This window comes from Arachis hypogaea, chromosome 7 (assembly GCF_003086295.3).
Source record: "Arachis hypogaea cultivar Tifrunner chromosome 7, arahy.Tifrunner.gnm2.J5K5, whole genome shotgun sequence".
Taxonomy (NCBI): Eukaryota; Viridiplantae; Streptophyta; class Magnoliopsida; order Fabales; family Fabaceae; genus Arachis; species Arachis hypogaea.
This window is the reverse complement of record NC_092042.1, coordinates 45126979-45271157: the sequence shown is the minus strand read 5'-3', so window position 1 is coordinate 45271157 and position 144179 is coordinate 45126979. Positions and strand designations below refer to the sequence as shown.

Genomic DNA, 144179 nt, shown 5'->3' with positions numbered 1-144179 from the left:
TGTAGTTGTAGGATTCTAATTCTCTTGTAGTTTCTTTATATTGTTAATTGTAGTTTATGAATTCTCTTGTAGATCTACATTTCTTCACAATGCAAATGGTAAGTTCTTTGTTGTTTCATAATTGTTTTGCCTTTCTATTGTTGATCTCTTGCTTTTGTAGTTGTAGATTCCTCTAATTCTTGCAATTAATAATGTTTTCCTTTATTGCCTTCTATGTGTTTTTTGAAATGCCTCTTTTAGTTGTGAGTTAGATTTTGTTCCTCTTGCCTTTGGTTGAGTAATTAGTGATTCTTGAGTTATCAAACTCTCTTGTTGATTGATAATTAGAGATTGCTAATTGACTTGAATGCCACTAAGCTAGTCTTTCCTTATGAGTTGGCTAGGACTTGTGGAATCAAGTTAATTCATCCACTTGACTTTCCTCCATGGTTAGAGGTTAACCAAGTGGGAGCATTGAACAACTCTCATCACAATTGAGAAGGATAGCTAGGATGGAACTTCTAGTTCTCATACCTTGCCAAGAGCTTTGTTAGTTATTAGTCCATTTCCTTTTCCATTTATAATTCTTGTCTATTATCTCAAAAACCCCAAACATACTTCATAACCAATAACAAGAACATTTTATTGCAATTTCTAGGGAGAATGACCCGAGGTTTGAATACTTTGGTTTATATTTTTAGGGGTTTGTTACTTGTGATAACCAAATTTTTGTATGAAAGGATTATTTTTAGTTTAGAAACTATACTTGCAACGAGAATTTATTGTGAAATTCTAGACCAGACAAAAATCCGATCATCAATCACCAAGGGAATGAAACTGCAGGAGCTTCACCCTCATTCAAACTGGAGCGCACTAAACCTGGTGTTCAGCTTAGAGGAAGATTGGCGGCCTCTCAACCGGCGTTGATCACATACAACTTGCTATAGAAGAAATCATTCATAGTTGGAGTAAACAGTAAGAAAGCATTGATCCAGAAGAACAAAGCATCTCCGAAGCCTTAACCATCTTCTTATCATTGAATTCACAACCACTGAGTAACATTATCTTTATTTTAGGGTTAAGTACTTTTTTCGTCCCTAAGGTCTGAGGCCAAAATCAAAATCGTCCCCGACCTTTTTTGTTGTTAAAATCATCTTCAACGTTACAAAACGTTATAAAATCATCCTTTTCTACTTTAATTTTATTTTTTTTTACCAAATTACCCTTAATAATTAATATAAATAATAAAAATAATATTAAATAGCTTTTCTATCCGCCTAACTAAGATTTACAAGATAACCACTGTTTGATCCAAGCCGACAATCCTCGTGGAATCGACCCTGACTCACCTCAGGTATTACTTGGATGACCCAGTGCACTTGTTGGTTCAGTTGTGCGGAGTGTGAGAATCCACGCACCAAGTTTTTGGCGACGCTGCTGGGGATTGTTCGACTTTGAACAAACTAACGGATTATTTTGTTGCTTAGATTAGGTATTGTTTTTAATTTTATGTGAGTCTTTTATTTTCTTTTTCGAAAAAAATAAAAAAAACTTTCAAAAATCTTTTCTTTTCTTGTTGATCTTTATCATTTTGTTTGAGTCTTTAGTTCTTGTTCTTGGTAAAAGTTTCGAATTTCTTGGTGTCTTTTTCCAAAAATTTCAAAAATAGTGTCTTTTCTTTGAGTCTTGTGTCAAATCTTAAGTTTGGTGTCTTGTGTGTGTTCGTTATTTCTTTGAATTTTCTAACTTGATCTTTGTGTTCTTTCTTGACATTCAAGTTGTCTTTGTTTCTTTTCTTGTTTTGATATTTAAATTTTTAAGTTTGGTGTCTTTTGGTGTTTTTCTTTTCTCAATTTTCAAAAATATAGAGTTTTAGATCCAAAAATTTTAAGTTTGGTGTTATTTAGTTATTTTTCTCTTTCTTCATTAATTCAAAAAATAAAAAATATATTTTTTATCTTAATTTTCGATAATATCAAAAGATTTCAAATTTTAATTTAAAAATTACTATCTTATCTTATCTTCATTTCAAATCTTTGCAAAAATCATATCTTTTTCAAATCATTATCTTATCTTTTTATTCAAAAATCTTATCTCATCTTATTTCAAATTAAAATTATAAAATTCAATTTCAAAATTTAAAATTTCGAATTTCAAATTTCAAAATCAAATCTTTTTCAAAAATCAATTTCAAATCTTTTCAAATTCTTATCTTATCTTTTCTAATTTCAAATTTTAAAATTAAATCTTTTTAAAATCTTTTCAATTTTTATCTTATCTTTTCTAATTTTAAATTTTAAATTCAAATCTTTTCTAATCTCCTATCTTATCTTGTTAAATCATTCTTAATTAGTTACTTTATTTCTCTTTCTTCTTTTTCAAAATTTTCTAACTAATTTCTCTCTCTCCTATTTTCGAAAATTCTCTTCTATTTCTCTATCCGAAAATCATCTTTCAATTTTCAAATCTTTTTAATTAATTAGTTATCTTAACTCTTAATTTGTTTCTTGTTTTCAAGTTTTAAGTAATAAACAAAAAGAGAAACTAGAATTAAAATATCTTTGTTTCTTATTTCTCTTTTCACTTCAAATTTTCGAATTCTTCTTCTCTTTTATTCAAATTCTTTTTCTCTTCTCTCTATTTTCATTCTTCTATCATCATTCTTCTTTCTTCTTCACATCTCACGAGGAATTCTATATACTGTGACATAAAGACATATTTTCTTCTTCTTTCTTGGTTTTCTTTTTCTTGTTTATAAGCAGGAACAGAGATAAAGAACCTCTCTTTAATCTTGATCCTAAACCTGAGAGGACCTTAAAAAAGCATTTGCAACAAGCTAAAGCACAACACTCCAAAAGACATCTCAAAAAGATTTTCGAACAAGTAGCTGAAAACATGGCAGCCGAGCCTAGCAATGAAGGAGATGCAAGAAAGGTTCTTGGTGACTACACCGTACCAACTTCTGATTTTTATGGAAGAAGTATCTCCATACCTGCCATTAGAGCAAATAACTTTGAGTTAAAGCCTCAGTTAGTCTCTCTAATACAACAGAATTGCAAGTTCCATGGACTTCCACTGGAAGATCCACATGAATTCCTATCTGAATTCTTGCAAATCTGTGACACTGTTGAGACCAATGGAGTAGATCTTGAGGTCTACAGACTTATGCTCTTTCCCTTTGCGGTTAGAGACAAAGCTCGGATATGGTGGGACTCTCAACCTAAAGAAAGCCTAGACTCTTGGAAAAAATTGGTCAATGCTTTCTTGGCCAAGTTCTTTCCACCTCAGAAGACGAGCAAAATTAGAGTGGAAGTTCAAATCTTCAGAAAAAAAGAATGTGAATCCCTCTATGAAGCTTGGGAAAGATACAAGCAATTGATCGAGAGATGTCCTCCTGACATGCTATCAGAATGGTCTATCCTAGGTATATTCTATGATGGTTTGTATGAGATGTCCAAAATATCATTAGACAGCTCTGCAGGTGGATCACTCCACCTGAAGAAAATACCTGAAGAGGTAAAAGAACTCATTGAGATAATTACAAACAACTAATTCATGTACACCTCTGAGAGAAACCCTGTGAACAATGGGGCAGCTCAGAAGAAAGGAGTTCCAGAAGTAGACACTCTGAATGCCATATTGGCTCAAAACAAGATCTTGACCCAACAGGTTAATATGATCTCTCAGCATTTAACTAGAATGCAAGCTACAGCTGGTAGCACCCAAGAAGCTTCCTCTGAAAGAGGAGCTTATGATCCAGATCAACCTTCAATGGAGGAGGTGAATTACATGGGAGAACCCTATGGAAAAACCTACAATCCATCATGGAGGAATCATCTTAATCTTTCATGGAAGGATCAACAAAAGCCTCAGCAAGACTTCAATAATAATCAAGGTAGAAGAACCCAGAATAAGTTCAACAACAGGCCACCATTCTCATCTTCTCAGGAACATATGGAGACTCCTAGGCAGAGCCGTTCTGACTTAGTCACTATAGTCTCTAATCTCTCTAAGACCACTCATAGTTTTATAACTCAAACAAGATCCTACATCTGAAATTTGGAGATACAAGTGGGTCAACTGAGTAAGAAAATCCCTGAGACTCCTCCTAACACTCTTCCTAGTAACACTGAAGTAAACCCAAGAAAAGAGCAGATATTTTATACGCTTTTTGACATCATTTTCATATAGTTTTTGTTCTATTTTGTTTACGTTTTATTAAGCTTTCATAGGTTTTAGTGCAAATTCACATTTTTGGAATCTACTTTGAGTTTGTGTATTTTGTGGTGATTTCAGGTATTTTCTGGCTGAAATTGAGGAGCTTGAGCAGAAGTCTAATTTAGAAGTAGAGAAAGGACTACAAATGTTGTCAGGATCTGACCTTTGTTCACTCGAAAGAGCCTTTCTATAGCTACAAAGGTTTAAATGGCGCGCTCTCAATGGCTATGGAAAGCTAACATCCAGGGATTTTTAGAAATATATAATAGTTCATAATTTGTTTCGGAAATAAAGACCCAAAATTGGTGTTCAATGCCATCCACCATCCCCATTCCTGGCATCCAGCATCCACAAAGGAGCAACTAGAGTTCAACACCCAAAAGAGGGTCCCTAGCCAGCGTTCAATGCCCCTAAGGGACAATAGCACGTGGGAGACACTCAAGCTCAGCCCAAACATTCACCAAGTGGGCCCCAGAAGTGGATTTTTGCACTACAAGCCTAAGCCTATCATATTTCTATAATCTTGAGTCATTAGATTAGTATATATAGGAGAAGATCAACCATGTTTAGGATCTTCTTCCTCCCCCATTATTTTCGAACACTATTATGTACAGTATGAGCCACTAAACCTCCTAGGTTAAGGTTAGGAGCTCTGCTGAGTTTTATGGATTAATAAAAGTACTACTGTTCTATTTCAATTTATATTTGATTCTCTCCTAAGATGTATCTTCGTTCTTCAACATTATGAATGAGTTAAACTGTCACAAGTTATCTCTATTCTACATGGGTTTAGCGAGCGTCTTTCATCAGATATCAATGAACCAATAGCTTGAGGATACATCTCTTAGACGGCTAATCCACGACTTCGTTGGGGACTTCTCAAGACATCAGTTCAGCCGAGGTATGGAGAGATTAGGGTTTTTGTGGTAAACGCTAGAACCAAGACGCAGCATTCTCTAATCTGGAAGATTTGACCTTGTCTGTGGCGTTTTGAGCAGGATCACCAAGGGAATGAACTGCAGGAGCTTCACCCTCATTCAGAATGGATGCGCACTGAACCCAGTGTTCAGCCTAGAGGAAGAATGGCGGCCTCTCAACCGGCGTTGATCACATACAGCCTGTTATTGAAGAAATCATTCACAGTTGAGTAGATAGTAAGAAAGCATTGATCCAGAAGAACAAAGCATCTCCGAAGCCTTAACCATCTTCTTATCATTGAATTCACAACCACTTAGTAATGTTATCTTTATTTTACTTTTATGCGCTTAAACAACTAAACAACTTTTCTATCCACCTAACTAAGATTTACAAGATAACTACTGTTTGATCCAAGCCGACAATCCTCGTGGGATCGACCCTAACTCACCTCAGGTATTACTTGGACGACCCAGTGCACTTGCTGGTTCAGTTGTGCGGAGTGTGGGAATCCGCACACTAACACCCTAATTGTCTGTGGGTAAGGTAAGGAACCATTTTCTCCTATTAATTTTCCAATTTTATCAGCTTAGGGTATTAAAATTGTAAATATGTATGAAATTATATGAAATTAGGTTGAATATTATGTTGATTGAAGTCAAATTGGTAAAATAATAGTACTTGAAACAAAACTTTGGTGGCTGGAACTTATTGGAGTTGTTTAGGAGTCTTGGAAGATTCAAGTTTAGTGTTTTAAGCTTTGGGAGAAATCGACCAAGGTATGGCTTCGATTTCTTGTAGTTAAAATTAATATTGCATGAAACTTAGGCTAGTAGCCCCTAAGATATGTTTGAATTGTATGCATTGATTGATTGACTATAAGTGGTAAATTATATGAGAAGATAGTTTGCGCATATTAAACAAAATTGATGTATAATTAATGATTGTGATGATAAATTGTGGTGAATTGGGCCGAGGCCATGACCGGGTAGGTCTGGGTAAGTTGATTAAATGAAATGATTGAATGTGGTATGATTGTGATTCTGATGATGATTGATGGTAATGAGGGTTTAGGTGATAAAAATTGGGTGAAATGTTGTTGGATTTGGAAATTGTGAATGGAAATGGTTGAAATTGAATAGCTAGGTGTAGAAAGTGAAGGATGGTTGGAAATTGATGGATGAGTACTTGGAAGTGTGTAGAGGCGTGTATGAGCTGAATTTGGTATGTTGGAAGTGAATTGGATTGAGGATTTTGAAAATAGAGGACTTTGGTAAATTTTGGTAAAAACCCATTTTGACCAACTTCGGTGGGCCATAACTTGGCTTCCAAACCCCCAAATTTTGCAAAACTTATCTTGAATGAAAATTGGGTTTGTGAAGTTTATAACGTTTGAGGAATGGATTGAAAATTATTTTTAACAAAAAAGTTATGCACGTTTGAAGTTTGGTATGAAAAACTGATTTCTGAACTTAACAGCTTTTGGCAAAATACTGATATGTTTACGTATGTGATAGTGTCACGCGACGCGAGTTTTGTGCTCTACCCACACACTCGCATATGCGGGAGCTGGCTACGTATGCGACATTGGCCTTTCTAACATACTCGCGTACGCGGCACTGGTTCGCGTATGAAACCCTCCTTGTTTTGGTTGAAATTAGATTTTTGTGTTTTCAATCAGTCCTCTAGACTTTTTAAACCCTGTTATGAGTCTAGAATTGGAGAAATAGAAGTTAGAGTAGTTAAGAATGAGACCTAACATGTTGAGACAGTGGATTGAGAAAATAGGGATTAAATATAATTAGGGCTATGATAGGGTGATTATGGTAATGAGAAATAATGGTGACTAATTTTGATCATAAGGATAATCAGAATGATTACAAGATTGATATATGATGATGAATATTTAATATTGAGAAATGATGCAGATGAGGTTGAGATGTGCCTGCTTGGGCAGTACGCAAGGTTTATGGTTTGTCCCACTTGCTCTGGATTAGTAATTGAGACATCTGGATAGTAGCAAGGATTGTGGTTCGTCCCGCTTGCTCCAGGTTAGTGATTGAGACACCTGGGCAATAGCAAAGGTTATGATTTGTCCCACTTGCTCTAGGTTGAGTTCTTAAACACCTACCTGGGTAGTATGCAGTAGTAGTGGTTCGTTCTACTTGCTCTGGATTAAGCGGGTAGTATGCAAGAGTTGTCGCTTAATCCCACTTGCTCCACGATGTAGTGTTTCTGTCCAAGGTTCGCTACCAGACATGTCGAGTTTGGCTGTATAACCGACAGATGATATCATCGGTCATAGGGAAAACATACATCATGTGCATTTCATGATTTATTTGGGTATGCAATAGGTGTTTTGGCTTGCCTATTTGATTATCTGTATTTATATGCTATGTGACTTAAATGATATATCTATTTCCTTAATTGTGTATTGCTTGCCTGCTTTGTATGTGTTTGAACTTGAGATATCCCTCAGGTGGCGAAGGAGAGTTGAGCGTTGTATCACATGGAGATTGGGAGGTTTGTAGAAAACTAAAATTGAAGAGATAAATTAGAATCCTTATGTATAATTACCATATTTATGGTTAGTGAGAACTCTAAGCTCTAATCTAGGACATAGAAGTTTAGGATTGTCTTCGGCTGCACGGAACCTTATATCTTATCTATTGGGCACTGTTAGTATACTGAGAACCTTTGGTTCTCATTCCATATATATTTGTTGTTTTCCATTTGCAGGACATGAGGCACCTCGTTGAGCTTGCTAGAGACTCTTAAGAAGTGAAGATCTACTTCTGGGTTTTTATATTATGTACTTAGCATTATTATATATGATATTCTCCACTGTTGTATTAAAACTTGTATCATCCTTCCTAGAGGTTGACTCCGAGAATCAGGAGTTGTATTTTGGATTTTGGTTATCTTTTGGGTATATATATATATATATAGTTGGCCTTGGCTTTGCAGGTCGGGTCTAGAGCTTATTATACTTATCCGTTGGAACTCTATATATATCTGTCTTTTGGTTTTCCGTATAGGACTTCTTTCTTATCATTTTTTGTGAGCAATGCATTTTCAGTTTTGTTTTGATCTTACCCTTTTCCTTCAAGGCTCCTGATGAGCGGATAATTTATACGCTTTTTGGCATTGTTTTTAGGTAGTTTTTAGTAGGATCTAGCTACTTTTAGGGATGTTTTTATTAGTTTTTATGCAAAATTCACATTTCTGGATTTCACTATGAGTTTGCGTGTTTTTCTGTGATTTCAGGTATTTTCTGGCTGAAATTGAGGGACCTGAGCAAAAATCTGATAGGAGGCTGACAAAGGACTGCTGATGCTGTTGGATTCTGACTTCCCTACACTCGAAATGGATTTTCTGGAGCTACAGAACTCCAAATGGCGCTCTCTCAATTGCATTAGAAATTAGACATCCAGGGCTTTCTAGAAATATATAATAGTCCATACTTTATTCGAGTTTAGATGACATAAACTGGCGTTCAATGCCAGTTCTATGCTGCATTCTGGAGTAAAACGCCAGAAACACGTCACAAACAAGAGTTAAACGCCAAAAACACGTTACAACTTGGCGTTAAACCCCAAGAGAAGCCTCTACACATGTAAATCTCAAGCTCAGCCCAAGCACACACCAAAGTGGGCCCCAGAAGTGGATTTATGCACTTAGACTTATTTCTGTAAACCCTAGTAGCTAGTCTAGTATAAATAGAACTTTTTACTATTATATTAGACATCTTTGATCAGAGGTCTTTTTGACCAGGTCTTTTGACCATTAGTCATGTCATTTGTGGAGGTTGGCCATTCGGCCATGCTTGGACCATCACTTATATATTTTCAACGGTAGAGTTTCTACACACCGTAGATTAAGGTGTGAAGCTCTGATGTTCCTCGAGTATTAATGCAATTACTATTATTCTTCTATTCAATTCAGCTTATTCTTGTTCTAAGATATCACTCGTACTTCAACCTAATAGATGTGATGATCCGTGACACTCATCATCATCCGTCCTTATGAACGCGTGCCTGACAACCACTTCTGTTCTACAAGCGAGAGCTAGAGTATGTACCTCTTGGATTCCTTAATCAGAGTCTTTGTTGTATAAGCTAGAATTATTGGCGGCCATTCCTGAGATCCGAAAAGTCTAAACCTTGTATGTGGTATTCCGAGTAGGATCTAGGAAGGGATGATTGTGACGAGCTTCAAACTCGCGAGTGTTGGGCGTAGTGACAGACGCAAAAGAATCACTGGATTCTATTCCAACATGATCGAGAACCGACAGATAATTAGCCGTACTGTGACAGAGCATTTGGACCATTTTCATTAAGAGGATGGAAAGTAGCCTTTGACAACGGTGACGCCCTACATACAGCTTGCCATAAAAAGGAGTAAGAATGATTGGAGGAAGACAATAGGAAAGCAGAGATTCAAAAGGGACAAAGCATCTCCATACACTTATCTGAAATTCCCACCAATTAATTACATAAGTATCTCTATCTCTATTTTATGCTTTATTTATCTTTATATTTGAAAACCATTATAACCATTTGAATCCGCCTGACTGAGATTTACAAGATAACCATAGCTTGCTTCATACCAACAATCTCCGTGGGATTGACCCTTACTAACGTAATGTATTACTTGGACGACCCAGTGCACTTATTGGTTAGTTGTACGAAGTTGTGACAAAGTGTGATTCACGTTTGAGAGCTCCAATTCTTTGGCGCCATTGTTGATGATCACAATTTCGTGCACCAAGTTTATGGCGCCGTTGCTGGGGATTGTTTGAGTTTGGACAACTAACAGTTCATCTTGTTGCTCAGATTAGGTAATTTTCTTTTCAAAAAGTTTTCAAAAATCTTTCAAAAATTTTTTTATTTGTTTTCGTTTTTCCAAAAAGAAATTTTCAAAAAATCCAAATGAAATTAATAAAAACTAAAAAAAAATTCAAAAAATATTTTTGTGTTTCTTGTTTGAGTCTAGTGTCAATTTTTAAGTTTGGTGTCAATTGCATGTTTTTAAAATTTGTGCATTTTTCGAAAACTCATGCATTGCATTCTTCATTATCTTCAAGTTGTTCTTGATAAGTCTTCTTGTTTGATCTTCATATTTTCTTGTTTTGTGTCTTTTGTTGTTTTTTATATGCATTTTTGCATTCATAGTGTCTAAACATGAAAAATTTCTACATTTGGTGTCTTGCATGTTTTTCTTGTCTTGAAATTTTTTCAAATATAAGTTCTTGATGTTCATCTTGATCTTCAAAGTGTTCTTGGTGTTTATCTTGACATTCATAGTGTTCTTGCATGCATCATTGGTTTTGATCCAAAAAAATTTCATGTTTTGGGTATTATTTGTGTTTTTCTCTCTCATCATTAAAAATTTAAAAATCAAAAAAATATATTTTCCTTGTTTTACTCATAATTTTTGAAATCTTTGGGTTGACTTAGTCAAAAAATTTTAAAATAAGTTGTTTCTTATTAGTCAAGTCAAGATTTCATTTTTAAAAATCTTATCTTTTCAAAATCTTTTTCAAAAATCAAATCTTTTTCATTTTCCTTTTGTTATTTTCGAAAAAAAATTTAAAATTGTTTTTCAAAATCTTTTTCTTAATTTCATTTCATAATTTTCGAAAACTTTACTAACAATTAAATGTGATTGATTCAAAAATTTGAAGTTTGTTACTTTCTTGTTAAGAAGGTTCAATCTTTAAATCCTAGAATCATATCTTTTAGTTTCTTGTTAGTCAAGTAATCAATTTTAATTTTAAAAATCAAATCTTTTTCAATCATATCTTTTCAAATAATATCTTTTTCAAAATCTTTTCTAACTTCTTATCTTTTCAAAATTGATTTTCAAATCTTTTTCAACTAACTAATTGACTTTTTGTTTGTTTTACTATTTCTTATCTTTTTCAAAACCACCTAACTACTTTTCTCTCTCTAATTTTCGAAAATTCCTCACCCTTTTTCAAAATTCTTTTTAATTAACTAATTGTTTCAATTTTTAATTTTAATTTTATTTCTTCTCTTAATTTTCGAAAATCACTAACCATTTTTCAAAAACAATTTTCGAATTTCTCTCCCTCCCATCTTCTTCTATTTATTTATTTAATTACTAACACTTCTCTTCATCTAAAAATTCGAACTCTCTCTTCTCCTATATGTTCGAATTTTTCTCATCCTTCTTCTATTCTTTTCTTCCACTACTCACATAAAGGAATCTCTATACTGTGACATAGAGGATTCCTCTTCCTTTTCTATTCTCTTCTTTTTCATATGAGCAGGAGCAAGGACAAGGATATTCTTGTTGAAGCAGATCCTGAACCTAAAAGGACTCTGAAGAAGAAGCTAAGAGAAGCTAAAGCACAACAATCTAGAGAAAACCTTACAGAGAATCTCGAAAAAGAAGGAGACATGGCCGAACCCAATAACAATGGTGGAGGCACAAGGAGGATGCTTGGTGATTATACTACACCTACTTCCAATTTTTATGGAAAAAGCATCTCAATCCCTGCCATTGGAGCAAATAATTTTGAGCTAAAGCCTCAATTAGTTGCTCTAATGCAACAGAACTGTAAGTTCCATAGACTTTCATTAGAAGATCCCTATCAGTTTTTAAATGAATTCTTACAGATCTGTGATACTATTAAGACTAATGGAGTAGATCCTGAAGTCTACAGGCCCATGCGTTTCCCCTTTGCTGTAAGAGACATAGCTAGAACATGGTTGAACTCACAACCTAAAGATAGTCTGGACTCTTGGGATAAGCTGGTCACGGCCTTCTTGGCCAAGTTCTTTGCTCCTAAAAAGCTGAGCAAGCTTAGAGTGGATGTTTAGACCTTCAAGCAAAAAGATGGTGAATCCCTCTATGAAGCTTGAAAAAGATACAAGTAGTTGACCAAAAAGTGTCCTTCTGGCATGCTTTCAGAATGGACCATTTTAGATATATTCTATGATGGTCTATCTGAGCTTTCTAAGATGTCACTAGACCATTCTGTAGGTGAATCCATTCACCTAAAGAAAATGCCTGCAGAAGCTCAAGAACTCATTGATATGGTTGCAAATAACCAATTTATGTACACCTCTGAGAGAAATTCTGTGAGTAATGGGACGGCTCAGAGGAAGAGAGTTCTTGAAATTGATGCTCTGAATGCCATATTGGCTCAGAACAAAATATTGACTCAGCAAGTCAACATGATTTCTTAGAGTCTAAATGGATGGCAAAATGCATCCAACAGTACTAAAGAGGCATCTTCTGAAGAAGAAGCTTATGATCATGAGAACCCTGCAATGGCAGAGGTGAATTACATGGGTGAACCCTATGGAAACACCTATAACTCCTCATGGAGAAATCATCCAAATTTCTCATGGAAGGATCAACAAAAGCCTCAACAGGCTTTAATAATGATGGAAGAAACATGGAAAAGGCTTGCTATTGCTAAGGCTTGAATTGTGTGAAATGTGCCCAACAAAAAGTAAATTGCAAGGAATTTAAAAGATGCAGAAAGTAAAATTGCAAGTAACTTAAAGAACAAGAAAGTAAAATAGATGAAACTTAAATTGCAAGAAATGTAAATTGCATTAAATGTAAAGGGGAGTGGGTGCTGGAAATTAAAGAAAGCAATAGATCAAGCGACTGGAAATTTAAATTGCAGGAAAGTATAAATGTGCAGAAAATTAAACCAAGCTAAATTGTGAACAGAAATGTGAAATTGCAAAATGCAGGAGAGAAAATTGAAGAGGAATGAAACAGAAAGTAAAAATGCTTGAAGAATTAAAAACAGAAAATGACTGGTGCTAAATTGCAGCAATTAAAAGAATGTTGAAGATCTCGGGAGTGGAAGAGACTAGAAAACAAGTCTAGATCTCAAATCCTTCCTTGATCCAACAAGAACAATTGCAAAATGAAAATGAAAAAGTAAATTGCAGAAGAAGAACAAGAGAAGTTGCAGATAGAGAATGAAAACAGAATTCCTTCCACTCTTGATGAGCGGATAATTTGTACGCTTTTTGGCATTATTTTTAGTATGTTTTTAGTATGTTTTTAGTTAGTTTTTAGTATATCTTTATTAGTTTTTAGTTAAAATTCACTTTTCTGGACTTTACTATGAGTTTGTGTATTTTTCTGTGATTTCAGGTATTTTCTGGCTGAAATTGAGGGACCTGAGCAAAAATCTGATTCAGAGGCTGAAAAGGACTGCAGATGCTGTTGGATTCTAACCTCCCTGCACTCGAAATGGATTTTCCGGAGCTACAAAAGCCCAATTGGCGCGCTCTCAATGGCGTTGGAAGGTAGACATCCTGGGCTTTCCAGCAATATATAATAGTTCATACTTTGCCCGAGATTTGATGGCCCAAACCAGCGTTCCAAATCAGCTCAAAACTGCCCGGCGTTAAACGCCGGAACTGGCACAAGAATGGGAGTTAAACGTCCAAACTGGCACAAAAGCTGGCGTTTATCTCCAAGAGAAGTCTCTACACGAAAATGCTTCAATGCTCAGCCCAAACACACACCAAGTGGGCCCGGAAGTGGATTTTTATGTCATTTACTCATCTTTGTAAACCTTAGGCTACTAGTTCTTTATAAATAAGACCTTTTGCTATTGTATTCTCATCGGGGTAGCTATCTTTATTCTTATGCTATCTTAGATCATTGGGAGGCTGGCCTCACGGCCATGCCTAGACCTTGTTCTTATGTATTTTCAACGGTGGAGTTTCTACACACCATAGATTAAGGTGTGGAGCTCTGCTGTACCTCGAGTATTAATGCAATTACTATTGTTCTTCTATTCAATTCAGCCTATTCTTGTTCTAAGATATTCATTTGCACCCAAGAACATGATGAATGTGATGATTATGTGACACTCATCATCATTCTCACTTATGAACGAGTGCCTGACAACCACTTCTGTTCTACAAGCAAACAAGGCTTGAATGTTTATCTCTTGGATCCCTTAATTGGAATCTTCGTGGTATAAGCTAGAATTGATGGTGGCATTCAAGAGAATCCGGAAGGTATAAACCTTGTCTGTGGTATTCTGAGTAGGATTCAATGATTGAATGACTATGACGAGCTTCAAACTCGCGATTGTGGGGCGTTAGTGACAAACGCAAAAGAATCACTGGATTCTATTCCGACATGATCGAGAACCGACAGCTGAATAGCCGTGCCGTGACAGGGTGCGTTGAACATTTTCACTGAGAGGATGGGAGGTAGCCACTGACAACGGTGAAACCCTATATATAGCTTGCCATGGAAAGGAGTAAAAAGGATTGGATGAAGACAGTAGGAAAGCAGAGAGACGGAAGGGACAAAGCATCTCCATACGCTTATCTGAAATTCTCACCAATGAATTACATAAGTATCTCTATCTTTATCTTTATGTTTTATTCATACATCATCCATAACCATTTGAGTTTGCCTGACTAAGATTTACAAGGTGACTATAGCTTGCTTCATACCAACAATCTCTGTGGGATCGACCCTTACTCGCGTAAGGTTTATTACTTGGATGACCCAGTACACTTGCTGGTTAGTTGTGCGAAGTTGTGATAAAGAGTTGAGATTACAATTGTGCGTACCATGTTGATGGCGCCATTGATGATCACAATTTCGTGCACCAAGTTTTTGGCGCTGTTGCCGGGGATTGTTGAGTTTGGACAACTGACGGTTCATCTTGTTGCTTAGATTAGGCATTTTTCTTCAGAGTTCTTAAGAATGAATTCTAGTGTTTCAAGGTGATGTTCTTATCATCACCAAAGCTGATTGATCTTCATCAATTTAGCTCTTGAATGTAATGTCCTGCTGAAGCTTGACTAGCCATGTCTAATTCCTTTAGACTGAAGCTTTAGACTAACATTGCATGATTCCTGGAATTCTCATTAAGAATTTTGATATCTTTATTTTCTTTTTCCACTTAAATTTTGAAAAATCCAAAAAAAAAATTTACAAAATCATAAAAACCAAAAATATTTTATGTTTCTTGTTGAGTCTAGAGTCTCATTTTAAGTTTGGTGTCAATTGCATGTTTCTATTTTTCTTGCATTCATCCATGTGTCTTAAGTGATCTTCAAGATGTTCTTGATGATTTCATTGCTCTGATCTTTGAATTCTCTTGACTTGAGTGTTTTGTTATGTGCATTCTCATTTTGTTAGTGTCAGTAGTATACAAACTGCTAAGTTTGGTGTCTTGCATGCATTGTTATTTGATTTTAGTTGCATTTTGATTACTCCTCATTATTAAAAATCCAAAAACAATTTTAATTTGTGTCTTTTCGAGTCAATAATACAGAGAATTGAAGATTCAGAACATACAGCAGAGGAATTATACAGAAAAAGCTGGGCGTTCAAAATGCCCAGTGAGGAAGGCAAACTGGCGTTTAAACGCCAGCCAGGATGCCTGGCTGGGCGTTTAACCCCAAAAGGGTAGTGCTTTGGGCGTTAAACGCCAGAATGTGCACCATTCTGGGCGTTTAACGCCAGGATGGCACAAGAGGGAAGATTCTGTTTTTAATTCAAATTTTTCTCAGGTTTTCAAAATTTTTCAAAATCAAATCTTTTTTCAAATCATATCTTTTCAATCAAATATTTTTCAAAATCAATTTCTTTCCAATTTCAAAAATACTTGCTATCAATTAATGATTTGATTCAACATTTCAAGTATGTTGCCTTTTCTGTTGAGAAAGGTTTAATGTTTGAATCATATCTTTTCTTGTTAGCCAAGTCATTAATTTTCAAAATCAAATCTTTTTAAATTGCTTTTCAAATCATATCTTCTTAATCATATCTTTTTCAAAATAGTTTTCAATCAAATCTTTTTTATTTCTAATTTCAAAATCTTTTTCAAAAATCACTTGATTTCTTTTCCACTCTTGGTTTTCGAAAATCAATTAGTGTTTTTCAAAATTTTTTCAAAATCTTTTACTTAATTTTTGAAAATTACTTCCCCTCTTCTCACATCCTTCTATTTATGGACTAACACTATTCCTCAATGAACAATTCGAACTCCATCTCTCTTGATAAGTTCGAATTCTTCTACTTCTGCCTTCTATTTTTCTTTTCCTCTGACACCTCAAGGAATCTCTATACTGTGACGTAGAGGATTCCATATTTTTTTTGTTTTCTTCTCTTTCATATGAGCAGGAGCAAAGACAAAAGCATTCTTGTTGAGGCTGACCCTGAACCTGAAAGGACCTTGAAACGAAAGCTAAAAGAAGCTAAGGCACAACTCTCTGTAGAGGACCTAACAGAAATCTTCAAAGAAGAAGACATGGCAGCCGAAAACAACAACAATGCCAACAATGCAAGGAAGGTGCTGGGTGACTTTACTGCACCTACTCCCGACTTCTATGGGAGAAGCATCTCTATCCCTGCCATTGGAGCAAACAACTTTGAGTTTAAGCCTCAATTAGTTTCTCTAATGCAACAGAATTGCAAGTTCCATGGACTTCCATTGGAAGATCCTCATCAGTTTTTAGCTGAATTCTTGCAAATCTGTGACACTGTCAAGACTAATGGGGTTGACCCTGAGGTCTACAGACTTATGCTATTCCCTTTTTCTGTAAGAGACAGAGCTAGGATATGGTTGGACTCACAACCTAAAGAAAGACTAAACTCTTGGGAAAAGCTAGTCAATGCCTTCTTGGCAAAGTTCTTTCCACCTCAAAAATTGAGTAAGCTTAGAGTGGAAGTCCAAACCTTCAGACAGAAGGAAGGAGAATCCCTCTATGAAGCTTGGGAAAGATACAAACAATTAATCAGAAAGTGTCCCTCTGACATGCTTTCTGAATGGAGCATCATAGGTATTTTCTATGATGGTCTGTCTGAACTGTCCAAGATGTCTTTGGATAGCTCTGCTGGAGGATCTCTTCATCTGAAGAAGACACCTGCAGAAGCTCAAGAACTCATTGAAATGGTTGCAAATAACCAATTCATGTACACTTCTGAAAGGAATCCTGTGAACAATGGGACGAATCAGAAGAAAGGAGTTCTTGAGATTGATACTCTGAATGCCATATTGGCTCAGAACAAAATATTGACCCAGCAAGTCAATATGATTTCTCAAAGTCTATCTGGAATGCAAAATGCACCAGGCAGTACTAAGGAAGCTTCATCTGAAGAAGAAGCTTATGATCCTGAGAACCCTTCAATGGAAGAGGTGAATTACATGGGAGAACCCTATGGAAACACCTATAATCCTTCATGGAGAAATCATCCAAATCTTTCATGGAAGGATCAACAGAGACCTCAACAAGGTTTCAACAACAATAATGGTGGAAGAAACAGGTTTAGCAATGGCAAGCCTTTTCCATCATCTTCTCAGCAACAGACAGAGAATTCTAAGCAGAACCACTCTGACTTAGCAACCATGGTCTCTGATCTAATCAAAACCACTCAAAGTTTCATGACTGAAACAAGATCCTCCATTAGAAATTTGGAGGCACAAGTGGGTCAGCTGAGCAAGAAAATTACTGAACTCCCTCCTAGTACTCTTCCAAGCAATACAGAAGAAATCCAAAAGGAGAGTGCAAGGCCATCAACATGGCCGAATTCGGAGAGGAGGGAGAGGCAGTGAACGCCACTGAGGAAGACCTCAATGGACGTCCACTGGCCTCCAATGAGTTCCCCAATGAGGAACCATGGGAATCTGAGGCTCCCACTGAGACCATAGAGATTCCATTGGATTTACTTCTGCCATTCATGAGCTCTGATGAGTATTCTTCCTCTGAAGAGGATGAGTATGTCACTGAAGAGCAAGTTGCTAAATACCTTGGAGCAATCATGAAGCTAAATGACAAGTTATTTGGTAATGAGACTTGGGAGGATGAACCCCATTTGCTCACCAAAGAATTGGATGACTTGTCTAGGCAGAAATTACCTCAAAAGAGACAAGATCCTGGGAAGTTCTCAATACCTTGTGCCATAGGCACCATGACCTTCAAGAAGGCCTTGTGTGACCTAGGGTCAAGTTTAAACCTCATGCCTCTCTCTGTAATGGAGAAGCTAGGAATCTTTGAGGTGCAAGCTGCAAAAATCTCACTAGAGATGGCAGACAATTCAAGAAAACAAGCTTATGGACTTGTAGATGATGTTCTGGTAAAGATTGAAGACCATTACATCCCTGTTGATTTCATAGTCCTAGAGACTGGGAAGTGCATGGATGAATCCATCATCCTTGGCAGACCCTTCCTAGCCACAGCAAAGGCTGTGATTGATGTGGATAGAGGAGAATTGATCATTCAAGTGAATGAAGAATCCCTTGTGTTTAACGCTCAAGGATATCCCTCTGTAACCATGGAGTGGAAGCATGAAGAGCTTCTCTCAAAACAGAGCCAGACAGAGCCCCCACAGTCAAACTCTAAGTTTGGTGTTGGGAGGCCACAACCAACTTCTAAGTTTGGTGTTGAACCCCCACATTCAAACTCTAAGTTTGGTATTGGGAGGTGCCAACATTGCTTTGAGCATCTGTGAGGCTCCATGAGAGCCCTCTGTCAAGCTACTGACATTAAAGAAGCGCTTGTTGCGAGGTAACCCAATGTTATTTTTATCTATTTTCCTTTGTTATTTTATGTTTTCTGTAGGTTTATGATCATGAGAAGTCACAAAATCAATTGAAAAAGCAAAAATAGAAAGAAAAACAGGAAGAAAAATAGCACACCCTGGAGGAGAACTTGCTGGCGTTTAAACGCCAGTGAAGCTAGCAAATGGGCGTTTAACGCCCAGTCTGGCACCATTCTGGGCGTTTAACGCCAGAAAGGGGCACCAGACTGGCGTTAAACGCCAGTAAAGGGTAAGAAGTTGGCGTTAAACGCCAGAAATAGGCACCAGCCCGGCGTTTAACGCTAGAATTGGCACGAAGGGCATTTTTGCTCGCCACTTGGTGCAGGGATGACTTTTCCTTGACACCTCAGGATCTGTGGACCCCACATGATCCCTACCTACCCCACCACCCTCTCTCTTCTTCTTCACCCATTCACCAATCACCTCAACACCTCTTCCCCAAAAATCCCTCACCTATCAAATCCCATATTTCTCTTGACCACTCACATCCATCCTTCATAAAACCCCACCTACCTCACCATTCAAATTCAAACCACTTTCCCTCCCAAACCCACCCATACATGACCGAACCCTACCCCTCTCTCCACTCCTATATAAACCCATCTTCAATCCTTCATTTTCACACAACCTAAACACTACTTCTCCCCCTTTGGCCGAACCACAAAACCATCTCCTTCTCCTTCATTTCTTCTTCTTCTACTCTCTTCTTTCTTCTTTTACTCGAGGATGAGCAAACCTTTTAAGTTTGGTATGGTAAAAGCATTGCTTTTTGTTTTTCCATAACCATTTATGGCATCCAAGGCCAGAGAAACCTCTAGAAAGAGGAAAGGGAAGGCAAAAGCTTCCACCTCCGAGTCATGGGAGATGGAGAGATTCATCTCAAGGGTGCATCAAGACCACTTCTATGAAGTTGTGGACTTGAAGAAGGTGATCCCCGAGGTCCCTTTCAAACTCAAAAAGAGTGAATATCCGGAGATCCGACATGAGATTCGAAGAAGAGGTTGGGAAGTTCTTACCAACCCCATTCAACAAGTCGGAATCTTAATGGTTCAAGAGTTCTATGCCAATGCATGGATCACCAAGAACCATGATCAAAGTGTGAACCCGGACCCAAAGAATTGGCTTACAATGGTTCGGGGGAAATACTTAGATTTTAGTCCGGAAAATGTAAGGTTGGCATTCAACTTGCCCATGATGCAAGGAGATGAACACCCTTACACTAGAAGGGTCAACTTTGATCAAAGGTTGGACCAAGTCCTCTACCTTGGCAAGGTTAGCCTTTCCTCATCTCATTTGTCACCTCTGTTATTCAGTTGGAATTGACATAGAGGGAGACATCCCCATTGATGAGGACAAGCCCATCACTAAGAAAAGGATGGAGCAAACAAGGGACCCCTCTCATCATGAAATCCCTGAGATGCCTCAAGGGATGCACTTTCCTCCATAAAACTATTGGGAGCAAATCAATACCTCCCTAGGAGAGTTAGGTTCCAACATGGGACAACTAAGGGTGGAGCACCAAGAACATTCCATCCTCCTCCATGAAATTAGAGAAGATCAAAGAATCATGAGAGAGGAGCAACAAAGGCAAGGAAGAGACATTGAGGAGCTCAAGCACTCCATAAGATCTTCAAGAGGAAGAACAAGCCGCCATCACTAAGGTGGACCCGTTCTTTAATCTCCTTGTTCTTTATTTTTCTATTTTTTCGAAAATTATGCTTATGTTTATCTATGTTTGTGTCTTGTGATCATTAGTGTCTTAGTGACTATGCCTTAAAAGTTATGAATGTCCTATGAATCCATCACCTTTCTTAAATGAAAAATGTTCTTAATTGAAAAAGAGAAGAATTGCATTCTGAATTTTATAACAGATTAATTATTTTGATGTGGTGGCAATACTTTTGTTTTCTGAATGTATGCTTGAACAGTGCAGATGTCTTTTGAATTTGTGGTTCATGAATGTTGGCTCTTGAAAGAATGATGAAAAAGGAGACATGTTACTGAGGATCTGAAAAATCATAAAAATGATTCTTGAAGCAAGAAAAAGCAGTGAATATTCAAGAAAAAACGAAAAGAAAGAGAGAAAAAGGATGAAATAAAGTTGTGATCCAAGGCAAAAAGAGTGTGCTTAAGAACCCTGGACACCTCTAATTGGGGACTCTAGCAAAGCTGAGTCACAATCTGAAAAGGTTCACCCAGTTATGTGTCTGTGGCATGTATGTATCTGGTGGTAATACTGGAAGACAAAGTGCTTTGGGCCACGGCCAAGACTCAATAAGTAGCTGTGTTCAAGAATCATCATACTTAACTAGGAGAATCAATAACACTATCTGGATTCTGAGTTCCTATAGAAGCCAATCATTCTGAATTCCAAAGGATAGAGTGAAATGCCAAAACTGTTCAGAGGCAAAAAGCTAAAAGCCCCGCTCATCTAATTAATACTGATCTTCATAGATGTTTTTGGAATTCATTATATATTCTCTTCTTTTTATCTTATTTGATTTTCAGTTGCTTGAGGACAAGCAACAATTTAAGTTTGGTGTTGTGATGAGCGGATAATTTGCACGCTTTTTGGCATTGTTTTTAGTATGTTTCAGTTATTTTTTAGTATATCTTTATTAGTTTTTAGTTAAAACTCACTTTTCTGGACTTTACTATGAGTTTGTGTGTTTTTCTGTGATTTCAAGTATTTTCTGGCTGAAATTGAGGGACCTGAGCAAAAATCTAATTCAGAGGCTGAAAATGACTGCAGATGCTGTTGGATTCTAACCTCCCTGCACTCGAAGTGGATTTTCTGGAGCTCTAGAAGCCCAATTGGCGCGCTCTCAACGGCGTTGGAAAGTTGACATCCTGGGCTTTCCAGCAATATAGTTCATACTTTGCCTGAGATTTGATGGCCCAAACCGACGTTCCAAATCAGCTCAAAACTGCCCGGCGTTAAACGCCGGAACTAGCACAAGAATGGGAGTTAAACGCCCAAACTGGCACAAAAGCTGGCGTTTAACTCCAAGAGAAGTCTCTACACGAAAATGCTTCAATGCTTAGCCCAAGCACACACCAAGTGGGCCCGGAAGTGGATTTTTATGTAATTTACTCATCTTTGTAAACCCTAGGCTACTAGTTCTTTATAAATAAGACCTTTTGCTATTGTATTCTCATCTTGGTAGCTATCTTTATTCTTATGCTATCTTAGATCATTGGGAGGCTGGCCTCACGGCCATGCCTAGACCTTGTTCTTATGTATTTTCAACGGTGGAGTTTCTACACACCATAGATTAAGGTGTGGAGCTCTGCTGTACCTCGAGTATTAATGCAATTACTATTGTTCTTCTATTCAATTCAGCCTATTCTTGTTCTAAGATATTCATTTGCACCCAAGAACATGATGAATGTGATGATTATGTGACACCCATCATCATTCTCACTTATGAACGAGTGCCTGACAACCACTTCTGTTCTACAAGCAAACAAGGCTTGAATGTTTATCTCTTGGATCCCTTAATTGGAATCTTCGTGGTATAAGCTAGAATTGATGGCGGCATTCAAGAGAATCCGAAAGGTCTAAACCTTGTCTGTGGTATTCTGGGTAGGATTCAATGATTGAATGACTGTGACGAGCTTCAAACTCGCGATTGTGGGGCGTTAGTGACAGACGCAAAAGAATCACTGGATTCTATTCCGACATGATCGAGAACCGACAGCTGAATAGCCGTGCCGTGACAGGGTGCGTTGAACATTTTCATTGAAAGGATGGGAGGTAGCCACTGACAATGGTGAAACCCTACATACAGCTTGCCATGGAAAGGAGTAAGAAGGATTGGATGAGGACAGTAGGAAAGCAGAGAGATGGAAGGGACAAAGCATCTCCATACGCTTATCTGAAATTCTCACCAATGAATTACATAAGTATCTCTATCTTTATCTTTATGTTTTATTCATACATCATCCATAACCATTTGAGTTTGCCTGACTAAGATTTACAAGGTGACTATAGCTTGCTTCATACCAACAATCTCTGTGGGATCGACCCTTACTCGCGTAAGGTTTATTACTTGGACGACCCAGTACACTTGCTGGTTAGTTGTGCGAAGTTGTGATAAAGAGTTGAGATTACAATTGTGTGTACCATGTTGATGGCGCCATTGATGATCACAATTTCGTGCACCAACTCTCAATCCAAGATTTAAAATAGAAATGAAAATTAAAGAGAGAGTTCTCTAATCCTACTACTCCCTAGTGGAAATCCCTACCAATGCTCTCTATTAGAGCCAACTCCCTTAACAAAGATGAAAATGGTGCCTTATATAGGCTTTTTACAAAATGAAATTGAAATGAAAATCCTAATTTAGCTTGTTCTTGTGCCTTTGAGTGATGATGTGGGCTTTGCTTGCTTTGGATTTTAGGAGAAATGGTTTGGTTGGCCTTGATTCAATTTGGAGAAGAATTAAATTAAATTAGATTTTTATTGAATTTTTGGCCCATGTGAAAATTGCTCCCAGGAGGATGCTCAGCTCAAGTGGGGAGCAGAGCATTGGAGCTTATGTTGGAGATCCCTTGTAGCGTGCCTTGGCCATGTCATGATGCGCGCCTTCCTTCCCTGGACCGTGTCAAGCATGTTTGTGTGCACTCATGAGTAGCGCTCTGCTCACCTTGTGAGCTGAGCATTGGCTTCCAAGGGGAGGTCCCAAGTTCAAGCCTTGGTGAAAGTATTTGGAGAAAAGATTTTCCTTGAATTTTTATGAAGAGAGCACGACAATGATCTCCAAGTGAGCGCTGTGCTCTCCAAGTGAGCGCTATTAGAAGCGCCTCTTTGCCTTGGAGTAAGGCTCCCTCTTCGAATCTTGGTAGTTGCACTTAGGTCTATTTTTGCTTATTTTTTGCCCTTAAAGATGCATTTCATTCATGCCTCAATTTCATGCGAAATATGGATTGCCATACATCGTTGGAAAGGTCTGAATGTCAGCTTTCCAACGCAACTGAAAGCACATCAATCGGACATTTGTAGCTCAAGTTATAGCCCTTTGAAGAAGGCATGGTCATGCTGTGAGCGCCCAGATTTTAACTTCCAAGTTGAAAATGTGTCAGGATGATGCTCCGCTCTTGGCATGAGCGGAGCTTTGTGTGCTGATTGCAATTTTTCCTTTAATTTGGTCATGGGCCATGCTTTAAAAAGCGTGGCCTAAGGCTCTAAAGTGTGCTCCAACTTCAAAGTGTTCCCCAAAGCTCTTTTTTTCTCCTTTTTAGTTTATTTTGTGCTTCTTTGCTTCTTTTTCTTCTTATTTCCTACAAGATTTATAAAATTAAAAGATCAAAGAAATATACCAATTAAGCACAAAAGCATTCAATATTTAAGCACAAATCATCAATTTCTTGTATGAAAAAGCATAGAAAAACATGACATGGTGACATGTCATCAGTGGGAATTTCATATAAGTGTATGGAGATGCTTTGTCCATTCTGAATATTTGCTTTCTTACTGCCTTCCTCCAATCATTCTTACTCCTTTCTATGGCAAGCTGTATGTAGGGTGTCACCGTTGTCAATGGCTACTTCCCATCCTCTCAGTGAAAATAGTCCAAATGCTCTGTCACAGCACGGCTAATCATCTGTCGGTTCTCGATCATGTCGGAATAGAATCTAGTGATTCTTTTGCGTCTGTCACTACGCCCAACACTCGCGAGTTTGAAGCTCGTCACAGTCATCCCTTCCCAGATTCTACTCGGAATACCACAGACAAGGTTTAGACTTTCCGGATCTCAGGAATGACTGCCAATAATTCTAGCTTATACCACGAAGATTCTGATTAAGGAATCCAAGAGATACGCGCTCGATCTAAGGTAGAATGGGAGTGGTTGTCAAGCACGCATTCATAGGTGAGAATGATGATGAGTGTCATGGATCATCACATCTATCATGTTGAAGTGCAACGAATATCTTAGAATAAGAATAAGTTGAATTGAATAGAAGAATAATAGTAATTGCATTAATACTCGAGGTACAACAGAGCTCCACACTTTAATCTATGGTGTGTAGAAACTCCACCATTGAAAATACATAAGTGAGAATAAGGCAGGCATGGCCGTGAGGCCAGCCCCCAAAACGTGATCAAAGGATCAAAAGGTAATCCAAATATGAAAATACAATAGTAAAAAGTTCTATTTATACTAAACTAGTTACTAGGGTTTACAGAAATAAGTCTAAGTGCAGAAATCCACTTCCGGGGCCCACTTTGGTGTGTGCTTGGGCTGAGCTTAAGCTTTACACGTGCAGAGGTTTCTCTTGGGGTTAAACGCCAAGTTGTAACATGTTTTTGGCATTTAACTCTAGTTTGTGACGTGTTTCTGGCGTTTTACTCCAGAATACAGAATGGAATTGGCGTTGAACGCCAGTTTGCGTCGTCTAAGATCGAATAAAGTATGGACTATTATATATTGCTGGAAAGCTCTGGATGTCTACTTTCTAACGCAATTAAGAGCGTGCCATTTAGAGTTCTGTAGCTCTAGAAAATCTATATTGAGTGCAGGGAGATCAGAATCCAATAGCATCTGTAGTCCTTTTTCAGCCTCCTATCAGATTTTTGCTCAGGTCCCTCAATTTCAGCCAGAAAATACCTGAAATCACAGAAAAATACACAAACTCATAGTAAAGTCCAAAAATGCGAATTTTTCATAAAAACTAATAAAAACATCCCTAAAAGTAGCTAGATCCTACTAAAAACTACCTAAAAACAATGCCAAAAAGCGTATAAATTATCCGCTCATCAGTTGGTCCGATGGATTTAGTCCATTTGGCCAATTGTGGTATTGTTTCAAAAGGAGAAAGAGGTTGAAGATAATGGAATGAAAATTTAAAAATTTAACGGGGTATCTTAATAGAATCACCATAAACTTATTATTTGAATATTCTTTACAAATAGAACTCATTTTTTATGTGTATAAAGTGAGTTTAATTTTTCTTGAACAATTTTGTGAGTGTCTCATATTTATTTATTAATTAGTATAAGCTTTCAGTTCATATTGGATTATTAAAAGACAACTAAGTCTTGAAGAATTTCTAAATTTCCAAGTTCGTTACAAAGAAAATCTCCTAGAAACATATTAGTCATTGCGAATGTCAGTGTTTTGACACTGACCTACAAAACAGTGTCATTTTGCATTCAATATATCGGAACTGATATGTCTTTCATTATATACGAGGTAATAAATGGTTTCCTCACGAGTTAACATTCCTTTCCGAAAAACTTTGTAATCCACTAACAAACAAAACTAACATGAGGAATGTGTCTTCTTAGGCTATATTTGGAAGAGAGACTGAGACTGAGAGATAGACACTGGGAGATAGAAATTGAGAAACTAAGATTAAATTAAATCTCAATATTATGTTTAGCATAAAGTATACAGAACTAAATTATGTCTTAATATCTTGTTTGGTTCAAGATAAATGTAAGGACCTGATTTTTGATAAACTGACTTTTTAGGCTATTTTATAATGTATTCCACAAAATCCAGGGTCACGGCCCATCAAGAATTACTGAGGCAGGCCCAATGATAAAATAAATAACGACCCAACTTCTAGTATGTGGTGACCAATGCTAGTCGCCAAGCGCTACTATATGGTAGACCTTTGGGACTTTAGACTAGATATATTAAACGTATAAATATGAGCTTGTATCACTTATCGAGATCATGTGCTAGCCAGATAAGATACAAGTTAAGCAATCAAAATATGTAGTATATAAATATAGAAAAGAAGAGCAATATCATATACTTGCCTGTAAGCTCAGTTTAATACACCCTTAAGATTACATAAACTGCATATTTTTATAGGTATTTATAGATAGAAAAAGAAAAAAATAGAAAAATGATAATAAATGGGTCAAAATTGACTTTATGAGTGTAATTAATCCCCCAAGTCAAATTTGACTAGTAAAAGAGTAGAATACTCACTTGCCATTGGCCCGTTTTCCTCACTAGAGACATTTTAAGCTGAGATTCACTTTTAGCGACAGTTTTGCGTGCGTCAGAAAAATGTTAGTACCCAAAAATCTCAAAATTAGTGGTAAAAGAAATTTCTACCCCAGTAATTATTCCCTTAGATTAATCTTAGCCATACATTCTTGATTTATTCCATATTTTACCATGCGAAAAAAGTTAATTTGAAGCGAACTTCTAAATAGTATTCTATAACACCTCTTAGAGATCTCGAATTCTCTTGCTTGCTTTCCAAGTAACACGTCCCTCTCTCTCTTTGCCTCATATGGCTGAAAATTCTCTCTGCTTTTTACCCTCTCTACAGTGATTTTAACTCTGAGTAACTGATTGCGATTAACTACGGATAAACACGTCATTATGAGGCATGACTCACCTCCCTGGAATCATGCCCTTCTCTTCATTTTTTAGCCCATTTACTTCTAATTTTAACCACTCTTTTACCATTTAAATCAAGTTTTACTTCAGCAATTTATCTAAGGAACAACTTAAGAAATATTCAACAAAATATTTAGTGCATTAGAGAGAGAAAAGATCGAGTTTTTGATAGAGGAAAGGAAAGAGTTTCTGCATCTTTTTTTCATATTTCTAGCAAGCCTTCAAGTAGTTCTTCCATAGTTCTTAATTTGTTCTCAAGGATTCAAGCCATCCAAATCCAATCCCTTTCTTTTTCTTTCTGTTTCTTGCACGTCCATACAAATTCCAACAAGATAAGCCTTTATTCTTATCCTCTTCTTTTTTATTTTTCAGCTTGAAATTAAGGAAAAATATTGCTCTCTTCTATATCTATAAAATCACTCTTTAAGGTTTTAAGGAGCACACCTAAGAAGCATCTAAATTTCAAGCTCAAAGTCGTCAAAGTTCATCACTTTTCTAACACCACTTTTGGCCAAAGAAGCTTCAAAATTTATTAATTTTCTTCCTCCATATGTTTAGGTCATTTCTAGTATTTAAAGTGTTTAAGGGATGAATTAAACAAGTGGTAATTGTTAGAATTAGTTAGAATATCTTTGTGTTTGATTTTGTGTTCATATGAGTCACTTTGTGGGAATTTTATACCTAATTTATAATTCTGATAATTATATGATGCATCTCTATTTTTGTCTTGTAAAATATGTGAAATATGAATTTTTTATGCTTATAATTCTTGTATGAAAGGGCCGAAATTATTGAAGCACTTGCGGTTCAAGTTTCAAGTCTTAAAAGTCACCAAAAATGAAAAAAAATACAAAACTGCACCTCTAAAAATTTCAACCACTAAAAGTATAAAAAGTGCGTAGAAAAAAGGTTTAAAATAGGCTAGAAAATAAGTTTTAATCTTATGGAATTGGTATGGGGTAACACAAAGGGTGTTTCGGTCATTTCGGATAAAAAGAGGGTAAAAATATAATTAAATCAAGTTAGGCTAAAAATTATGATCTTAGTGGTCATAAACATAAATTTGTAATTATATAAAAGAGTTGGGTCAAAATTATAGTTAAAATAAAATTTCGGGCCTAAATAAAAGTTTTAGTAAAAGTTAGGGATAAAAGTGAAAAAGGTGATAATTAAACAAGTAAGAAAATTAATGAAGGGTAAAATTGTCTTTTTTGTCATTAGGGGTAAAATTGATATTAATTATAAGTATTATGGGTAATTTGGACAAAGAGAAATCCTAGAATTAATTTGGTAAAACTTTTATACGAAATAAGGCTAAGTAAAATCTAGAGCACTTACAGACATAACGGTAACTTTGGCACAAAAGAAAATATAAATTTGGCTAATTAACTTAATGAGGGATAAAAAATTCTTTTAGAAAAATTATGAGTGCAAAATTGTAAAGTATTTACATTAGGAGTAAAAGTGTCGCTAAAAGTCTAAAGAAAAAATTAAAAAAATTAGTATAAAAAGGATAAAAATGAAATTTTGTAAAATATTAGGAGTAAAATGATAAATTGTGACTAAAAATTTAAAGTGCTCAAAAAAGGAAAAATGGTCATAACCGTCATTATTTAAAAAGGACAGAGAAATTCCTTAGGGATTTTTAATAAAATATGCCTTATAGAGAAACTATAAGCCCCAATGTGTTAGAGGTTATCTGGTAGAGCAGACTTCCATCTGACCTAGCCAGAGACTATATGAACGTGAGGAGGCCCATCATATGGACTATTACTCATTGTAAGCACATTATGTTTTAGGCCATTCTTTTAAAAGTGCCACGACTGTACATGGTTTATGGAAACTCATGAGGCACCTGTGCACTGATTGTACAGAGTGGAGTAACCATATTTGGATGTAAGGCTGGGTAACGTCAGGTTGTGGGTAGTCAATTGACGCATGATCTCATTGCCTGCATAGGACTAGGAATTAATGCATCATAATTGGTTGTTGCATTTTTCTATGTTGATAATTGCTTGCTTGTACCTATAATTGATATTCTGTTATACACTTGTGACTGTAAATGTTTGTGTTAATTACTATCGTAACCTCGTGAATGCTTAGACTTAGGCTTTGGACCTTTTAGGATTCCGTGTAGTACCCTACTCGAAACTTTATGTTCTCACCCTTTATTTTTTCACGTTCGCAGACGGTGACAGATGTAATTTTCTGAGTATTCAGTGTACGGTCGATATGTGGATCCCGCGACGGGAGGCGCAATGTTTGGGGCACTCAACTTACTCGCACCCAAAGTTCTGAAAACCAAACCGGTCTGGTCGGTCAAACCGGTTCAATCAGGAACCGACGTGTAAAACAGTCCGGTCCTCCTCCTAAAATTGCGGATCCTCAAACTGTTCTGAAACTGTTGAACCAACTGGTTAACGGCCGGTTGGATAGGATCGGTTTCGTGTGAAATGATATCGTTTTTCCTATTTTTAAAAAAAAAAATAAAATCCCCCCACCTGGTTAACCCCACCACACCACACACACACACACACATACCAAACACCCCCTTCCTTCGAAACAGCTAGCCCTAAGGATCCCCAGACCAAAAACCCACCCTCGTCACCGGAACCACCGCCACCGTCTGTGGTTGTCGGCGTCTTTGCGGCCTCCTACTTCCCTTGTCCCAAACGCATACGGCTAGAGCTTCTCTTCCAGCTCGGCATGTTATCCATTCAACCAGTGAAGTTACTATTCAAGGCTTCCAACTGTTGCGCTGTCGTCTCATTGTCGTCTCGCTGTCGTCTCACCGTTGATGTCTTGCTGTAGTGGAAGGTTAGTGGCACTGTGATTTCTGTTTAGTACTTGGATTATTGAATTTGAATGTCTCTGAAGTCTGAATGAGTGATTTGTGATTTTGAATGTCTCTGGTAGCTTGATTAGTGATTTATGTTTTGAATATGAAATTTTTTATAACTAATAAGTGATTTGTTCTGCTATTGCTGCCGATTTTAAATTTATGTTAGTTCTTAGTAAACTCATAACCATTTAACTTTGGCGTTTTCCATCAAATTAATTTTGGTTCATGTGAGGTAATTGGTGTTTAGGATACAAAGTCAAAAACATGTGACCTCCAAAGTGGAAAGCTATTTTTAATTGGATTTGTTTGTTGATTTTTGGTTCTGTTAAGTTCGACTTTTCATTTGGTAATAGCTTTTATGATTGGATTTATCTGTTTTTCATTTTTTTAAATTTTTTATTTAATTTGGTAATGGTATTTATGATTGAGTTTATCTGTTTTTCATTCTTTTTTATTTTTGATTTATTTGTTTATGTTTAGTTATAATTTATTTATTATTTAATTCTAAAACGGTTCTTTCAGTTGAACTACCGGTTGAACCAGTAAACTAGTGAACCAGTAGGTAGAGCGATTTGATGATCGATTCGGTTTTCCGAACCTTGCTCGCACCTACTACCTTCCAGACTACCCATTCTCTCATCCTTTGCTCAGCCAGGACTTTGACCCCGACATGCCGTATGATACACTGCTATCCGAACTCCACCCCAACGGAGGCCAGTACCTATTCCCTCCAAACCCTATGAATATGGCAGATCCTGAGCTAGAGTCCCCCATGATTTATGATCCAGAGTATCCACTATGGTTCAATCCTGCTCAGGAGCCAATGGTCCCCGATGTACCTATGTTCGCTACTCCTATAACACTCTACCACACAGAACTTTACACCTAGGACGTAAATCAGAGGTGGTGAGGCGCTACGACCTCTAAAAATAAAATACATATACAGATATATTGAAAGAATTAATTATCTAGGATCCTTGAAGAAAAGCTTGAGCAAAAGAATCAAACAGAAAAGCGCATAACTCTCTCGAAAGCTATAACGTGAAACGGATCAGAGAAAAGCATGGGAAGGTAAAGTTATATATATATATATATATATATATATATATATATATATATATATATATATATATATAAAAGAGAAGAGTTCCAAGAAATACCAATATCAAAAGCTTCTGACTCGGCTTGCGAAGCCAAAGCTGGCCAGAGCCTATATATATACATGATGCCCAAAATGCACTCAGAAGACCATCTACAAAATCTGTTTCTCCAAGTCAACCTCTAAGAGGGACAAACATAAAATATATACATTAGAGATACAAAAATGTATACAACTCAGCCAAAAATAAAACTTCCAAAAGAACAGTTCCTCGCTTCAGAAAGCTCCCAGTATGCCTCAGCGAGGTGTCTCATGTCTGGCATCTGAAAACCACAATATTTGTATGAAATGAGAACCAGAGGTTCTCAACATGGTAACGGTTTCCACATAATTAACATATAAGGTCCTGGAAAAGCCAAAGGCAATCCTAGAACTCCGACACCCAGGTTTAATACTTTGAGTTATAATTTGAAACCATAAACAGAGTAGTCATCTAAGGTTCTAAATATTAACTAAACTTTAACCAAATCCCTCGATTCTTCTCCTTCCTCCAATCCTCCAAAACTCTAGTGGAACAACCCTCGTCGCTCCTCTGCCAAACTAGGGCATCTCAGTTACACAGACAAACGAATTAGACAAGGAAAGCACAAATATAATACAGTTATAGCAAGTAGCAATTAAAACCCTTAAGCATAGTAATCACATAAGCAAGCCTAAACAATACACAAGCAAACAAAACACACATATACATATGATGTATGCCTGCCCTATGGTTGATGAGTCACATCTGTCGGTTATATAGCCAACCCAAAATGTTCGGTAGCTAACCCGAACATCATCCTCTTGAAAATTGGTAAGCGGTACAGTACCACAATCCTCACCTGGTGAGCAGTAAACCACCTCGATCTCCACAGACATTTTCAATTTGAAAGGAATAACATGTGGATGGTAAATAACCACAATACCCACCTCAACTGCAATCGTTGACAAGCAGTACACCACCACAATCCTTGTCAAATGCATGAAACACAATTTCATAACCCGTGGGCGGTAAATCACCAGGATCCTTGCCAGGTCAAGCCCAAAAAGAGTTTTATTTTCAAATTCATTATAAACCATTCATACATTCATTAACTCGTATATGCATCTCCGGCATATTCTAAACCTTTTGCATTTTCTCAATTATTCAATCATAGCCACAATCACTATCTACCACGGATATAGTGCCCAGAACACACTCCAATCACACCTACTATATATCATTACCACCCTTATACCTTCTCTCATACACTCATATTTCATCAATTCATATCTCAATTCAATCTCAAGTTCATCATTTATTATCATTATCATCATTCACGTCTCATTCAGCATTATCAACACCTTATTACTTAGTTACTCACTTTATCTACACTTTTCAATTCAAATTCCCTACTTCAAAACCTCTCTTCACCTCTAAGTTACCACCTTCTCTGGGTTTACCCCTCTCCCTATGGTTAGAAACTAAATTTGGGACATTAGAGAGTAAATATGGAGGTTTGGAAGCTAGAAAATCATGTTTAAATCACAAAAATATAACTTTTCCAAAATAGGGGTTCCGCGTATACACGCCATATAGCCGCATATGCGGCCATGAAAAATTTTCCATCTCACATACGCGTCACATTGCCGCGTACGCGGAGGCCCTGGGAAGAGCCCAATAGCCGCGTCGCGTGTCCATCTACGTACATGGGCTTAGCAGTAGAAGCAAAAAGCTGCTAAGTCCAAAATTTCCTATTTTGCACACCAAACTTCGGACGAGCATAACTAATGACTTGCATCATTTACCCTTTTTACCTATTTAAAAGGACCATAAAAAGAACACATAATCATTGTTTCAATGCAATTTCATGCATCAAATGATATATATTTTGGTACATTGCTTTGAAATAGGTTTGTGTTGCATTTCAGGTGAAAAGAGCTTTAAAAATGGAAGAAAACAATGAAGAAAGCTGAGCGTGTGAAATGGGCGTGCCACTTAGAGCAAATGCCATGAAAATGTGTGGGCGTGGCACACCAGAACTAGGGCGTAGCACTCCAGTAATGATTTCTAGAGAAGCATGTCTGGGTTTTTAACAAGGGCGTGGCACGCCAGTATCATTTTTCATAGAGCAATGTTGAAGGCCACAAAAGGGGCGTGGCACGCCAGGCTGGGCGCAGCACGCCAAATTCATCACATACCATTGGCGTGCCACTTGAACCATTGGGCGTGGCATGCCAGATCATTAATTCAGAAGGGGATAGCCACTTGGGTGTGCCATTTAGTATTGAAAGCGTGGCACGCCAGCTCTGGCTCAACACTTGGACGTGCCACTTGAAGACACAGGCGTGGCATGCCAAGCTTGCAGGAGTCACCTTATGATGGGCGTGCCACTTAAACATCAAAGCGTGGCAGGCCAGTTCAAGCTTCCAGAGAAGAGGCTGAAGGTCCAAACACTTGGGTGTGCCACTTGTTGCCGAAGGCGTGGCACACCAGCTCTCATTCTCACTTGGGCGTGCCACTTGAAGACCCAGGCATGGCACGCCAACACTAGAGAAGACCAAGCAAAGCTGGGCATGCCACTTGAGGTCGAAGACGTGGCACGCCAACCCTCATTAATTACTTGGGTGTGCCACTTGGATGTTGGGCGTGGCACGCCAGCTACTGGAGCAAGGAAAAATGATGGGCGTGCCACTTGAGGTCAAAGGCGTGGCACGCCAACTCTCATTAGTTACTTGGACGTGCCACTTGAATGCTGGGCATGGCACGCCAGCTACTGAAGCAAGGAAGAATGTTGGGCGTGGCACGGGCGTGCCATGCCAGTTATGTTTTCTAGAGAGGTGAAGAAGCATGCATTATGGGCGTGGCACGCCACAGCCTGGGCATGGCACGCCAGTTATGTTTTCCAGAGAAGAAGATACAACACCCACAATGGGCGTGGCACACCAGACCCTGGGCGTGCCATGCTAGTTCAAAGCTCCAAGGAAGACCCTGGGCATGCCACTTGGACTCGAAGGCGTGGCACGCCAGGCTAGCCAACACTAAAGAAGACCCTAGGCATGCCACTTGGGCTCGAAGGCGTGGCACGCCAGGGATGCCAACACATGGGGCGTGCCATTTGAAGAGCTGGGCATGGTGCGCCAAGCCAAATTAGAGGCTAGGCGTGGCACGCCACTTAAACGTCAGTCACACGCCAAGCCTAGAAGGTCACGCTTATTGAGTTTTCCTTTTCCCTCCAATTGTAATTTTCTTTTTCTTTTTGTAATTTCTTAATTCTAGTGATAGGAGTAGTATAAATACCCCCTGAAAGTACTGAAAAGGGGGTTGGTATTGCTAAGTTTTAGATCTAGCTTTACTTTACACTTCATCTCTTCCATCTCTTATACTTTTCTCTAAGTTATGAGTTGCTAAACTCCCTCTCATTGGGAGAGGGAGCTCTGTTGTACTTGATGGATTAATGAAAGTGAATTTCTTCTTCTCTTCATCTTCTCTTTGATTTGCTAGAAGAAATTTCATTCTTCATGCTAGTGTTCAATCATCTTGGGAAAGAGGTTGAATGCAAAATGGGTTTCATGGGAACCTTCGAAAAGGAAACATGAAACCATGCTTGAAATTCCTTCTCACACTTGAGTAGAATCTAGGTCTTGGTGATTGGATATGGTGACATATAATCCACCCATTACTTCGATCTATGAGGATGTGTGGTATAATTGGAGACCAAGCATATCTCTCTTCATGAGCAATTAGACCAAGAAATTGGCTGATTATCAAGATTTGAGAGATTGAGTTACCAAGGGATTGGGACTCAATCAAACATGATTGCCAAGAGGTCAATGAGTTGCATGATTGAAGATGAGATGAACTGAATTTAATCCAAAGAGATCAACATCTCCTAATCCCAATGAATTCCCACATTCTTATCTTCCACATTCTTTATAGCTTTCTTTTACATTTTGCTAATTCCCCTTCCTATTTACTATTCAGTCATTTATATTTCTGTGCTTTACATTCTTGCCATTTCCATTTCTACACTTTATTGCTTTCCTTTACTTTCATGTTCTTTATAATTCATTAATTTAATTTACAGTCCTTAATACTCTATATTTGATTAGCTTAACTAATCAACTCATTAACTAACACTGCTCAATCAATCAATCTCTGTGGATACGATCTCACTCCTAGTGGGTTATTACTTGACGATAATTTGGTGCGCTTGCCAAAGAACGGATTCATTTTTTTATGGAGAGTGAATTCCGGTCATCAATAACATTTTCGGTTTAAAATATTTTTGATCCGTTCGTCAGACGGCATAAACTTCACGAATCTAATTTTTATTTAAAAAAGTTTGACAAAAATTGAGGATCCATAAGCCAAGTTATGACCTGCCGAAGTTTAGTCAAAAACTGGTTTTTACCTGAAATTTACCAAATCTCTAAGTTTCAAAACACACAAACAAAACCCAATTTTTACCATTCTAAAATCAATATCAAGCATTTCTATACTATACTAAATAGTCTCTAGCCTTTCCAACATCTAAACATTATTCAAACTCCTATTTCTCAAACCTTATTCAAGAATTCCCATTATGCTCATTCCAAACTTATACCATCATCAATCAATATCACACCACCAATACGATACCCAATCATAAATATCAATAATCTCCAACCTCAAAATCACCAAGCCTCATAAATACCAAAAAATATTAATCCTCGCAACATCAACAATCGAATTCTATCTTACAGTCAACTAACCTAAGTTTTCAGGATATATTATATTTTAATTACGAAAAACCAAAACCATACCTTGGAAAATTCCTTTCTAATGCTCGGAACACTACAAATTATCATCATTTTGCAAATACCCAAATTCCTATGCCTCTTTCAAATAGAAATTCAACAACAATTGTCCAACCTCAAGCTTTTAACACCGCCAATTGACCACAAATTCCATGAATTTGCCTCCACAACGTATAATTTAATCTAATATCACATATACATCACTAAATCAACACCCCATTTTCCATATGAATAATTTCACAAGGGTTAGAAGTTTCTCATCTTACCAACGAAAGCTAGGGACAACACCCAGCAAATTCACAAAGCTAATTTTCTCCTAAACACAAAATTTAACAAATTCTCAACATTAAAGCTCAACAAATTTCAAAACTATAGGAAGAGTAGATGGGTGAGAAAATGTGACTTACCAACTAAATTGTTCAGTGAATTTTGTAGAGAATTTCAAGACGAACGCGTGGCTTCTGATGGCTCGTCAATCGGAGCTCCAGATTAAAAGTTACAAGGGTTTGAAGTTGGATTTGAATTTTGGGGTTAGGTTTCCATGGCCATTCTCTTCTTCAGTGTTCTTCCAAGGAAAATAATGGGAGATGAAGGCTGAGTTGGCTTATATACATGTATGTGAGTTGGCTTGGGCCTACTTGGACCTGGTTCACTCAGTTTAGTCCGTTGGTCTAACTTTAGGCCAAAACTTTTAAAATTAATACCAAAATTCATATTTTAATTACTTCTACTCTATTAAACTATAAAATTTAATTTTTTTATTTTTTTTAAATAATAATTAATTTGTTGGCTAATTATTTATTAATTACCCAATGTTTACAAATCCACCACCATCCCCTGCAGCGGAGCTATACAACGACCCCTGGGGAAAGATCAATGGACTAGAGATTCTTGAGGGCTTTGGACCATCATCATCATCATCATTGTGAGAGGATAACTCGTAGGCATGAGTTGATCAGATGATGGCAGATATGTACTTTATTTTGTTTTAGATAGGAGAGGAAGAATCTGTTGGGGAGGCAAGCTACAGTAACATCACAGGTGTGTCAGAGTGACTCTCTCTCCCTCTCTCTACTTCAATGTAGTGCTTCTTTCAGCTACCCGAGATCTTTGGCTAGTAGTAGTAGTAGTAGTAGCAGTAGTAGTAGTAATCGTAGCTTTTACCCTGGCCTTAAATAGGTTTTTTAAAGGGATGGTATCTTTTGTACATATTTCTATATAAGTTATAATCGGTCCCTGAATAGGGTAGATCTTGTGTGAGCCGGGGCCTGTTAATATAAGTATCGAAGTCTGTAAATATTTAATATAAATAAGCAATGATGTATTTCTGTATGAACTATGGTGATATAATAAACAACCGAGCATTTGGACATATATGTATAATATTACTATGCTTTCTATATTTGTATGCTTCATATATTAATTGTCTAACTCATATTTATGCCGTTATATCTGGCTGACAAGCGATCTCGATAAGCGATACATGCTTATATCTATATATTTAATATATGATCTACAGTGCCTAAGGTAAGCCGAATAGTAGCACCTAGCCACTAATCTTGGTCATGACGTACTAGAAATTGGTCGTTACAATAAATACCAAGATGAAACAAGAATATTTACTAAAATACTCTTAGTTTAAAGAAAATATTGTTAAAGTTTCAGTTTCTGCCTCCAGAAATTTCAGTCACTTGTAACTCCACTTTCTGGAAGTACTGAAGGAACTAAAATTTTACTTCTCGGGACTAAAATTTTAATTCTAGTCTCTAGCCGTCAAATACAATACTGAGTCTCAACCCTCCAGTCTTAGTTCTAGCCCCTAGAAACAAACACTACCTTATGGAGATAAATGATAGGAACTCGTAACAACATTTTCTCCTTTATTTTAGTCTTTCAACTCCATGCCTCTTGAAAGGGATTTATCATTTAATCTTTTTGTCTTTCTAATTTGGTCCAATGCATGGCATTTCTATTTCTCTTTTTGATAATGAAACGGGACTAATACCCAACCAGAAAGGAAAACTAAACTATGAGACCAGGAAAGGAGACTCCCCTAACATCATCACTAATCAAAACTCTAACCTCATTCAGAATTTGAAAGAAAATATGGAGACCCAAAGGAAGATCTTGACCTTTCTGTTTCATTTCTCAAAATTAAAAAATATCATTTTAGACATTAGGGATGCTCTAAAGTACACATAAATCTGTTAATGTGTATTATGTCATTGATCAAAAGCCCTTCAAAATATAGCTTCGAATCTAAAAACGCTTATGCTTTGTTGATTGGAACCACTGGTGCACGAAATCACATTCACACTTTTGTAATTCTGCACAACTAACCAGCAAGTGCACTGGGTCGTCCAAGTAATACCTTACGTGAGTAAGGGTCGATCCCACGGAGATTATCGGCTTGAAGCAAGCTATGGTTATCTTGTAACTCTTAGTCAGGATATCAATAATTCTCAGATTTAATTGTAAAGAGTAAAAGAACATGAAATAAATACTTGTTTGCAGTAATGAAAAACAGGTTGAGGTTTTGGAGATGCTCTATCTTCTAAATCTCTGCTTTCCTACTGTCTTCTTCTTCAAGCATGCAATGCTCCTTCCATGACAAGCTGTATGTTGGGTTTCACCGTTGTCAATGGCTACCTCCCATCCTCTCAGTGAAAATGTTCAACGCGCTCTGTCACAACACGGCTATTAATCTGTTGGTTCTCGATCATGTCGGAATAGAATCCAGTGATTCTTTTGCGTCTGTCACTAACGCCCCACAATCGCGAGTTTGAAGCTCGTCACAGTCATTCAATCCTTGAATCCTACTCAGAATACCACAGACAAGGTTTAGACCTTCCGGATTCTCAAGAATGCCGCCATCAATTCTAGCCTATACCACGAAGATTCTGATTAAGGAATCCAAGAGATATCCACTCAATCTAGGGTAGAACGGAGGTGGTTGTTAGGCACACGTTCATAGGTAAGAATGATGATGAGTGTCACGGCTCATCACATTCATCAAGTTTAGGAACAAGTGATATCTTAGAATAGAAGCAAGCGTGATTGAATGAAAAACAGTAGTAATTGCATTAATCCATCAAGACACAGCAGAGCTCCTCACCCCCAACCATGGGGTTTATAGACTCATGCCATAGAAGATACAATGTGAAATGTGTATTGTGTCATGAGGTACAGATACAATAGCAAAAAGTCCTATTTATGGTGAACTAGTAACCTAGGGTTTACAAGAATGAGTAAATGACGTAAAAATCCACTTCCGGGGTCCACTTGGTGTGTGCTTGGGCTGAGCATTGAACCTTTCATGTGTAGAGACTTTTCCTAGAGTTAAACGCCAGCTTTTGTGCCAGTTTGGGCGTTTAACTCCAACTTTTGTGCCAGTTCCGGCGTTAAACGCCGGGAATTCTAAAGCTGATTTGAAACGCCGGTTTGGGCCATCAATTCTTGGGCAAAGTATGGACTATTATATATTGCTGGAAAGCCCAAAATGTCTACTTTCTAACGCAGTTTAGAGGGCGCCAATTGGGATTCTGTAACTCCAGAAAATCCTCTTCGAGTGCAGGGAGGTCAGAATCCAACAGCATCTGCAGTCCTTTTTCAGCCTCTGAATCAGATTTTTGCTCAGGTCCCTCAATTTCAGCCAGAAAATACCTAAAATCACAGAAAAACACAAAAACTCATAGTAAAGTCCAGAAAAGTGAATTTTAAATAAAAACTAATAAAAATATAATAAAAACTAATTAAAACATACTAAAAACATACTAAAAACAATGCCAAAAAGCGTATAAATTATCCGCTCATCACAACACCAAACTTAAATTGTTGCTTGTCACCAAGCAACTGAAGATCAAATAGGATAAAAAGAAGAGAATATACTATAGACTCCAAAATATCAATGAAACTTAGCTCCAATTAGATGAGCGGGACTAGTAGCTTTTTGCCTCTGAACAGTTTTGGCATCTCACTTTATCCTTTGGAGTTCAAAATGATTGGCTTCTATAGGAACTCAGAATCCAGATAGTGTTATTGATTCTCCTAGTTAAGTATGTTGATTCTTGAACATAGCTACTTCATGAGTCTTGGCCGTGGCCCAAAGCACTCTGTTTTCCAATATTTTCACCGGATACATATATGCCACAGACACATAAATGGGTGAACCTTTTCAGATTGTGACTCAGCTTTGCTAGAGTCCCCAATTAGAGGTGTCCATGGTTCTTAAGCACACTCTTTTTGCCTTAGATCACTTTTTATTTTTACCCTTTCCTTTTGGTTTAAAGGGCTATTGGCTTTTCCTACTTTTTTTTGTATTCACTGCTTTTTCTTGCTTCAAGAATCAATTTGATGATTTTTCAGATCCTCAATAACAGTTCTTCTTTTCCATCATTCTTTCAAGAGCCAACAATTTTAACATTCTTAAAACAACAAATTCAAAAGACATATGCACTGTTCAAGCATTCATTCAGAAAATAAAAAGTATTGTCACCACATCAAACTAATTCAACTAGTTTCAAAGATGAATTTGAAATCCTGTACTTCTTGTTCTTTTGTGATTAAAGCATTTTTTTCATTTTAAGAGAGGTGATGGATTCATAGGACATTTATAGCTTTAAGTCATGAACTTTAAATTTTATTAATCAAGGAATAAGAACAAGACTCAAAGATAATTATAAGAGAAGACTAATAAAAAAAACAAAAAATTGAAAACAGAAATTTAAATGACTCTAAAATTGATTCCTAATGATAGAGGTTATCACAGAGTTAGGACTCAACAACCTTGATTTTGAGAAGTGGATTCTCCCTCAACTTGTGGGGTGTTTGACCCTTCAAGGGAGAGCTTCTGGCGCTTCAGCTCCTGTAGCTCACGCCCTTGCTTCTCTTGTTCCTTCAGCAGTTTGCAGAGCACACAATTTTGATTCTGCTATTCATCCTTAAGTTGTTCCATAACTTCTTGCAGCTTGGCAACAGATGCTTCTAGGCGGATCCAGTAGTCAATTTCAGGAAGTTCAGGGAGGAACTCCTGCGCCCTCCTTTTGATAGAGTTATCTTGCATTTGTCCTTCCATTGACTTCTTGGTGATTGGATGTTCAATTGGGATGAATTCATCTACTCTCATCCTCACCCCAGCATCTTTACATAGCAAAGAGATTAAGCTTGGGTAAGCCAGTTTGGCTTCAGTGGAGTTCTTGTTTGCAATTGTGTAAATCTCACAAGCAATCAGATGATGAATCTCCACTTCTTTTCCCAGCATAATGCATTTCACTGCTCTCTTGATAGTAACCTCAGAACGGTTACTGGTGGGCAAAATAGAATGCTCAATGAAGTCTAGCCAACCTCTTGCAACTGGTTTGAGATCTCCCCTCTTGAATTGGTTTGGGACACCTTTTGAATTGGTCATCCACTTAGTTCCAGGGAGGCATATGTCCTCTAGAACTTGATCCAACCCCTTATATACTCTCACCATTCTCCTATTAAAGGATTCAGGATCATCTTGTAGTTGAGGCAAATTGAAGACCTCTCTTATTTTGTCTAGATGGAAGTAAATAATTCTTCCTCTGACCATGGTTCTATAGGTATGAAAAGTAGTTCCAGTCATTCTCTGCTTATCTGTCAGTCACAGATTTGAGTAGAATTCCTGAACCATGTTTCTTCCAACCTTTGTCTCAGGATTGGTTAGAATTTCCCATCCTCTATTTCGAATTTGCTCTTGGATCTCCGGATATTCGTCTTCTTTCAGATCGAATTTAACTTCCGAGATCACTGACCTTAGACCCATTATTTTGTGGTAATGGTTTGCATGTTCTTTAGTTAAGAACCTCTCTTGACTCCAAGGATTCTTTGGAGTATTCTCTTTCTTGCCTCTTGAATTGGTTTGTTTTCCTTTGGGAGCCATGGTCTTGATGAGCCTTAGCTTAGTGATCACAGAAAAGCACACCAAACTTAGAGGTTTGCTTGTCCTCAAGCAAAAGAAAGGAAAGAGGAGAGAGAGGAGGAGAAGCAAATTCGAATGGTGAAGAGAAGGGGATGGCCGAATGTGTATTTATAAGGGAGGGGGATTTCGAAAGTTTTGAAAGAGATTTGAGAAGATATGGAAAGAATTTGAGAGAATACTTGAGTTTTTGAAGAAGATTTGGAAAGGATTTGAAAGAGATTTGAGAAATAATTTAGAAAATTGTTGGATTTTTGAAATTTGAGGGTGAATGATGAAAATTTTTAACATTTTTATGTAGAAAATTATGGGTCAAAACATGAAAGTGTAAAAAAATTTGAAGTGGAAAGCAAAATCTCCTTCCCCTGCTTTTCTGGCGTTAAACGCCCAGAATGGTATCCATTCTGATGTTTAACGCCCAATTGGTGGCCATTATGGGCGTTTAACGCCCAGCCAGGCACCCTGGTTGGCGTTAAATGCCAGAAACCCCTTTATCACTGGGCATTTTGCTGAATGCCCAGGATGCTGCAATTCTGGCGTTAAACGCCCAGAATGGTTCCCATTATGGCGTTTAACGCCCAAAATGGTGTCTTTACTGGCGTTAAACGCCCAGAATGGTATCCATTCTGGCGTTTAATGCCCAGGCTGCCCTTTACTGGCGTTTTCTTGCCAGCAAGCTCCTTTTATCTGCTTATTTCACTGAATCCTTCTGTAACTCTGTGAATTCCTTCAGTTTCAACCTTGTAGAATATATATCAAACTTTTATAAAACAAATAACCTGCTAATGACTGGGTTGCCTCCCAGCAAGCGCTTCTTTATTGTCTTTAGCTGGACCTTTACTGAGACTCATTCAAGCCTCAGTTTTGAGCATTCCCGCAACGGCGAAAATAAAATATTCCTAATCTAAGCAACAAGATAAACCGTCAGTTGTCCAAACTCGAACAATCCCCGGCAACGGCGCCAAAAACTTGGTGCACAAAATCACAATCACACTTTTGTAATTCCGCACAACTAACCAGCAAGTGCACTGGGTCGTCCAAGTAATACCTTACGTGAGTAAGGGTCGATCCCACGGAGATTGTCGGCTTGAAGCAAGCTATGGTTATCTTGTAACTCTTAGTCAGGATATCAATAATTCTCAGATTTAATTGTAAAGAGTAAAAGAACATGAAATAAATACTTGTTTTGCAGTAATGGAAAATAGGTTGAGGTTTTGGAGATGCTCTATCTTCTGAATCTCTGCTTTCCTACTGTCTTCTTCTTCAAGCACGCAATGCTCCTTCCATGGCAAGTTGTATGTTGGGTTTCACTGTTGTCAATGACTACCTCCCATCCTCTCAGTGAAAATGTTCAACGCGCTCTGTCACAGCACGGCTATTCATCTGTCGGTTCTCGATCATGTCGGAATAGAATCCAGTGATTCTTTTGCGTCTGTCACTAACGCCCCACAATCGCGAGTTTGATGCTCGTCACAGTCATTCAATCCTTGAATCATACTCAGAATACCACAGACAAGGTTTAGACCTTCCGGATTCTCAAGAATGCCGCCATCAATTCTAGCTTATACCACGAAGATTCTGATTAAGGAATCCAAGAGATATCCACTCAATCTAGGGTAGAACGGAGGTGGTTGTCAGGCACACGTTCATAGGTAAGAATGATGAATAGTGTCACGGCTCATCACATTCATCAAGTTTAGGAACAAGTGATATCTTAGAATAGAAGCAAGCGTGATTGAATGAAAAAAATAGTAATTGCATTAATCCATCAAGACACATCAGAGCTCCTCACCCCCAACCATGGGGTTTAGAGACTCATGCCGTAGAAGATACAATGTGATATGTGTATTGTGTCATGAGGTACAGATACAATAGCAAAAAGTCCTATTTATGGTGAACTAGTAACCTAGGGTTTACAATAATGAGTAAATGACGTAAAAATCTACTTCTGGGGTCCACTTGGTGTGTGCTTGGGCTGAGCATTGAAGCTTTCATGTGTAGAGACTTTTCCTGGAGTTAAACGCCAGCTTTTGTGCCAGTTTGGGCGTTTAACTCCAACTTTTGTGCCAGTTCCGGCGTTAAACACCGGGAATTCTGAAGCTGATTTGAAACGCCGGTTTGGGCCATCAATTCTTGGGCAAAGTATGGACTATTATATATTGCTGTTAAGCCCAGGATGTCTGCTTTCCAACGCAATTGAGAGCGTGTCAATTGGGCTTCTGTAGCTCCAGAAAATCCACTTCGAGTGCAGGGAGGTCAGAATCCAACAGCATCTGCAGTCCTTTTTCAGCCTCTGAATCAGATTTTTGCTCAGGTCCCTCAATTTCAGCCAGAAAATACCTGAAATCACAGAAAAATACACAAACTCATAGTAAAGTCCAGAAAAGTGAATTTTAAATAAAAATTAATAAAAATATAATAAAAACTAATTAAAACATACTAAAAATAGTGCCAAAAAGCGTATAAATTATCCGCTCATCAACCACTGAATTGGAAAAGGCTATCATTGGGTGCAATTAGGGATATCAATGGGGCAGGATGGGGTTGGGGATGCCTCACTGCTCCCATTCCCGAACCCCAAAATCCTCACTGTCCCCGCCTCGATCCCTATCGTGGAGGATAATTAAGCCCTATCCCCATTCCCCACGGAGACCCTATTCCCAGAGGGATCTCATTTTCTATCACAATTTCCATTGAAAATTTTGAAAAAAAAAAATCAAATAAGCATAATAGATCAAATTGGATTATTTTAAACAAAATTAGCATAGAATTGAGGTTTAGCACAACTCTAAAGCTAGCTCATATAATTGATTAACTAAGTTTTTTAGTAAAATACTAACTTCCAACCAATAATTATTTGAAAAAAGACCAGAAATAACACAAAACTGACATGTTATCCAAGCAGAGTAAAACAGAAAATGACAGACTAAAGTAGAGCAAATCAACCAGGTGAAGTAAAGCAGAGTAGAACAATGCAGACCAGGAATAGTCACACCAAGCATATAACCAGCAGAGAAAAAACACTAAAACAGACATCAATGGAGCAAGGCCAAGCATAACGATGCAGATTTGGAACAACGACTTACCAGGAACGAAAACACGACCCAACAGAGAACAGAACGACGATGAGAGAGGGAGCACATCAATTCAGATCAGAACGTGATGGAGTTTGCTGTGAGGATTAAGGATTAAGGATGAGGTTCATTAAGATTGAAGGGTGCGGGGTTAAGACCAGGCTGGCAAGCGTTGAAGCCTTGAAGGTAAAATTAATGAATTATAAATTATTATGCAGGCATAATAAAATGCACATGAAAATTATTTCATAAAACAAGCTTTGTCTAAATTCAAAATTTTGAATTTTAAATTTTAAATCCACAAAAACAATTCAAATAAATTATTATGATTTAAACGAATGCTTTGTTACTAGGGTTGCCGTCTGCTTTGCACTGCTAGGGTTAGGAGAAATCCTAAGTGAGTTTTCTTGACTCTTGTGAGTGCCTTTTGTTGAAAACTGGGAGCATCTTTTGCCTTTTAGAGTCTTGATATGCGTGCAATTGAAAAAGAGAATGAGGTATTGAGGTTTGAGGACGATGAAATTCAAGAGAGCATTGAGAAGTGCAATAGGAGTTTGATTGGAAGGTTAGTGGTGGATCAAAAACTTAGTTCTGGAACGTTGGAGGCAGCTCTCTATGCAATATGGAGGCAACCAAAGGGCTTTCGGGTGATGGACCATTGGGGAAATCTATTCCAATTCTTCTTCAGCAATGAAGTGGATATGCTTAGGGTGGGAAAAGGAGGATCGTGGTTGTTCAAGAACTATATTTTGCATCTCAAACGTTGCAGAGAAGATAATCCAATTGATGAGAAAGAATTTTCATGCGTTCTAATATGGATCTAACTATGGGGTTTATTGGAAAAATGTAAAAGTAAAGAACTCGGTAGAAGGATTGGAGGATCGTTATGACAAGTTTTGGATGCGGACCTATTTGTGATATGGCGGAAGGAAGATCGTATAATTAAGCTACTAGTACAGCTTGATGTTACCAAACCTTTGCGTAGAATTATGAAAATTTCAAGCAATAATAACCAAATTCTGGAGGTGCAGTTCAAATACGAAAAAGTTGGCAATTTCCTGTCGCTATTGTGGAAGAATTGCACGTGAAATTCGAGCTTGCAATGGTTATTTAGAAAATTCCATAGTAGGAAAACTAAAAGAGGAAGAATGGGGGACGTGGATCAGAGTGAATCAATTTGGTCGAAGAGTTGAGAGGACAAGGAGAATAACAACCCAAACCATAATTTCAGCACCGACACACAAGATCCTAAATACAAAAAACCAACTCCGGTATGTCTCATTCAAGGTTTTGCCAATCTTTTAGTAAATGATAGGAGCTTGCAAGCTAGGCCAGAAGAAGAAGAAGTTCAAAGTGTGAATAAGGCATTGCTGCTAAGTGATTCGGGGAAAACAAAATCTGAAGCTAGAGGAGCTTTGGAGGAAATACGAAAGGGAAAAGAGGAACAAACATATCAGTTCTATCATAATAAATTAGTTGGCACCTTTTCAATTGGGTTGTGTGAGGGGGAAAGGAGAGGTTTGCAGAAGAAGTTGAATTTAAAGAAATTGGTTAAAAGAAGGAAAAACCACAAATCTGTGATAGGTGCTAAAAGAATTATAACAGAGGTGGAAGGAAATTCAGCAACCAAGAAGTAGTGTTTGAAGGACAGTGAGACAGCTACAACGAGGGAGGTGCCACCCAAAATTGGCACCCAAAGAGGTATGAAGATGCTGTCGTGGAGAGAGTTCTAAGGAGAGTCGGATTTAATTCACTCTACATGGTAGATCCTATTGGTCAATTTGTAGGTTTAGCATTGGCATGGAAGGAGGGAGTAAGTATTCAGGTCTTACACTGGGAGAATTTTTTGATTCACTTTGAACTAGAGATTCAGCAAAGTAACTTGAGGTGGGAGGTTTTTGCGGTCTATTTGCACACGGATGAAACTATTAGAGAGGAACAATACTCAAAGTTATTACAATTTATTGAGAATGGTGGAGACCAAATTATACTTATGGGAGGCATTAACGCTATTAAAGCTCATCATGAGAAGGAAGGGGGCAAACCTAAATGGGCATCATTCGTAATGAGTTTTAATGACTTTATTAATGCGGGAGGGTTGGTGGATTTGGGTTACAAAGTTGATAAGTTGACATGGTCGAATAGGCAATTTGGTGGCAATTTTATCAAAGAAAGGTTGGATAGAGTGCTGGTGTCAATGCGATGGAGGGCAAAATTTCTAAATGGCTATGTTAAGCACCTAAAGGACATGGGTTCGGATCACAAGCTACTTCTTGTTGATTCGAATAGGAAGGTGAGGAGAACGAAGAGAAGATTCTAATTTCAAGAGAGATGGTGTGAGTATGAAGATGTGATGAAATTAATTAGGCATGCTTGGGCGCTAGACATGAGAGGTTCACCTATGTTTACACTGGCTAGGAAGCTCAAGGCAACTAGACATTGCATAGTGGAGTGGCAGCAAAATTCTTCATCTAATTCTAAAAAGAAAATTCAGGAAATTAAGGAAAAAATAAAAGAGGAGGCATTTAATGGCAATCAAGCTAACGGAACAGCTATCAGAGCATGGGAGGCTGAATTAGAAGATGCACTTGAGTTAGAAGAATGATATTGGAAGGAAAAATCTCGAGTCGAGTGGCTGAAATGGGAAGATTGCAATACAAAATTTTTTCATTCCAAATTTCACACTAGGAGTAGAAGAAATAAGGTGCAAGAGTTAGAAGATGCAGAAGGGAATGTAGCCACCAGCGTTAAAGGCATTGCATTAACAGCCCAACAATACTTTGAAGAGCTCTTTACATCAAGTAATCCAAGAGACCCAGCAACCAAAATTGAGGGTATCCCAAAAAAATCAATGCTGCCACCAACCGTGCACTAACTAGACCGATCACAAAAAAAGAAGTGAAAGATGTTGTTTTCTCTATAAATGCTTTTTCGGTCTTGGGAGAAGATGGATTCACTACGAAATTCTTTCAATTTTTCTGGGAAACGATTAAAGGATATGTTTTTCAAGCAGCTAGAAATTTTTTCTCAGGAGGTAAAATCCTAAAATCTCTTAATCATACTCATATTTTCCTTATTTCAAAGGATCCGAATGCAAAATCCATGAAACAGATTCGTCCTATAAGCTTGAGTAGTATTTTTTATAAAGTCTTATGAAAGATTCTAGTGCACAGGCTTCAATTTCTGACGAATAGACTCATAATTGATACACAGAATGCTTTTATTAAAGGACGGGTGATTATTGATAACGTTTTAATTGCTCATAAATTTATGCATTTTTTAAAGAATATGAGATACGATGATTATGAATTAGCTCTAAAACTAGACATGAGTAAGGCATATGACAGGGTGGAGTGGAGTTTCGTTTGGGAGGTTATGAGGAAGTTGGATATTTGCAGGAGATGGATGGAATGGATTCAGGAACTGGTGACGATGGTTTCATACTCTATTACTGTGGATGGTCAGCCTCATGATTTTTTTAAGCCATGTAGAGGGATGCGTCAAGGCGACCCTCTTTCCTCCTATCTATTTTTATTTTGCACAAAGGGATTGTCCCATCTGCTCCACAGAGGAGAACAGAGACTGGAGATTACAGGATTGAAACTTAATCAAAGGTGTCCTAAAGTCTGCCATCTATTTTTCGCAAATGATTCAATTTTATTCAGCAAAGCTACAGAGGAAAGGTGCCAAAATCTGCTTCGGATCTTACAAGTTTATTAAGATATTAGCGGTTAAGCAGTAAATCTAGATAAATTCTCAGTATTTTTCAACAGAAATACCCCTGTGGGAATTTGTGATCATCTATCACACATCTTACATGTCTCTCACATTGGCAACCAGAACAAGTATCTTGGACTACTAACGTTTATTCAAGGATCTAAAAGAGCTACATTTTCGTATATCAAGGATAAAGTGAGTCATAATTTGCAACACTGGAAGAAGGCTTTGCTATCATCAAGCGGCCGAAAAGTACTAATAAAAGTGGTTGCAACGGCAGTTCCAATCTATACTCTGTGATGTTTTAAACTACCAGAGACGTTCTTTGATGAAATTCAAAAGCTCATGCTTCAATTTTGGTAGAGACAGCAAGGCTCAGAAAAAAGGATGCACTGGATAGGATGGAAAATTTTTTGTAGACCTAAATCTCAAGGAGGTCTTAACTTCAAAGATCTTAAATCCTTATCTTGCAATGATAGTAAAGCAAGGGGTGGAGACTAATAACTAAGCCACACTCTCTTATTTATAAAGTGTATAAGAATAAATATTTCAAGTTCTCAAGCTTTTTAAAGGCAGAGGCCAGGAACAATCCATCTTGGGAATGGCAAAGTGTTTTGGAGAGTCGAAAAGTGCTAGAAAAAGAAATCCTATGGAAAATTGGCAGAGGTAGTACAATTAGGATTCAGGAAGACCTATGTCGTTGGAAATTGATTAGATATGCGACATTTTCTTACAGTTATTAAATGATAGATTATTGTCCATAGTATGAACAGTTTAAAATTTTATTCTTACATAGCAAGTTTGAATTTCAATTAAAGATGGGGCATCCGAAAAATTGAGATAATAGGTCAAAATATGCAAAATGTGATCTTTTAAGGTTATCCCGACATATTCTTTTGTCTCAGCAAACTTCAGTACCATTAGCGCTCGCAACGGAATAATTAAATTGTTGAAACAAACCAAGTATCAGTATGCTAAATCAAAATTTTACAACTTCAAATATCAAACCAGGTAATGATGCATCTATCCTAAATAAAAGAAAATCCCATACTCATCCTATTCCCAACCAGTGGGACCAACGGCTCCGGGTGCCGGAACGGAAGGCTGAGGAGCTGGAACCGGTTCCCAATCACCTGCAGCTGCAGCTATAAAAAGAACTTAGGTCAAACAAATTGTCATCTTACATTTTTTTAACAAGACTATGTTAAAGCTGTAAGAGTTTCTACCATTTCGAGGGAGAACCTTTGAAACACAAGAACATATTAAAAGCTTGATGCAACAACTATTACGCATCCAATTTATTAGGAAAAAGGAGGGAGAACAAATACGGACGTAAAGAGAATAACAATACAACCAATCAAACTGAAATTAAACCACACAAATCACTAGCATATAACCACAGATCCAAAGTTGAATAAGTTATTCTTACAAGCATCTAGGGCCCAATCAGCAGGCGCAGCTGCAATAGGTTGTTGTGGAACTGCCTCGGGCCAGGGTTGTTCTGTGACAACCGCCCATTCACCATCAGCTGTGGGGAAACCGGCAATGCCAGCAGCACCGAAGTCCTGAATGGCATATTCTGGGGCAGCTGGTGCTTCCTCCTCCTCTTGTTGCTTGGCCTCCTCAGGTTCTCTATAGAAGAATAGATCCACCTACACATGAAAAGTTGACATAAATTATCTAATATTGGAAGGTTACCACAAAATAATATTACTATCTTACAAGAAAATATGAATTTCTAGACACTTGCACGTACTGAAAGAACACTTGTTCTGAATCAAGTGCAAAGTAACAATAGTTACATTCATAAGAGCAGAAATAAGTTTTTACCATCACATCCCATTTAAGCCCTGGACGAATAATACCCCTCATCTGCAAAACCATCCTTGCTAATAGCCAAAAAAGACAACCAATACTGTGCTTCCCCTTATTATTGGCAGGAATGCCAACATCAACATACCGCATTGGAGAATCAGTGTCGCAAAAGGCAATGGTTGGAATATTTCCAAGAGCACCTTCCTTAATCGGCTGCACAAAAATGGAAAAACAAAAATGAGATCAACTAATAGCAGGATTTCAAAGCCCCATGAAAACATTGGTAGTTAAAAGTGAAAACATATTATATATACAACATTACATCCTCAACACAACCAAAAAACTCTTTGAACATCTAATGTGGTACCTGATGATCAGTCCTTGGATCAGTCAGAATGAGAAGGCGAGGCTCGTTATAGGATGTCTGCATCTGATTAGTGAATGTTCCAGGAGTGTGCCTTCCAGCAATCGCATTTGCACCGGTGTATTGGGCAAATTTCAAGACTGCCCTCTGACCATATGGCCTAGCAGACTGAACAATGATATCCTGCGGGTTCTCGATGGCGACAATAATCCTAGCAGCAAGTTGGAGCTTCTCCCATGTCTTGCCAAGGTTAATTATGTAAATACCTGGTAATAGGAAATACTAAAAATCAAAAAAAAGATAAAATGCGTGCTTTATTCAGTACAATGTACAAACGAAAGAAGAGTAAATTGACAAAAGTACACATAAAAGAGTTTGGGATGGACAAAAATACCTACTAAAGATTCGTGAATACAAAAGTATTCTTCAGATATTGTTTTTGATAGTCAAAAGTGTCATCCTGTTAATAAGGTTTGATATTTACAAATCTTTAATGTGTACTTTTGTCCATGAAAAACAATCTTTGGGTGTACTTTTATATTTATAAATCATAGCCTGTATTTTTATCCACTCCAAACTCTTTCACGTGTACTTTGTATATTTATTACTGAATTTGAATGATTATAGGCATCTTAAGGTTTGATAAATTTTGGAACAGAAGTTACCCGTTTATAACAAGCTAATAAAAAGCACATAACAAAAAACAGAACCCTATAGACATGAAAAGATAAATAAATAAACCGAAAAGAAAATTCACGAATGAGCAAGGAATATATAGACACAGAATAAATAAATAAATTTCTACACAGATCTCTGTGTATTTAATATGAGCAGACGAATATCAGAATAAACCCAAGATATAACGTTACAAAATTAAAATGCCCTTCAAATTCACCACAATCGACTCACGCTTCAATCATATTCATATTCACAACCAAAAAAGTAACCGAGAAAATAAGAAAAAATTATCAAAAGAAGAGTATTTTACCATCATTGCGGCGTTTGAAGACATAGCGTTCCATCTGGAAGTCGCAGTTTTTGGTTCCCAAATGCACCTCAGCCGCAAGCATCATCTGGATGTCTTGCTCCTTCTGAGAGAGCTGGCGCGGCGCAGCAGCGGTTGTGGTGGCGGCGGAAGTGGCCATTGTTGCGGTGGAGATTTGGTCTCTTGAGAAGATTTGGAAACGCTTGAAGGTCCAAGTAGTAGTAGTGGCAGCGGCGAGAGGAAGAAGGTTTGACGAGTGAGGGTTTGGAGAGGCACTTCTGTTTCTCTCACATTAGATCAGTCGACCATAATTTATATATACAAATATAATTACGAAAATTATAATTTTAAATTATTTTTTTTAAATTAATTTAAATTATAATAATTTGATTAATAAAAAAATAACATGTTATATATATTTATTTTTTTTAATTTAGTGTTAATTAGATTAATTCTAAAATAATTATTAATCGATTTTAATAATTTATTTTTTTTAATAAATCAGACATATATACTGAATATGATCATAAATAATATAGTAATAGTTAAATTCATCAATAAATATATTGGTTATCATCACACTATAAAACAAATTAAATATAAAGGCTATTAGCACTTATAAATCTATAAAATCGTATTGTCTTTGATTCGCGTATAAGGGTTTACTTATCAAACAAACTTAAAATATGAACAAAAATATTTATAAATTGGACCTAGCATCACTTGAAAGAATAATGACAAATGTCGTCTTATTCTTGTCAAATTTGGATGAGACTTTTCATAACCTTATATATTAATTTTGTTAAATAATTATATATATATATATATATATATATATATATATATATATAGTTCTATACATATACGTAAATAAAAAAGTATATGAATTATATTTTGTTAAACTCTATGTTACCGGTTATTAAAAACATTAAAATATAAACCAAAAATATTTATAAAATAGACCTGACATCACTTGAAAGAATCATGAAAAATAATCAACTTATCTTATTATCCATAAGAACCATTTGTATGTAAGTCATTTTGTTCTTGTCAAATTTGGATAGAACTTTCCATAACCTTATATATTAATTTTGTTAAATAATTATATATATATATATATATATATATATATATATATATATAAATAAGTAGTTTTTCTTAATATATACATATACATAAATAATTCTATACATATACATAAATAAAAAAATATGTGAATTATATTTTATTAAACTTTATGTTACTGGTTATTAAAAACATTTAAATCACATATATTAATTATTTTTTTATTATAATTATTTTATTTTATATATATAATTTTTTTTTATTCTACAATTATGCAATAATTTTTTATTTTATATATATATATATATATATATATATATATATATATATATATATATATATATATATATATTCCTCAATTTCGATTCTATTCATACGCATATTAACAGTTTTTTCTAATAGTGATTTTTAATTTTTTGTTTTTCTTTTTTTCACGTATCTTTCTTCTTTTAAATAGTGATGTTGTAATATTTTTTAAATATATTTTTATTAATAATTACATTACTAATCTAAAATATAAAATGAGAAAAAAAGGTGATACATATATCTAAGAAAGAAAATAAACTTAAAAATCAGAAAAAAAAAAAGAAATTTTATTTTAAAAAATGTAAAAATAATATATTCAAAAAGAATAGTTGTAATATATAAATGAGTAAACTCCCATTTGTACCCACGAGAGTTGAAAACGCTGACATATCTACCCATAAAAAAAGAAAATTACCATTTGTACCCATGAAAAATAATTTTTACAAGCAAAATTATCCAAGCCCTAAAAAATTAAATAAAATCCCTAAACTACCCCTCTCTCCACCACTACCACTATCATCTCCTCTCCCCTCCTCTCTCTCTCTCTCTCTCTCAATCTCGATGGAAGCGGTGTGGGTGCCATGGCCATCGGATTCCCTGGGAGAACGGTACTCAAGGGTGTCATTCATCTTGCCGTTGGTGGCCTCGTAGTCGGTGGAGTAGCGAGCCCCAATAATCTTTCGGTTGCACAAGGCGGTGGGGAAGTCCCTTCCAGCGACGCAGCTGCCAGCTTGATCGAGGTCATCTTTGGAAGGGAAAGCACGAGAAATGAGGCCCAACTGCTTAGCCTCGGAACTGGAAAACCGGCGAGCTGTCAAGGCCAACTCCATGACATTACCGTAGCCAACAATTAATGGCAATCTCTGAAGAGTGCCGAGATCAGCAGCCAGGGCCAAATCAACCACCTTCACCGAAAAGAATGCGTCCTCCGTGCAATACCTTAAGTCACAGGCTGTCACGATGTCAATTGCACCACCGATGCAAGCGCCATGGATACTAGCAATCATTGGCTTCCGGCACCGCTCCAACGCCGTGACGGAATCTTGCATCGCCAGGATCTGCCGACGGAGACTCTCCCCGGCATCGTGGTAGGTCTGCGTGATAGATTTCAACTGGAAAATGTCGATTCCGGAGCAGAAGTGATCACCGGCGCCGGATAACACGATGACGTTGATGTCATGGTTGTGGTCTAGGGCATACAGGGCTTTGGGAAATTCAGTGAAGAAATCATGCGTCAGAGCGTTGCGTTGTCTCGGGCGATTCAAGTATAGGTGGAACACCCCTGATTTGGGGTTCTTCTCTACTACCTCTAGGGTTTTGTATTTCTCTTCCGCCACTGATTTTCCTAATTTCCTTTCCAGTTGGGAGGAACAGGGCCGAGGTCGCGGTCGTTGAAACTCTCTCTGCCGAGGTGCTCTTCTTCTCCGGGGAAGCGGCAGCAAGTGTTGCTGTGATTGTGAGGATGAAAGTGAAGAGGGTGTGGCAAGGAGCCATTGGAGCAATGGTGGGAAAGAGGGGTGGTTGTTGGGTGAAGAGGGTGATGGTTGGGTGAAGAAGGTGGTGGTGGGATTTGAGATTGAAAAGGAAAAGAGAGGTGGTGGCTGGCTGAAGAGGATTAGGGTTAAAAAGATGATTGGGTGAAGGAGGTGGTGTGGTGGTGGAGATAAGGGTAATTTAGGGATTTTAAGTAATTTTTTAGTGTTTGGATAATTTTGTTATGCGAAATCCATATTTCATGGGTACAAATGGTAATTTCCTTTTTCTATGGGTAAATATGTCAGCGTCTTCAACTTTCGTGGGTATAAATGGTAGTTTACTCTATATAAATTGAGTCAATAATTTAAATTTCTCTAAAACTAATTTAATCAAATACCAATATTAGAAATAAATTGTTTAAATAATATTTAATCTATTCTGGTCTTTAGACACGTATAGATTAGAGTCATTCTCGTAACGACAACGAACTGAAACAATATCGTAAGTTTGAACGTTTAGAATTCATACAAATTCATACAATTCCTTTGTTTTTTGAAAACTTTATGTATCCCTGATAGAGTTGAATCGAAATTCCTTTTATGAAAAAAGAGTTACAGAGATCGCTTTGATGTGTTAGAGACTAAAATCCGGAAGTCACTATTTATATTTGAGTGTGACACCCATTAAACCCAAAAGACCGAATAAGATAGTATCTTTGGTTTTATTCTCATTTAATTCTAAATCAAAAGTAATAATGACTTATTTAATTCAACATTTATGATAATAAATGAGATGACTATTATATAAGTCATTTAATGTAAAATAGCTTAATTTATGATTATAATTAATATATGTATTGCCCATAAATAAATTAGGAAATAATAATTTCGTAACAAAATAATTATTCAATTTGAATTACAATTAATTGATTGATAGAAATTATAATAAATTGTATGATATTTAAATAATTAACCAAATCAATTAGTTGATATAATTAATTTTTTATAATAAAATAAATTTAATGATTTAAAAGAAATAAATTGAAAAACACCATCAGAAACATATTACGACAGTTTTATCATTAAGTGCAAAAATTTAATTTTTACATAATAGAATAGATATTTAAAGATTATTATATTAAACACAAACTAAAAAAATACACTAAACAAAATAAAAGCATCAATGGTAATATATAACCTAAAAAATTACTTAAATTAAAAAAGAACCTAAGATGAATTATAATAAACCTATATATGAGAAGTAAAAATAAAATAAATAATTAAAAATAAAGTAAAAAGGGCAATTAAAAAATTTAAAGAAGATAGAAAAGATAATGTGTGGAGTAGATAAAAAATGTATTGTAATAGAAGATTAATATAATTAATTAATACAAAGGATGAAAGAGAAAAATTAAAATACGATCTTATTAAAAAAAATTCAAAAAAAATATTTAAAAAAAACCTATTAATCAACTTTTATAAAAATATTACAAAAAATTTAAATTATCTTTAAATAAAATAATAATACCCTTAAGAATTATTAATCAAAATAAATAAAAAAAGAATTAATATAAAACAAAATCATAGAAAAATATTAGCAAAATTAAGATAAGAAAACAAATTTAAAAAATTTCAAATATTTTATCTGAAGTACAAAATAGAGAAGGAGAAGAGGGATATATAAAATAATAAGATAATAATTTGAATTAATTGAGTTCATTTATTTCATTGCTATATATATTATTTATTAAATAATTTAATATTTATCTCGATCATATTAAATAATAAATTAGTTATAATTAATTTGGTTTAATGAATCAAATAAAATTTAAAATAATTTGATATTTACTCTAATTAAATTAAATATTTGAATTTATGATTAATATAATTTAATGAATTAAATAAAATATTAAATAATAAAATATTTATCCTAAACAAATAAAATTACATAATTGATTAGTTATAATTAATACAATTGAATCAAATATATTAAATTGAAAAATAATTTAGTTAATTTGTGTCTTAAGGACACATTTTAAAAATATTTATTTTTTAACAACTTTTATAAAAGATTTTTTTATAATATTTTTAATCTATAGTCTAAAGGCACAATTATAATAACTCATTAAAAAGTACTTAATTATTTAATATAAATAATTAATATAATTGATTTAGTTCAATAAATTAAAAGAAATAAATGTGAAAGGAAGAGATAAAGAGAAATTAAAGTAAAATTATAAAAATGTATATCCATTAAAAAGCAATAAAAAAAGTCCCGTTTAGTTTTTTATTTATTAACTATTAATTTATTATAATTAATTTCACAACATTTATTACACATTATTCATCTTATAAATTAATACAATCAATTTATTGATATCTATTATCGATAATTAATTATAATTGATATAACTCATTTCACTATACTTTCTAAATAAATAATTAAAAATACATGTCTCAATTTTTTGTTAAAGTAAAATAAAATAAAATATATAAATTGAGTAGATATAAGTCCGAAAATTATAAATTTTATTAACAACTCAAATAAATTAATACCATGAAATTAAATTTAATGTCTATTTTAAAAATAATTACTGACTTTTTATTTTTTTAATTATTAATAATTTAAATAAAATAATATCCTATAAGTTATTTTGTTATTTATTTTAAGTAATTACTAATATAGTTGTTTGGAATACCAAGTGTATATTATCAACATAACTTTATCACGGGTATTTCAATCTTATCATCATTGCAATTTTGTACCGTCTTACTTTTTTTAATTGTTATTATGTTATTAGAATTATTATATAATATTTAAAAAATTCTTTAAAAATAGAAATAGCGATGACACCTTGAATAATTAATTTAATAGAATTAAATTTAAACAAATAAGATGATTCAATCAATTATATAAATAATAGTATATTTATAAATATTAATATTGAAAATAGTCTCACTAATGTAAATGATCAATACAATAATTATATGAAAAAATAATTAATTATATAATTGCATAATTTTCAAGATCCTATATAGTTAAATCTAACAGACAAATAAAAAAATAGCTATATGATAATGTCCTAATATTTTAGTATACTATAAATCATATTATAAATTTATATATTATATTATAATTTTAAGTCAACTCCTTAAGCACATTATAACATAACCCATCTAAAACGATACAACAAATTAACGAATATCACATGGATTATAACATACACTCTAAATTGTCACGATATTTCAAATAAAAAGAGCATCAATACAGAGAAATCAATGAATATATATAACTAAAATAAAGAGCAACAAAGAGATACACAAAAAAAATAAAATAAAGAGAACCAATAAAAATATTAACATATAAAAAACATACACAAACAATGTATATATTAACTGTGAATCATAAAAAAAGACAATACATACATATATATATATATATATATATATATATATATATATATATATATATATATATATATATGAATTGAAGTACACATGACAAAATAGAATATTACAAAACAAAATTATAGTAAAATTATTTAAAAACAACACAAAAATGACACATTTTTTTGTTAATTTTAATCAGAAGTTAAAATTTATAAAAAAAGTATGCGCCTAATAATAAGCAATTAAAATACAAAAATTTAAAAAAAATATAGAAAAATGAAATGTATAAATAAAGATAAAAGAAACAAAAATTTAATAAATTATAAAAATTGTACTCAAACACGAGAGAGAAAGAGGGGGAGAGAGGGAAGGAGGGAGAGAGAGAAAAGAAAGCGAATGAGTAAAAAATATTTGATCTGGTATAAATAGATAGTATTGAGAAAAATAAACTAGTTAAATTAATTTATATATTTCGTTATCATATTTATTATTTATTAAATAATTCAATATTTACTCCAATCAAATCAAATAATTAATATAATTAACTAAATTAATTAATTCATATAATTAATTATAATTAATCAATTCATATAAATTATAATAAATGGTGAGATTTGAATATCTAATCAAATTAATTAATTGATATAATTAATTAATTATAATTGATTTACTTTAACGAATTAAATGGAATAAATCAGGTAACACCTTAAGAGCATGCCGCATCAGTTCTGTTATTAAGTGCAAAAATCTGATTAATAAAATTATTCTAATAACGAAAAGCTTAAAATAAGAAAATTTAAATATATTATCAATCGTTGAAATTGCATATCTGAGTTTGTCACGAATTTAGCAAAATTGAACTTAAACTTAGAAAATTCAATCTCATTATGTACTCCACTTCGAAAATCTTCGGGCAGACGTAAAAAGTATGGAGGGGATGGAACTTGAACTTGCCCTATAAAGTTCCGTGGAAACAATTTCTCAATAAAAAATCGAGCTCCTCCCAAGAAAGCTAACTTTAACCACATTTCATTAGGTTGGTCATAATAGGTAAGTAGATCCAACTATCCTTCGGTAAAGTAGAGATTATTGCTCCTTTGAATGCTTACATCCATGTAGTTAGAACCCGAATCAGTGAAGACAACTCAATGAGGTATTTCATGGATGTGATGCATTGTAAACGATTGTGGCAAAAGACAATCGAACTGGAATATTAGACGATAAGAATAACTTAGAGTAACAACAATTAATAAATATCAAAAGAATAATATAATAGAATGAATATATGAAAAACATTATAAAAAATTATAAATTGTACCTTAAAAGGATCAATTTCAATAAAAAAATGAAGAATACATTCTTATTCTATGAAGTAGTAAAAAAAATATAAAATTATGAGTTGACTCTCAAATTTAGATTCATATACCACAGAAAAATACTATATATAGACTTTAGTAAAACAAAAATAAATATGTAAATTATTTATTATTAAGGTAATTTTTTATTAAATACAGTAATTATGCATCATATATTAATTTTGTTAAAATTATATAATTTAATCATATCATAATTAGAATCATTATCTTCTATCATGATCAGAGAAATTTCGGACAATAAATAAGAATATTATACCTAATATACACAGATTGAAATAGAAAAGGGGTAGAGATATATTATCATGGACGGGTTTAATAACTTAAAATGTTTGAAATAAGTATCATAAGAAAATAGAATTATAATGAGTTAAAGTAATAAAAAACATAACTTGTACAATTATTATATGCTAATGCTAAAAATAATTTTATGTAATCCTATTATAATTTTTACAATTATCCGTGATAAATTATTATAATTTTAAGTTTTTACTTTACCCACATGATAATGTCAATTTTATCAATTACATTTTATTATTATTATTATTATTATTATTATTATTATTATTATTATTATTGAATAATGAATAAGAATTAAAATTATATTAATATTTTTATAATTAATATAATTAAAATAACTACAAATATTTAAAATCAATTTGCGTTATTAATATTATAAGATATCATTTTATGATTAGAATCAAATATTCTTATCATGATTACCACGACTGGTGTCATTATCATATCATTATTATTATTATTATTATTATTATTATTATTATTATTATTATTATTATTATTATTATTAAAATGATTAAAAGTATTTTTAATTGATAATTGAAAAGTAGTTTAATAGTGCATTACATATTGATTTGATATAATTATAATGAAGATATGTTCCTAAATTAGTATAATTATATATTATTCATTAAATATTAATTATAATATAATTATAATAAAGATATTCTTTATAAAATAATTTAGAATAGATGAAAAATTTCATTCATTTTGGAGGGAAACAAACTCACGAGAGATCGACACGTCACCTTTATTAGTTGGGAAAAAACCCAATTTTAGTATATTAAGTAAATATAAAACTATTTGAGAAAGGACAATAGGTCCTTAACTTTTTGGCTTGCCGACATTTAAATTTCTAGCGATTTGAAAATACATTTAAATTTCTGACCTTCTCAAAATTTGGACACATTGATCCCTGTTTACTTTGGGCCTGGCAGATCCAATGAAAAAATCAAGCACAGCTTCCATTGTACTGGCCTAGGCAATATACGGATGTACACGTGAAAGAGTTTTTAAAATGAGATAAATTAGCCCCAAAAATTTATATGTCCATATTTTGAGAAAGTTAAGGATTTAAATGTATTTTCAAATCATCAAAGATATACATGTCCGCAAATAAAAAAGTCAAAAACCTATTTGTCCTTTTTTCAAACTATTTAAATCCTTACTAAATTTTACAAACTAAACTCTATGAATTAAACTATAAAGTGTAAACTGAATTCTATATCTTATCCGTATGAAAATAAAATATTTGCTCAAAATATTAGTCAATATTAAAAAAAATATTAATTTTTTATTATTTTTCATTTTAAAATAAAACTTCAAATTCTATACTTCTATTTTAGAGTAATATGTAAGAAGTGACAAAACGGATAAAATTTGCTGGGCCAAACCGTCAAAACAATAAAAAAAGATAGACTGGGATGAGATTTGCACCCACCAAACCCACAGACTTTAACGGAGTGCAACGATCTAGTCCGGCAGGCCAACTATATGTTTTCATTTTAGTGGGCATTTTGGTCAGTTTACTAACATCATATAAATTTAAAATTAAGGGAATTAGGGTTCACACAACACAGCACTGCATTCTTGAGCCTTTGTCCTAGTGCCCTCTGTCCTCTGGGTTCAATCAAACACACAGAATCTTGCCCTCTCTCACTCTAGCAACATCGTCGTGCTGGTAGTCCTAGCTTTTCTTTTGCGCTGCACATGAAGCCCCTCAGCGGCACAAAGAATCAACAGCGACTCAACTCTAAAGGGGGTAGTTTCACGCTGCCAATCAAAAGCTGCGGTTGGCATGGCTGTGTAAGGTGCTCGTCGATCTCCTCGCACTGGCGCCCCTGGCACTCTCTCCCTCTCAAAGGTGCTCTGTCTTCCTCTCAAAGGTGCTCTGTCTCTCCCTTTCTCAGCTTTACAGTGGATAGCGGTGCGTGCTCTTCTTCTCTGCCAGTGGCGTTTTCTTCTGGTATTAATAAGCTTGATTTGTTTATTTTTCTTAAAAGAGGCAAGACAGGGCAGAATAACAAGTTCAGCCCATATCACTTTTGAGGGGCCGACCGGTCCGTCTCGTTTTGTGGTGGACTTTGGTGGAGCGGATAGCCCACTTTACCACCCCTAGTAATATGTTTCATCACAAATCCACTCCCACTAGAAGAAAATAGATGCTCTCCAGTTTTTTTAACACTTGACAGAATCCAGTGTGATCTCTCACCTTTGATTTATAAGTGGGACCAGAAATAAAGAAGAGAGAGCACTACAAGAAAATGAAATATTTGTAACAAAAAATTTGTATCAAATTTAAAATTGTTACAAAAAATGATTTTTTGTAATAATAATTAGTGATTGTTACAAAAGAATAATGTTTTGTAACAACATTACAAATTGTTACAAAACATGATAATATTTTGTAACAACCTGTTTTATTTTGTTACAAATTATGTTAGTTTTTGTAACGAGATAGTATTTTGTTACAAAATATTGTAATATTTTGTAACAAAAAAAAGAAGTTACAAAAATTCGAAATATTTTGTAACAATTTGTTTTTTTTGTTTCAAAAACTCTAATTGTTTTGTAACAAAACAACTTTTTGTTTCAAAAACTCCAATTGTTTTGTAACAAAAAATTAATTTGTCACAAAATTTAATATTATTTGTAACAAGTTAATTATTTGTCACAAAATATAAGTATATTTTATAACAATTTTTTTTTTAAATATTAAACACTTTAAGAGTAAAAAAAATTGTGTATATAATTTTTTCAAAATAATTTTATTTTGTTTCAAAAATTAAAATTTTTTACATACTATTTGTATTCATTAGCCCTAGCTATAACATTCAATATTTTTGAAAATCTAAATATAAATAAATTGTGATTTTATCTTATTAAGTTTAAACTTTATAATTTTAGAAATTATTTTATTAGAAATAATTAAATAGATTTGGAGATAATGTAGAGTTAAATAATTTAAATTAAATAATTGATATTTTGGGTTTAAACTGTACTTTATAAAGTATAATTAATATATTTATTTTATACATTAAATTAAGAATAATTATTAAAACTAAATAATATATTAATAAATTGTGTTCTTAAATATCTTTAATGAAGTACATTTAATTTTAAAATTATTATTTCATCATTTAATTTTATTAAAATATCTATTTTATCAAATTTTCTTTATAAAAACTTAACCCTAAATTCCCAAATAAAAAACCTTAATTTTCAATTACAAATTCTATCCTATTCTCCCTTTCTCCTTTAACCTAACACACAAAACACAGAAAACATAAGAAAGCGGAGAAATAGCTAGGCCAGGAGAAGGAAGAGAGGAAAAGGGGGGATATCGCCGATGGAAAAGGAAACTGCTGTAAAATCCAGAACTTTTGAAAAGTTTTATTATGGTCAAGTCTTAAATCACATAGTTATTTACAATTTTAATTTCAAAAATTATTTTATTAAAGATAATCAAAGCAAGTTTTGATTAATTGAATTTAAAATAAATTAAGATTATTATCCAATTTTATAATTATTGAATTATTTTCTATATTTAAATTATAAAATTTTTAATTATGAAATAATAAGAATTTTATATGATTTGAACTAAATAATTAATATTTTAAAATATTAATATTGTTGTTTTAAAAAATAAAAAAATTAATTATATTATTTTTAGTTTTTAGATTTAAACATTTTATTAAAAATAATTTGTAAAATTAATGAACAATAATATTTTTATACATTATTATTGTTGGATTAAAATTTGGTTTTCAATTATTCTATTACCCTAATTTTATTTAAATTATCCAAACTATCCCTAACCAAACCCTAATTCACTAAGAACGAAATCCAACCCAAACCCCTCACTCTCAGCCGCAACACTTCTCTCCCTTCAGCAAACAATCCGAAAAATAAAAGAAAGAAAGGGGGAAGTAGGGGAAGGGGCCGCGGAGAAGGGGAGGAGGAGAGGAAGAAGCTCCGCGCCGCTGTCCAACCCGCCGCGCCTCGCCGCCGGATTGCCGCGCGTGAGGAGCCGTGCCGTTGCCATTGCCGTGGGTGAAGTTCACCGCTGGCGCTAGTTGAGGCCGTTGCTGTGGAACAGAGATGAGAGAGAGATCGAAACGGGCTTTGAAGAAGAGAATCGCGCGAGAAAGGAGGAGAGTCATCGCGGACTGGCCGTTGGGGGAGCCGCTGCTGTGAGCTCGCGTCGTGGGCACCGTCGTACCCTGGCCGTGTTGCTACTGCCGTCATGCCCTGGTGCCGTCAAGTGAAGCAACCATCGTTGCTTGGGAAGAACCCGAAGAGTGAGAGGGAGCCCGCAGAGAAGCCTCTGCTCCCATTCCCTCTTGTCATGAAAGATGATGATGCCATTTTCCCAAATCTTAATGAAGATGACATTTCATTTTGTGCTCTTTGTGATTTTGAGGTTAGAATCTTAGTTGCATACTATGTGCTTACCATTTAATCACAATTGAGTGCTCTTTTCTATGCTATTATATGAATCAGGTGAAAAAGCATAGTAAGCATTGCAGGACGTGCAATCGATGCGTCGAAGGATTCGATCACCATTGCAAGGTGTGTAATAAATGAATTTTTGTGTTGAAGTAAAATCTGGAGTTGTAAATAAAATTGCTATTATTAGACTAGCTAGTCTTTCTGTGTTGGAATTTTTCAATTCTCTTTACTCATCGCTCAGGATTTTACACTGTCTTTCAATTTCAGAACCAAAATTTAAAATAAAAAGGGTGTTTTAATTACATGAATTAATTATGTTCCAATATTATTGTCTTATTACGTGTACAGCTTATCATTGAAGGAGGGACCACAATTGCTGTGTTTATCAAGTGCTTTGCGAATAAAAGAGGAATGGTAAAGGAGCTTCATAGGAAGCTTCACGTAGAGTTTCCAAGAGAGGTTCTCGCCACCATATGTGTAATATAGTTAACTCAGCACTTCCACCTCCTACCAGTACTGACAGTGAGCCTGAAAGGGAAGATGAGAAAGAAGTTGATAAAAAAGCTGTTGTTACAAGCCTCATAAGTGAAACGGTAAGTGGTTTAACTGCAGACTTATGTGGATAAGCATGATGAGTCATTTAAGTAATCCTTGTATTTGTGTGTGCATTTGTTGTTGAATAATTTCTCACATTAAGCTGTTATTGCTGCTCTATACTTGCTGTTGGTTGCTGCTGATTTTTCCCCCTCATTGCTTGATTATTGAATGATTGTTAAATTCAATGAGAAAGAAAATGCTGCTGAGTTATTATTGTTTGTGTTGGAATAGATGATGGTTGCTGAACTGAGATTGGTTTTATTGATAAATCTGTTGCTGAAATCGTTTAGTTTGACTTGATTGATTTTCTGTTGAATTAATGGATAAACTGCTATGCCCATGCTGCTTGCAAGTGTAATGGTTATTGACTTCAATGAATAGAATGCTGCCTAAATCCATTACCTTTGTTCATTTTACTGTTTTGGGTGCTGTATGATGGGCCATTGTTTGCTAAGCTGCTGAGTGCTGCTCTGCTTCTTGCTGGTTTGATTGATTTTAATTGTTTCCTCATTTTTTCTTGTTGGAATTGGCTTATTTACTTCCTTCCTATGAATTCATTATGATTTTCTGTGTTTTTAACTGTCAAAGAATTCATATGGAATTTGAATTGATTGATTGAAATTGTAAAATAGGCAAATTTACCGCTGAAATGCTGCCGGAATTTATTTTAAGCTGTTTTCAATATTCATCTTTGATTCAATTAATTGATTGAGTTGATATTTAATTGCTTTTGGTTTTCAACTGTTGCTAAGCTCAATTGATTGATTATCCAGCTAAGTGCTTCACTGTTTTGGTTGTTGGAAGCTGGAAGTTTTGGATTTTGTTATTCACTATTTGGTTGTTGTCCTATTTGGTTGCTCAATTAAACTGCATTGTGTTGTTTGAAAGGGTGCAAGTTGTGAATTGGTTGTGTTTGTTGGAACCGTGGACGGTGGAAATATCCAAGTTTTAGGGGAGGTTTTGCCGAAAATTTTCTAAAAATTTTGGATAAAACTTAGTGGAAAAATTATAATTAGTGTTATATCTTGTTTCTAACATTTTTGTTTCGGTTTTTCTTATTTACAGGAGTGCTGAAATGGTGACCATATGCTACCTTGAGGGCTCAAGAATGTTTTGATACATAGAGACACTAATCTATGTTAGAACTTTTATGTTTTGGTTGAACTAATCAATGTATTCACTAGCTAATGTTATTTTGTTTAATGACAATTTTAGCTAAAAAGATCTTATTTGACTTATGTATGTTTTTGCATATTATATATATACATGTAAATTTGCTTATTAAAAGCGTTAATATATTAGTTAATTTAAAAAATAATTTAGTAAATTATGCATGTAATTTATAATAAAAAAGTTGTTACAAAATAATTAATTTTGCTTTCGTAACTAAAAAAAATGTTACAAAATCATGTTACATTTCGTAACAAAATTTTTTGATAGGAAAAAAATTGACTGTCACGAAAATTACCTTCAAGATCAAAATTTGTTACCTCTTTTGTAACGGCTTTTAGTTTTTTTGTATCAGGAAAAATTGTTACAAAATATGGTATTGAATTGTAACAGTTTCATTTTTCGTTACAAAAACTTTTTGTAACGGGACTTACTGCAATGGACCCTTTTTTTGTTACAAAAAACTTTTGTTTCAAAATTTTGACGTTTGTAATAATATTTTTTGTTACAAATACGCCTTTTTCTTGTAGTGAAGATAGAGTAATAAATGGTTAGATTAAACACTGTACACTATCCAGTTTTATTTTCACTGGAGAGGAACCAATCCCAAACTAGAATAAATTAATGATTCACTCTTGATTTATGAAAATATTGGCGAATATAACTCATTTTTTTATGATAAAAATGCCCCGTATATTTTAAAACGCTACAAAATATGCAACCCTAAAAAAGAAGCTTTCTCTATTAGTGGAATTGGCTTAAGTGGCAAACCAAAGTATATAACTGTCATCTTATCATATACACATCTGTTTCATTCCCAATTTTCTTCCTGCATCTTAACTCCATAACCTCTTCTCTTACTTTGCGCCTTCCTCCACCAACGACCACCACCAATAACCATCTAGGGGCATTATCGTTCATCACCATCACTATCTCATCATATCCCCCAAAGGCCCTAATTTCACCTTCCAGAACCTTCTCTTCTTCACCTCCTCCACTACCTCCCCCAAAGATACAAACTTTCTTTGAATTGATGTTTGACTCCAAGCTCTCCAATGAGAATCGACATAGAATGCCACATACGAATGATGGCGCTTTGAATCCAATCCTACTACTACAAAAGCAAATTACCTAGCCACTTTGAAAAATACATACGTTGTCGGAGCAGCCGCCACCGCCAACGATGACTCTTCCTCAAGCTCATGCACACTACTCTAAGACCGCCTCCCTGCACATTATTCCTGCTGCTTCTTGCTCTTGATGCTTGTTTCTCTGTTCTTGCCAACATCGAATTCCACTGCCACATTGGACAAAGATCCTTCCTTCTTTGATGTGTCGCTTGGTGGCAGAGCAGTTTATCAGCAACAAAACTCAAGCTGAGGTGGTCGGAGAAGCCTAGTTTATCCTCGCATCTGTGAGAGACTCTAAGTAGAATGCCTTCACCATCTTGATATACGTGTTAATGACTTCTTTTGAAGAATGCTTCAATTCTAAAGAGGAAGAAGGCGACTCCTTTGGTTGTTCGAGTGATAAAGAGACATAATTTTCACCTTTTCAACTTTGAAAAGAGACATGATTTTCACCTCTTTAACTTTGAACTTCCCCGTGAAGAGCTTTCTCTTTGACGGTTGCAGTGTTGCGGTGGCGCTGTGACGGTGGACCAGTACAGAGGGGTTCTATTGTTATATTTGCAAGATCACTTCCACGAATCTTTCTAAAATTGAAGAAATTGAGGATTATAGTTTGGTTTAATTAAGGATTAGGAATATTATAATTTCAAATTGCGGGGAGAAAACCTAATGGGAGAATTATATAATGGATGTCACCAGTATGCATCTATTTGCCACCTCAGCCAATTTCGTCAAAGGAAAAGACTTTTCATTACGGTTGGGTATTTTTGTAATATTATAAAATATATGAGAGTATATTTGTCATTAATAAAATAAATGATTATTTTTGTCTGTATCATCGAAAATTAGGAACGAAATTATTAGCTTACTTTAAAAAGTATTAGATATTTTGGTACCTTAAAATTTAAGGCAAAGGATTTTTTAGTTCTTTATAAATGTAGAAGTAAGATACTTTATCACAAAAAAATATTAAGTAGTTATTTTGAAATAGTAAAAAATTAATATGTGCAAGTAAAATAAAATATGAAAAAATAAAACAATATATAATTATATAATTTGCATCGATATTTATTTTGCATTTGTGTAAAAATATATTATAGGAAGATTATCAAGTGTTTCATTGTACTTTGGCGCTGTGTTGAGCATTACCGGGTGGAGTTATCTTTTTTGTCATTTTCTATTGATGTTAAATGACAATATTATCCCAAAGTGTGTATTGCAAAATTAGTGTTGATCGGCTTTGAGTGGGTAGTGCATGAATGTAAGTGCGTAGTTGATTGGCTAGGCTTGAGGAGAAAGAAGTAGAAAATTTTATTATGTGAATAAAGGTGCTAGTTTTTTATTTGGTTTGATCTAGTGGTATCAGTAAGGTAGCGTTTGTTTACAAGACAAAGACCGAGAGACAATGACTGAGAGACAGGAACTAAAAAAAGTCTTAGTATTGTGTTTGGCGTAGAAATGTATAGACTGAATTATGTCTCAGTATCCTATTTGGTTTGAATTAAAACTAGAGAATGGAATGGTTAAATTTACAAAAATATCCTTAACTTCTATATGCAACCCTAACCCCAAATCCAAATTCAAATTTTTAGAAATGTAATTTGGGGCCCTAACCCACTCCAGTCATAACCCACTCCAGACCCTTCTCGTCTCCTCTTCCTGAATCCTCCGGAAATTCCCGTCGCCGGCGGAAACGCCGAGGACTACTGAGCAATGATGGCGCGTCTGTCTCCAACGGTTCACAATCGCGTCTTCAACCCTCCGACGGTCCTATCGTTGCTGCGGATTTCATGCTTCTGGGTCTGCGCTGCCACCATCGCCACCGTCTTCAAGCATCACGTCTATGAATTTAGGTGTCTTCGTGATTTATGAGTGCTTTTTTCTTGCTGTGTCTTGTACTTGTTTTTGTATTGTTTCGTATGGTTTCTATGTTTACATTATTTATGTTTCTTTTGTTCTATGTTTTTATGATTGTTCTTAAATTTGATTTACATTCTGAATAACATGTTTAGTGGTCAATGAATTAGCATTTGGTTATTTTCAATTCTTTCTAATTTTTGCTGAAGAGAGATGCAGATTTTAATAAGCATTAAAGTGGGGTATAAAAATTATTGATAACTTGGAGTATAAACGTTCTTATCTATAACAATCTCAAATAATAGTTTTTAATTTCATTATATTTCCAAGCTGAAAAATGCAAGAAACTTGTTTCGGATAATGGAACATCCAAGAGTGGAAAGTCTAAGAGTTGCACATATTGAGAAAGCAAAGAAGAAGCAAATGAAGTCTGCACTGACTGATGCAAAGTCACAGGGCATGACACAGTCATTAGTAGAGAAGCATGTTGTGAAAGAAGGCTCGGCGTGTGATAGGTCCCATGATATCTTCTAGATGGGACTTTTTTAAGGTAGTGTACTATGGTGGAAGTGATGCAGAGGGTGCAATTAGGGGAAGTGGCTCTTTGTTTGGTTTATATCTTGGTGGCTTCTTTGGCGAACAAAGGCTAGGCAGACTTGGTTTTCTAGTGTAAAGCCAAATGGGAAGTTGGTTTGGTGGTAGAATTGGCCTAATGCTCGATGATAGAAAATAGAAAATATAAGGGGAAAGCTAAGTATGATAAGAATTTTTTAGCAATAAGATTTTATTTCTCAAGTCCGGCTCCACTGATGATTATGTATTTAGCAATGTTGGTGTAATAAGAAATTATGAAGTGTTGGCAGTAAGAATTTATGATGATGATGTGCTTTATTTCTCAAGTCCTGCTTCACTGATTTTATTTATTAGCAATAAGAATTAATTAGCAATGTAGTTCAAATTATTTGGCACTAGCCAATATATCATTTACTAAACCCATGACAACATTTTATTTAAAGTAAAATGTTCAATAATCCAATGTTCAGCAAACTAGCCAATCTAATTTTATTCATATAATTGCTTTTACAATATGTTCATATGTCTAATATAAATATACAATCCAATACTCTTACTAGAATTTAAAAAACAACACTAGAACTTAATCTGTAATGTTTTTGCTTCCTTTGCTTTCTATGACGCTTAATGTGTATTCACTGGCTTCCTAACTTGTTAACATCATTAGCTTCATTTGCTTTTTTAGAACTTCCACTGCCACAAGAATCACTTGTCAATCTTCTATTTCTAGATATCATTGTTAAATAGGTTGTTGTACGTGTGAAAGTAGTCAAAAATCAGAACAACATTCAAAAAACAATAATATAAACAGGTTTAGTATCAACTAGTTCAAATACAAGTTGTTTAATAGCTAACCACTTCTCAGTTAGTCTTATCACACACTTAATTATCAAAATTTGTTTAGTATACTATCGACCAACAAACCTCATGTAATTAATGAGAGGAAATTAGAACTTCTATCATTGCATTAAGAATTAAAATGTGAAGTGGTTGAGACTTGAGACAAATAACTGTGTCGTGATTATCACGTAAGTCATATCAAACATAATTATATGAGAAATTGAAATGAGACATAACATGAAAAAGCAGGTAAATTGATATAAATCAAGCAACTAAACCTGAGCTACATTACAACACTTTTAACATTATATAAAACAAACATTCTACTCTGGTTTTTCAAAAAAAGAACAAAATCTAAACTACATTACAACACTAGGCAAAGAATTTCTTCAACTTTAGTGCTACTACTTCACGCTATTAACAAAATAATGACAAACCAAGCAAAATAGTTACTTGTCTCATTTCAAATTTTAATTTTTCCAAATCAAAGTAACCAAACAAAATAAAAGATTAAGAGGTTCTGAGTACAAATACACACAAATTTGATTTAAGCATTACACAACTTGGTTCTTTTTGAAGTTGAGAGTAGTAGTGAACAAGAATTAGGGGGCACCACAAATCCTATTTGAAAGTGGTTAGTAACCCTTTCAAACTAATTGGTCCCTCTCCTTCACTTGCATCACCTCACTATTCAAAGTTCAAACCACTCAATACCATGGATCACACGGCTTGTACATATAATTTCTGTGATTAATATTAATGGCTACCATTTTCACAATTCTTATTCTCTCATTATTCTTTTCATAATGGATTATTCATAGTTCATAACACAGTATAAATCCAACAAATTTTACGCTAACCACATAACAAAATTAAGTTTTAAAAAATCCAATGCAAGTGAAAATAAAGCCCATGAGATATAATACCACAATTTAACTATTCCAAATCATTTGCTGGCTTGTTGATCTACAATCTTCGTTCAATTAAATTCTAACTCAGTTTTGTAAAAAGCAATTATGAAAGCCAATAGTTAAATACGCAGATCAAATTGAATATCAGAAAAAGAGAAAAGTCCTATTGCTAGGTCACGAACAAATCCACATATTAGGGAATGACCAAAAAAATGAAAGAAATCAGTAAATTAAACAAGTGAACAACATTTGGATAGAACTAACCTGGGTCACAGCAGCTAGGACGATGAGTTGGTGGTTAACGTCAAAAGCAACAGGGGAGAGGCAGCAGCTTCGTTCTTCGATTGTCAAACGAGGCGATGAGAACATGAGGGCTACGAAGATGAACTTGAAAATGGAAACTCACTTACCTAGCGGTGGCTAGACTAGCGGCGACGAGGTGACTGTTCTTGAAATGGTGCTTCAGAGGCTGAAGTGATGACCTTGAAGAAGAATGAGAAGATGGAATCACGATGGTTAATAATGAAGCCCTGATTTATATTAGGGCTAATGTTGGAATTATTGAATTAGAACGAGGGTAATTTAGGTACAAATTATAATTAAAATTTCTATCCTCATCTTTAAAATTTTCTATCTCTAGTGTCCCTACTTTTTGGAGGTACTGAAATACTAAAATTTTGAAGACGGAGACAGAAATTTAAGTACCAGTCTCTAGCTCAACAAACATAATACTAAGTCTATGTCTTCCAATCTTAATTCCAGTCTCTGCAAATAAACACTACCTAAGGGAAGAGTTCAAAGCACAAAAACTTTGTTCGTTAGAGAAAATCTACTGGCCTGTTGGCAGAAGTGGTGATTGCTGACTGTGTTAGAAAACTATTTAAAAACCTTATTTGAGTTCGATCAGATGAGATAGTAGCGAGCAAACTAATAGAAAGATTTTGCGGAGCAAGGTTAGTAACTTTGATAATATATAGGTAGATAAGTATCATGAGAAATGGCATTTAAGGTTAAAGGGTGTGTCCTTGATGAATCCACATTTCAAGGTATTTGTTTGCTTTAATTGAGTGGATTTTATTGACTTTTACTACATTTATTCACTAAAATAGCATAGTTTTATGAATTCTCCCGAAATTGTGCTTAAGAGTTAAAACATGCATTTTAGGCCCTTAATTGCTAAATTTTATTCACTTTAATCCTATTTGATGCCGTGATGTGTTTGTTGAGTAATTTCAGGCTTACAAGGCAAATATGGATTGAAGAAATGAGGAAAAAGCATGAAAAGATAGAGAATTTATGAAGAAATAGAGTTTGGAGGTTTTCAAAGTTGTGCGTACGCACAGTGATGCGTGCGTATGCACGGTTGGAAGTTCGTGCAATGATGCGTACGCATGTTTGTAACTCTGCGGGACGATGCATACGCACAAGTGTCCGTACGTACGCACAGATGCAAGCACGTGACTTCATTAAATGCAAAATAGGGGCAGTGATTTCTGGGCTTCCAAAGCCCAATCCAACTCATTTCTGAAGCTATTTCAAACCTAATTGAAGAAGGAACAAGGAAGGAGCAATTAGGATAGTTTAGTATCATGTTTTAGGTCATTTTCTAGAGTAGAATTTTGGGTTATTAGTTTAATTTCTATTTAATTTCTCTCTTTATTCTTGTTTTAGTATAGTTTCATTTACTTTTTCTTGTTTAATGCCACTATTTAGTTTATGAACACTCTTATTAATTTTGATTCCTTTGATACAATTTGATGTTTCTATGTTTATTGTTATTTAATTGAGTTGTTATTGTTATCTTGCATTTGGTAGCTTTAGATTTTATTATTATTGCAATTTAATATGCCTTTCTTTTTATGAAACCAAGTGTTTGATAAAATGCTTGGTCTAGCTTTTATATAGTTTTTCATACTCTTGGCTTAGAATTGGAGAATTGGGTGACCCTGAGTCATAGATGTCCATTCTAGATTGTGTTTAGGATTGTTAGTTGGTTTGGTTTCCACTAACGCTAGCCTTTCACTAAGTTAATTAGTGAGTTGACTAGAATTTATAGATTGAGATCAATTACGCCCTTTTAACTTATCCTCAATGTTAGAATTGACTAATCGAAATTAATTCTTCACAATTACCATGTTTGTGGTCGATGAATAGGATAGGAATCCTTAATTCCCAAACTTTGCTAAGAGTTCCTTTTTGCCACTTAAATTCTAATTTCATTGTTTCACTTGATTTGAGTTTTAATTCCTTGCATGCTTATTTACTTTCTTGCCTTTAATTTTCTTGTCAATTGTTATCTCAACCCCCATTCCCTCATAGCCAATAATTTAGTACTCGATTACCATTCTTAGGGAGAACGACCCAAGGTTTAATACTCTCGGTTTTTTATATTGGTTTGCATTGTGACAACCTTTATTTAAACTTTGATTGCGATGATCGATTGTCGGTTTGGACTATGCTCACAACAGAATTATTTTGTTAAATTTCCGAACCGACAATTCCCTCAACCCCAGTCCTGTTGAAAAGGGTTTAACTATCCATAGGTAGTGTGGCGGTTTAATAATGATGGGTCTGTAGTGGGCTATTGGTAATGGTGCTAAGGGAAAGTTAGTCATGAGGGTGTTACTCGTTGTCGCATGTTAGCATTTGTAGTTAGTTAATATGCATAAGAAAATAGTAGTGTAGCAGATTTGCATTTAAATTATTGTGTGCTTTAATTTGGGAGTGGTTTAGAAGGTGTTTGTGGATTGTTAATTGTAATATGGTCATTATTGTGTGTTTAGTGGTTGGGATATGAAAGACACGAAGAAGGTTTTGCTGGATATAACACATTCGAAAATTTTCCTTTGCAGTTGTTTTGGAATAGATGGTCGTTGGTGGAATGTGAAAGAGATTTTGTGCATCTAATCAATTATGTATCTCAACGTACAAAAAACCTTATGTTTCCAATCTTTTGTTTCTTCTTCAATTTTCAGTTCATAGTTTCTTACTAGATAAGGTTTAGTAAAAACTCTATCATGGTATTAGTAGCTTAAGGTTCTTGATCGATCCATGGCTAAATCTATAAAAAATTTATCCTCCTCTTCAATTAACAATGTCTGCAATTTAGATCTTCATCAAATTACAGCAAGTTCAAGATTGTTGAATCAAAAGCTTTTCAACCCGATCCGGGACAAATTGGGAGAAAACAATCATAGAACCTAGCAACAACAATCTATTGCAACAATTTTTGGCCAAGATCTACAAGATCTTCTTCTTCTAGAAAATATTCCAAACCGCTTTTCCTCTGAAGAAGATAAGTTAGCAAACAAAGAATCAATTACTTACAAACAATGGAGGCAGGAAGATTACAATTTAATATCTTGGATGCTAGTTTCTATGGATACATCTTTCAACAATAAAATGATAGGACTTTAATGTGCTTATCAGATTTGCAAAAGATTGAAGATTATTATCACAAGTCCACATATTATAAAGTAAAACAATTGAAGTCGCAATTGAAACTCATCAAGAAGCATGGTCTCTCAACAATTGATTATGTCTTCAAGATCAAGAATGTGGCAGATTCTTTAGCAGCCTTGATAAGCCCTCTTACTTCTGAACAACACATTGAAGCTTTGCTTGAAGGACTTAATGTTGAGTATCAAATGCTTTTGTTTACTATCAACTCTAAACCAGATTTGTATTCTCTATCTGAAGTAGAAATTTTGATTCTGTCACATGATGATTTTACTGAAAAATTTTGAGCTCTAGATAATCTTCTTCTATAAACACACTTGAATCAAGGAAGCTTCAATTCACAATAATTTTTTGGTAGACGATCAGCTGGCAGAAGATGCAGGGGTGGCAAGTTTAATAGAGGAGGAAGATCTTTCTTCTCATCATCAAGACCTCAATGCTAAGTATGTGGCTGAATTGGACATATTGCTTAGCATTGTTTTCACAGGTTTAACCAGGAACTGCCACTGCCTTTTCAAGCATCAAATCAAGTTTTTAAACTAAATTCTTCATTCAATCCTGCTTTTAAATCAAAAAATTCTACATCATCTTCTACACCACCTTATCCAACACCCTCTTTTCATAATCCCTCAGCCTATATGGTTGTTCTTCAATCAGTAGCAGATCCAAATTAGTATCCTGATATAGGTGCTTCACACCATGTTACTCCAAACCCAGCAAATCTAATAACAATTTCTAAATACTCAATACCAGATCAGGTTTTTCTTAGTAACGACAGTTTTGGAAATTCATCACATTGGTCATTCTTTACTTTATGCAAAAGATTTTAATTGATGGCTTCACTTATAACAATTAATTATGGTCTAGATATCACTAAAAACCTTATTTCTGTCTCAAAATTTGTCGAAGGCTACAAAGTCTTTTTTGAATTTCATGCTTATGTGTGTTTTGTGAAATGTCAGCATACCAAGAAGGTTCTCTTGCAAGGATAGTGGCATTTATCAATTTTACAATATAGCTATTCCAACTAAAGTTTCAACAAATCAGAAGTCTTTTGTTTTTTTTTTGTAACAAATTCTCATTTTGATATTTGGCATAATAAATTAGGGCATGCTGTCTCTAAAACAGTTTAGAGACAGCATGTTTGTGAAAATTGTTCTTATATTAAATCTCATAAATTTTCCTTTTATTACTCTAAATCTACTTGTACTGCTCCTCTTCAATTAGTATGTTTTAATCTATGGGGTCTTTTCCCTATGATATCTCATCTTGGCTATAAATACTATGTCACATTCATCAATGTTTACAATAGGTATACATGTCTCTATTTATTGTATACAAAGTCACAAGTTTTTTCAGCTTTTGTTCAATTTAAAAATGTTATGAAAAATCTCACAGGATGTAAAATTAAAGAGTTCCAATCAGATCATGATGGTGAGTATAGTTCATATTTTTTTCTCAATTTTCTTAACTAATAATGACATTCTTCATAGGTGTTCCTGCCCTTACACATATGAACAAAATGGATTGACTGAAAGAAATTATAGACTCTTGATAGAAACTACCTTAGTTATGCTTTCTATGACATCCATGCCTCTAACTTTTTAGGATGAAGTTATAGTTACTGCAACATACATAATAAATAGACTTCCAACACAAGTATTAAATGGCAAGACATCTTATGAAGTCCTCTTTAACAAGGTACCTGATTATAATCACTTTAAAGTATTTTGAAGTACATGCTATCCTCTCTTAATACCTTATAATAAAACTAAATTTAATTATAAATCTGAAAAATGTATATTTGTTAGTTACGTTGCTCATTATAAAGGGTACAGGTGTATGTCTAAAACTGTCAAGATATATGTTTCTAGAAATATTACTTTTGATGAAATGCATTTTTCATAGAAAAAATTATTCTTATTTGATCAAAATATATTGAACAGCAAGCAATCCACTGAGAAATTTGATAAGTTTTTTATTTTGTTCCTAATACTATTCCTGTAGTTGCTAAAGTTACTCCTACTTATAAATCTGATTTTATAGCACATACTGATACTTTGTCCACTACTTATGAATCTTCTAAACCTAATCCTTCTTCACATGACTCAGATAATACTTCTAACCCTCATCCATCATTACAAACTCCACAAATTCTATAATTCCTATTTCTGGTCTTAAGGTTCATCTCCCTCCTGAGAATACCAATCTTTCTATCATAAACCCACCTCCATCTCAACCTAATTCGAAAAATATTTCTACAAATATACATCCTATGGTTACTAGAACCAAAACTGGAAAAATAAAACCTTAGGTATTTACTGCTATTAACACAGATAAATTTTATGATGATGAAATCCCAAAGTCTGCTATTGCAGCTCTAACTATTCCTCATTAGCATCAAGCTATGAAGGAAGAATTTGAAGTCCTGGTTCAAAATAACATATGGATTTTAGTTAACCCTCCACTAAATGCTAAGATTATAAGTTTTAGATGGGCTTTTGCAGTAAAAAGAAATCCAGATGGATCTATTCAAAAATATAAAATTATATTAGTGGCTCAAAGCTATATTCAATCTAAAAGTATAGACTTTAATAAGGTGTTTAGTGCTGTTATCAGACCAACCACCATTAAATTAGTTCTGAGTTTAGCTTTATCTAAGAGTTGGGTTATTAGGCAATTTGATTTTAATAATGTCTTTTTGAATAGTGATCTTAGACAAGTTATTTATATGAAATAGCCCAAAGGCTTTGAGATTAATGCTCATATTCAGTGTGCAGGTTAAATAGGTCTCTATATGGTCTTAAACAAGCGCTAAGAGAGTGGTTTCTTAATTTAAACAATACCTTGTTTCATTTTGGTTTCAAAAAAGCTCAAATTGATACATCTTTATTCATAAAGCAATTGCCATATATGCTATCTACATTCTATGTTATGTTGATGATATCATCATAACTGAAAATGATCCTTTTGAAATGAAATCTATGATTAAACAATTAAACTCTATTTTTATCTTAAAAGACTTAGGAGAATTAAGTTACTTTTTAGGCATCAAGGTTAGAAGAACAGAGTCTAGACTATTGCATATCTCTCAAACCAAATATGTTACTAACTTGTTGTCTAAGGTAAACATGGGAGAAGTATCAACTATGCCAACCCCTATGGTATTTTCTTTATAGTTATTGTCCACAAGTTCTGAAGATTTTCAAGATCCCAAGATATATAGATCGATAGTTGGGAGTTTTCAATATTTATCCATTACAAGACCATATATCTCCTTTTCTATTTGCAAGTTAAGCTAGTTCATGCACAAGTCCTTGATTGCACATTGAAAAACTGTTAAAAGAATCTTGAGATATTTAAGCAGGACCAGAGAATATGGCTTTAGCTTTCACAGCAATTCAGATTTTAGAATCTATGAAATTTCTGATTTTGATTGGGCTTGTGATCTAGAGTATCGAAGGTCAATTTTAGGATTTTGTGTAATTTTTTGTTCTAATTTAGTGTCTTAGTCTTATAGAAAATAACATACAATTATTAGAACATCAACTAAGGCAGAATTTAGGAGTTTGGCCTCTAATGAAGTTGAAATTCTATGGATAAAAAATTTGTTGATGGAGTTAGGAGCTCATCTTCAGACCTCACCAATGATATTCTATAATAACTTAAGTTCTGTAATACTAATTCGGAATCTAGTTCTTCATGATAAATCCAAGCATTTCAATTGGATATTTGATTTGTTTGAGACAAAATTCAGAAATAGCATCTTCAAATTGTATATATTACAAGGACCAATATACGCTGAAAAAATGTGAAACTAATCTGTATCTTCAGGAACAGACCAAAATATCAATTAATAGGATAAGAGAATATTTAATCAATCAAAAAAATACAATTCATAAAATAAAGAAGCAAAGAAACATAAAGATATAAGTGAAATATGGAGAAGAAGAAGAATAAAAAAAAACAAGCGGCAACTTGAAGGAGAAATATGGAGAGAGAGAAAGCTGTGTTGAAGAAGAAGCTCAATCTAAAAGCTTTCTACCACGGCAACTATGGTGACAACGATGGCAGAAACTGCGGTGGCAACAACGATAAAAACTGTAGCGGCAACAGTAGCTACAGAACAGCGACAAAAACTGTAGCGAAAACAGTAGCTACAGAGCAAACAGGCCTGAAAGCATGTTGATAAAGGAGGTGGCTAGATTCAAAAGCTTTCTATCGTGACAACTATGGCGGTAACGGTGGCAGAAACGACGATGTAATGGCAGCTACACCGGTAGTAGAGAACTTAGAGTTTTTATCGCTATTCTCTTCTCTTCTCTCTAACTCAGTCTCTCATTTTTACAAACTCAGAGAACAGAATTTTGGGTGAAAAGTTTAAAATTTAATCATGAATTAACTATTACAGAAAGTTTTAGAGTAAACACCCAATCCGGTCCTTGTCCACTTTCACGAAGGACAAAGCGATCCCTGTCCAAAAAAAAGGGACACTTCGACCCTGAACCTTTTTATTTTGGGACAATACAATCCCTCTGTTTAAAAAATTATTTAAATAATAATAAAAATTGATTTTGTGGGGGGTTTTATTTGTATTTTGTGGGGGTTTTAAACCTCCACAAACTATTAATAAGTTTGTTTTTGAAAAATTCCTTCACCAATGGTGGTTAAGTGAAGAAAAACTATCAATGAAAATGATGCCACAAAAAACTAATAATTGTAGTACAAATACTTTTTAAAAGAAAAAAATAACATCGAATAAGAAATGAAAAAAAGAATTTTAATGTTGATAATATTGGTATTAGTAATGATGACGGTAGAGGAGATAATGGTGATGATAAATCAATAAAAATAATAGAAATAAGAGTGATAATAATGATAATGAAGAAGGTAGTGGTAGTAATTAGCTATATTATTGAAAATAATTTTGTGAAGGTTTAAAACTCCACAAAATACAAATAAAACCCCCCACAAAACTAATTTTTATTATTATTTAAATAAATTTCTTAACAAAGGGATCGTATTGTCCCAAAATAAAAAGGTTGGGGTCAAAGTATCCCCTTTTTTTTACAGAGATCGCTTTGTCCTTCGTAAAAATGGACAAGGACCGAATTGGGTGTTTACTCAAAATTTTATAGATTGTCATAAATAAAATTTATTTTGGAAGTTTTTAAAAATCTCTATTAAAAATAAAACTCCATCAATTAAATATAATTTTTTTAGCGTGATATTGAATAGGTTGTAGACATATTGACTAAATCATTGTCTGTAGCTATTTTTGACAAATTTAGGAGTAAATTTAAGATTGTTCCAAGACCAATCATAAGTTTGAGGGAGATCTCAAGCATAGTATGTTACAAAAATTAACGGAATTCCCAAAAATAATTTGTTGGTTATAGATGTAGAATTTTTTAGTTATAAATGCAGAATTTGTTAGCTAGTCTTTTTTATTTTCTTGGCTTGTAACTAGTGTATATATGCTGCACTTCCTCTCTGTAAAGAGTACTAGAGTAGTATTTCCCAGTAAAATTCTAACTTGTAATTTAGTTTTCGAATAAATTACCATTTGTATTCATGAATTTTGCGAACGCTGACAAAAGTATCCATCAAATAAGAAAATTAACGTTATACCCATAAAAGATGAGTTCCGTGTGACAATAGTACCCAAACCCTAATTTTTTTTGTTGATTTTTTAATAAAATTCTCAGATTACCCCTTTTATCTTCTTCCCCAAATTTCAAACATTCACTACCCTCACGCTTCGTCTTCCTCTGCTGCTACCAGCCACCAAAAAATTAAAAAGATTAAAAACTGTGAATTATTAATTATCTGAGATTATTATTCAAATATTATAGATTTTTAGATTTGGTGCAGAAAAAGAAAAAGAAGTTTGAAATTATCAAAAAAAATATACATTTTGGTTTCTTGGTGTCACTGTGGGAACAAGAGGGTAGAACCAAGAGCCTTTGGAAACGGAAGGAAGGATAGGTCGGAAACACAAGATATGATAGCCTCGGTCGCATTTGTTGCAGAGGAGAAGCTTTGCTGGAACTCACTGGAGGAGCAGCACTTGTTGATGATGTCGTAGTCGAAGGCGGACTTGGGAGTGTGGGTCTTTCTTTACATTGCATTCCCCTGGCCATGTCTTCGATCATACTCGACATGTTCAGAAGCTCATCCTCATCAATGTAATCCGCCACCATCATCCCTCCTTGTTCTCCAGTACTCAAAGTGAAATAAGATTCTTCAACAATAACGTTACTACCACCACAACCTTCTAGAGGATTCTGCAGTAGCCTCGGAAGCCTAGCCTGAGCGGCAGCGGCTGCGGTGCTAATATCAGTCCATCAAATGGCATGAAGATACTCTAACAGTAGTCCCTTTTTCTACAGCGCTGAGCAGTGTTTGGAGTCACCGTTGGAAAGAGACACTGGCTACTGGCCTCTTGTTGGCTCTGGTTGCTGAACTCTACTACTTATTGCTTTGAAATAAGAACAACAACAATATTCAGGTTGAAGAGGTTGAAAAGGGTGTGCTTTCTGAGTGGTGTTGTTGCATCCGAAGAAGAAAGAAACAAGGGTAATGATGTTAAAGTTGATTTGGATTTAAATTTGGAGAACAAATTAGGATTGGAATAAGGAGAGATAGAGGTTGAGGATAAAGGTTAGAGGAAGACATCAGGTGCTAGGGTCTCGAGGGAATGGTGACTGGTGGTGGCAAAGGAAGACGAAGGGTGAGAATTGTGAAATTTGAATTTTGGGGAAGAAGATAGAATGGGTAATTTGAGAATTTTATTAAAAAGTCAACAAAAAATTCGAGGTTTGGGTATTATTGTCGCACGGAACCCATCTTTAGGTACAACATTAATTTTCTTATTTGATAGGTACTTTTGTCCGTGTTTGCAAAATTTATAGGTACAAATGATAGTTTATTCAAGAAAATAAATACATTCAACAACACATGTATTGACAATATATTGAGAATTTTTTTATTAAAATATTAAAGAGAAAAAGTATATTAAATCTAAATAACAGAAAAGGATTAATAATAACGAATAGCAACAGTCAAGTAACACATGCATTGAAAATATGTATAATAAAATATAAAAAAAAATTAGAAAATCCAGCCAAAAAAAAATATTAAAAAAACTGCAAGAATGAAGAAGAGCAAACCGCGTCAGCAATCAAAGACTGAATTTTAAGATATAATTATAGATTATAGATAGATTATAGATATAGATATAGATTATAGATAGATTATAGATTATCAAATTATTTTGCATAATTTTCAATTTTTCATAACTGAACAGACAATACAATTTAACCATCATCACACTTTAGAACAATCAGTGGGCTTAAACGACACAACCTTGTTTTGCATATCATAACCCACCAAGTAGTTCGCCTGAGCCAAGTTGCCATATATGGCGCCGTTACTTTCGGCCGCCGCAAAAGCCAAGCAAGCCACGCCATCAGAGACACTAACAAAAGTGTTGGCAGTGTTCAACTCCACATCAGCGCCACCAAAATGTGCAGTAATAGTTGGACCCTCAATTTTATTCCCCGGGGCCTTGTAACAAAGATTGAGCACCTCTGTCCTCACTCTTGGCAAATTCATCTGTGATGCCACCTCAGACTCCAATTCCAAGTACAGATCTTCCGGAAGGAAAGTTAGAAATGTCCCTGAGTCAATGATAATGTTACCTTCTTCAACTACTTTGCTTTTTCCATTAACAAAATCAAGCCTCTTTCTTCCAACACTGATTCCTTCTAATGTAAGGTAATAGAAGGTTTCAATAGGACCTTGAACAATGGGCGTGGAAACCGTCCCAGGACCGGAAACTAAAGCCGTTTGTCCGAAGTTTATCTTGCTTGTTGTATTGTTTGAATACATGAAAGGAATCAAACAGTACGAGAATTTGAACCCTGTTGAAGGGCCGATTTGGGAAGGTAGCGAGACAGAACCACCACCTAACCCAACAATCCCGGAGCCATTCGAGTCGAAGGTTCCATGATTGTTGTGGCCACAACCGATTGATATGTTGGGGAATGAAATTTGGCTACCTGAGGTTGAGCCCAGTGTGAGTGTGTCAAATGCAAGACCACCAATGGAGTATGAACCATCACCATAGGACATACTGTATTCACAAGTAGAATACTCATTTGTTGTTTTAGCACAAGAAGATTGTACCAATGATTCACACACCCTTGTGTTGCAAGGAATAGATTTGTATGTTGTGGAATTTGAAGGGTCAAAGATTGGGTTTGTTTGGTTATAACAATCATCACAAGGCTTGCACTGTGACCAAATAAGGTCACTTCCTGTGTCAGCTATGCCTAAGATCTCAATTGGTGGGGTCCCAATTGAATATCTCATGAGATATTCTCCTTGGTTTGAAATTATGTCCGCTTGTGGTGCATTTGACAACGCTTTTGAGTGTGGGTAAAAGCGATTCACACGGTTCATGGAGCGTTGAAAAGCCTTGCTTAATCTTTGGAATGGGGTTTCAAAGGGGTTGTAGAATGGGGATTTTGTTGAGTCTCTGTGGATGAGTTCCACACTGAAGCCACCGTCACTATCGAGTGAGTGAGAAAAGCAGAATAAGGTTGTTAATTGTAGAACAAGAAGATAGGGATGACGAGTTGCCATTTTTTTTTTCAGGAACGAGAGTGAAGAAAGGTGAATTATGATTATATAGAGTGGATCCACCTTCTCATTTTCCTTGATTGGGGAATGTGGAAAGTGAGAAGTTATGATTTATTATTATTATTATTATTGTTATTATTATAGCCTAATGATGAAGACCATTTATACGTAGGTTAGAGAGTAATATTAATTATTAATTATTACTTACTAGTTCTAGGAGAGGATTGAACTTTGTTAATGTGTGTTGAACATCTTTAGAAGATGAAATCGGAAAAGAAAAATTAAATGATATTATGGAATACAAATTATTTCTATCGAAATATGTGGTATTCATGACCAAAAAAAAAAAAGCAGTAATTACATTAATGATATATTTTTCTTCTTTTTAAGTCTATCTTTCACTTGTTATTTCACTTATGAGAAAGTATACATTTATATGTTGTTTGGCTACATACAGTTGACTTTTAGTCTCTTACTGAGGATTAACGGATTATAACAACATTGAAAGGGGAAAAAAATTAGATCAACAAAATTATTTACATATTTATGTAATTAAATAATCAGTTATTAAAAAATTAAATTTATATAACAGAATAATCAAATTTATTTTAATAGTATAATAATTTTTTTACGGTGTCAAATACATACAGAAATAAAAAGTATAAGAATCAACTATAATATTGGCTAACTTAACAACTTTTTAAAAAAATAGAATTTTAAATTAGGATTAGCATGATGAATTTAGGATTGGCACAACATAACCTTTCACTGACTATCATCGCGTAACAGCTTCCTTTAAGGTCAAGTGATCTCTCCGAGCGTTGTCGGTTCCTCGATTTCAAGCATTCGTGGTGTTGCCGCTGCGTCGTCCCCCCTCCTCCCCCCCCCCCCCAGACTGCTCTTTGCGCGGCGCAGGGCCGAACCGCATCCAATCCTCATCGCCGCGATGCGCGGCTCTCCATGCAATGTCTCTTGCGGCGTATTTAGTCCCTGCACGTTGAGCTTCGCTTGCCATGAGTCCCCTTTGTTTCAGATCGCCGCCGATTATGCTGGATAGAGTGGCCGTTCTCCGTGGGACGTGCGTCGGGGTCAGGGACGGACATAGTGGGTGAGTGAAGACTTCGGCCTCCTCAATTTAAAAAAAAAAAGTTAATAAAAAAAAGTTAATAGTAATAAATTATTAAATATGATTTAATTTTTTTTTAAAATTTATTTAGTATTTTGTTGAGAAAAATTTAAAATAGTATCTTAACAATTATTTCAAAAGACAATTAGGGTTTTGAAAAAAAAAATATCAACCGGTTCTTGAGTTTTATTTTTATGGAACAGATTAGTTTTTGTGTCAAAAAAAGTTAATGTTATTTTTTTGGACAGGGACTAATCAATCCTAAAAAAAAATTATGGTCGAATTGAGTGTTTTTTTTAGGTCTCGTTGTCCTCTCAAGATAATTGTTAGAGGTCAAATGGAATATTCACTCTATTTTATTTAGTATAAACAAAATCAAATCTAATCTAAATATTAATGAGTTTTAATATTTAAAAAGTAAATAATAATATTAAAAAACTTTAAAAAATATTATTATTAATATTTTTTAAATTTTATAAAATAATTTCTTTTATTTTTTGTGATCGGTTTTTTTTATTTATTTAACATTGTCGGTATATTTTATAATATATATTATATTATATAATTTTTTACATAATTTTTTAATATTATATATATTATTAACCTCCGGTTAGCGGTGCAGTCAGACCTGCACATGGAGCTATCCATTTGCCACGAGCCTGTTCAATTGATACTGCCGCCGAAAGGGTTACCTGTCCAGTTGATACTTGATACCATTGATCGGACGTCCGCTGGCTCCACCTTCGTGCCTCGTGCACCATGAGAGATGATCAAAACCTCCTTTCTTGCCAATTGCAAGGTTCCATAAAAAAAAGTAACGCCGCTTTTGTGCGTTTTTTTTTTTGAATTTTTTATTGTTTTTTTAGAATTTTTTTTAATAAAAAAATATTTATTTTACAGAATTTTGAGTGTTTTTTTTTGAGTAAATAAATTTTTTTACATGAATTACTAGATGTTTCTTTCTTAAATTTTTAGAATATTTTTAAATTTTGAAATGTTTCTTTTCTAAAATAAATACTAAGAGCACTTTTTTTTTAAATTTAAAAATTTGTTGAAATTTAAAAGGTTAGCTCAAATTTATTAGTATCATAGTTAGTCACCTAATAAAGTTGAGAGATATGTATAGTGAACGAAATAAGATTTTGTTCTACTTAATTAATTCATTTATCGTTTTATCTTGCTTGCATTCTTCAATGGTAATTCGAAGAGAGTATTACTTTTAAGGGAAATAATGGCAATAATAATCAAAATAAATTGCCTATTTCGTTCATACGTCAATATAATGGAACAGAAACTAAAGGAAAATCAAACGTGCCTTTACATTTGTTTTATGACCTATAATTATGCATATTATTATTGTTATTGTTATATTCCACTAAAAAAAGTAATTAAATATCTAAAATCCTAATCCCTAAAAAAATATAAAACAACTCAGGTTATTATCAGATACCTTAGAAGACAATTTTATCTCCGTACACTGACCTCAGGTTACTGTTTTTTGCTATGCCTGCACGGACCGAATGAGGGATCCGTGGTTTTAAATTAACTAAGGGATCCGTGGTTTTAAATTAACTAAGATATTAAGCAAATTTATTATGTTGTTATTATGTATAACAACATAAAAATAAAGATTCAGAAATATTATTTATAATTAATTATTTAAAAATACTATTAAATTTATTTTTTATTTTTAATAGTATTTAATTTGAAAAAAGATAAAAATTTATATTCAACACACTCTTTATTTTCATGCATAATTTTAATTGATAAAAAATATTTTTTAATTTTATATATAATTTTTAAACAATCTTTAAGTGCATTATTCTTTCAAAATTATTAATTTATATTTGTATTATATCGCTTCATTATATTAAATACTATTTTTTCTCTTACTATGGCTTAGTTTGGTAAAACTTTTACTTTTTAGAAGTAACTTATAAAAATTAACTTTTAAAAGATGATTTTTTTAAAAGTTGTAGCATTTATGTTTGGTAAATCAAATCAAAATAGCTTTTAATAAACATAAGCAACATCAAATGTGTTTGGTAAAATAGCTTTTAAAATTTAAAAATATTATAATAGATATAAATGCAAGTATTAAATTTAAAAATTAGTTAACATATAAGGTTATATTAGACTTTTAAATTTTGAAAAGTACAAGTCAAATAGTCAATTCTAAAAAGCTCTATCCTAGGTGCTTTAAAAAATATCCCAATCTTTTAAAAACTGCAAGCACAAGCATATGATCTTTTTAATTTACCAAATCCAAAATAGGAGCTTGAACTTTTAAAAAGTACAAACACTTCTTCAAAAAGTTTTACGAAACCAAGCCTATATATTGTTCTCTATACATATACATGTCATTGTCTCATCGCCACTATTATATTACCTTGTTCTCTTTTCTCATTTTTTTCTTCTCCTTCCACATCTTCTTCGTCTGATCATTATTAATTATTACGAAGTATCATCATGGCAACTTTTACTCTTATCTGTCATTTTGATTTATAAATATCTATTGTGTTAACTTTTATGAATTCTTGAAGTTTTATTAAAAGAATTAAGACATAAAGCATTTAAAATTTTTTAAAATTATCAAAATTTGATGTCAGTAATTCTAAAACACAATATCAAAATATATTATTTTCAACCAAAATAATTAAAAATAGTACATAATTATAAATCTTTTAACTAATAATTATAAATTTAATTTGCAGTTTAATATAGTAACTTAGGACAGAATACAATCATTATTATCCACATTTGACTGCTATTTTATAAGTTTCATATTTATTTTATTGTGCACATCAATTAAACTATACTTTATTATTTTATTTTACATGTTTTGAAATAACGCCGTCATATTATAAGGATGAGATTAATTTTCATAATCTAATATGAATCTTCTTATTATTTTATTCGTCATTTGAATACTATTCATAAAAAATAGTTAGTTAAAGTGAAATACTATATAAAGAGAGACAGAAAACTTTTAGATTTATCGTTCTCTGGTTTGCTTCTTAAACCTCACTTAATATGCTCAAATTTAATAACTTTGATGGTGGTGATTCTTTGTAATTAGTTAAAAAGTTTCAACTTTCTCGTTCTCTTTTTAACTCTCTTTATGATTTTTGAATAAATTTAATTTTGTTATTAAAAAATTAATTTTTAAGTTTAGAATATTTTTAACTTTCTATATATAATAAGTATCTTTTAAATTATCTAATGCATAAAAGGTTATAACTTTTCATGTATCTTGAAATTCAAAAATTAAAGTTAAATTATATTAGTTTTTTTATTAAGTACAAAAATAAATATTAAGTGTAAATGATATTAGTTCTTTTATTAAGGTAGAAAAACTTCATGAAAGGGTAATATTAAGTTTCATGTTCTTATATACGTGAATATGTACCATTTATTATATTATATATAATCTTTGTACCATATAACAAAAGGTGAAAATCTATAAAGCCAATATAAAGAGTTGATCACAACTTTAGCTTCTAATTTTTTTTGGACTATATTTACCCTCTATCAAACCATTTCATAAAACAAATTATAAAGACAAAATAGTCATTAAATTTATTTTGAAAAATCTAACAATTTTACACTAAAATAAAAACAGTTTTATTACTCCTCTAACTATGATAACACATCTCCCAAATAAAAAAATACAGAGTGTCTGTAACTAAGCGAACATCTATGTCTTTACATATTTTACCATCTTCATATTTTGTTTAATTTTATGTTAGTTTTAGTTTATATCCTTTATTTTATCAATGTCTTTATATTATTCACCATCTTTATGTTTTGCTTAATTTTATATTAGTTTTAATTTATATCCTTTTGTTTAAATCGGTACTCTCATCAATAGTTTGATTTCACTCTAATTATTTTGATAAAATTTTTTTTGGAAAAACTACTAATTTTGTTCTTCATGCACACTTTTATGTGTTTCTTTTATTATCGTCCTTGTCCTTTCTTCAACACGCTCAATTGCATTGTCTCCATCGTCTTTCATTACTTTCATCAATTGTAGTTGCAAATTTTATTCGATTATTTCATGTATAATTTCCACTTACATTTTTCCTTCTCTTTAATTTACTTATTTAATTATATTTTCAATCATTCTTCCATCCTTTTAATTCATTCCTAACTTTTCACGTAAAGATAGTTCTGTCTTTTTTTTATTAATTTGATGTAAATTTTTTTTAATTTTATTAATTTGATGTAGAAAGAAAAAAATTTGTTTATCTTATATGTATTATATTTTCATATTATTTTTTTGAAAATTTTTTTATCTAATTAAACTATCTTTTATTTAACATGTCAAGAATTAAACTTAACTTCTTTTATAATGTTTTGAATAATCTAATTTATAAAAAAATTACATCTTTTTATTTATTCTAAAAATTAAAAATTAAAATTAATATTAGTACTTTTAAACTAACAGAATTAAAATAAAATACAAAAATAATATTTGAATAAAAATAAAAACACAAAATTTTAAATCCCAAAATATAAAATAATTATAAGATAAAAAATTTAGTTAAACATAATTTTTGTAAAATAATTTATGAATTGGCGTAACTATAAAATGAACTTTGAAATGATGATGTGAGTACCACTGTTGTCCATCACCACAAAAATAAACTATGACATATAAATATACAAATTTTTTTCTTTAAAAAAAATTCAATAAATATATACCCAATGCTCTTCATTAAGAATAATAATTTAAGTTTAAATCCATTTTCTCAAATTGTTGATACTATTCAAACTGAATATACTTTAAAGTTTTATGACGATTTGAATAATAGGCATAGATTTTCTCTTCCAATATTAAAAAGGTTTTGTATTTATGGTTAGAAAAATAAAATAAATTTTACATAACCCAAGAGATGGCAAAAGATAGAAAAAAAAAAAGAAAAAGTATGAGGAGCCAATAGAATATTTGTACAATGTGTACAATGGAGGTTTAGGGAGTATTAGAGATATAACCATTAGTGTTACCTTTTTCCATCAGCTGAAACTTTTGGGATGAATGGTATCATGATATTGTATTAGAGTTCTAGATTCAAAAGGTCAAGAATTCGATCTTTGGTGAACCTGAAAATTAGTTTAACTTTTTTGGAAGATGTTTATTATCCCTAGTACTCAGATGGTTATTCTAGATAGTATGGGGATGTTCATTTTGTAACTCATATAGCCATTGTACAAATAAGCCATTGTCTCCCTTGTGGAACTCTAAAAAAATATGTAATTATTGACACAATTAATACCTATGTATTAATTACAGTAAGAGATCTGACTTTAATAATTATGTTTTGTAAATACGAGATTAATAGGATTACCTGAAAAATAAAAGAGAGTACTATATTTAGTGAAACGAAGTAGAGGACACAATGAGTGAGAGTTGTGTGTAAAATAAAAAAATAACCGCAATATGAATGAAGGAAAGTTAATAATAATTGCATTTTATTTCAATTTTTAAAATGTTACTTCCATCACTATTTTTATCAATAAAGTTAAAATTGTTATACAAAAATTGGACACCACTCTCTCTGTATTCTCTTTATACATTGTTTTAGATTATGAATGTATTGTGTATTTTAAAGTTTTTTATTTGTTTAAATATTTATTTTAATTATTTATTATAAAATTCATAATCTTATTTGTTATTAGGCATTTTATATATAGTAGTGTGCAATAAGGGCAAATGACCAAATTAAAATAAACATGAGAAAGGTTTATCAGATTACAACAATGGAGAAATTGATACCTGAATGTCTTGTTTCGTTATTTATGTAAACCGTGGAAGCCAACCAGGGTTTCAAGCTACACATAAACCGTGCCTGGCAAGCAGGTTTTACATGGAAGAAAAGCACAACGTAAACCGTGGTAGGTAGCCACGGTTTACTCTTTAAGAATGAAAGTAAGAAACTGCTGGAAGTAGCCACGGTTTATGAAGAAAGAAATGCATGAAACGTGGCTGGCAACCACGATTTATGAAGGACGTCCAATGGGCATAAAACCCTGTAACCTAGGACGGTTTATGTAGATTGAAAATCTATATATAGTTGAGTGAGATTCAAGCTGGCGAGGAGATCATTATCACAATGTCAAGTGAGGAAGAGTGTGTTCTTGTCTTAGTGCATTGCTCTGGAAAAATAAAAAAAAGTTCACTGACAGAGAATCGTTGAGTGTATTTGATAGTTCATCAAACAGTTTGTCAGATGTGAAGAGCAGCATCTTGTAGAAGCTTGGGGTTTTTGGAAGCAAGTTTGTGAAGAAGATCTTCTACAAGATTCCCATCGCTGTAGTTTCGAGCGGTGTCATGTATGATACGTTGGTGTTAGCGGCTGACGAAGATATTAGGGTTCTGTTTCATTGCGTAAGGAGTTTTCCTGAGGTCAGAATACACGAGCTGTATGCGAAGTTGGAGGTTACTCTAGATAGTTCTGGGGCATCGGCTCCTGTTCATAGCTCGACTGCCGCAGGCGGTGCATCTTGCTCGGTGCCTGCGATCCGACCATCTGTTCCGCAGGTTGCCTCACCTTCTTTTGCAGCTGATTTGGTACAAACGGAGGCAGTTCGTACTGTACCTTCCCCGAATCAAGGGGTCCTGCAGCAGGCATTTCAGGGGGAATCCGGTCGTGCCACAGATGATGAAGTTCAAGGCTTTGGGGAACCTGATCGAATAGAGAATGCAATGCGGGACGATGACTCTGACCAGGAGCCTGTAAATATCTTTGGGGACAGCGATGATGACACCGGTGCTAATCCACATGCATAACAAGGTCCTTCAAGTTCTGGCACGCAGCATTACCCTCCACACTTCTCGACGCTAAACTTGGAGGCTCCGGGTGAAGACCCGGTGGGAGTTGCTACAGTTGGCGGTTCGTCAACAGAATTTCAGATTGGGCAATCCTTCCAGAGTAAAGATGAAGCTGTTCTTAGTGTGAAGGACTATAGCATCCGTCGAGGTGTTGAGTACCGAGTGTTGGAATCGGACCATCTGAAGTATCATGGAAAGTGCAAGGATTTCGGCAAAACTTGTAGTTGGCTGATTCGGATTTCGCTCCGTGCACGAAAGGGCACCTGGGAGGTAAGGAGGTACAACGGTCCCCACACTTGCTTAGCCACATCTATTTCCAGTGATCACCGTCAGCTTGATTACCACGTTATCTGTGCGAGGATTTTTCCGTTGGTTAGTGCGGATGCTGCAGTACCAATCAAGGTGTTGCAACAAGCAACTGAAGCTGATTACGGCTTCAAGCCCAGTTACCGGAAGGTTTGGAAAGCAAAACAGAAGGCAGTTGCACAAATATATGGAGATTGGGAAGAGTTTTATGCCGAGTTGCCACGTTGGATGCTAGGAGTGCAGTTGACGATGCCCGGGACAGTTACTGTGTTGCAGACCTCTCCTGTTCGAGTTGTGGACCAGATTGATGAGTCAACAGTGTATTTTCATCGTCTGTTCTGGACATTTCCACCTTGCGTTGAGGCCTTCCAGCATTGCAAGCCGCTTGTGAGTATTGATGGTACCCACTTGTACGGCAAATATGGAGGCACCTTACTGTTGGCGATTGCACAGGATGGGAACTCAAACATCCTCCCGATAGCATTCGCCCTTGTAGAGGGGGAAAATGCCGAGTCATGGTCTTTTTTCTTGTCCAACTTAAGAACGCATGTGACGCCACAAGAGGGTATCCTTGTTATCTCAGACAGGCATAACGGCATCAAGGCTGCACTTGAGAATCCCGTGAATGGTTGGCTGCCACCACGTGCTTATCGGGCGTACTGTATCCGTCATGTGGCAGCAAATTTTAGCCTTTCTTTTAAAGGTAAAGATGCCAGAAGGATGCTGGTTAATGCGTCGTACGCAAAAACTGAGGCAGAGTTCTATTACTGGTTTGACATCATACGTACAGAGAATCCGGCCATGTGTGACTGGGCGAACCGGATGGAGTATGAGAAGTGAACCCAACACCAGGATAGCGGTAGAAGGTTCGGGCACATGACGACGAACATCAGTGAATGTGTGAACTCCGTGTTAAAGGGAACTCGCAACCTCCCGGTCACTTCGTTGGTAAAGTCCACATACAGAAGGCTTGCTGAGCTATTCGTGCTCCGGGGACAAATAGCAGACGCGCAAGTTGGATCTGGACAAGAATTTTGTCAGGCTTTGGTCAAGGCTATTGAAAGGAACATAAGAGAGTCAAGGTGCTTCACCGTCACCTTGTACGACAGGCACCAGTCGGAGTACACGGTGGCTGAGACGACACCGACTGGAAACTTCTCGTTAGGTAGCTATAGAGTCTCGCTGAAGGATCACACATGTGATTGTGGCTACTTTCAGGCGCTCCATTATCCATGTTGTCACGCCATTGCTTGTTGCGCCCACTCGCGGCTTAATTGGGCACCATATGTGCATGAAGTGTATCGTATGAGTGAGGTGTTCAAAGTTTACAGTCACGGGTTTGTTCCGCCCATCCCAGAAGGCCTATGGCCCCCATATGCCGGGCCAACTATCATCCCTGATCCTAATATGAGGCGAGCGAGGGAAGGTCGTCCGAAGGCAACTAGGGTCCGTGGTGTCATGGACCGATCTGCTGAGAACCAGCCCAAGCGCTGTGGCCTCTGTCGACAACCTGGTCATACACGGAGGAGCTGTGGCCAGCGAAGAGATATTGCTGGCGGAGATAGTTAGGATGTAGTAATTAGCGTGCTGTTGGGTTATTCGCATAAGTTAAATTTCTGTCTCTTAAAAGCATTGTTGTTATTCATATGTTTCTGTATCGTCATTTAAGAATGTTTCTTTCTTTACTTGTTAAATTAAGACAGCTTAATTTAGTGTTAATGTCATTATATTGTTTACACAAACTTAATCGAAACGACTACATCATAAAACATATTTAATAGTCACATACATCGCAATCAGATACAGCACCGGATAGTAGAATAAAAGTTTAAACATTAATCCAACAACATAATGGAAGAAAGTTCATAGAAAAATGGAAAATACACAGCTAACTAATCAGAGTCCTCAATGGTGTCACTGTCGTCATCGTGCAACTGACCAATAAGGTGACCTCCAGTGCCACATAATGGAGCACGAAGAACCCTCCTCGGTCTCTGATCCACCTGTGGCACGGGTGCCTGAGGAGGAACGACGCTGAATGCCGAAGCTAGGGTCCCTCCTAACGCGAACCATGGGTCAGATGGTGAAGCTGCAGGCTCGTTCAGGTCAACCGGCAACTGTAGCTGAACATCTTGAACATGTGGCTGGTGCTCGGCAAACTGTGAATGAACCTCATCCATCTGTGGCCTATAATGAGTGCCATCATCGTCCCCTAACATGTCTGCTATATCTCTAAAGAACTCTGACTGACTCACAGGATCATCGATGTCCACACCGACGGCCGCGGTAGTATAGTCGGCGAACGCCTGCGGGTCAACACTCTCGAAAATCTGAGAAGAACCCCCCACGTCGTACGTAGGCTGATCCATCCCTGTGGCCACACCACCAATGTCCTCACCAACAGCATGCTCACCAGTGTGATACTTGCCGGATGCTCCTCTACCACGGGCCCGTCCACCACCATCCCGCTGACCATGTCGTCTAGCCCTACGTCGAGGAACACGATGATCAACATCACCTCCATGATCATCACCAGCCTGGTCCTCCTCCAAGCGGTCGGCCAGCCATCGCCACTCTCGATCCGTAGTATGTGTGCCGATACGCCTACGCCGGTCCACGTGGCGGTTGTCCGGTCTGTCGACAACCTGCACCATCGGAGGTGCCTGGGATGACCCTCTATGACGAGCCTCCTCAGTCAACACAATAGGCCTGGGATCCTGAAATGCAACCTCCGGGGATAAAAATCTATGGGCCACACGACACCACCAGTCCAGGTACTCAGCTGATGGCCCAGGATCAGCAACTCGGTCAACCGGTAAAACTGTGGCATGCCGATCCTCCCAATGCTGATGCCACTCCCGATAATAGGAGGGGAACAACCTATCTCCACCCGTCCCGTCCTTCGCATGAAGCCAATCTATGTTAAGAGCCAACTGAGGGAGATGCTGAACCCCGCCGAACTGCGGCATAACCCTATTCACCTGGTGCCACTCAATGGCGGCAAAATAAATGAGGCTGGTAACTGCCGTCCATAGCCTGCGGTGCTCGTCAACTAGTATCTCTGGATGAACAATAGCTGCGACCTCCGGAGAGGAATAGGGCTCCCACACGATCTACATCGCATAATGAAACGTTACGTAAAGCAAATATTATAACAAGGAAGACATAACTGTATCAACGATAACTAAATTACTTACATCATGCACACGCAATCTATCCAAACAAAGGCGTGCAGCCACCACTCTTTGATCTACTGTATCGTTCCTCGGTAGATACTCAGCCCACCTACAAGTTCAATTTAAAGAATGTCATAACATGTAGTGGGAGATGTAAATGAATTTGTAACTCTAAAATCATATTTCCTTACTTGGATGCAAGTGGAAAGCCGAATATGTTGAAACCACTAGGCCTCAGACAAGGAAACCTCCAAAAGATCCAAGACTGTAGAAGTTGCAGTGGCCCAGCTAAGTTGACAACGTTTCTGTTTGTTCCACGACAAAGACATCTGTACAACCATGCCAGCGCGGCCGAGTCCCAGCTATATCTACCCAAGTTCTCCAACGATGCCACATAAGGCAACCAGCGAAGGTGGACACGGTTGGCGTTCTTGTCCCAAACAGCTGAGATGACAACAGCATCACAATATAGGCTCTCGCGTATATACGCACGATGTTGTCAGTAGCATCTGCTGGCAAAACCCGAAATCGCTCATGGAACCATGTGTAGCACACTATCATCTGCTTCACTTTATTCTGCGGAGGTAACTCCCCAAACAACTCGCGGAACCACACCCATGCCGGCCTTCCATTTTCCATGAAATTCTCAAACTCACTAAGGTACCCACTCACAGGCTCACCATCAATCGGTAAACCCAGCTGATAGGCCACGTCCTCCAAGGTGACCGTACACTTCCCAAAGGGCATGTGAAAGGTGTGGGTCTCAGGACGCCACCTCTCAATGAATGCGCTAAGTAGAGGCTCATCAACCCAGAACCACTGACTGTTCAGCCTAGCCAAGTGATATAAGCCCGCGGTCTCTAGATACGGTATGATACTCGTGTAAAGGCATATTCTGTTGTCTTCTCACACCGCTAATAACCCTAGTAGGCTGCAAAAAGATGGATAGCAAACTCTCAACACACAACAATAGTAACAACTTACACTAATATCAATAAAAACTCTAACCATAACAAGAACAGCGAAAATAACACTAACAATATTACTAACACCTAAGACTAAAAAATTAATTCTACCAATAACAAAAATTAGAAATTTAATAAATAAAAAAAACTCACATTGATGATAACAGCAAAAATTTCTATTATAACTTTAAAAATAATAATATAACATCTACCATTAATAATAACAACATTAAACAAAAAATAATAATAAAAAGGCAGTTTAACCAACCTCTTGGTCGATAAATCCAGCCACATGCGCAACGCCATTTAACCGGTACATCCGAGCTTCTTCTTCCATTGGTTTGCCACTCAGCTGGTTCAAAATCTCAAACAAACTATTAAACCAAAAAAACTATCTTTTCTCTCACCCACCAACCTTCTCCTAATTTTGAAAGCTCACAAATGATCCGTCCTCACCAGCCACGGCTTTCCTATTTATACTACACACTCATAAACTATGGCTGCCTCTAGGGTTTTATGCACGAATCACTTCCTTCATAAACCATGGCTGCCTACCACGGTTTACATTCAAAATCATATCATCATAAAATCTGGCTACCAGCCACAGTTTATGTTGATTCTAAAACCGTGGTTAGCTCCCACGGTTTTTATATAAAATGAAACAAGACATAAAGATATGCAATTTCCAATTGTTGTAATCTGGTAAAGGATTCTCTAAATTCTTTTAAATTGGTAAATTGCCCGTGCAATAACATATCTTTAAATTTATTCATTATGAAAAATTCTTTGAATAAATATTATATATTACATTATAAAGATAAAATATTTAATTGTTATTATTTTATCCATTAAATTTATGTTGTGAAATAAATTGTTTAAAGGCAGGTGATTTCTTCAAAAGTTAAACATCAAATTGTAGTATTACTTTTATATATTATTTGATGTTGGTTCGTATAAAATTTTTTTTGAGATATTGAACAATAATCGATCTACAGTTGTACAAAAAAAACAAACTTTAGATGTAAACATGGAATAAGATAAAGATTAAAGAGTACTATCTTTTAAATTTTCTTTTAAAAACTAAAAATTAGTACTTAAAAATAAAATAAACTGTGAATATAAAATATTAACCACTTATATTATCATAACGTCTATTATTTAGATCAGTTCCATTATCGTGTGTTTTTATCCCTGTATTTTTCAAAAGACAAAAATATAGATACCTGTGTTAGGATTGGAGTTGTATCAACTCCCTTGTCAAATCATCTCGCAATGATTTGCACGCCTTCTTACGGATGATGTTGCATTTGTTGTTCGGTGACAACGTTATTATTGATATGTTGGATTCTCCCTTTCTGCATACCTAAAAGATAGCCAGATGCACAAAAGAAGATTGATGACAGTAATAGATATTTGTAAGTGGAGCAGTTATTTAATTCCCTCACGATTGCTGTAGTTATTTAACTCTTTTGTGGGTTAATAATTTTTTTAATTAAAAATAAATTTATATTATTACTATTTTGTCCATAAATTTAGTTTGTAAAATAAATTATTTGAGGATAAATGATGTCTACCAAAATTAGATACCAAACTCTGATATTAGCTTTATATATTGGTATAGATTTCTCACGATTGCGGTAGTTATTTAACTCTTTTGTGGGTTAATGATTTTTTTAATTAAAAACAAAAATATATTATTACCATTTTGTTCATAAATTTAGTTTGTAAAATTAATTATTTGAAGATAAATGATGTCTACCAAAATTAGATACTAAACTCTAATATTAGCTTTATATATTGGTGTAGATGATATTTTTATTTTTATTTAATTTATACATTTCCATTTAGTTTAATTTTAGGGCTAATCATTTCTCCTTGGCAAAAGACTAAATAAAACAACCATGTTACATACCTCCTGAAAATCTGCTATCGGGAAGAAAAGTCACGATAGATTCAATTATATTATTTTTAGAACAATTTTACATAATTAATAAATATTCTTATTTTAAATTAATATTTGATCAATAATAATTTATATTTATATTTACAAAAATTTATATGTAAAAAATATATAATTTATATTTATATTTATTAAAATTTATACACATAAATTAATAAAATTTATTTATTAAAAATAACTTACTATTTATACTAATCATATACTCACTAAAATTATTAAAGATGATTGGCCACCGAAAATTTGTTATTTTTAAATATTTAATTATTATGATGATGGATTATTTTATTAAAAGATAGAAAAATATATATAAATTAAAAATATATAATAACTATTTTTTTTGTTCATAGAATATTCTTGATTTTTTAAAATAATATTTTAAATTTTTATTTATCGAAATATATAATTTATAAGATATTTACAATTTTATGTAACATTATTTATTTTATTTATCGTGTAAACGAGTTAATAATACATATATCTTGTTTACACTAAAAATAAGAAACGATCACAATAACTTCCATTACACCGTAAATGAAATATAGTACAATAAATTTAACTCAGCCATAAAATGATCAGCAAGTATTAGCCTTGGTCACAAATATATCACTTCTTCTTTTTCACTTTTTTTCTCTATTCTTTCAATAGGTTTAGTAAAAATGTCTAATGATAAATATATTTTTGTGAGTGTAACAATAACGAAATGGTTGTTTTCGAGTGTGATAGTCCTATCCTATTGTAAATTCTAGGTAATTAGTGAATAATTAATCAATAAATTAATTATTATTCTAAAAAATAGAAAAATTAAATGTGACAAGTTACAAGGGTAAAAATAATTAAAATAAAAATTTTAACACTAGTTTTAAAGATTTTGGCCCAAAAACGGGCTAACAGACTAAATCGATTGGACCGGATCTAAACTGGGTCCAAGGTCCAGCATATATAATGCAAAACAAGCCTTCTTCCCCTTCATTTCCTTAATTTCACGCTGAACTTGAGTTTTGAGGGAAAGAAACCCTAGCCAACTTCACTTCCCAAATTCCAATTCCTTGTAATTTTTAATCCAGAGTTCTGATTGACGAGTCGTCGGCGGAGACGCGTTTGTCTTGGAATTCTCTTCGAAACCATCTGAACAAAGTGGTAAGAAATTTGAGATTTCGTGCCCAATTCTTTCCTATTCAAAATTTTGAGTTTTGGGTATGTGTATTGAGAGATTTTGATATTTTTTATCATTTAGGTTCGATCCAGTGGCAGGTAATTGATGAGTTTTACCCCAATCATCGATAAGTAAAGTAAGAAAACTCAAAATCCTTGTGGTTTGTCCAATTTTGTGAACTCTAGTATTAATTTTGGTGAATTGTATGAATTAGATTGTGTTTATGTGAAATTAAAGTCAAATTGGTGAAGTGGTGTACTTGAATTGGGGCTTTTGGTGACTGAAACTTATACCACTTGATTTAGAACCTTGGAGGCTTGAATTGAGATGTTTGAGCTTAGGGAAAAATCGGCCAAGGTATAGTTTTGGTTTCTCATAGCTAATATGTAATGTCACGTGAAAACTTAGGCCAGTTGACTGTAGGATAAGTTGAATTGTATGAATTGATTGTTTGAGTAAAGACTTGATTTAGTACGTGGATAATAGCTAAATTTGGCGGATTGATGAATGTGTTGAAATGAATGTGAATTGATTGAGAAAGTGAGAATGTATGTTGATATTTAATGTTGATATTGGTGGTAATTATGAGTAGAAATTGTAGATTTGATTGATGAATTAGGAATTATTGTGTTTGTGTGGTGATTGAGAAGCTTGTGATAAAGGTTAAGAGTAATTAGCATGTTGTGGTATGAAAGAAAAGGGTATGAACTTGGTTAGGGACAATAAGGACTGTTTTGGTTGTAAAAATTGTTGGTTTGGAATTAGGATTTTGGAAAAATTTGAGTTTTGGAAATGTTTGGTAAAAGCTGATTTTTGACCAACTTCGGTGGGCTATAACTTGGCTTCCGGATCATCAAACTTTGTAAAACTGATTATAATGAAAATTGGGTCTGTGAAGTTTATACTGTTCAAAAAACAAACTAAAAATAATTTCTAACAAAAAAGTTATGCGGATTTGAAGTTGGGTATGTAAAATTGATTTTCTGGAACTTAGCAACTTTTTACAAATTTTGCTAGGCATGCGTACATAAACATGCACGCGACGCGGACCCTAGGCTCTGCTTAGACGTCTGGCGTATGCGAAATGGGAAAATTATAGGCCCGCATACGCAGGCAGGACCACACGACGTGGGGATGATTCCCTGCCAAGGGGCTCGCGTACGCGAACAAAGGGTCGCATACGCGAGATGGGAAATTTTACATTTTCGTGTACGCAAAACATGTCATGTCTTAGGGGTGGGGTAGTCAATATTGCTGCTTGTTCATGCTCTAACAGCTTTAAATGATAGAAAGTGATAGTTATTTCAGTATGAACCATCATCTGTAGCATTTTATTACTGATGCTTTCAGGTTGTAATAAGCGATCTTCTTACAGCTTAATTGGAATGCCATCCATCACAAATTTCATAGTGAGAAATCCATAATGTGTTGTAACATACCCCAGGCACATTTGCCATTACACTCTCAACACTAAGTCAGCGCCTTGTAATTCCAGCATATATGTATCCACTGTTAACTAAAAACCTTGTATCTCCTCACTTCCGATTAATAGGTAACAAGATATCTTGCAGCGATGTCCGGGTGAGAGATTTTCTTCACAATAGTAACATAATAGGTGGTTTGGTGGTGGTGTTTCTATTCTGAGGTGTCAAAGGAAAGGTGGGGGTTGGGCTTCTTCTATTATTGTTTTGGGTAGCTTGATGTTTTTGCTCATATAATTTTGCTAGGGACACTACAACCACATAGGTGGGGGTTTAGCAATCATCAATTCATACTTTAAATAGTCTTGTAACCTAGCTATGAGTAGGAAAATTAGCCATTCCTCACTTAAATCTGTCAACTAATTAGATAATTCCTCAAATTGGTTATGATACTTAGTCACAGACTCACAGTAGAGGTTTGTTTTAATTCTTTCAAAGCTGCCTTAAGATAATAAAATAAACTCTATCCAAAACATAATTGCAATACATTCATAAATGAGTTCCAATTACATTTAATACTATTGTTAACACCCCATCTATACCATGTATATGCAGGTTGAGTGGGATGAAAAGAGATCACGTGCACGGGAACATCATACCATTCAAAGTATCCATGCACCTTAAACACCCATTCATCAATTCCATCACCACCAAAAAATGGAAGTTCTCAGCTTTAATACGTCTCACTAATGGGTTGATGTCAACTGAGGAGAAGGATTTACCATGAGAGAAAAATCTACTAGAGGGTTCAAGTTCAAGTTGCTTCAACTTAAGGGTCTCCTTCAACAAGTTTTGTATCTCCTATAGTGAATCTTCAATGGCAACCACCCAATTGTATGTAGTTGAAATACGATTGCTGGTCTCAACCTGGCGACGTTGAAGAGCAGTGATTTCCTCCTAGGAGCGAGTGAGTTCATTGTGATCTACCATGACTCCTCTCAACGAAAGTACCAAATGTTAGTCCTCAAATTAGAAACTAAAATTGAAGAATCGTAATGCAATATAATAGTGAAAAAGATAATAGAGAATATGTGCATTATTGATGACTAGAAAAGAAGAAGATGGTGGTGAATGAAAATCTCCTCTTTCAAGTCAGGGGAGAGAACCCCTTGGTGGTGAATCCAGAATTTACGTAATGCTTAACAAAAACCATTCAGGGGTCTCACATCCAAATATCTAATAACTAACTTCCCAGGATATTATCATTGAGTGTGGCATAATCTACTTTTCTACATAGTCCTTCGTCCATTTTGGGATTGATTTGGGCTTGGTACTCTTTCTCCTTACTTCAATTTGTACTGTCTTCCCTTTTATTTCTTCTCTCCCTTCTGCTCTGTGTGTGTGTGTGTGTGTGTGAGAGAGAGAGAGAGAGAGAGAGAGAGAGAGAGAGAGAGAGAGAGAGAGATTAGTGTAAATGGCAAGCTAATTGAACCTGTTAGCAAGACCTGCTATTTATGAAAAGCTTAACAAGTTTGTTACAGAAAGGTCCTAACCAATAAAAACTAACTAAATACACTTAAATACTAACTGAATGTTGATTAGAAAGATCTTTATTACTAATGACATAGATCAAGTTAGTGAAAACTGGTGTGTGAATTAGGTAATTAATATGATATCTCAAGCTGGCAATCCTTGGTTGGTGAAAAGCAAGCATGCCAGGCTTGGAGACACATGAAGTTTATGGAGCAAGAGACAGAACTTCGTAAACAAGTCGGCAACCTGGTCAATTGTGTGAATCGGGAGAATATGAAGCATTCCACTAAGCAGCTTTTCTCGAATAATATGGGAATCTATTTCAGTATGCTCAATGCATTCATAAAACTCTAGATTAGTTGCTATGTGTCTTGTGGATTGACTGTCACAATAGAGAGAAATTGGTTGCTTATGTTCAATATGAATATCCTTTAACAAGTAAGCAAGCAAGCAAGCTCTACATGTCGCCATGGCTAGAGAACAATATTCTATATCAGATGATGATCTGGAGACAATGGATTATTTTTACTTTTCTAAGAAATAAGCAAGGAGACAAAGAAGAAACAAAAAGCTTGTCATGGAACGCCTAGTGTCAGGACATTGTGCCCAATCCAACTTTGCAAATCTAGACATCTTGAGTTCAGAATTTGCTACAAAAAATAAGCATGAAGTTAGATTAACTTTGACATATTTCACTTAGCTTCCAACTATGAAACTAATGTCTAGTCTAGTATTCATGAGGCACACAAGTCTTCCCCCTAATCTTCAGTATCTCAAGACATCAGCAAGAGTGCCTGATTCCTTTGAAAGTTCCTAAGTATGTTCTATCGACATAGAGCCTGGTTTTGCACCTAACACGCCATACTTCTCCAACAAGTCAATTATGCAAATGCATATTTGCACTTATATATGCTTATTCCTATGTAAGTTCTTGTAACCTCAAACCCAAAGAAGTATTTAAGGTTTTCAAATCCATTATTTAAAATTTCTCAACAAGAATTGCTTTCATGGAGTGAATTTCAATGAGATTATTGCTGGCTAACACTAAATCATCATGTAAGCAAGAAATACAGTGAAAGAGGAGTCTAACACTATAAGAAAACAAATTTTTTGCTACGCTTTTAGGCGTGGCAAAAAGTCAAAAACAGCGTAGCAATAGCTTTTCGCCACACTTTTTGAGTTATCAAGACGCTTTTGAGAAGGTTACATTTGCAAGGGTGTCGATTGCTCTATCACCACGCTTTTTGTGACCTATCACCATGCTTTATTTTTTGCCACACTTTTAAAGATCACCACGATTTAAAAGCGTGGTCATATGTGCCAGATATGGCTATATCAAGACATATGGCTACGCTTTTAAAGCATGCCAATAGAGTGAGATACAGCTACGCTTTTAAAGCGTAACTGTTGATGCCTACCGAACATTATGACCACTCTTTTAAAGCGTGCCAATAGGGGGAGATATGGCTACGCTTTTAAAGCATGCCAATAGGGAGAGATATGACTACGCTTTTAAAACATGTCAATAGCAAGACATACAGCTACGCTTTTAAAGCGTGGCTATTGATGGCTACTTTACAATATGGCCACTCTTTTAAAGCGTGGCTATAAGTTAGTTCAGTAGCATGTTGTTAGGGGTGGCAACGGGGCGGATAAGGGCGGGTTTTTGCTCTACCCAACCCCGCCCCGCCGTACAACAACCCACATAAAACCCGCCCCACTTCTACCCGCGGGTAGTAAAACATTGAACGCAACCCGCCCCTATAATTATTAAAATCTAATAAATAAAATTAAAAATTGCAAAATTTATATAACTATCATCACATACATAATATAAATTAAAGTAAAAATTTAAATATGATGATCATTTACTAATTATTTTTCATATATTATACATATTATATATTAAAATTATATATTTTATATATAGCGGGGAGGGTATTACCTAAACCCAACCCTGCCCCGCCCCTCCCAAGAACCCGCCCCACTAAAAACCCGCACTGGTGCGGGGCAGGTAATTAACCCGCCTGGAGCGGGTAGAGACGGGGTAGGTACCCGCGGGTTCGGATGGTATTGCCATCCCTACCTATTGTTTTTTTTTAATAAATAAACCTTATAAAATTCATAGATAATTTTAAAATATAAACAATGACTAGTAATTTTAAATCAACTAATCATTGCTTCGTAAACTTGTCACCAAAAAGAGTGTGTTTGTTCACATGACATGCTCTAACAAAATACCAAAAATCAAAGCCATCGCAATTCCATTAGCAATTCCTAATACATGAATTACAATTTTAATATGGGTTATATTATCTACTTCGTTTATACTTCATTTCAAAATATGAAACTTCGTGATTATTGATCATCTATTTTGAACGAAATTGTTTTCACCACTATCCTGCATAATTTTAAATATTGTTGTGTTAGTGCATCTTATATCGAACCAAAAAATGAGAAGGCATATATTACAGATTAACCATGTTAGTAGCTAGCATGACACCAAGTGCAATAGTAGGCATATGCACCACATAGTCTTATGAATCAAAGCAATAATATATATAACAATCCATTCATCCATAAGTTCAAAAGGACAAATCCGCCATCCCAAGTCCCAACATCATAAAACAAAGGCAACAAAAAAAATGCATATAACAAACTAGACAGCACAACAATAAAAGAAACATACAACTTTACTATATACTAAAATATTTACATAACATGAGATTGTGTATACATATTCTAGTGACGGAACGAATATATCTCTAACATGTTTTTACTAACCAAATTAGTTATTTCAATGCAACGAGTCAAACAACATTTTACACAAGTGAAAACAAAGAAATCAAATAATAATATTATATAAGAGTCAAATAATGATTCCAATTGTCCGGGGCAGAAAGGTAGAGACAAATTAAAGAAACAAATTAAGTTTCAAAAGCAAGCAGTTAGAGTTTAACCAAGGGGCCTAAAAGGAACAATCAACGTCCATGAAATCTAGAATATTAGAATAAATTATAAACTAATAATCAGAGTACTTACCCTTTTGCTTAATTAACATAAGCATGCATCAAGTGTATAACTATATATATAATAAAGTGGTAGGGAAGTGTACATCTAAGCTGTATGTTTCCCAATTATTAGTACAAAGAAAGACCGCATCCTAAAATCAACTTTGAATTAATAAATTCAGATTTCAATTTAACACTCACCTAAACCCCAACTCCCACCTCACTCCAGTTCAACACCATCAGCACTATTTCTAATCTTTTATCTCAATATCAAATATCCAAAATCAACAACAAAACAATAAGTCAACAACTTTGAATGGGAATATATCAAATATCTAAAACAAAGAGCAATCAACAGTACACAACCTGAAAATTCAACAACCAACACTAGCATATTCAGCTGGCAACAATAGCAACAAGGCAGTGACCACTTCTTTCTTTTTTTTCTTTTTATCAGTATCTCTTTATGACAATAATATGGAAAAGATAGTTACCTACATCATCTTTGGGTGGAATGTGAGTTGATTCAGAGGAGTGAGGAGTATTTTTTGGTCTGCTACTTGAGACATCCAAAAGAGAATTTTGGGTAGCTTGCCCTAAGGCTGCTACCTCTTCGTCACTCATTCCCGGATTGACTTGGTGCACTAATACCTTTAATAAACCATATACACCGTCCATCTTCTTCTCTAATGATGAGAGCCAGGCTATAGTTCTTGTGAATCCTTTACACCCGGGGTATAGTTCTTGGCTTGCCTCATCTACAAATTTATAAAATTCCTTTGCACTTTCGTTAGGCTCCATGTTTTGTCCATTAACTTGTGTAGTATCTCTGAATCTATCACGTAACAACTCATCAATGTTATCATTACAGTTATATTCACCATCTGTGTCACTGTCAACATCCATAGCAACAAGTGATTTCCCATGATTAAACCACCGCCTATAACCTTTTATGAATCCGTTGCATATTAGATGGTCATACACGTCATGTCTCCTTAACCAAAGTCTATTACAACACTTTGCACATGGGCATTGAATTTTTTTCCCTTGAGGAACTCCCGTTGATGAAAAAGCAAAGTGTAAAAATTTTTCTACACCTAGTTGATATTCTTTTTCATGACGTGGTGTATCCATCCAATGCTTGGACACATCCATCGAAAACCTATATATTTCAAATAGACAGCTAAGTTACTAGTTTGAAGTCTTTACTGCTAGTCTCACTAACTACGAGTCTAGCTTCTTAATTAACTAAGACAATATTGTCCATGTCTCCAAAATACTTTGAAGGCATTGGACATAAAATAGCAAAGAAAATTAAATTTTAGCAATTTTTAAAGAAGGTTCTGAAGTGAGTGCCTTAGGAAAGCGCTTAAGTTGTACACATAACATCAATAACAAGTTAATAGATGTTTTCAAATTCACATGAACCAACCTTAATTACTGTCTTAATCCGTACTGCAACAACACCAAAGTAGTAGCGCAGCAGAAGCAAAATTAGAGAGGTAGCAGCGGCAGCGAATAGCAATTCGACAGTAGATAATTAGTACTACAGTAACAGCAAAGCAGTACCATAGGAGCAGCAAAATAAAAGAAGTGGTTCGTAGTAGTGGATAGATAACTATAAAAAACCTGAATAAAAATAGACTTAGACTTAAATAAATACTAAAATAGAAAAAATGTACATTGATTATATTGACTAATGTATATATAGTATAGTGTATGATGCATGAATTTATTAGGCTTTTAGTTAAAAAAAAACACCAATTAGTATTAATTCAAATGTAAAATAAATTCTAATAATATTTTATGAAGGAACTTGTTAATGCGGGATGAAGTAAGGATAAAGATTAAGAGTGTGTTTGGAAAAAATAAAATTAAAATTTTCTTGAGAATTAATTTTTTTTCTTGCTTTAAAACATAAAAAATACATGAATATAAATTTTTTTGAGAATTTTAATTTCCAGGGTGAGAATGACCCCTAACACTTGTCAGCCTATATTTTATTTTTTTAATAATTCGATATTTAATTAATTAATTTTTGTTATATGTGTTAAGTATTTGACAAGCTAAATTAAATTATTAAATTTCCTTAAGAGAAGACAAAGACAAGGAAAAGTGCATTACTAAATAGTTTTTATTTTACTTTTTTTGTGAGTTGTCTTACTCTTGAATGGGAATGGGTCGGAGAAACATCTAACACGAACCCTGAAATTATGTCTAAGGTAAACAAAAATTAAATCAATTCAGAGTTTAATAACATCAGTTCTATTCTATTTGATAATTCCATAGCACCCAAAAATAATATTAAGCAAACAAAATAAATCAATTCAACTAACACATTCAACACAACACAACCACAACCAACTCATATGCACTGGTTTGATTACAGAGACTTGCTACTTAAATTAAACTTCAACTCTCTTTTGTTATTTGGTTTGATTACAGAGTTTAATAAATAGGGTTTACCAGCTCTCAAAACCAGCAATGAAGCATCGATGGAAGGGCCCCGGCCTGCACGAGGAAGGGAGCGGCGCGGAAGGGGTTAGGGGTTTCCAGCGAGGGAAGGGGGCGGCGGCGTCAGAGGAAGCATCGACGGAGAGTTTGCAACGGCAAGTGAGCGGAGGGAGTCACCGCCAGAGAGTCACCGCAGAAGGAGGGTTAGGGGTGCCGAAAGAGGAATTGGCGGGGGAGGCATTGCGAGCGCAGCGACGTTCTTTGCGGAGTGCTGTGGTACTTCGTGGAGCGCTGGGGCTCTTCGGAGTGTCGTCGTCGCGGAGTTAGGGTGAGGGTGAGGCACAATGAAGAGAGGGCTTAGGGTTATCTTCCGAACGAGATGGGGCTTAATGTTTGAAGGAGTTAGGGCTTAGCGGTCTTTCAGGAAGGAGAAAGATAAACTTTGAAAGATAGTAATAAGTCAGACATTTTAATTTGAAGGATACGAGCTCTTTAAACTATTTTTTTTGGGAACGGCTACACTTTTAAAATGCCACAATAATAAAATCTTCTTGCCACATTTTAAAAGTGTGCCGGTTTTTCTTTATGCACACTTTTTAAACGTGGCAAAAAAAATATGATTAAATCTCGAATCAATTGCCACTTTTATGAAAATTTGACCGTTTTCGCTACCCGTCAAATCTCTATTCAATGGCCACTCTCATAAAAACATGGCCATAGGCTTTTTTTTCTTTCTTGTAGTGTGATTTGGACTTAGTGAATAGGGAATAATCATTCTTCGACTGTTTATAGCCATTAGCAATAAGGATTGAGCATGGTTTGATATTCCATTGTCTATTAACTTGTTTAAGTCCATATAAAGACTAATTAAGCTTGAAGACTATGTCACGTGAAGAAACGAGCAGGCCTGGTGGAGGTTTCATTTACACAGTCTTTCTTAATTATAGGTGCAAGAAAGCTATGTTGACATCCCGTTGGTGGCAGACAACGGTGATTTTGACCATAGGACATAAGGTATCTAAATAATCCAACCAATATGTTTGTATGTAACCCTCTCCGATCTGTCGTGCCTTATCTCTTTCTACTGTTCCACTTGGGTTAAACTTCACTTTGAAGACTCATCGACAGACAATGGCTTTCTTGCCCGATGGTAAAGGAGTAAGAGTCCAGGTCTTCTTAGTATGCTCAAGTGCCAAAAGCTCTGCATTTATGGCCTTTTTCCAACAACCTTTGGTTATGGCTTCTTCATATGTGGTAGGCTCAACGGTGGTAGAAACAGCAAGAGAAAGTGATTGGTGGACAAAGAAGAATATGAAACTTATTTTGGTATCGGGTATTTACATTTAGATGATTGCATAGGCTGCCAAGTAGTGTTGCTATTAGCACATTGAAAGTCTTTCAAATACACTGGTAGTCTCCTTAGTCTACTGGATTTCCTGAGAGGCATTGTTTGTTCTATGCCTTCTACATGCATCTGTTCTTTGGGAGGGAGTGATGTCATGCTTGATGGTTGTGTAATATTTATAGCCAAATTTTATGGTGCCTTTGAATTTGGCATCGAATTTGCCCAACTTACCTTTTATCGTAAGGATTAAATACTTTTTAAATTAATATTAATTTTTATTCATTTTTAGCAAATTAGGTAAATACATATAAGCACTATAGGAATCACTATATTTGTAAGTGTCAGTATGTAATGTATGCTGAATTATGGGAGGGTCATGTTCATTGGTATTGATAGGAGGTGTGGGATTCATGCTACGTGAGTTTGACTGTGTATTCTAATGGTAATGTATAGTATGTGAATGGATCTGTCGCGGGGGGAGGTATCACTGGCATATCTATAATAGTGGAATTAGACTAAACAGATTTATTTTTGAAAGGAAATTCAGATTCATAAAAAATGACATTCTGACAGAGAAATGTTTTCTCGTTTTCAAGTCTTACAAAAGAAATCCTGTCTTGTTTTCATCTCATATAAAAGAAATCCTTTGACTCCCTCTTTGGTATCCACGGAAACAACACCTACTAGATCTTGCATCTAATTTCTTCCTACTTTGAGCTAAAATAGATGCAAAGGCTAAACAACCAACCATTCTGATGCGTAAGGTCAGGTATTTGGCCATGCAGCTTTTGAAATGGGAAAATATTTTGTATAGTGTAGGACTTGGAATTCTATTTATTAAATGAACAGCAAATGAACAGCATGTGAAACCAAGTTACTAGCTGAATGCTGATTATACATAAGCTAATCACTAGTTACCTATTTCAAGTTAGTTAAAGTTACGCGTGTAGAATCAGCTAATATAATCATTGAAATTTATAAACCAAGTTCAGGACTCGAAAGTTTTTCAGAGACACGAGTAATACAATAATCATGCAAATTGGAAATGAATACTTCCACCCCAGAATGGATATAGTCCAGATAAACAAGATCCATTTAGTAAAATCATCCACGAAAAGAAACAAACGCCCAACAGCATGAATCAAACATAATGGAGCAAAGTAAAAATGCTTATAGGTGCAATCAGAGCACAACCATTCTGCACAGTTAAAATCCAGCCCATCCAGCAGGGGGGGTAGTTGATTTCTTCTCAAATGCCTTTGCTTCACCAAATGCCTGAGAATTACTCCCTTCACCAGGTCTTGGCATCTGTGGGGTACTAGCTCTTACAGCACTGAAGTTATCAGATCCAAAACCCCAAGAATCGAAGTTAGCAGCAACTGGAGCAGGCTGCGGCTTCTGCTGGGTGTTTCTAGTCCTGACAGATTTTGAAGTATTGTCAGCTGAAAAGGAGGTTTGTTGTCGTGGTTCTTCAGGAAAAGCCTGCCATGACTTTGGTTCTGAACCAGGAGTCTTCCTCTCAGTTTTATCCTGCTGAAGTTCCCAAACAGTTTCGCCAATCTGCTCCTTCTGCAGTTATAATGCAACAGTATCTGTTTGTTAGAAAGTACAGGCTAAAGAAATTTTCAGTAAGGCAAATGAGTAGGATACGAAAATTACAAAATGGTATTACCGTGGATGCAGATGATGTAAGTGCAGGAGAGGTCCTCATACCCTCCCTATTTGGCGAGGGAGTTTTTGCAGCAAGTGCCTGTTTTAGATCCTGTAATTCTTGCCTTTGCGATCTGCATATAGCAGAAAGCTTTTCATACTTTGAAGTGATTTCAGCTTTGGCTATGTTTGCTTCCTTCAACTGCCCTTTCAGTTTCTCCACCTCAGCTTCTAATATTTCTTCCCTTTCAGACTTAAGTCCAGGACTGAGCTTAGCAGTATCAAATTCTGCAACAAATGTGTTAAAAGCATGATCCTGAAAAGTAGCTGTATTGTCTATATTTGACAATCCCCTCTCATTCATCTGACCTTTATCCTTAAAAAAGTTCAATTCGAAATCCTTGGATGATGCAGTGTCAGGCTTGTGTGACTTTCCATGTACACTGCTTTTTACTGAATGAGTTGGTGCGTTGACCACTTTGTTAGTACCAACATTTTTGGGTAAGTGATCATTCTCTAGATGAACTCTATCATGCTTTAATGTGTTATTGTTACTAGATGGTTCTTCATCAAATACAGGTTTACTCTTTTCCTTGGAAACGATTGAATCATTTGCATGCTGAGTGGACCAGAAAGCACCAAGCTGCCCCCCATTTCCACCACCCCTAGAAGCAACAGATGCCTGGACCGTTGGTTTGGATTCTACAGATGAAGGCGGGGGAGGTGGATTCCTGCTAGGTGCTGGGTGTGATTTATTAGTGGACATTGAAGAACCTGCTAAAAATTAGCTACAAATAAATCCTTCATATTTGGGATAAAATTAATCATTTACTAAGAGCTTCTAGACTCTAGTTATAATGCACATCAAGTGCCACAATTTGAGTATTCTGAGATGACAAAACTAGAGACTCAATCAATTAGTTAGTAAAAAATGTATCACCTTCCGGATGGTTGGAAGCAGGCAACTCAGGTGGCCTGTCAGGCAATGACTTCTGTAAAGTAATAGGTAGCTGCTCATTAACACGAAACCAGACCTGTAACCATAGTAGAACATCAACGTCAGTAATTGATTGCCCTAAATTGAGTACCTATGAATGCAGTTGATGGATGATCTAAGACCAACCTAAATTGATGGAGATGAATGGCCAATCAAGCAAAGCTTGCCTGCGTGATATCTGGTCTGTCATCTGGTCTAGCTTGAAGCATGTCTCTGATTAAATCCGTGACTGATGAACTGTATCTAGGCAAATCAGGAATGCGGTAGTTTCCATTTAAGACTTGGAGCTTTGATTCCCCGTCAAAAGCACTTTTGAAATAGCATATGCGAAAAAGGAGACACCCTAGTGCCTAACATAATCAATGATAATACGATTCGTTAACTAGCTACAACTAGGGAGGAAAATGCATTTATCATCAAAGACTTGAAAAATTTTGGGCTCGTATTACTTACCCATATGTCCACTTTCTCGTTGATGACTTCTCTAAGGAACAGATCCCACATCTAAAATGCATACAGAAATGTAAAATTCATATCACTCATTCTAAAAATTTATAACCTAGTTTAGAGGAACACATCTTAGCTTACCTCAGGGGCCCTGTAGGCAGGGGTTGTGTACTTCCTGATATTGTCTTCCTCGATTCCCATTTCTTCTGGCTTCTCAAAACGCTTGTGATTGGTGGAAGTGCTTCCAAAGTCACACAACTTCCATAAACCATCTGAACCTAATAAAAGATTCTCTGCTTTCAAGTCTCTGGAAAATCAAAGAATAATTTTATTACAGTAATATAATAAAAACAAGACCATGCGACTGTTAATTATATGGATATAAATCTGTGGTGCTCAATATCTAGCATTTAGAAGATAGACTGACAACAAAAAGATTCTTTATAGAATATTTTACAGCAGAAAATCAAAATGAACAAAAGCTTCATATTTTGCAAATGGTTTATTACAGAAATATTTTCAGAAAAGGAAATAGAATAATACAAAGAGATATTTACGACAATTATACAATTTTACTAGCTAGTGTTGTTACCGGTGAGCAATAGGTGGGAACTGGCAGTGCATAGCGAAAACTGCATTACATACATCCCTGAAGATTAAGAGAACCTGGTTCTCATCAAAATAACCTGCTCCTCGGCTTTCCAGCACACTAACAAGAGACTTCTCGCAATATTCCATTACAAGAAATGCCTCTTTTGTCCTACCCATATCAAATATTGTATGAGCATGAAGTGTGACTACATTGGGATGTCCTACCAGTGACTTCATCACAGATATCTCCTTCTTTGCCAATGCAAGTGATTCATCATCATTGCATATGATGTGCTTCAACGCATATTGCTTTGACATATGGAAAGCATCACGTGCTAAGTAAACACAAGAGAAACCTCCTTCTGCGATGGCCTTCTGGACATTTATCTTAAGATTGCCGACATCTATAACTCGGCCTTCAAGGCCAGCTGCCTCCTTGTGTGTAAATGGGTTAAATCTCCACATTGTTTTATGGAAAGCTAATTAGGATTGCTGCACATGGAAATTAAATGACACATATTTAATAACTCTTGCTATTAAATATATAAGATTTCATTTCCACTAAGCATGTCAGTTGTTGCTACTGTAATATCTACTATGTGATTTCATGTACACACCACTAGATCTAAGTTATACAGTGTTAAAAAACAAATAAGAAAGTTCCACGGATCATATTCATCATAATTCAACATCTTTAAAAGTATACCAATAATCATCAGACCCAGATCAAAACTACTTCCATTTAATAAATAACAACATGAACTAGAATAGTTAAGAATAGTTTAAATAATTCAACTCTTGAAATGACTCATAAAACTGAAATAACCACTCCAATAGGATCCAACACCGAGGTAATGTATCACCGTTAAATTCTCAGTCATAACCGACATGTCTAAAGAGATCCAATAACAACACAACGGCAATAATCACTTCACAAATACCAATAAGAAATCAGAAATGAAAGTGAACACCCTACCTTAGGAAGAAAAATTTTCCACTGATTGCTCTTAAGAGATCCTTCAATCCAAAATTCAGCACAAATCGAATAGTAGCATCACGCCTTCGATCTGCACCGAATTCAAACACCAACCAAACAGCTACAAAGATCGCGCAACTGAAAATGAAAAATAATAATACGAAATTCAGAAAGAAAATCACAACGCAAATCCCACAAAAACAAACCAGAATTTATTGATGTTCCAACAAAGATAACAGAAACTTTACGAAATTCAGTATCAAATCTCGAGGTGCTACCTGTTGCAGGTAGACTGAGGGATCGAGAAAGCTCGTTGGGGAGTCGAATCGAATCTAGAAGTCCGCCATAAACGCAACGGATTGGGCTTCAGCTGCTGCTTTATCTTTGAGATTTACCGAAGTGAGAAGAAAGGAAGCGTGAGGGAATATATAATGCGCGAAGGAAGATCTGGACCGTCAAGATGCGAAGGAACGCAGGGCCCGTAAATTTAGTGGCGATAGATGAGGGTGCAGGATGGGCGTGAGTTCAGTGGAAGAGAGATCATTGTAGTGGAGAATATGGGAAGAGTTGTTTCCCGCTATGTATGGAAAGTGGGGATTTTTACGGAAATAGAGTGGTTAAACTGTTAAAGTGTCGTTTCAGAATGATAATACTTCTATTGTATTTCTTTAAAAGTTTTGAATGTCGTCTATTAATTTATAATATTTTTAATTTAATTTTTTAAATTTATTATGACAAAATAACGATATGATGAGGATTTTGTCTGCTAAAATTGCGAAAATATTTTTAAAAAATAGTTTATTCATCGTACTTTATTTTGTTTTTTTGGTGTTTATGTTATATTCCACACATTATTAAATTTTAATTTGATAAGTTTTTTTATAATCAAGGGCTTATTATTTAGTTACTGTAATTTAATTAAGATTTATTTTTCATCACTAAATGATGTTATGTGTATTACAGTTATTGCCATTAAATAATATTTGTAGTAGCATTTTTTTTAGTTTGTACTTAAATTAGTTATTTAATAAAAATTTGTCCGGTAACTCATAAAAATATATACAATGTTATCTATGTTTTTAATTTGAGAATTTTTAATTTAGTTACTTATTGACTTGTAATATTTAATATAGTATTTTGATATTTTTTAAGAAATTAGAACACATCTTGCCATGACCAAATTTTGCTATTTGTTAAATTTTTAGTTGGATAAAAATTCTATAATAAAAAGGATCCATATAATTTGTACAATACATTAATAAATACATGAGATAAAATAAGACATATTTTTGTACTATTTTTTAATAGTTGTTGTTTTGTGTTTAAGATAGATTTTTTCTAATTTTATTATTTAATTTTAAAAGATATATGTTGTTAACAAAATTTTATTTCAAAGCTACTGTTATTATTAGTCTTATGAATATATTGCCTATTTAAAATTTATAGTATTTGTTAATTATTTGTTTTATTTTTTTATTATAGAATTCATAATTTTGTTTGACATTAGGCATTTTATATAGTAGTGTACAATATCAAACCTCTTAATTTATTCAATACAAAAAATATTTTAAATGAATATTATGCAATGAAGATAAAATATTAAAAATATAAGTAAAGTAAGTGAGTACTAACTATTCATATTTGCATGACTTTTAACATTGTTTGTAAATGGTTCATTATAAAAGATTGATTGAGACATTAAATTAGTATATTAAGATTATCTTGACCTACACTTATACAAAAAAAAAATACAAACTTAATATGTTATAGATTATCTTAAAAGATTGTTAATCTTTTATATTAAAATTTAATGTGTTTATATGTTAACATTTCACATTAGAAATTTATTATATATTTAATATTATTAAATTAATATATTTTTTAATAATAAATAATGTTACGAGTCTCATGATTATTATCATTGGCTGATATAATAGCATTTTTTTATAATTGATATTTAAAATAGTTATTCAATAAAAATTGATTCAGTAACTCATATAAATATGTAAAGCATTATCTATGTTTTTAATTTTAGAATTTGAAAATTATTTATCCAATTACTATTTGTAATATTTAATATAGTATTTAGATTTTTTATAAAATTATGACCCATTTTATTGTAATCAAATTTTGGCAGTTGTTAAATTTTTAAATGGACAATAATTTTATAGTAAGAAGGATTAATTTTTATTTATGCCATGCATTTAAATACATGAGATGAAATATTAATATTTTTGTATTCTTCTTCTATCATTATGTTTGTATTTAGGTCAGATTTTTTTTTATTTTATTTTAAAATTATAAAAATATATATTATTACCAAAATTTTAAAATATGAAAAATATAAATTAAAATAAAAACTAAAAAATTAAATTAAAGTATATTAAAAATCATTATGTTACATTAGTTTAACACAATATATAAATACTATTTTGATAATAAAATTATTATGTTTGACAACTTTTTGTAATTATCTTATAACGTAGTATTTTTATATATAAAATGACTTCATTTTTTTAATATAAGAATGCAAATGCATATTTTTTATTTTTAATATTTTATCTCAAGCATCTACATTAATTTGAAACATAAATATATTTTTTTGTAATAAATTTTTATAATAAAAGTTTTAGTTAAAGAGTACTCAGTACTTCCTTTTATAATTTATAACAGTAAATTTATTTTCATTTCAGAGTTATTACTTTGTAAAATATATTTAATCACTCAAATTTAAAAATACACATGGTAAAAAATAAGTAATATGTTAATTTTTTTCTCTTTATTCTATTTGTTATTATTAGTTTTATGAATACATTGTTTATTTTATTTTTTAATTATTTATATATTATATGATAAAGATGGAATATTAAAAAATTATTATTTTGTCCACTAAATTTATTTTATGAAATAGATTATGTAAGGATATACGAAGTCTAAAAAAAATTAGACCCCAAATTCTAGTAACTTTTTATATTTTTTTATCAAGGAATGCTCTGTAATATGTAATTTTTTTAAGTTAAATAATAAGCATAAGAGTGTATATTAATTTAATTAATTTTGTTATAGAATACCAATTAATTATGTTATTATGACGTCTGTTATTTTGTTATTAAAAATGAATCGGTATTTAAATTGAGTACGTATTAATAATTTTTTTATTGAAAGTGAATAAAATAAAAAAAATTAAGTACGTAGTAACAGTTTTTTTTTATTTTTTATTGAAATCAGTTTTTAAGTTCTGTCGTGTCGTGGGATAAATACGGTTTCTAATAAAGAGAGAATAGGGGTAAAATAGGAAGAAAGAATTGGATACCAAAATTCCGTATCCCCGTTATATATTGGTATAGATTATTTTTTGAATTATATTTTGGTTTATAGTAATTTTAATTTTAATAAAGTATGATATAAATAAAGTCACATCAACATTAAAATAAAAATATTTATCTAATAAATTTGAAGAGTGGATGATATATTAATAAAAAAATAAAATTAATTTTTTAAAAACAATAAAAAAGCAAATACCTATTCAGCCGCTTTTTTATTGAGTTAAAAAAATATTTTATTTTTTTATTTTTAAAATTATCAATTTAATATTAATAAATAAAAATTAATTATAAAAACATAAAATATTTTATATTATTTAAGATATGTAAAAATATAAAATAATTAAATTTAAATTAAAAAAGGTAAAAAGTTATATTATTATTATGTATACTAAAATTAAAATAAAGATTTACTAACATGGTTTACAAATTAGTTATTTATATATTAAATTTATTTATTTTCTCAATCTTATTTAATTTGAAGCAAATTTAAAAATTTATATTCAAAAGACTCTTTATTTTTATGTATAATTCAAATAGATAAAAAAATATTTTTTTAATCTTATATTAAACATCTTTAATTATTTTTTATTTTATTATTATTTTAAAATTATTAACTTTTATTTTGATTATATCATCTCATCATATTATACACTATCATTTTTTTTTTATCATTCTTTTTACATGGATAACTATTAGTATTATTGTCTCACCGTCACTATTATGTTGTCTTGTTTTATTTTTTTCTTCTTCTTCTATTAACCACAACCGCAATCAATTACCATAATACCATTATGGCAGCTCTCATTTTTGTTCATCACTTTGTATGTGAAAGACAAATTAAAAATATATAAGAATGAGTTAACAAAATAATTTATGAGAGTTATTCAGTTCATTATTGATAGGTATATACATGTCAAAAAAAATTAAAAAATAAATATCAGATAAAAAAATAATCATTTTTTTTAAATTAAATTGATAAGAGAAAATTTTGTATGTGAAAGACAGATTAAAAATATATAAGAATGAATACAATTTGGTAAGTAAACCGAAGAGAAAGGAAAATGAAGGTGAAAGTTATGCGTGAAATTAATATACGTAGTAAAATGGTATAAAATTTGCAATTGTAGTAAATGAAAGCGAGGAAAAGATGGAGACGATACAATCACGATATTCAAGGAAGAAGAATGATGGCAACATAAATAATAAGAGTGCACCTAATGGTGAGAGGAGAAGCACTAAAAATTGAATAATGAGATCAAACTTGGTATAAAGTACTCACATAAAGAATATATCCAAAATAAAACGATAAGATCCATACAAAATTATTTATCACCCCTAATTATTTTTTTCCTCCTTTCATACATGGCGTCGAAAATCAACATTTGGCATAGTTATTATCTATTTCAAAAAATTACAAAAACTCATCCAAATAATTGTTACATACAGAGAAGTACATTCAGACTTGGAAAGAGAAGTAAGAAAAATTGAAAACGGATAAAATTAATTAAATGGATAAATTATTGGAATAAAGAATTGAAGGAGATGTTACGGTTTCTACAACTATTAGTGAAATATAGAATGAAAATAAGATAAAAGAACACGTGTTGCTGTTAACGGTAAAAGTTCCATTGTCATGCACTTACATTCCTGTATGTTTCAAAAGTAAAATATAATTATTAAAAACTAATTGAATTCATAACAAAGAAAATTAGTTATCGTATTACCGGTATCAAATTAATGATGGGTGGTAATTCTTCTAATTATAGTCAATCGGGCTACTACTCCTATGTTTGTAGTTAATCGACTACATCTATCTGTGTTTGGCACTGGAGTTGGAATTGGAGTCAGTTGATATGGCAACTTATTTTCCTTGTCGAATCATCTCCCGATAAGTTGCTGTCTTTGTTCTTCGATCATATTGTCTTCTTCGCCTTTGATTTTGTGAAGTTTCCATTTTTATTTGTCAGAAACATAGCAAAATGCAGAGAAGAAAAAGGTTTGCGATACCAAAATTGAAAGTGAAAAAGTATTTAATTCTGTTGGGGTTCAGTTTTTAAATTTAGTACGTAGTGGGAGCAGTTTTTTATTGAAAGTAAATCAGTTTTAAAATATGTCGTGGGTTGAAAATGAATCAGTTTAATACTCTGTCGTGAGATAAATTCTTTTTTTATAAAAAATAAAAAATTGAAAACGTAGTAACAGTTTGTTATATTGAATTCAGTGTGTAACAAAAATAAAAAAGAAATAGGGATAAAATAGGGAGAAGAAATTGGATACCAAACTTTTCTATCCCATTCTATATTGGTATAGATAAAAAAATAGTTATTATGACAAAAATAAAAAAATAGTAAATAGAAAATAATAGAAAAAATAGTTATTATAATAGAAATCAAAGTTGTCGATTATGTAATGGGACTATTTCAATTCGAAAAGAATAAAAAAAATTCAAATATAAATTTATTTGATATTAAATAAAATAAAATTACATACAAAATTATTATTTACCGTATAAATTAAATAAAAAATTACCAATATTTTAAATAAATATTTTATATAACAACCGTCAAACAGAACTCACTGAATAAAAAAAATTGAACATCAAACTTCCATATTTTTTTGTATATTGTTATTTTGTTATAGTATAAATAATAGTTTTAGAATTATCTAAATATTTTAATATAAATTATTTAATATTGTCAAAGCTAAAAAATTTAAAAGATAAAATTAATATTTCTTTTAATGATTATTTTTAAAATTATAAATACACAATAAAAAATTAGAATACATTAAAATAGTACCATAATAAAAAATAATTTAAAAGATAAAATTAACAAACTAATGGAATATATATGCACAACTAACCAATGTTATCATCATTCAGAATATTATTTGGACCAATTCTAATACTTGAATATCTAAAAATAGATTTTTATTATATAAATAATATTTTTTAAATTTCGTAAATCTTTTAATATAAATAATTTAATATTATCTTGACAAAAAAATTAAAAAATAAGATTAATATTTCTTTTAAGAATGATTTTTATCAAAATTATAAATACATAATAAAAATTTAGAGTACATTAAAATAGTACTATAATAAAAAAATTTAAATATTAAATTAATAGTGTAAATTTTTTAAGTGAACAATTAACAATCATAATATATTGTATTATAGATATATGTAACATAGTATATTAGAAATAATTAAAAGTTTACTAAGAATAATAATTTATACCCACTAATATTATTATTGTTCTATCTATTAAAAAATTTGGACCAATTTTATTACTATTATGAATATCTAAATAATTAAAAGCAAATCTATTATGGGCATGAGTCTAATGTATTTTTAAAATCTATCAATGTATTCAATAATATTAATAAGAGATGAGATGAGAAGAGAAAAATGGGTAAGAAGTGACAGATAAGAATTACGTCAAATGGCCAAGTGAAGTGATGGAAGTTTTTTAGAGATAACTGACATTAAGTGGAGAAGTTGATTAAAAAGGGTAATATTGGAAAAAAAATTTTGGATACCAAACCCATGTATTGCCATTATATATTGTTATAGATTAATCAGTACAATTAGTTATCTTTTAAATATTGTTTTTTATTTAACTTTTAGAAAAGAAAAAAAATAAAAAAAACAAGTAACCTTTTTAATTTTTTAAATAACTAGTACATGAAAGTAGATATTCAAATTAATTAAATAATAATAAATTTTTAAAAAGACATACTAGAGGTTGAATTTTAAAAAATAAGTAGCATTTTTTAATATCAATTTATACAATTATACAAACTAATGGCTCCATAGACACGTTTAGTCACTTTCTTATTATTTTTAAAAAATTAAATTTTATATATTTAATTTTAAATTTTAAATTTGATATCAATAATTTAAAATAAAAATAAATTTTCAGAAATTTTTTAACATTTAAAATATATAAAATAAATTAAATTAAATAAGGTATGATAAAAAATTTACGTTATTATTAGAAATAACAAAAATATAAGATCCATATAAATATTTATAAATAGTACTTATAAAGTAATTATTTATAAATATTATTAAATTTATTTATTTTTTAATTCTATTTAATTTAAAGCAAATATAACAATCTAAATTCAAAGTATTTTTTATATTCATGTGTACTTCTAAGTTCTAATTGATAAAATAATTCTAATATGTTTCATTTCAAATATATATTCAATATTTTAAACTATTTTCAGTTTTATTATTCTTTTAAAATTATTAAGTTTTATTTTTATTATTCCATCTTTCTATATCACACATTATCATCTTCTCTAACAATTCCCTCCATACAAATTCAAGATTACTGCATCGCCCCAGTTGTATTATATTTTATTGATCTCTTTGTGCTTTCTAATCTCTTAGGTAGCATTTGATAGAGAGATAGAGATTGAAAAATTGATACTAAAAGACAGAGATTTAGAGACAGAAACCGAAATAAATTTCAGTATTCTATTTGGTATAAAATAGGAGACAGAAATTAAAATAAAAATAAAGTTTTAATTTAATTTGTACAAAGAATAAAATTAGAATTAATTAATTAAAATAAAAATATTTTAAGTATAAAATGTTATTAAAATTTCAGTCTCTATCTTTAAATTTCAGTCTCCTGTATCTCCATTTTTTAGAGGTATTGAAATATTGAAATTTCGAAGATAGAGACAAAAAATTTAGTACCAGCCTCTAAGCCAACAAACATAATACTGAATCTCAATCTCTCAGTCTTTATCCCAATAACTCAAAACAAATGCTACCTTACTGTGCTTCCTCATTCTCTTTATTTAGTTGCAATCAATTATTACTATGTACTTTTATTTCAACTCTCAATTTTATCTATTATTTTAATCTATAATCATTTATTGTATTAATTTTTATGATAGTTAAAGACTTACTAAAAAAATTATTTTTTCTGTGTTTTTTTAATATTAAGATATATAATTACTATAATTATATTTTTTTTTCTGTGCTTGATAAGTTGTCTCTTATTGTTTCAAAAAAAAAATTAAGATGCAATACATTCAATTTTTTTATTAAATTATTAATAATTGATGTTAATAATTCTAAACATTAATATCAAAATATATTATATCTTCTTAACTAATATAAATATTATAAGCTTATATAAATAATATTGTTTTTTAATTCAAATAAAATTTAACTTACAATAAATTAAGATATGAACACAACATCTAGTAAAAGATGAGAAACATGAGTAAGGAACAGTTAAAACATTAAAAAAATAGAAAGAAAAGTTAAAGAAAAGAAAGAAAATCAAGCAAATATTTTCTCATAGGTTTGGAGTGTACAATTAAAATAATCCTAACTAGAATTATATAGATATTCTAGTAATTTTTTTAATTAAAATTTTTAAATAATAAATTATTTAATAATTAATATAAGTATGATTTTGAGAGTATAGTTTTTTTAAAATATCTCCTTTCTTCTTGTTTAATTGTGTTCGAGTTCTTTACCGTCTTTTCACCTTGTTGAATCTCTTTAATATGGTTTTTCTCTGTCTTATCGTTGATTTAATATGAAAATATTTCGTGTTCTTATCAATGTCATTGATGAATTTATTCTTGAGTGTTATTTTCAGTAGTCTACCTTATGCTTATACCATCCTTTAACTTGATTTTTCAACGCTTCTCTTCTTATTGTATTTTTCTCTTCATTTATCCCATCCTTAATCATTCTTTCAGTTATGATATTTCATCCTTAAACATCTTTATCTTCTCATCAATGTTTTTAAATTTATCTTTGTTCCACACTTTTAAAATTCCTTTCATATTTGCTAACTTTTTCTCAATTGTGTCCCCTCCTACCTTCCTCTATTCTTGTGCAAACATTTTCTTGAATTGCGAGTGTGTCAACTATGCGTTCAAAGACCTAAATAATTTCAGCCCCAATCCTTCTTCTCCTTTTCTAACAAAAGAGGAACATGATATGATTTTGAGCATTTTAAAGCTATTACCTTCAAGTTTGAGCATTATTGAAACAGCTCCAGATCCAAACAGAACCTGTCAATCTTACTTGCACTTCTTCCATTCCTCCAAGTGTACTTTCTTCCTCCCATTGAAATCTCCATCATTTCCATCTCTTGGATCTATTGATTAAATTCTCTCATACCTGTCATATTTCTCCTGCCACTACTTCTCTCTCTTGGGTGCATAACTTTATTAAAGTCACCAAATGCTAGCACTGGTAGGTTGTATTGATTTTTTACATTCACTATCTCCTCCCATACTATTCTCCTATCAGCCACATCATTAGGTACATAAACAACACATATCAGAATTTTGTCAATGACTCCTAAAATACCTCCTACCAAGCAAATCCATCTCATTCCTTTGATTATCCTTTCTATCCTAAAAATTTTTTCTCCCATGCACAAATTATACCCCCACTATTTTGATCTGCAGCCACCATATTCCATACAAATTTAGTGTTCTCCCGCAATCTTTTTATCTCATATTCTTTTATGATGTTAGCTTTTCTCTCAACTAAACCCAAGAATCTCACTTCATTTTTCATAACTAGTTCTTTTATCATTCCCATCTTTCCTGCTCCTTTTACCCCTCTACAATTTCAAAGCAAAATCATTTAACTTGTTTGGAAGCAACACCTATCTCACTGTCGTTCTTCTTTTGTGGACCCTTTTTTCTTTTTTTTGAATAGCCGCCAATGTCCTGCCTTGCATCTTCATCTATCTTTCTCAAATATTTTTGTGCGTCTTCATCAATCATTGTTGATAAACCCAAGCTTTTTCCAACAAGCCATGTCTTATTTGCTTCTGACTCTATATCATCATCTGTACCATCCTCTATTGTGTTTTTTTCCCATATGAACTCCCTATCATGAACCTTCTTTTCCTTCTTTTTGTTCTTTGTTTTTGTTGGCTTCTTAATCTCTCTCCTTCGACCTTATCCCAATTTCTTGATTTGTTTCTTTGTCTTTCTAAGTTTGCGCCTCACACTACTCACTTCCCTCTCTTCCTTGTCCTCATATGAAGGTACTACCTCCACTTCTCCCTTCTCAAATTCTGGTGGCTCTAACGGACTTGATATTGAAACCTCTAGATATACACCCTTTTATTGTACGTTGTTGTTTTCTTGAGCTAAATTCACTTCTTCACTAAAAGTTTTCACCTCCTTGTCATCAGCCCATGTCTTATTTTTAATTATTTCTCCTCTACTTGGCCCACTCTTCAAGCCCACAAAAGATTCTTTCACAATTTCAATAGTTAACTTATCTTCATCCCAAGTGTTTGTCTTGGATTCACAAGTCCAACCACCTTCTATATTATTCTTACCTACATCCACCTAGGTCCCACCAAATTCATTAGCCACGTTTAATTTATGTAGGTCAAATTTTGAATTATCGACGTTTACACTTCTTGTAATGGTATCCAGCTCAGCCCTAGCCCCTCCAGCTTCCTCACCGCCGTTACACCACAACCCACCGCCTTCTTTAATCTTCATATGATCGTCTCTTCTTGTAACAAAATCCTACATCTACTCCATTCTTGGCTCTTTATCCACCACATTATGGTTATGATATATATTCATTCTCCCTATTTCCTTTACAAAAAGCAAGAACTCATTTTCTTCCACCACTATGGTTAGTCTCACCTGAATGGTAGGACCAAAACTTGTGTCTACCAAAATCTTGAAGGAGTTAAACTAGCGCTCTTGATTATCCTCAATCTTAATAACTGCTCCCCACACTACACCAATCTTGATCATGTTGCCATGGTTCCATGCATGTAGCGACAATCCGTACACCTCCATCCATACTCTTCTTGATGCATTCACTTCCATCGTATTGAACGTCATCAATAACTTGAATGAACCGACCATATTCACATCAACAATGTCGCACCAATCTTTCATGACCCCCCGCCTTGGTCTCTTCAAAATTTATGAGAATAATTGCTTCACCAATTAGACTTCTCTTTATTATATCTGCCATCTCTCTATTAGTCTCAAGCATAACTTTGGAGTTTTTGAATAGGTACAGTTGATTGTCGTCTCTTATGTTCAAACCCCCCGTGGCTTCTTTTCCATGAACAACATCATCTCTAAATGATCTTCCATTATACTTTCTACTTTGTGAAAATTCAGGTTGTCTATCTTTTATTCTCTTGGCTTCCTGCGCCTTCTGTCCTCATGTAACGACCCAACTTCTAGCCTGTCATGACCAAGACTAACAGCCGGACGCTACTATTTAACTGACTTTAGATACTTTAGACCATATATTAAGTGTATACATATGAGCCTGTAGCGCTAGTCGAGAATTGTGTATCTAGTCGTGCATATTAGAATAATTGTAAATTAAGCAGTTAATACAAGTAACGGAAAAGCATAGCATAGCATACTCATATCATACATGAAACGCCCGGAGGCTTAATTCATAACAAAACACAAGTTCATACTTAATTACATACTATATTATGTACATACTCCATCTTTAATGCTTACAGGTCCCGACTCACAAGAGCCACTTGATGAACGGATAATTTATACGCTTTTTGGCATTGTTTTTAGGTAGTTTCTAGTATGTTTTAGTCACTTTTTAGTATATTTTTATTAGTTTTTATGCAAAATTCACATTTCTAAACTTTACTATGAGTTTATGTGTTTTTCCATGATTTCAGGTATTTTCTGACTGAAATTGAGGACCTGAGCAAAAATCTGATTCAGAGGCTGAGAAAGGACTGCAGATGCTGTTGGATTCTGACCTCCCTGCACTCGAAGTGGATTTTCTAGAGCTATAGAAGCCCAATTGGCGCGCTCACAATTTTGTTAGAAAGTAGACATCTTGAGCTTTCCAACAATGTATAATAGTCCATAATTTTCCGATATTTGATGGCCCAAACAGGCGTTCAAACGCCCATTAGAGACCTTTTTCTGGCATAAAACGCTAGAACTGGCACCAAAGCTAGAGTTAAACCCCAAACTAGCACCCAAGCTAGCGTTTAACTCCAAGGATGGCCTATGCACGTGAAAGCTTCAAAGCTCAGTCCAAACACACACCAAGTAGACCCCAGAAGTGAATTTCTGCACTATCTACTCATTTTCTGTAAACCTAGGTTACTAGTTTAGTATAAATAGCACTTTTTGACTATTGTATTTCATCTTTGGACCACTTTTTGATCCTTTGATCAGGTCTTCTTCCCCTGTTTTCAAATTCTTATGCCATTTCGAAGGCTGGCCATTCTGCCATGCCTAGACCTTTTGTTCTTATGTATTTTCAACGGTGGAGTTTCTATACCTCACAGATTAAGGTGAGGAGCTCTGCTGTTCCTTATGAATTAATGCAAGTACTATTATTTTTCTTTCAATTCACGCCTACTTCTTCTCCAAGATATACTCTTGTACCCGTGACAATCATCCTCTATTTTCAGTACTTGCTTAGCCAAGATCCGCGTGCTTGACAACCACAAAGCGGTCTACATGATGTTCAACGTAGTCATTGGATGACAGCCGGAGTATATTCTCTTGGGTCTCTGGTGCACGAAATTGCAATCACACTTTTGCAATTCCGCACAACTAACCAGCAAGTGCACTGGGTCGTCCAAGTAATACCTTACGTGAGTAAGGGTCGATCCCACGGAGATTGTCGGCTTGAAGCAAGCTATGGTTATCTTGTAACTCTTAGTCAGGATATCAATAATTCTCAGGTTTAATTGTGAAAAGTAAAAGAACATGAAATAAATACTTGTTGTGCAGTAATGGAGAACAGGTTGAGGTTTTGGAGATGCTCTATCTTCTGAATCTCTGCTTTCCTACTGTCTTCTTCTTCTCGCACGCAAGGCTCCTTCCATGGCAAGCTGTATGTAGGGTTTCACCATTGTCAATGGCTACCTCCCATCCTCTCAGTGAAAATGTTCAACGCGCTCTGTCACAGCACGGCTAATCATCTGTCGCTTCTCAATCAGGTTGGAATAGAATCCAGTGATTCTTTTGCGTCTGTCACTAGCGCCCAGCCCTCAGGAGTTTGAAGCTCGTCACAGTCATTCAATCCTTGAATCCTACTCAGAATACCACAGACAAGGTTTAGACCTTTCGGATTCTCTTGAATGCCGCCATCAATTCTAGCTTATACCACGAAGATTCTGATTAAGGAATCTAAGAGATATTCACTCAATCTAAAGTAGAATGGAGGTGGTTATCAGGAACACGTTCATAGGTGAGAATGATGATGAGTGTCACGGATCATCACATTCATCAAGTTGAGGAACAAGTGATATCTTAGAATAGAAGCAAGCGTGATTGAATGAAAAAATAGTAGTAGTTGCATTAATCCATCAAGACACAGCAGAGCTCCTCACCCCCAACCATGGGGTTTAGAGACTCATGCCATAGAAGATACAATAAGAAATGTGTAATGTGTCATGAGGTACAGATACAATGTCAAAATATCCTATTTATAGTGAACTAGTAACCTAGGTTATACAAAAATGAGTAAATGACGTAAAAATCCACTTCCAGGGTCCACTAAGTGTGTGCTTGGGCTGAGCATTGAAGCTTTCATGTATAGAGACTTTTTTTGGAGTTAAACGCCAGCTTTTATGCCAATTTGGGCGTTTAACTCCAATTTTTGTGCCAGTTCTGGCGTTAAATGCCGGGAATTCTGAAGCTGATTTGCAACGCCGGTTTGGGCCATCAAATCCCGGGCAAAGTATGGACTATTATACATTGCTGGAAAGCCCAGGATGTCTACTTTCTAAAGCAATTGAGAGCGCGCCAATTAAGCTTCTGTAGCTCCAGAAAATCCACTTCGAGTGCAGGGAGGTCAGAATCCAACAGCATCTGCAGTCCTTTTTCAGCCTTTGAATCAGATTTTTGCTCAGGTCCCTCAATTTCAGCCAGAAATTACCTGAAATCACAGAAAAACACACAAACTCATAGTAAAGCACAGAAAAGTGAATTTTAAATAAAAAATAATAAAAACATACTAAAAACTAACTAAATGTACTAAAAACATACTAAAAACAGTGCCAAAAAGCGTATAAATTATCTGCTCATCAATCTCTAATCAACGATTCACATCATCTCTCTTGACAACAGAGCATCTGAATCTGAGATTAGGATCTTCGTTGTATAGGCTAGAACAATGGACAGCATTCCTGAGATCTGGGAAGTTTAAGCCTTGTCTGTGGTATTTTGAGTAGGATCTGGGAAGGGATGATTGTGAAGAGTTTCAAACTTGCGAATGTTGGGCGCAGTGACAGTATGTAAAAGGATCAATGGATCTTATTTCGACGCTAGTGAGAACTGACAAATGATTAGCCCTGCGGTAGCTGTGCCTGGTATTTTTCATCCGAGACGAGAAATTCGATAGTTGATTAGCCGTACAGAGACCGTAGCCAGACCATTTTCACTGAGAGGATCATACAGCTTGCCATAGAAGGGAGCATGCATGATTGGATAAAGACAATAGGAAAGCAGAGGTTCAGAAGTAACAAAGCATCTCTAAACGCTTATCTGAAATTCCCACCAATGAATTGCATAAGTATCTCTATGTTATTTTCTGTCTTATCTATCTCTTAATTATTAATACCTCATAACCATTTGAATCCGCCTGACTGAGATTTACAAGATGACCATAGCTTGCTTCAAGACGTCAATCTCCGTGGAATCGACCCTTACTCGCGTAAGGTATTACTTGGACGACCCAGTACACTTGCTGGTTAGTTGTGCAGAGTTGTGAAAAGTGTAATCAAAATTTCGCATACCACCACTGTAGATTGGGACCTGATCTACAAAATAAAAAAAAGAGCTAGCCCTCTAAAAAGACCATTCAAGGGCGAGGTCAATGACCACTATTATTAAGACTACTACCATTACTACTACTGTTGCTGCTGATTCCGGGTCATCAGAAACTACTGTCACAATACGCTGAAGCGAGAGAATCACTCTGACGCACCGGTGATGTTGCTACTGCTTGCATCCTCTGTGGAGTCCTCTTCCCCGATCTCATAAGAGCTAGAGTACAGATCCGCCATCGTCTGATCAATCCATGCCTCTGAGCTAAACTCGATTGAAAGTGCAGAACCAGAGTTTTCAAGAACCCCTGACCCGTCGAATCCTGGCTCAGCTACAGGGGATGGTCGTGGAGTGTCAAGCATAGGTGTGTCAGGAACTACTTGATCCTCTTTAGGGTTGAACCATGGTAGAGACTCAGGTATGTCAATAATCAGAGACTCCGGTATTGGCTCTGCCATATTGAGAGGGTACGGTGAAAAAGGATACTGGTCTCTACCGGGGTGAATTCATCTACTCCCATCCTCACCCTATCATCTTTACATAGCAAAGAGATTAAGCTTGGGTAAGCCAGTTTGGCTTCAGTGGAATTCTTGTTTGCAATTGTGTAAATCTCACAAGCAATCAGATGATGAACCTCCACTTCTTTTCCCAGCATAATGCAATGAATCATCACTTCTCTCTTGATGGTAACCTCAGAACGGTTGCTAGTGGGCAATATAGAACACCTAATGAAGTCTAGCCAACCTCTTGCAATTGGTTTGAGATCTCCTCTCTTGAGTTGGTTTGGGACACCTTTTGAATTGGTTTTCCACTTAGTTCCAGGGAGGCATATGTCCTCTAGAACTTGATCCAGCACCTTATCTGCTCTCACCATTCTCCTATTAAAGGATTCAGGATCATCTTGCAGTTGAGGCAATTTGAAGACCTCTCTTATTTTGTCCAGATGGAAGTAAATAATTCTTCCTCTGACCATGGTTCTGTAGGTATGAAAAGCAGTTCCAGTCATTCTCTGCTTATCTATCAGCCACAGATTTGAGTAGAATTCCTGAACCATGTTCCTTCCAACCTTTGTCTCAGTGTTGGTTAGAACTTCCCATCCTCTGTTTCAAATTTGCTCTTGGATCTCCGGATATTCATCTTCTTTCAGATCGAATCTGACTTCCGGGATCACTGACCTCAGACGCATTATTTTGTGGTAATGGTCTGCATGTTCTTTGGTTAAGAACTTCTCTTGATTCCAAAGATTCTTTGGAGTATTCTCTTTCTTGCCTCTTGAATTGGTTTGTTTTCCCTAAAGAGCGATGATATTGATAAATCTTGACTTAGTGATCACGGAAAAGCACATCAAACTTAGAGGTTTGCTTTTCCTCAAGCAAAAGAAAGGAAGGGGGAGAGAGAGGAGGAGAGCGAATTCGAATGGTGGGGAGAGTGGGATGGCCAAATTTGTATTTATAAGGGAGGGGGAGAGATTTCGAAAACTTTGAAGAAGATTTGGAAAGGATTTGAAGGAGATTTGAAGAATGATTTAGAAATTTTTTTTAATTTTTGAAAATTGAGAGTGAATGATGAAAGTTTGTAATGTATTTATGCAGAAAATCATGGATCAAAACAAGAAAGTTTGAAAAAAAATTTGAAGTGGAAAACAAAATCTCTGTCCCCTGCCTTTCTGGCGTTAAACGCCCAGAATGGTATCCATTCTGGCGTTTAACGCCCACTTGATGGCCAATATGGGCGTTTAACGCCCAGCCAGGTGCCCTGGCTGGCGTTAAACGCCAGAAATCCCCTTTATCACTAGGCGTTTTGCTGAACACCCAGGATGCTACAAATCTGGCGTTAAACACCCAGAATGGTGCCCATTCTGGCGTTTAACGCCCAAAATGGTACCTTTACTGGCGTTAAACGCCCAGAGTACCCTTTACTGGCATTTTCTTGCCAGTGAACTCCTTTTCTCTGCTTTTTGCACTAAATCCTTCTTTAACTCTGTGAATTCCTTCAATTTCAATGATCAACCTCGAAAAATGTATATCAAACTTTTATAGAACAATTAACCTGCTAATGACTGGGTTGCCTCCCAGCAAGCGCTTCTTTATTGTCTTTAGTTGGACCTTTACTGAGACTCATTCAAGCCTCAATTTTGAGCATTCCTACTCAAAATTACTTTCAAGGTAATGTTTGATCCTCTGTCCATTAACAATGAACTTTTTGTCAGAATCAATATCCTGAAGCTCAACATATCCATATGGTGACACTCTTGTAATCACATACGGACCCCTCCAGCGGGATTTAAGTTTTCCTGGGAATAGTCTGAGCCTAGAGTTGAAGAGCAGAACTTTTTGTCCTGGTTCGGAGACTCTGGATGACAACTTTTTGTCATGCCACTTCTTTGCCTTTTCCTTATAGATTTTTGCATTTTCAAAGGCACTGAGTCTGAACTCCTCTAGCTCATTTAGCTGAAGCAATCTTTTTTCACCAGCTAGCTTAGCATCCATGTTTAGGAATCTGGTAGCCTAGTAGGCTTTATGTTCCAGTTCCACGGGCAGATGACAGGCCTTCCCATACACAAGTTGGTATGGAGAGGTTCCTATAGGAGTCTTGTATGCTGTTCTGTATGCCCACAGAGCATCATCCAAGCTCTTTGCCCAATCCTTTCTACGGGCAATAACAGTTCGTTCCAGGATTCTTTTTAGCTCTCTATTAGAGACTTCAGCTTGTCCATTTGTCTGTGGATGATACGGAGTTGCTACTTTGTGGCTAATTCCATATCGGACCATAGCAGAATACAGCTGTTTATTGCAGAAATGAGTGCCCCCATCACTGATTAGTACTTTGGGAACACCAAACCTGCTAAAGATGTGTTTCTGGAGGAATTTCAGTACAGTCTTGGTATCATTATTAGGTGTGGCAATTGCTTCTACCCATTTAGATACATAGTCTACTGCCACCAGAATATAAGTGTTTGAGTATGATGGTGGGAAGGGACCCATGAAGTCAATACCCCATACATCAAACAATTCAATCTCTAAGATCTCCTGTTGAGGCATGGCGTAACCATGAGGCAAGTTACCAGCTCTTTGGCAACTGTCACAGTTACGCACAAACTCTCGGGCATCCCTATAGAGAGTAGGCCACTAGAATCCACATTGGAGGACCTTAGTGGCTGTTCGCTCACCTCCGAAATGTCCCCCATATTATGATCCATGGCAATGCCACAGGATCCTTTGTGCTTCCTCTCTAGGTATACATCTACAGATTATTCCGTCTGCACATCTCTTAAAGAGATATGGGTCATCCCATAGGTAGTACTTGGCATCTTAAATTAATTTTTTTCTTTGCACCCTGCTGTACTCCTGTGGTATGAACCTCACAGCTTTATAATTTGCAATGTCTGCAAACCATGAAGCTTCCTGAATGGCAAAGAGTTGCTCATCTGGAAAGGTCTCAGAGATCTCAGTAGATGGGAGGGACGCCCCAGCTACTGGTTCTATTCGGGACAGATGATCAGCTACCTGGTTCTCTGTCCCCTTTCTGTCTCTTATTTATATACCAAACTCTTGCAGAAGCAACACCCACCTTATGAGCCTGGGTTTTGAATCCTGCTTTGTGAGTCAGTATTTAAGAGCAGCATGGTCAGTGTACACAATCACTTTTGACCCTACTAAATAGGATCTAAACTTGTCAATGGCATAAACCACTGCAAGTAACTCTTTTTCTGTGGTTGTGTAATTCTTCTGTGTGTCATTTAGAACACGGCTAGCATAATAAATAACGTACAGAAGCTTGTTATGCCTCTATTCCAACACTGCACCAATGGCATGGTCACTGGCATCACACATTAGTTCGAATAGTAGTGTCCAGTCTGGTGCAGAGATGACTGGTGCTGTGACCAGCTTGGCTTTCAGGGTCTCAAACGCCTGCAGACACTGTGTGTCAAACACAAATGGTGTGTCAGCAGCTAGCAGGTTGCTTAAAGGTTTTGCAATTTTAGAAAAATCCTTTATAAACCTCCTGTAGAATCCTGCATGTCCCAGAAAGCTTCTGATTGCCTTAACATTGGCAGGTGGTGGTAATTTTTCAATTACCTCTACCTTTGCTTGATCCACCTCTATTCCCTTGCTTAAAATTTTATTCCCAAGCACAATTTCTTTAGTCACCATGAAGTGACATTTTTCCCAGTTTAAGACCATGTTAGTCTCTTGGCATCTTTTCAGGACAAGTGCTAGATGATCAAGACAGGAGTTGAATGAGTCTCCAAATATTGAGATGTCATCCATGAAGACTTTCAGGAACTTCTCTACCATGTCAGAGAAGATGGAGAGCATGCACCTCTGAAAGGTAGCAGGTGCATTGCATAAACCAAAAGGCGTTCTTCTGTAAGCAAACACTCCAGAAGGACAGGTGAATGCTGTTTTCTCTTGATCTTGAGGGTCCACTGCAATTTGATTATAGCCGGAATAGCCATCCAAAAAGCAGTAATAATCATGACCCGCTAGTCTTTCTAGCATTTGGTCTATGAATGGTAAAGGAAAATGATCCTTTCTGGTGGCTGTATTGAGCCTTCTGTAGTCAATACACATACGCCACCCTGTAACTGTTCTTGTAGGAACCAGTTCATTCTTTTCATTATGAACCACTGTCATGCCTCCCTTCTTGGGGACAACTTGGATAGGGCTCACCCAGGGGCTATCAGAAATAGGATAAATAATCCCAGCCTCTAGTGACTTAGTGACCTCTTTCTGCACCACCTCCTTCATGGCTGAATTCAGCCGCCTCTGTGGTTGAATCACTGGCTTGGCATTATCTTCCAAGAGGATCTTATGCATGCATCTTGCTGGGCTAATGCCCTTAAGATCACTTATGGACCACCCAAGAGCTGTCTTGTGTGTCCTTAGCACTTGAATTAGTGCTTCCTCTTCCTGTGAGTTTAAAGCAGAGCTTATGATCACTGGAAAAGTGTCACCTTCTCCCAGAAATGCATACTTCAGGGATGGTGGTAGTGGCTTGAGCTCGGGTTTAGGAGGCTTATCCTCTTCATGAGGAATTTTTAGAGGTTCTTTTATTTCCTCTGGTTCCTCCAGGTCAGGCTGAATACCTTTAAAGATATCCTCTAGCTCTGATTCGAGACTCTCAGTCATATAGATCTCTTCCACCAAAGAGTCAATAATATCAGTGCTCATGCAGTCATTTGATGTGTCTGGATGCTGCATAGCTTTGACAGCATTCAACTTGAACTCATCCTCATTGACTCTCAGGGTCACTTCCCCTTTTTGTACATCAATGAGAGTTCGTCCAGTTGCTAGGAAGGGTCTTCCTAGGATGAGAGTTGCACTCTTGTGCTCCTCCATTTCCAGCACTACAAAGTCAGTTGGAAAGGTAAATGGCCCAACCTTGACAATCATGTCTTTAATTATGCCTGATGGATATTTAATGGAGCCATCAGCAAGTTGGAGACATATCCGGGTTAGTTTGACTTCTTCAGTCAATCCAAGCTTTCTGATAGTGGATGCAGGTATTAGGTTGATACTTGCTCCAAGGTCACATAGGGCTATCTTGGTACAAGCACCTTCTAATGTGCATGGTATCATAAAGCTTCCTGGATCTTGAAGCTTTTCTGGTAAGCTTTTCAGAATGACTGCACTGCATTCTTCAGTGAGAAACACCTTTTCAATTTCTCTCCAATCCTTCTTATGACTTAAGATCTCTTTCATGAACTTAGCATAAGAAGGTATTTGCTCAAGTGCCTCTGCAAACGGAATCTTTATTTCAAGAATCCTTAGATAGTCTGCAAAGCGGGCAAATTGTTTATCCTGTTCTGCTTGGCGGAGTTTCTGAGGATAAGGCATCTTGGCTTTGTATTCTTCAACCTTAGTTACTGCAGGTTTATTCCCTACAGAGGTGGTTGGAGAAGCCTTTTTAGAGGGGTTACTATAAGCACTCTCAGGTGTCTGATTCCTCATTGGCGTTTGAACGCCAGGACTGGGTGAGGAATGGGCGTTTAACGCCAACTTTTCCCCCTTTTCTGGCGTTTGAATGCCAGGAATATTCCTCTCTGGGCTCTTATTGTCCTCAGAGGGATTTTGGGCAGTGGTTTGGTTATCCTCTGTCAGTTGTTCCTTTCTTAGCTTTTTGCTACTTTGAGCAGTGTTATTTAATGTCTTCCCACTCCTCAGTTGAACTGCTTGGCATTCTTTTATTATCTGTTTAGATAACTGCTGTTTTGTCTGATTCAATTGTGATTCTATATTCTTGTTAGCAATTTTGGTTTCTTGGAGCATCTCTTTAAATTTGGCTAACTGTTTTGTCATCAGGAGTAATTGCTGATTAAGCTCAACAATCTGTTCTTGAGGATTAGGATCAGTAGTTACTGCCATAGATTCTTTTTTTGTAGAGGACTCACTGCTTGAGTATAGATGTTGATTTCTAGCAATAGTATCTATAAGCTCTTGAGCTTCTTCAATTTTCTTCCCCATATGTATAGATCCACCAGCTGAGTGGTCTAGAGACATCTGAGATTTTTCTGTAAGCCCATAGTAGAAGATGTCTAACTGTACCCACTCTGAAAATATTTTAGAGGGGCATTTTCTTAGCATACCTCTGTACCTCTCCCAGGCATTATCAAGAGATTCATCATCCTCTTGTTTAAAGCCTTGGATGTCCAGCCTTAGCTGTGTCATCCTTTTTGGAGGGTAAAATTGATTTAGGAATTTGTCTGATAACTGTCTCCATGTTTTTATGCTTGCTGTGGGTTGGTTATTCAACCACCTCTTAGCTTGATCTTTTACAACAAATGGGAACAATAATAATCTGTAGACATCCTGATCCACCTCTTTATCACGTACTGTGTCAGCAATTTGTAAGAACTGTGCCAGAAACTCAGTAGGTTCTTCCTGTGGAAGACTAGAATACTGGCAATTTTGCTGCACCATGATAATGAGTTGAGGGTTTAGCTCAAAGCTGCTTGCTTTAATGGGAGGTATACAGATGCTACTCCCATATGCAGTTGTAATGGGGTTAGCATATGACCCCAGAGTCCTTCTGGACTGCTCAATTCCACTTAGGTCCATGCTGGAGAAGGGGAAATGATATGGATTCACAAGTAAACTATAGAATATCTTTTTTTTTCGTTTTTAATTAAAAATGACCGAAAATAATAAAATAAATAGAAAAGAAAATAAAATAAAATTTCGAAAACTAAAAGAGAATAAAATCAAAGCAAATTGAAAACTCAATCAATTAATTAATTAAAAAGACTTTGGAATTAGCAATTAAGAAGATATGACTGAAAATTATTTTGAAAAAGATTTGATTTTTGAAATGAGGAGAGAGGAAAACAACAAGATGACACAAAACTTAAAATTTTTATAAAATCAAACACAAATTTTCGAAAACTTTAAAGGAAAACACAAAGAGGACACCAAACTTAGAACTTTTAGAAAATCAAGAAAGGATTAAGAACATGCAAATTCGAAAAATTAAAAGAAAACAAACACATGCAATCGACACCAAACTTAAAATATGAAACTAAACTCAAATAAAGGACTCTAAACCAACAAAAAGAAAATAGTCCTAATCTAAGCAACAAGATAAACCGTCAGTTGTCCAAACTCGAACAATCCCCAGCAACGGCGCCAAAAACTTGGTGCACGAAATTGCAATCACACTTTTGCAATTCCGCACAACTAACCAGCAAGTGCACTGGGTCGTCCAAGTAATACCTTACGTGAGTAAGGGTCGATCCCACGGAGATTGTCAGCTTGAAGCAAGCTATGGTTATCTTGTAACTCTTAGTCAGGATATCAATAATTCTCAGGTTTAATTGTGAAAAGTAAAAGAACATGAAATAAATACTTATTGTGCAGTAATGGAGAACAGGTTGAGGTTTTGGAGATGCTCTATCTTCTGAATTTCTGCTTTTCTACTGTCTTCTTCTTCTCGCACGCAAGGCTCCTTCCATGGCAAGCTGTATGTAGGGTTTCACTATTGTCAATGGCTACCTCCCATCCTCTCAGTGAAAATGTTCAACGCGCTCTGTCACAGCACGGCTAATCATCTGTCGGTTCTCAATCAGGTTGGAATAGAATCCAGTGATTCTTTTGCGTCTGTCAATAACGCCCAGCTCTCAGGAGTTTGAAACTCGTCACAGTTATTCAATCCTTGAATCCTACTCAGAATACCACAGACAAGGTTTAGACCTTCTGGATTCTCTTGAATGCCGCCATCAATTCTAGCTTATACCACGAAGATTCTGATTAAGGAATCCAAGAGATATTCACTCAATCTAAAGTAGAACGGAGGTGGTTGTCAGGCACACGTTCATAGGTGAGAATGATGATGAGTGTCATGGATCATCACATTCATCAAGTTGAGGAACAAGTGATATCTTAGAATAGAAGCAAGCGTGATTGAATGAAAAAACAGTAGTAGTTGCATTAATCCATCAAGACACAGCAGAGCTCCTCACCCCCAACCATGGGGTTTAGAGACTCATGCTATAGAAGATACAATAAGAAACATGTAATGTGTCATGAGGTACAGATACAATGTCAAAATATCCTATCTATAGTGAACTAGTAACCTAGGTTATACAGAAATGAGTAAATGACGTAAAAATCCACCTCCGGGGTCCACTGAGTGTGTGCTTGGGCTGAGCATTGAAGCTTTCATGTGTAGAGACTTTTTTTGGAGTTAAAAGCCAGCTTTTATGCCAGTTTGGGCGTTTAACTCCAATTTTTGTGCCAGTTCCGACGTTAAACGCCGGGAATTCTTAAGCTGATTTGCAACGCCGGTTTGGGCCATCAAATCTCAGGCAAAGTATGGACTATTATACATTGTTGGAAAGCCCAGGATGTCTACTTTCCAACGCAATTAGTAGCGCGCCAATTGAAATTCTGTAGCTCCAGAAAATCCACTTTGAGTGCAGGGAGGTCAGAACCCAACAGCATCTGCAGTTCTTTTTCAGCCTCTGAATCAGATTTTTGCTCAGGTCCCTCAATTTCAGCCAGAAATTATCTGAAATCACAGAAAAACACACAAACTCATAGTAAAGCCCAGAAAAGTGAATTTTAAATAAAAACTAATAAAAACATACTAAAAACTAACTAAATGTACTAAAAACATACTAAAAACAGTGCCAAAAAGCGTATAAATTATCCGCTCATCAGTCTCTAATCAACGATTCACATCATCTCTCTTGAGAACAGAGCATCTGAATCTGGGATTAGGATCTTCGTTGTATAGGCTAGAACAATGGACAGCATTCCTAAGATCCGGGAAGTCTAAGCCTTGTCTGTGGTATTCTGAGTAGGATCTGGGAAGGGATGACTGTGAAGAGTTTCAAACTTGCGAATGTTGGGCGTAGTGACAGTGTGCAAAAGGATCAATGGATCTTATTCCGACGCTAGTGAGAACCGAAAATGATTAGCCCTGCGGTAGCTGTGCCAGGTATTTTTCATCCGAGACAAGAAATTCGATAGTTGATTAGCCGTACAGAGACCGTAGCCAGACCATTTTCACTGAGAGGATCATACAGCTTGCCATAGAAGGGAGCATGCATGATTGGATAAAGACAATAGGAAAGCAGAGGTTCAGAAGTAACAAAGCATCTCTAAACGCTTATCTGAAATTCCCACCAATGAATTGCATAAGTATCTCTAGTTATTTTCTGTCTTATCTATCTCTTAATTATCAATACCTCATAACCATTTGAATCCGCCTGACTGAGATTTACAAGATGACCATAGCTTGCTTCAAGCCGTCAATCTCCATGGAATCGACCCTTACTCACGTAAGGTATTACTTGGATGACCCAGTGCACTTGCTGGTTAGTTGTGCAGAGTTGTGAAAAGTGTAATCAAAATTTCGCATACCACCACTGTAGATTGGGACCTGATCTACAAAATAAAAAAAAGAGCTAGCCCTCTAAAAAGACCATTCAAGGGCGAGGTCAATGACCACTATTATTAAGACTACTACCATTACTACTACTGTTGCTGCTGATTCCGGGTCATCAGAAACTACTGTCACAATACGCTGAAGCGAGAGAATCACTCTGACGCACCGGTGATGTTGCTACTGCTTGCATCCTCTGTGGAGTCCTCTTCCCCGATTTCACACTCTTTTGCTTTGGATCATGACTTTAACCACTCAGTCTCTAGCTCTTCACTTGGACCTTCATGACACAAGCACATGGCTAGGGATCGCTTGATTTAGCCGCTTAGGCCAGAATTTTATTCCTTTAGGCCCTCCTTTCCATTGATGCTCAAAGCCTTGGATCCTTTTTTACCCTTGCCTTTTGGTTTAAAGGGGTATTGGCTTTTTCTGCTGCTCCTTCTCTTTTTTCACTACTTTTTCTTGCTTCAAGAATCAATTTCATGATTTTTCAGATCATCAATAACATTTCTCTTGTTCATCATTCTTTCAAGAGCCAACAATTTTAACATTCCTAAAATTCAATATAAAAAAGATGCAATGTTCAGGCATTCATTCAGAAGACAAAAAGTATTGCCACCACATATAAATAATTAGAATTTTCCTTATTAAAAACTCGAAAAAATATTGCCTCCTTATTCTAAAAATCTGCTATTTTATTTATGTTTGATGATGATGAGAAAAATAAATTATATCTTAATTGGAGATAAAATCAATATAAAGATACTAATTACTACTACTCATATATAACTTCTAAGGTAAATTCCTAATAAGAACAATTATCACAGAGTTAAGGCAAAGATTAGGACTCAACAACCTTTATTTTGGGAGGTGGATGCTCCTTTAGTCTGTGGGGTGCTTGGCCCTTCAAGAGATAGCTTCTCACGCTTCTGTTGCTTTAGTTCACGCCTTGCTCTTCTTGTTCCCTAAGCAGTTTCCAAAGCATGCTATTTTGATTTTTTTGTTCTTCCTTTAGTTGGTCCATAGCTTCTTGCAACTTGGTAACAGATGCTTTAAGACACTCCCAGTATTCAATTTGAGGGATTTTTGGGAGGAACTTCTGTGCTTTCCTCTTGATGGGGTTGTCCTGCACTTGTTGTCCTTCCATTGACTTTTTGGTGATTGGTTGCTCAACTGAGATATACTCATTTACTCCCATCTTTACCCCCAACAACTTTACATAGCATAGAGATTAAGCTTGAATAAGCCAATTTGGCATCTTTGGAGTTCTTATTTACAATTGTGTAAAGTTCACAAGAGATCAGCTGATGAACTTCCACTTCTTTTCCCAACATAATGCAATGGATCATTACTGCTCTTTTGATGGTGACTTCAGAGCGGTTGCTAGTAGGTAGTATAGAACGCCCAATGAAGTTCAGCCAGCCTCTGACAACTGGTTTGAGATCTCCTCTCTTGAGTTGGTTTGGGACACCCTTTGTGTTGGTTGTCCACTTGGTTCCAAGAGGCATATGTCCTCTAGAATTTTGTCCAAGCCCTTATTTCTTCTCATGATTCTCCTATTAAAGGAGTCTGGGTCATCTTGCAGTTGAGGCAGCTTGAAGATCTCTCTTATTTTGTCAGGGTGGATGTAAACAACCTTCCCTCTGACCAGAGTTCAATAGTCATAGAAGGCGGTTCCAGCTATTCTCTGCCTGTCTGTTTGCCACAGATTAGAATAGAATTCCTGAACCATATTTCTTCCCACCTTTGTTTCAGGATTAGCTAGGATTTCCCAGCTCCTGTTTCGAATTTGCTCTTGGATCTCCAGATATTCGTCTTCTTTCAGATCAAATTTAACTTCCAGGATCACTGACCTTAGACCCCTTATTTTGTTGTAATGGTCTGAATGTTCTTTGGTTAAGAACTTTCCTTGATTCCAAAGTGGTTTTAGAATATTCTCTTTCTTGTCTCTTGGAGTGGTTTGTTTTCCCTTAGGAGCCATGATCTTAGTGGGTATTGGTTTAGTGATCACGGATAAACACACCAAACTTAGAGGTTTACTTGTCCTCAAGCAAAAGAAAGGAAAGGAGAGGGATAGAGGGAGAGCCAAGTTCGAATTGTGGAGGAGAGAAGGGAGGCCGAACGTGGATTTAAAGGGAATGGGTGGGTTTTCGAAAATTTTTGAAAAAAGATAGGATAGAAGATATGATTTGTAAAAGATAAGTATAATAGGAAAAAGATGCACTTTAAAATTTAAAAGATATGAATAATATGAAAGATATTTGAAAAAGATAGATTTGTTTTGAAAGAGATATTGTGAAGATTTGAAAAAGATATTGATGAGTTGAAAAGATTTGAGAGGGAAAAGAGATAGATTTGTTTTGAAAAAGATTTAAAAAGAAGTTGAAGTGGATTTAAAAAAGATTTATGTTTAGAATTAAGATACATTTGATATCTTTGAAAAAGGATTTGAAAAATTAGGATTTATAATATGTTTATGCAAGAAATTATGGATGGAAACATGAAAATTTGAAAAAAAAATCAAGTTGGGAAAAAAAACTTCCTCCCTTCCACAATCCTGGCGTTAAACGCCCAACTGCTACATGTTTTGGGCGTTTAACGCCCAGTTGGTGCTTGGTCTGGGCGTTTAACGCCCAACTGTTGCTTCTAGCTGGCGTTAAATGCCAGAAACTCCTTTATCACTGGGCGTTTTTCTGAACGCCCAGGATGCTGTAAATCTAGCGTTAAACGCCCAGAAGCTGCTTCTTTCTGGAGTTTAACGCCCAGATGGCTATCTCTAATGGCGTTAAACTCCCAGTGGATGCCTCTTTTGGGCGTTTAACGCCCAAAACAGCTCTTACTGCCTTTTTCGCACCAGTGAGCTTTTTTTGCTGTTTTATCCTCTGAATCCTTCTGTAACTCTGTGAACTCATGCAATTGCTATTTTACCTTGAAGATAATTAATATGAACCAGTAAAATTATCATTTAATTAACAAATAAGCTTTGTTAATGGCTGGGTTATCTCCCAGCAAGCGCTTCTTTATTGTCTTTAGCTGGACTATTACTGAGCTTTAATCAAGTCTCAGTTTTGAGCATTCTTGCTCAAAATTGCCTTCATGATAATGTTTGACTCTCTGTCCATTAACAATGAATTTTTGTTAGACTCATTATCCTGAAGCTCTATATATCCATATGGTGACACACCTGTAATCACATATGGTTCTCTCCACCGGGATTTCAACTTTCCGGGGAATAATCTGAGCCTAGAGTTAAACAGCAGAACTTTCTACCCTGGCTCAAAGACTCTAGATGACAACTTCTTATCATGCCATCTTTTTGCTTTTTCTTTGTAAATTTTTGCATTTTTGAAAGCATTGAGTCTGAATTCCTCTAGCTCATTTAACTGGAGCAATCATTTTTCTCCAGCTAACTTGGCATCAAGGTTTAGGAATTTGGTTGCCCAGTAGGCCTTGTGTTCCAGTTCCGCTGGCAAGTGACAGGCTTTTCCATACATAAGCTGGTATGGAGAAGTCCCTATAGGAGTCTTGAATGCTGTTCTGTATGCCCACAGAGCATCATCCAAGCTTCTTGCCCAATCCTTTCTACGGTTAATCACAGTCTGTTTTAGGATTCTTTTAAGTTCTCTATTAGATACCTCAGTTTGCCCATTTGTCTATTGATGATATGGAGTTGCCATCCTATGGCTAACTCCATATCGAACCATAGCAGAGTAGATCTGTTTATTGCAGAAATGAGCGCCCCCATCACTGATTAGTACTTTAAGGACACCAAATCTACTGAAGATGTGTTTCTAGAGGAATTTCAGCACTGTCTTAGTATCATTAGTGGGTGTTGCAATAGCCTCCACCTATTTGGATACATGATCCACTGCCACCAGAATATAAGTGTTTGAGTATGATGGTGGGAAAGGCCCCATGAAGTCAATATCCCACACATCAAACAACTCAATCTCCAAGATTCCTTGTTGAGGCATGGCATAACCGTGAGGCAGATTTCTAGATCTTTGGCAACTGTCATAATTACGTACAAACTCTCGGGAGTCTTTATAGAGAGTAGGCCAGTAGAAGCCACATTGGAGGACTCTTGTGGCTGTTCGCTTACTTCCAAAATGTCCTCCATACTATGATCCATGGCAATGCCAGAGGATCTTCTGTGCTTCTTCTTTAGGCACACATCTACGGATTACTCCGTCTGCACATCTCTTGAAGAGATATGGTTCATCCCAAAGATAGTACTTTGCATCCGAGATTAATTTATTTGATTGCTGCCTACTATACTCTTTGGGTATAAATCTCACAGCCATGTAGTTTGCAATGTCTGCAAACCATGGTACTTCCTGGATGGCAAAGAGTTGCTCATCTGGAAAGTTTTCAGAGATCTCAGTAAGAGGGAGGGACGCCCCTTCTACTGGTTATATTCGGGATAGGTGATCTGCTACTTGGTTCTCTGTCCCTTTTCTATCTCTTATTTCTATATCAAACTCTTGCAGAAGCAACACCCATCTTATGAGTCTGGGTTTTGAATACTGCTTTGTGAGTAGATATTTAAGAGCAGCATGGTCAGTGTACACAATCACCTTTGATCCTACTAAATAAGATTTGAACTTGTCAATGGCGTAAACCATTGCATGTAACTCTTTATCTGTGGTTGTGTAGTTCTTCTGTGCGTCATTTAAAACACGACTGGCATAATAAATAACGTGCAATAGCTTTTCATGCCTTTGTCCCAGCACTGCACCAATGGCATGGTCACTGGCATCACACATTAGTTCAAATGGTAATGTCCAGTCTGGTGCAGAGATGACTGGTGCTGTGACCAACTTAGCTTTTAGAGTCTCAAATGCCTGTAGACACTCCTTATCAAAGATAAATGGCGTGTCAACAGCTAGCAGATTACTAAGAGGTTTTGCAATTTTTGAAAAATCTTTTATAAACCTCCTATAGAATCCTGCATGCCCCAGAAAGCTTCTGATTGCCTTAACATTGGCAGCTGGTGGTAATTTTTCAATTACCTCTACCTTAGCTTGATCCACCTCTATTCACTTGTTCAAAATTTTGTGCCCAAGGACAATTCCTTTAGTCACCATAAAGTGAGATTTCTCCTAGTTTAAAACCAGGTTAGTCTCTTGGCACCTCTTTAGAACAAGTGCTAGATGGTCAATACAGGAGCTGAATGAGTCTCCAAATACTGAAAAGTCATCCATGAAGACTTCCAGAAACTTTTCCTCCTATCAGAGAAAATAGAGAGCATGCACCTTTGAAAGGTTGCAGGTGCATTGCACAAACCAAATAGCATCCTTCTGTATGCAAATACTCCAGATGGACATGTGAATGCTATTTTCTCTTGATCATGGGGATCTACTGCAATTTGATTATAACTTGAATATCCATCCAGAAAGTAGTAGTATTCATGACCTGCTAGTCTTTCTAGCATCTGGTCTATGAATGGTAAAGGAAAATGATCCTTTTTGGTAGCTGTATTGAGCCTTCTGTAATCAATACACATACGCCACCCTGTAACTGTTCTTGTAGGAACCAGTTTATTTTTTCATTATGAACTTGATGCAGCAAAAATTGGTGAATTAAAAATTATGAAAATGTGTACGTTGTTAGTATAGTTTTTAACTCACCGGAAATCCACCTATCAATTTAAAAGTATGTCACAGAAATTCAAATTTTAAATACTGGGAGTATGAATCCCAGGTCGTCTCCCAACGAGTTGCAGAAAGGTGTGCTATTTTATTAATCAGATTTTTTCAAAAAGGTTTGAGTTGAATGACAGGAAATTAAATTGATGAATTTGAACAATGTAAATAAAAGCCTTGACTGGGAGTTGATTAGTTGGAATTCCTATTATAGTTGGAGTACTCTCAAGATTAATTGATAATTAAAAGTTATTCTATTTGTTTATCCTTTACTAGGCAAAGGAAAGTCAAACACGTTGGAATGCTACGTCTGTTCACAATTTGCAACCCAC

At 34.8% G+C, this 144179-nt stretch overlaps 8 protein-coding genes, 2 long non-coding RNA genes and 1 other non-coding gene across 16 annotated transcripts; 4 read left to right on the top strand and 7 right to left on the bottom strand.

Moving 5' to 3' along the window:
- Positions 1-11939: 11939 nt before the first annotated feature.
- LOC112704381 (small nucleolar RNA R71) lies at positions 11940-12043 on the bottom strand. The gene has a single exon (XR_003155007.1). It is a non-coding gene; the product is annotated as a small nucleolar RNA R71 (small nucleolar RNA).
- Positions 12044-49559: 37516 nt separating this feature from the next.
- On the bottom strand, positions 49560-51880 carry LOC112702991 (small ribosomal subunit protein uS2-like). The gene is made up of 5 exons (XM_025754264.2): positions 51706-51880; positions 50721-50983; positions 50369-50566; positions 49968-50190; positions 49560-49683 (listed from the first exon to the last, which is right to left on the bottom strand). Exons 1-5 carry the CDS (start codon positions 51860-51862, stop codon positions 49595-49597), a joined length of 930 nt encoding a protein of 309 aa, XP_025610049.1. The 5' UTR covers positions 51863-51880; the 3' UTR covers positions 49560-49594.
- Positions 51881-52278: 398 nt separating this feature from the next.
- Positions 52279-63771, bottom strand: LOC112701432 (delta(3,5)-Delta(2,4)-dienoyl-CoA isomerase, peroxisomal). The gene is made up of 3 exons (XM_072198792.1): positions 63601-63771; positions 53567-54521; positions 52279-52283 (listed from the first exon to the last, which is right to left on the bottom strand). The coding sequence occupies exons 1-3, from the start codon at positions 63769-63771 to the stop codon at positions 52279-52281; spliced, it is 1131 nt and encodes a 376-aa protein (XP_072054893.1).
- LOC112702990 (protein S-acyltransferase 18) lies at positions 61070-65938 on the top strand. The gene is made up of 4 exons (XM_025754263.3): positions 61070-64031; positions 64112-64180; positions 64409-64653; positions 65723-65938. The coding sequence occupies exons 1-3, from the start codon at positions 63855-63857 to the stop codon at positions 64544-64546; spliced, it is 384 nt and encodes a 127-aa protein (XP_025610048.1). The 5' UTR covers positions 61070-63854; the 3' UTR covers positions 64547-64653; positions 65723-65938.
- Positions 65939-68511: 2573 nt separating this feature from the next.
- LOC140174482 (uncharacterized) lies at positions 68512-69713 on the top strand. Its single transcript, XR_011863916.1, has 2 exons — positions 68512-68810; positions 69145-69713. It is a non-coding gene; the product is annotated as an uncharacterized lncRNA (long non-coding RNA).
- Positions 69714-69852: 139 nt separating this feature from the next.
- LOC112702989 (uncharacterized) lies at positions 69853-71543 on the bottom strand. The gene is made up of 2 exons (XR_003154393.3): positions 71403-71543; positions 69853-70080 (listed from the first exon to the last, which is right to left on the bottom strand). It is a non-coding gene; the product is annotated as an uncharacterized lncRNA (long non-coding RNA).
- Positions 71544-81480: 9937 nt separating this feature from the next.
- On the bottom strand, positions 81481-83456 carry LOC112704070 (aspartic proteinase CDR1). Its single transcript, XM_025755639.2, has one exon. The coding sequence runs from the start codon at positions 83244-83246 to the stop codon at positions 81927-81929; it is 1320 nt and encodes a 439-aa protein (XP_025611424.1). The 5' UTR covers positions 83247-83456; the 3' UTR covers positions 81481-81926.
- Positions 83457-90703: 7247 nt separating this feature from the next.
- On the top strand, positions 90704-92350 carry LOC112701431 (uncharacterized). Its single transcript, XM_025752189.1, has 2 exons — positions 90704-91108; positions 91190-92350. Exons 1-2 carry the CDS (start codon positions 90704-90706, stop codon positions 92348-92350), a joined length of 1566 nt encoding a protein of 521 aa, XP_025607974.1.
- A 36-nt stretch (positions 92351-92386) lies between these two features.
- On the top strand, positions 92387-93079 carry LOC114924252 (uncharacterized). The gene has a single exon (XM_029288165.1). The coding sequence runs from the start codon at positions 92387-92389 to the stop codon at positions 93077-93079; it is 693 nt and encodes a 230-aa protein (XP_029143998.1).
- A 10795-nt stretch (positions 93080-103874) lies between these two features.
- LOC112702988 (uncharacterized) lies at positions 103875-107353 on the bottom strand. The gene is made up of 3 exons (XM_025754262.3): positions 107196-107353; positions 105228-105891; positions 103875-104119 (listed from the first exon to the last, which is right to left on the bottom strand). Exons 2-3 carry the CDS (start codon positions 105882-105884, stop codon positions 104084-104086), a joined length of 693 nt encoding a protein of 230 aa, XP_025610047.2. The 5' UTR covers positions 105885-105891; positions 107196-107353; the 3' UTR covers positions 103875-104083.
- A 2127-nt stretch (positions 107354-109480) lies between these two features.
- On the bottom strand, positions 109481-113756 carry LOC112702987 (uncharacterized). 6 transcript variants are annotated; one of them, XM_025754260.3, is made up of 10 exons: positions 113468-113756; positions 113190-113327; positions 112215-112705; positions 111764-111929; positions 111629-111679; positions 111343-111525; positions 111119-111212; positions 110548-110955; positions 110201-110466; positions 109481-110097 (listed from the first exon to the last, which is right to left on the bottom strand). In XM_025754260.3, the coding sequence occupies exons 3-10, from the start codon at positions 112676-112678 to the stop codon at positions 109735-109737; spliced, it is 1995 nt and encodes a 664-aa protein (XP_025610045.1). In that variant the 5' UTR covers positions 112679-112705; positions 113190-113327; positions 113468-113756; the 3' UTR covers positions 109481-109734. The 6 variants fall into 6 exon arrangements, with proteins under 6 accessions (XP_025610045.1, XP_072055510.1, XP_025610046.1 ...); XM_072199409.1 differs by having other exon boundaries at positions 110548-110952; XM_025754261.3 differs by having other exon boundaries at positions 109481-110120; positions 110201-110955.
- Between the last annotated feature and the right edge of the window lie 30423 nt (positions 113757-144179).

Bases quoted from the DNA above. Each gene is read 5' to 3' on its own strand.
- LOC112702991 (XM_025754264.2), bottom strand. From the start codon at position 51,862: ATGGCCACTTCCGCCGCCACCACAACCGCTGCTGCGCCGCGCCAGCTC. The intron at 50,567-50,720 runs GTACCACATTAG...ATTTTTGTGCAG, and splicing joins ATCCAAGGACTGATCATCAG to CCGATTAAGGAAGGTGCTCT. The intron at 50,191-50,368 runs GTAAAAACTTAT...TTTCATGTGTAG, and splicing joins GGCTTAAATGGGATGTGATG to GTGGATCTATTCTTCTATAG.
- LOC112701432 (XM_072198792.1), bottom strand. From the start codon at position 63,771: ATGACTCTCCTCCTTTCTCGCGCGATTCTCTTCTTCAAAGCCCGTTTC. The intron at 54,522-63,600 runs GTTGGACAGCGG...TCACAATCACAG, and splicing joins CCGGCGGCGAGGCGCGGCGG to CAACACTTGCTGCCGCTTCC.
- LOC112702990 (XM_025754263.3), top strand. From the start codon at position 63,855: ATGCCCTGGTGCCGTCAAGTGAAGCAACCATCGTTGCTTGGGAAGAAC. The intron at 64,032-64,111 runs GTTAGAATCTTA...TATATGAATCAG, and splicing joins GTGCTCTTTGTGATTTTGAG to GTGAAAAAGCATAGTAAGCA. The intron at 64,181-64,408 runs GTGTGTAATAAA...TTACGTGTACAG, and splicing joins GATTCGATCACCATTGCAAG to CTTATCATTGAAGGAGGGAC.
- LOC112704070 (XM_025755639.2), bottom strand. From the start codon at position 83,246: ATGGCAACTCGTCATCCCTATCTTCTTGTTCTACAATTAACAACCTTA.
- LOC112701431 (XM_025752189.1), top strand. From the start codon at position 90,704: ATGTATGATACGTTGGTGTTAGCGGCTGACGAAGATATTAGGGTTCTG. The intron at 91,109-91,189 runs GTAAATATCTTT...TCTGGCACGCAG, and splicing joins ATGACTCTGACCAGGAGCCT to CATTACCCTCCACACTTCTC.
- LOC114924252 (XM_029288165.1), top strand. From the start codon at position 92,387: ATGACGACGAACATCAGTGAATGTGTGAACTCCGTGTTAAAGGGAACT.
- LOC112702988 (XM_025754262.3), bottom strand. From the start codon at position 105,884: ATGGATGTGTCCAAGCATTGGATGGATACACCACGTCATGAAAAAGAA. The intron at 104,120-105,227 runs GTAGGTAACTAT...AAAATTATGCAG, and splicing joins ACATTCCACCCAAAGATGAT to GATAGTGGTGAAAACAATTT.
- LOC112702987 (XM_025754256.3), bottom strand. From the start codon at position 112,678: ATGTGGAGATTTAACCCATTTACACACAAGGAGGCAGCTGGCCTTGAA. The intron at 111,680-111,763 runs GTAAGCTAAGAT...TATGCATTTTAG, and splicing joins CTGCCTACAGGGCCCCTGAG to ATGTGGGATCTGTTCCTTAG. The intron at 110,956-111,118 runs GTGATACATTTT...GCTAATTTTTAG, and splicing joins TGCTTCCAACCATCCGGAAG to CAGGTTCTTCAATGTCCACT.